The sequence below is a fragment of the Mustela nivalis genome (assembly GCF_964662115.1).
Source record: "Mustela nivalis genome assembly, chromosome: 9".
Classification (NCBI taxonomy): Eukaryota; Metazoa; Chordata; class Mammalia; order Carnivora; family Mustelidae; genus Mustela; species Mustela nivalis.
In genome coordinates this window covers 12,487,919-12,609,814 of record NC_139028.1, presented here as the reverse complement: position 1 = coordinate 12,609,814, position 121,896 = coordinate 12,487,919, and the positions used below count along the sequence as shown (strand labels likewise).

Sequence of the window (121,896 nt, the reverse complement as noted above, 5' to 3'; positions counted from 1 at the left end):
ACATCACCTAGGCCTAGGAATCCGAATCCTTGGGGTGTGGGGCCCAGGCACGTATGTGTTTGAAAACTCTCCTAGGTGACTCCAATGCACACAGCTGATTAAGAACCACACACTTAGGAAATAAGCCAACTTCTGTAAAAGCATGAACAGGAGCTTGTTTGTATTATATTTTATTATATTCTTGCCATAAAATCAAAATGTGTACACTTCCCCAGGCTGAACCTGAACATGACTATTGTGAATAGACTATAATGTGGTTATTTCCTTTTTTTTTTTTTTTTTTTTTGCCTAAGTGGAGCTAGTCCTTAACTAGCACGACAGCAAGGGCATTTAATAGGCACTCCAGAGAGAGAAGCAACGTTTGCCATCACTTACCATTAACATTTATTAGGCGCTGGTCGACATGGTGAGGCCACCCGAGACCAGGCCAATTCACTTAAAAAGGAACGTGGTATAGCGGATGGGAACGGGGGAAAAGTCTTAAAGCAAAACATTTGTTTAGAATCTTGTCCTATCTTGTGCTTGCATTCTGTCACTTCATCATGGTCACAGCCATAAAGGTGAGTCCTTTTATCATTCCCACTTTAAGATGAGGAACCCGAGACATGGAATGGTCAAGGTCACAAAGCCGGCAAGATTCCAGGCAGTCTAACTGCACCTTTGAACGACCAGGTGATATTCTCTCTAAAGTCATGGCGTTGACTAATTTGGTGATAAAGAATAGAGTACATATTTTTTTTTAAAGATTTTATTTATTTATTTGACAGAGATCACAAGTAGGTATAGAGGCAGGCAGAGAGAGAGAGGAGGAAGCAGGCTCCCCGCTGAGCAAAGAGCCCGACGCGGGACTCGATCCCAGGACCCTGCGATCACGACCTGAGCCGAAGGCAACGGCTTAACCCACTGAGCCACCCAGGTGCCCCTAGAGTACATATTTTATGCGACTTTGTCTCTTAGCTAATTATAAGTCAGGGGCAGCCCCATACCTAGTGGCAACTTGGGGTAAGTTTTTTTTTTTTTTAAATTTTTTAAAGAATTTATTTATTTATTTGACAGACAGAGATCACAAGTAGGCAGAGAGGCAGGCAGAGAGAGAGAGGAAGGGAAGCAGGCCACGCACACCTTCTCCTGCTGCTCTCACTCTCCGCCTCCCCTTTGTCTTTTCCCTTTTCCATCACTTGGCTGGCTGTCTTTTGACATTACCTGCAGAAATTCTTAGTGTTCTTGGGAACCCTCAGGTATAAATAGACAGAGTGGGAGAAGAAAGCTAAGCGTTAACGCCAGCCAGAGGAGACACAAGGGAGAACCCTATATGGAAGGGAAAAGCTGAAAGAAGCAGGGATGTATCCACGTGGAGTGAAGGGAGGCGTGTCCCGGGGGCCTTTTCCACCTGTCAGGACACCAATTGGGGTCCTGAAAAGCTGGAGGAAAGGGAGGTGGTTTCGTGTGTGAAATGAGAGAGCTGGGGAGCGCAAACCAGGGATGCAGTTCAGTGCAAACACAGCCGGGCTGTTTCATCTCTGCAGACGTGGAGGGTGGCAGCAGAGGCCAGGGCTGGGAGGGGAAGCACGGTCCTTGGACAGAGATGGACTGTTACCTAGTAAGACTCGTGTCCCATGTAAACATCAGGGAAATTACAAGACCCTATTATGTTAGAGTGAAAGGGACCTTTGAAATATTTGAACAAGGTAATTCTAAAAAATTTTAGCCACGGAACCTGGCTAGGATGGCCTCTACATGAACCCCACGATGTAAGACCAGTAGAAGCAGATGTGCTGTCTGTACAGTGGGCTTGAGTCAGGTGTCCGTCCCCTCTCTCCCTTCCCAGTGTGCTTGGTGGCAACCTGACACATCTCTAAGAAACCCCAAGGCTGAGAGAAACGCAACTGGAAAATCAGGAGTTTGGTCTAAAGGCCATATTTCACAGGAAAGCAGTTGAGGAGCAGAAAGGTGATGAGACTTGCGGGAAAGCGATACTCCTCACTTGTGCCCCCGGCAGTATGTTCTCGAACTTACCTCAGGGCCTTTCCACTCATATACAGAATGGAGCCACAAACATGTATTAGCACTATTTACGTGCAGTACTTGATCCTGGAGGCAATAATGTAAGATATAAAAGTATATGCTATGGCCTTCAAAGAATTTATAGCCTAATTGGGGAGAACTGAATTAATAACCTAGAAGTTGAATAGTGAAAGAGACCAGGGGACAGGACCTACCAGGAGTGATATAAATCAGACACTATTCATCTCTGCTCCCTGAGGGCTTGGACTGTCCCCACAGTGGGAGCCTTCTGAACACACCTGGAGTCCTGGAGCTCTCACATGTCTGTTCCAGCTTGCCCCAGCTGCTTCCCTCAGAAGGGATTTGAAGACCCCACAGGGTTTCTCCCTACTGCTCAGTGTCTGGTTTGGCCTATGAGCTCTTAAGAAGTATTTCCTGCCCATTGCTTCTTTTTAAATTTAAAAAAAAAAAAAAAAAAAAAAAAACACTTCTTTTTCTTTAATTTTTAAAGTAATCTCTAGACCCAACATGGGGCGCAGACCTACAGCCCTGACACTGAGAGTCACATGCTTTACGGACTGAGCCCACCAGGCATCCCTACTGCTTGGCGCTTTTGAGCCCAAGTTATGGGCACTTGCTTTCCCTTAAACCTCCAGCTCTTCTGAGCTGACTTTGTCTTTAAATTCTGGTGACAGAGGGCTTTTCCCTACTGGTAGGCTTCCCTGAAGATGGTTTGCTAGGAGTTTCAATAATTGTCTGCTGTTGGATCCCTTCTTTGTCATTGTTTTGGGATGACCTTGGGTTGCTTGCAGGTCACTGATAAGTCTGCCCTGCTTTCTGGTTGGCCGGAGCTCGGCCACACTGGAGGATGGATGGCTAGTTCCGCATCTTCCCTTTGGTGAAACAGACCTTGCCAATGGTACCCAAAGAGGTCCTGTCTCTCCTTGCTGGTGGCTTCTCCTGGTCTTAGCTGCAGTCAGTCTAACTGAATATGCACCTGAGTGCATATGTATCTTTCAGGCCCTTATGCCCCTAAGGGGTGGAGTGTTGTTTTTTTATAACCTAATTTTCAAATAAGAGCATGAGTGACTACCAACCTTATCTGTCCCTTTCAGGCCCTGACTACCACCCCCCCATAAAACACTGTGGTTCTGTGGCATCTAGACCAGCATCACTATGGGAGAATGCTGCTCTGAGGCCTTACATCTCCTTTTTCACCGAGGAGGACCACCTCTTAAAAGACGCAGCCCATGGGATGTCTCATCACAGCATGGCCTGCCTCACTGACATTTCGACCCAGTGGGACTTCAGAAGTCCTGACCAGCTATTGGTATTGACCTACCTTTTTCTATTTTTCTAGGCCCTAGAATCTAGACCTGGACTCTTCTACTGACCACATGAAAATCAGACTGAAGGTCTTTCGTTTCAAGAGGTAAGCAACCTGCTTTGTGAGTAACAGCCCCCAGGATGGCATTTATGGAAAAGCCCTGACAAATCTTGGGGGAGAAAAACAGTGCTGGTGAGAGGGAAGCAGTAACCCAGCTTTTAAATTCAAAGCTTTGAAGTCTTTCACCAGTTGAAATTGGAATGCATTACAGCAGGGAGGAGGCCAAGCCTCAACTATTGATAGGAGACCTGTGTCAGCTGTGGGAGTCTGAGAATCTTCTAGCTGTATGTCCTGTGTCCAGCGGGGGTGGAAATGGCTCAGCTCCATATTCAAGGCCTGACAGCTCTCTTCCCTGTGGGCTGCTTTATGTCGTCCTCTTCAGGCATTTGTGTATGACTTGGGACTCTGGCTTCCTGGCCAAAGGTTGGTATGGAAATTGCCTTGTTTGGGTGGCTGGGATTACATTTACCCCCTTCTAATAGGGCTGTCCCTTTGTCGACCTTGGCTACATCTATAGTGGTAGACTAGTGGCTTTAGCCTCAGTCTCCAGGTCCGTATAGGACCTCACCTAATGGATGACATCCTTAGTCTCCCCAATAGTATTTTTGGGAGGAAGGTGGGGTTCTCACTGTGTTTTGTGGTTCAAGGGCCTGGATCATGGTGATCAAAGTCTGAACCTCAAATTCCTTAGGAATGTCTACATATCAGATTTCCCTGGAGGATCCCCTGTCCTGTTTGTGCAAGAAACAAAGCAAGGGTGCTCTGGCTCTGGAGCATTCTGATTTTGCTCGCTTACCATCTTTACCTGGGGGCCATCTCTGCCAAGCACCTGTTCCGAACCTGACTCACCAGGAGAGTACAACCTTGGATCTTGAAGTGAAAGGGGAAATGGTTGAGAAGAGTGTTTTGGACCGTGCAGGAGCTGTGCTATGTATCTGAGGCTGAGCACCAGATCCTCTTCCTTAAAAGAAGGATGGGTGACTGACGTCTTGCTTCATCCTGGGCTCTAGGCCAGATAGACAACCTGATAAGATGCTACTTTAACCAAAAAGTATGACAAAGGGAAGGAGTGTTCCTGACGCACATCTTCCCTCAGGAAATAGAGATGATTACAGAAATCTAAGTGTTTTGGTTTAGAACACCAAACAGGTTTTTTTTTAATTAATCAGCTCTTCTTTAATTCGTGGTTTGACCCCCTTTCTTTAAGGTCAGCGTTTCTAGGGATGTAAAACTCCAGCCATCACCTGTCATAGACTTGGCTAGGAGAACTGACAACCATTCTAGATCAACTTGAGGCTAAGCCATGCTTTATAAAATGGCACAACCAAGAATGCAAGGCGTTGTACTAGAAGTGAATTCCTTACTGTAATAATCTTTCCTTGTGATGATTAGGTGTGACCCCAGTCCCAACAACAGTCTCTTCAAGCTCCTGGGAAGAAACAGTCACTGGCCTTCTTTTATGCAATTAATTGACCCCTTGGTTTCATTCCTTTACCTCATTTAGCAGTTAATGGAAAGGGGCGTTTGTGACCTGCACCATTGGACTGTAGCTGTGCTCATGCATCACTTCATTGTGGCTCAAGAACCTGAACTACCCCCAAACACACGATTGGTTGTGCATTGCCGAGATACCTCCTACCTCAGACCTGAGTCCTCCCAGGGGTGCATCTCACCACCCTTCCAAGAACTGGCAGAACCGGAGGCCCAGCCTACATTGTTGGCACTGGCCGCCATTGTCAACATTTTTAGTTCCCAGTCAGATTTGCTTTTCTGCTTCATTCCATAACTTATGGCCCAAATCCCTAGTCATCATTCTGCTTCTTACTGAAATACTGTGGTGTCTCTGTGACGTCTAGTTGACTTTTCTTTGTAGAAACTGGGCTAACTTCTGAGAGACCCTTTGCAACCCTGGCTTGGTTGATGTCTGCTCCGTATGCCTAACCCTTCCTGTTGGGACGCTGAATGGGAGAAGCCTGGGATCACTTCAGTGACATGGCACCTCCTGGAGGCTTCCACACCAGCCAGGAGTCTTTAGTGATGCCAGAGCACTAGGGAGCAGGGTCCTGATTTCCAAGTATGGATATTTGCCCGGGATTGTTATTCATTGTTATTTTTTCCTCTAAGTTCCTGCTTCCACTGCTGCCATCTCCTGGTTGGAGGTGTGTGCTACATAGACCGGGATCCGGCTTTGTGCTTCCTGCATTTCTTGAGGTCCTAGAGGCTCATTTGTTTAACAGTTTATCCTCAACTCCTTTTGTTTCCTGAATTCCCAGTCAATGCTTGTCTGCCTATCCACCTCACCCCACCCCAGTCTCCTTGGATTAGATCAGAACTAGTTAACACGAGGCCACTGTCACAATAACATACAGCCACAGCACTGAAAGAGCATTTAAAACTATGGAGGAATTTGTAAGAGAAGGGATGACCTAAGAAATCTGTCAGAGTCCTTAAACCCCAAACAGTTATTCAGGCAGGCACAGAAAACATTTTTAAACTTGAGATCATGGTCTACCTGTATCACCACCTCAATAATTCAGGTTCACCAAGTTTCTTGTTTCAAATGATATTTCAAAGCTATCTGTTTCCATTATGGTGTGTTAAATTTCATGAAGAGCTCCATAATCAGTGCTAATTAATTATTAATTCCTCATCCTGAGAATGTCAACAGCCTTCCTAGGGATGTTGAAAAGTCAATTCTAGGCCTGGTTGACTTCCTCCTAACCATGGTCTCCAAAGCCATGATCAGAAATAGGGGAGAAAGTTATGGGGACCAATCTTATTTCTGATGATGAGAACTGGAATGACAGAAGAGAACAAGACAATTAATACCGCTCGTCTTTTTAAAAAGTTGACAAGAGAACATCTAAACTTGCAATTAGGATTCGGGACACACTATCTTTATTGAAGGTTAAAAGTTATACTGTATAAATTATTCCTGCGTGTGCTTGCTGAAAAGATGGAACCATTTAAACAAAACATTTTTCATGTTTGTCAAGTCTGTATTTGTCTCATAATGCTTGGACAGACTTAGAATACCGATGGACATCTTCCTGCAGTGGTGTCCTTGAGCATTATGTGTAAGCTTGGAGAAGGAGAGACCCTGGGAGGCACTCCTGTCTCTGTCACTGTGTGATCTTAGGAAAGTCGTTTCATCTGGTGGAGCCTCTGTTTCCACATTTGTCAAACTGAGAGCATAAAACTAACTCCTGGGATTGTTTTTGTTGTTTGGGTTAAATAATAATGTATGTTTAGTGTCGTGCTTGACAAAAGTAGATAGATACGTTTTAACATATAAAACTGAGCTTTTTTATTCATGTGAGGACACAGACATGAATGTGAGTCAGTCTCTTAAAAATGTCTCCTATTTAACCAGCTTGCACTGCGTCTTTAAGTCTCAGTTGCTACATCTGTAAAATGGATATGGAGATGACAGTAATTGGGATTGTTATGAGAAAATACATTTTACAGGTTCTGTAATAATTTTATACTCTGAGTGCTGTACCATTTGGTTTCTTGGTCCCTCGTACCTTATAAAATGAAAACATTTCACCTAAAATAAAACCCCCAAATATTAGAACCCTGGCAATTCGTTACTCTGGAGCAGGTTTTTGAAGAGTACTGTGTTGACAGATAACATGCAAAATTTTTCTTCGATGGTTGAACATTTGAAAAGCAGCAAGAGGGCTTATTAAACGTGCAGAATCACTAGGCCCTGGCTGCAGAGATTTTGAAACGTACCCTGTAATCTACCGGGGTTCAGAAAAGCTGTGAAAACTCATATTTGCCTTTAGCTGGCTGCTGTCTAGTGGAGCTTGGAATTCCGTTTTCACCAGGTGCTGCTGATGACGCCAGCCTAAGGCCCACCCTTTGAGAAACGTGACCCAGGCCTACCTCCTAGAGGTCCGTGACCTCTACCGTACAGTGCGCACAGCTGAGCGTAGCTGGAAGACATTGAAAATTCTATTTACAGTTTCATGGAGAGCAAATGCGACTCCACTCCCCGTTGGTGTGCTGGAGGCTTCATCAGGTCTGCGTGTTGGGTTGTCACACGTCGCAGACTTAGAGAGCTACTCTAAAAGAAGAGTGGAGTGGGAGTTCTCAGGCAGAGGATCTGCCTCTGGTGCCTTCCCTCCTTTGCTTTAAGCAAGGCATGATTTTGGTGCCTGGTAAGTTGCTTACATAATCCAAAAACTATTTTTGCAAAATGGACAAGGGGGTTAGAAAATTCTAAATTCCCTACAGTGGAGGTGAATAAGGGTGATTCCAGCTGAGCAACAGAAAATGGCAGAACCGATGCTTCTGGCACGACGGAGGTCTTTGTTAGCTGTAAACAAAAAGCTAAGTCCATCTAATCAGCTCTAACAAGAAATCCCCCCAAATTAGAAATGATCATGAAGATGATAGGAAATAGGGATTTACGTGCAGTGCAGTTAATGATGCAGCTGGTAAGCCTCATCTCTCAGCATGGATCTTTTTAGTTTGGTCCATTTTTTTAGAGATTAATGATGGTACGAAGCCATCAAAGTTAACATTTTTAAATGAATTGTTTATACATTTTTAAGGTTATGTGTTTTAAATTCTTTTAAAGGGAAATATTTTTTAAAAGTTGCCTCATTTGACCATCATCTTTATAAGTCACAAATCCCAGTCCTCTGGCCATAGCAAAGATTTTTCTGTACCCTGACTTACCTGCACTTTATTCTTTTCTGTCTGAGAAGTACTCTGCAAGTAAGGAATCCTTCTGTGAAGCAGCAGGTCTTCAGCCTCAAGAATAAGTAAACCATTTTGTGTGTGGGGAGGGTGGGTGTGGGCATTAAAACATTAATTATTTTTAAAGATTTTATTTATTTATTTGACAGAGATCACAAGTAGGCAGAGAGGCAGGCAGAGAAAGAGGGGGAGGGGAAGCAGGCTCCCTGCTGAGCAGAGAGCCCCGTTGGGTGGGATGGGGGGGCTCTATCCCAGGACCCTGGGATCATGACCTGAGCCGAAGGCAGAGGCTTTAACTCACTGAGCCAGTCAGGCGCCCCAAAACATTAATGTTTTACAGGTAAAATCTTACATTTTGCACCTGACTGAAAAAACCACCAATCCTCCAAGCAGTGTTTTTATGTTTTATATAACACATTGAAGACTGGCCTCTTTTCTTTTTTCTTTCTTTTTTTTTTTTTCTTTTCTTTTGCCTCTAATTACTGCACGGGAATTCTTTCACCATATGACTTAAAAACTGCAAACTTTTCATTGAATTTTTATCACCAAAGCATGAATAATGGATTCGGTTCTGAAATGTCACTGTGAACATCAAATGGTTTTACATAATGCATTCTTGCTGGAGTTTCAAGAAGACAGCAATCCGGGAAGCAGCAGAGACAAAAGTTTGGAAAGGAAACTTGTCATCTGATTCAAACTTGTCATGTACCTAGGAGGGATAAAATAAGTAGCAGAAGAATAAGGGGAAAGACTGAGAAATGAAAGTTGTTTTTTTTTTTTCTTTTAAACCATAAATAGGGAAAAAAAAAAAAAAAGCAAAAGTAGTACACTTGCCACTGAGGACAAGTGGGGAAAAAGCCAGAAGGTAGCCAAAAACAAATGATCTGGGTCAGGAGGAAGGGAAATTAGAAACCTTCTAAGATTAGGAATTAAGTCTGAAACTGCAGTGAAATGATTTCACAATTTGGAACCATTGTAAATATATAATAAGTCTCAGGGACTATTGGGAACATCTTTGATATTTTCTGATTGGGGATTTTTTTTTTTTAAACTTTAAATTCCCTGGTTAGCTTTTTTTAAATTTTTTTTAATTTTTTATTTGACAGGCAGAGATCACAAGCAGGCAGAGAGGCAGGCAGAAGAGAGAGAGAGGCAGGCTCCCCGCTGAGAAAGGAGCCCGATGCGGGACTCCATCCCAGGGACCCGGGATCATGACCCGAGCCGAACGAAGGCAGCTGCTCAACCAACTAAGCGACCCAGGCGTCCCCTCTGATTGGGAATCTTGAAGTAGAAACGTGATGCTATTGAAATTCTAACTTTCAGTGCTTTATTAGTTTATGACAGCGCCCGTCCTTCCAGTGTCCCTTTCTCTTGGGTTTTGGGATAAATCCAGCTGCATGAAGTGTTTAAACCTCTTATGGAATATGCTGTTACTTGTCTACCCAACAAATGTTTTCGTGTTCTTCTTGCTGATAGAACACTCATTTTACTTTCCTCCAGGTAGAGTGTACTCTTCCAAGGTCTCTTGATCACAGGGAGGACGGGCCTCATCTCAGCCCCATGGAATTAAGCATGACTAGCTGAAAGCAGCCTTGGCAATCCCAATCCCTTTAGTTAGTGATTGGTCAGGGGTAGCATGTGTAGTAGTTTTCTATTGCTGATGTAACAAATTAGCGCAGTTATTATTTCACGGCCCTGAGTTTCCGTTGGTGTGCTTGGTTTTTTTGCTCTGACTTTTGTAAGGACAGAACGGCTGTTAGCTGGCTGGGCCCTGACCAAGATACTGTGGGAAGGATCTGCTTCGAAGATAATACAGATTGTGGGCAGAATCCAGTACCTTGTGGTTGTAGGACTGAGGTCCCCACTTCCTTGATGGCCTGGCTGTCAGCTGGGGGATGCTGCTAGCTTCTAGAAGCCTCTCTCCAGACCCTGCACCCAGACTCTTACCTCCCTGAGCCAGCAACAGTATGTTGAATCCTTTACACTTCCAGTTTTTTTTATTTCTTCTGCTCAATCTCTCTTGCTCTGGCCAGAGTAGATGTTCTGGTTTTTTGTTTGCTGGTTTTGTATTCAGACCTTGTTTGAAGCAGCCCACAAGCTGTATAGCAGACTATAGATACTGGGAGGCCAGCTTCATTGTTCCTTTTCCTCCTTTTTTTTTTTTTTTTAAAGATTTTATTTATTTATTTGACAGACAGAGATCATAAGTAGGCAGAGAGGCAGGCAGAGAAAGAGCCTCGAGGAAGCAGGCTCCCTGATGAGCAGAGAGCCCAATGCGGGGACCCTGGTATCATGACCTGAGCCGAAGACAGAGGCTTTAACCCACTGAGCCACCCAGGCGCCCCTCCTTTTCCTCCTTTAACAACCACCAAGACCAGTGTTAAGATCTGACGGGAAAGGGAACTAGAGGGCTGGGTATTTCATTCTTAAGGGATTGCATGGTTATATGGGGCCCCTAGATATTTTATTTTGAGGTCTGCAAACTTCATTATTCCTGCATATTCACAATTTCCAAAGGTTAGAGTGTGGATATCTTTGGGGGTCCATTATTCTGCCTCCTATAGTATGCAGTCCATGTATGATCAAAGAAACAAGAAGGAGTCCATTGGGAACTTCATTTCCTGGATGAGAAGGCAGAGACTCTTCTCCTTTTTTCCAGCTACAGACACTAGTATGGGGACAAGGTATCTGGAGCAGCTGCAGCAGCCATCTTGTAATGAGGAGACGTCAAGAATGAGGACAAAAAGTCAACGTACAAAGACTGGTGGAGTGGGAGGAGTGGGAAGCACCTGGGTTCTTGATGATATTTTTGAACAGTAGAACCAATGCCAATGATAGCTTTTGTCTGGATGGCTTGTCAGTTGAGGAAAAAAATCACTTTTTTTTAGAGCAGTCTGTCTAGTTTTCTGTCATTGGCAACTAAAAGCAATTCTGAATGATAGGTTGCTCCTAGCCTTGATTTCTGGAGCTCTACTGTAGGGTAGACCTCTGCTTTTCTGTGCTTAAAATGTTGTATTGACTAATCTGATTAAATTCATTTATACTGTAATTCATAATAAGCATCTTCACATCAATCTTAGCTTCACCTTGAGACTGTGCTCAAGATTACAGAGTCCAGGAAGGGGGTCCAGGGGTTAGAAAACTATAGCCCGTGAGCCAAGTCCTGCTGGCATAAGGGGAGCTAAGGAAGGTTTTTAGATTCACAAAGTGTTGTTTAAAACAAAACAAAACAAAAACAAACCAGAACAAAAAAAGAATGTGTGATCAGAGACCATGTGTGACTACAAAGTAGAAAATATTATCTGGTCCTTTATAGAAAAATCTTTCCAACCCCTGCACCTGTCATCCAGAGAACTGCTCCTACCAAGAAACTGAGATGAATTTTACTAAGGAAAAAGTCATTCGGATAGTATTTAATACCTTTGAGAAATTATTATAGATCACCACATAAAGCTTTTGGCACAGGTGAAGATGAATTCTACCTTCAAATTAAGTTTCTTTTCAGCTCAACGTTTATTAGATTTCTATTATTACAAGACTATAGAAGACCCTGGAATTACATAATGAATAAAACAGGGCCTTAATGTAGCTGAAAATTGCTTCAGGGAGTCATCTTCTCTGGGAGAAACGACCCATGCAGTATTCCAAGCAAAAGAGAAGGGCCTGTATAAAAAGGATTTCATACAAAATTTTTATGTATCCACCTTTTTCTAAGTATTTGGAGGCAAGGATGGACAGTGTGTGGTTGGAATTATTGCCTGTAACTCAAGACGAGAAAGGTAGAAAAGGAATGAACCATTTATTAGATATTTTATAGTAAGTAATTATTAGATCAATCCCCAAAGGCAAGTGCTGTTCTGTAGTTTCTGCATCAGGTCATACCCTAGTCCCCGTATTATTTTCACTAAACCAAACTGCCTCCCAAAGGGAAATCACGGCTGAAGATAAAAGATTAGGGAATGATTCACAAATCCCTCCAACTCTGGGGCAGCAGATGGGGAAAAACTATAGAATAAGAGAAGAGGGTCAAACAAAACCAGAAGGACTGCTTCTGTTTAACCGTGGAAAGATGAAGGCAAGCTAGTGAAAAACTCTAAAAACAGGTGATCAGAATGTATAAAGAGAATTAAGATAACTAAGGTGGCTTCATGGAGGCTAAGAAATTCAAGTTTTAAAAGCTTTAAGTACCTTCAAGCAGGGTGAATAAGAAGATGAAATAGTTGAATTTGGCCAAGAGGAGATACTTTACATTGTTGTCCAGTTTGCTAGCCATTAGCCACATGCAGCTATCTAAATTTAATTAAAACCAAATAAAAATAAAAATTCAAAAATCAGTTCCTTCGTTGTACTGGCCACACTTGAAATGCTCAAAAGCCACATATGGTCAGGTGGCTACTATACTGGACAGCTAACACATTTCCATCATCGTAGAAAGCTCCAGTGAAGTGTGTTTCTGAATACATCTAGCTGTGCAGAAGAACACAATGGCGAGACTGAGCAGGTTTTCCTTTATACTGTATCAGGTCGTTGGCGGTGTGTGTTTTGTCTAACCTCCCGCTAGCACTTGGCTCTTCACTGTTGCAGTTCAGCCTCAGCCTCTCCTACTTGGGACTACTGCAGTGGCTGCCTATCTGCCCCCAACTTCTGAACTTGCCTCCTTCTAACATGTTCTTCAGGGGCCAATTTTCCTAGGCCAGCCAGCCCCAGCTTTTACTGCCCGTTCACTGTGACCAGGTACACGCATGGGGGCCCTGCATGGATGGCACTCCAGGAAGTGATGTCCTCCTCCCCCGTTTCCTCCCCCGCACTCACACAGCTCACAAAAAACAATGCAGACAGAATGGTGACAGTACATTCACGTCCCACACGGGACATTAGAGCGATAACAATGGCTAATCATCATCCTCTCCCGTGTCTTCTGGTCTGTTACCAAATCTTTTTCCTTTCCTTCTGCCACTGCTGGGTCCAACTTAATAGTTTGTTACCTTGTACTTAAGCACCGCACCAGCCTGTTAGTCTTCTTACTTTCACGCTCTGCTCCCACCTTCCACCAGCAGCTCGGTCACATAGCACCATTTCCTCCAGGGCCCTCTCAGACCTACACAAGAGAACGGTTTCTATAATTACAGAGAGTCCTCTGTGACTTGGGGCAGCCCATCTTTCCTACATCCTGCATCCACCCTCCCCCCCCCCCCCCCCCCGCATCCTTGCACACATCATCCAGCCCCTGTGTGATCCCCCCCCGCCCCCCGCCCCCGCCAACTTCCCAGGCACACTCATATTCCCTTTCCTCTCCTCTCTGTCTCCTGGGCGCGAGGTCACCTTTCAGACCCCCAAGGCCCTCGACCGTTCCTCTAAGAAGATTCAGGAGGAAAGATGTACCAAGCTCAAGGAGGGGAGGCACCACTGTGCGACCAAGGGACACAACGGGCTTGACATTGACCATGTGGGGAGGCACCAGAAGTCAGATGCATTCCAGCCCTTACTATTCCCGCAAATACATAACCAAGTCTTCAAGAACGCAGAGTGGCTCACAGACCTAAGCGAGGCAGTGCGGGAAGACGAGAGTCCAGGGCGGCGAAGGGGATTGTGGGAGCGCCGCCTCGTCGCCCCGCAGGCTCACGGGAAATGTAGTGCAGCTTCCTCCAACATGGCTGCGCCCAGGTGAGGCTGTGCGGTTACCCGCCGCTGCTTTTGGGGACAAACTGGTGAGGCTGGCGAAGGCGGGTTGTCAGCCTGGCGAGAGTCCAGCCTGCGCCGCTGCGCGCTGGCAGGCGGCATGGCTGCAGCCCCGCGTTCTCATGTCGGCCTCTCCCGGATGGGCCTGAGGCCAGAGGGAGGGCAGGGATGGCTGGAGCGGGCACCTGGGCTGGTCCGTGGACGGCGGGTCCTGTCGGTGTACCGAGTGCACTTGTGTGTGTTCGGTACGGATGCTTATGTGTGTGTGTCACTCTTCTGTTTCCTTTGGAGTTGGGGACGGGCGATAACCGCTTGGCGAGGGTTAGTCTGGCGCTGCCGGGGCTTGTCTGACCTGTGCCAATGCAGCGAGGAAAAGGCGGTGCTGGTGGTCTGCGGGGTCACATGGCTGAATGTTGCTGTGCTAGCGTTTGAGTACTCCCTAAGGCCCTTGGGCCCCTAGGAGTGTCAGGCTGTGGTTTCAGTTGATTTTTATTTCACAGATATTTACTGAGTACCTACCTACTACTGTATGGCAGGCACTCAAGTCTCTGACCTCAAGTCGACGACAGTTTTCTGAGCGAGCCCAACACACAAATGGGTAATTATAATACAGTCTGAAAACAGCAGAGATAGAGGAACACACCAAGTATTAGTGAAAACATCGATGTGGGTCATCACTAAGCTCAGAGTTCTGAAGAAGTGGTTTAGGAAATAAGGCAAGGTTGCTTAAGTTTAGTAAGTACAGGCTTACTCAGTAAACGTTTATTGGGTGACTTTTTGTTGCTAGATCCTGTTCTAGGTGCTGAGTGCTCCAGGGTGAATAAGACAGACAAAAATCTCTACTTTCACTTAGTATATTTTTTGGTAAGTTAGAGAAGAAAGAGAGAAATCAAATTAATGAGGACATAAGAAAATAGAGTAGGTATCCTTCAAAGAATTAAAACACGCTGATATGACAGGTGATGGGGTCAAATTGTTTTAACCATTTAAAAATTTTAATTTTCTTTTTTAGTAGGCAATGCAGTTTGAATAGCTACTAAATTCAAATTTATCTACAAGCCAGGAACATTTTCCTATGCTGCATCGGTTCATTATGGACACTCAAGGAGGGCAGGATCACACTAGTTTGCCCTTGGGCAATATCCAATAGGATATGTTAGGGTTAAACTTACTAGCAGAGTCTGTGTAATCTCTAGTATCTTGTTCTCCCACAGAGAGTGTGCTTAGATTGTGTTTGATTAGACTGGACTCTGTATGGCGAATGCTCTCTAGTGAACAGTGACCTCACTCCCACAGCATGGCAAGGAACACCCAAACCTTTGTGCAGTAGTAGAGATTTCTTGGCCAGGGAAGCCACCTTGTTAGAAAGGGGGCACCTCCAGAACTCAGCAGCTGGTATCAGCCTATTCCTTGTGTTGAGGTGACTCAGACCTGCTGGGCCCGCACATTGCTAAGTCACTGGCATGGGGAACAAATGAGCCTTTGGGGCTATCTGAATTTGTCTTCGAAAAGGAAGAAGGGAAAAAAACAAAACACACTATCACTTGAATTAATAGGATTGTTTTTCACTCAGTATTTCTGATTGAGTTCCGAGTTGCAACTTTTTTAAAATTTTAAAGCATTTTCTAATGCTAATTGTTCGAACTCAAGTAAAACATTTTCAAATTAAAAAAGAAAAGGAAGGGGGCGCCTGGGTGGCTCAGTGGTTAGGCCATTGCCTTTGGCTTGGGTCGTGATCTCAGGGTCCTGGGATCGAGCCCCGCATCGGGCTCTCTGCTCAGCGGGGAGCCTGCTTCCTCCTCTCTCTCTCTGCCTACTTGTGGTCTCTCTCTGTCAAATAAATAAATAAATCTTTAAAAAAAAAAAAAGAAAGAAAAGAAAAGGAAGAAGAGATGACAGAATGTGATCACGCAGCTCCATCTGCTGGTACGAGGCTCTTACTGTCATACTTTTTAAAAAGATGTTCAGCATCTTTTTCTTATCTCTTCTACGTTGCAGTCTTGGCTCATGTGACATATTAAAAGAAGAATTCTTAGTGTATTTATCCCTTGTTTTCCATTTCATACTGCAAAGATGCCATTCCAAAGAAGATGATCTTGAATGGCAGTAAGATAGTTCCTTTGAGGGCTTTAAGCTTTTCTTTGTCTTCTTAAACCATTCTGCTCCTGCTCTTCTGGAAGTTATCAACAATTTATTAATAGTCATATTTAATTCTTTTAACAAATTTATGAGCTAGTGTCAGAAATTAACACAGCGAGACATGAATGTAGTGAAAACAGATTTTATTTAGGAACTACTGACAGTAGAGGAAAAAGCTGAGCTCCCTTCCAGTTTGTGAGAAATGATTTGGGTGTTTTAAAGGTAGAATGGGGTGAGAGGTAGAGCAGGGGCTCCACAGAGTCAGAGAAGTGAAAAGCCACAAGGGGTTGGTCATTGCAAATGCAATTAGGCCAGCTGTGTTTGCTAGCTAGCAGTTAAAAATAGGATTCTGTCCTGCCACAGAGACTGGGAAACAGAGGCCCTGTCCTTCCTGATGATTACATTTCAAAGGAATGGCTCTCAGGTCCTTGAGAAAGATACTTCTTTTTTTCTTTTTCTTTTTTAAGATTTATTTATTCATTTGAGTGAGAGAGAGTGCAGGTGCGTTAACTTGGGGTGGGGGGATGTCAGAGCAAGAGGAAAAATCTCAAGCAGACTCCATGCTTAGCGTGAAGCCCAGTGTAGGGCTGGATCCTGTGACCCCAAGATCATGACCTGAGCTAAAATCAAGAGTTGGTTGCTGGACTGACTGGGCCACCCAGGTGCTCTGAGAGAGATACTTTTGAGTTGCAAAAGATACATATTCACAATTGTAATCCCCTTTTAATAAATGGTCTAAAGAAGGGGAGATCAGGGGCCTATTGGCAGTTGTTGCTAGAACAAATAGTAAAATTTCTTGGCAGCATTTGTAGTTTTCTCAGGCAGGCATTGTGATGGGGAAGCTGGGGCCCTCCTGGGGATGTGGCTTTTTGCGGCCAGAAGTCATGATCCAGTTTGGTCTAGTTTTTTAGTGCAGGGTTTAGGAGGAGTTATGTGCCAACAGCAGGCACTGTTAGCCCAGTTTCACAGGTGAGGAAATCCAAGCACAGAAAGAAAGAACTCGCACAGGGTGGTACAGCTAGTAAGTGGTAGAGCTGAGATTTGAACGCAGAACACTGTTATTATACTGTCTCACAGCACTCACGGAGACCCTGGGGAAACGGTGACAGCTATGACGTAATCTTTGTCCTCAAAGAAAGAGCTCATAGTCCAATGGAAGGGGCCAAACATTAGAATAGTTACAGTTATTCTAACTATAGTTATAATAGTTATAGTTATAATCAGTGCAGTGTCAAAAATACCCCTTCGGGGCGCCTGGGTGGCTCAGCGGGTTAAGGCCTCTGCCTTTGGCTTAGGTCACGACCTCAGGGTCCTGGGATCGAGCCCCTGCATTGGGCTCTCTGCTCAGCGGGAAGCCTGCTTCCTCCCCTCTCTCTGCCTACTTGTGATCTCTGTCTGTCAAATAAATAAATGTATCTTTTAAAAAAAAAAAAAAATCCCTTCAACTATCTTCCTCCTGTCTAAGCTTTCTAACCTGATTTCTCCTTTTAGCCACTTCTTGCTGTCCCCAGCCCACCAGACACCACACCAGGGCCTCAACCCTGTTCCATCCTCAGTCCCACTCATTCTGACTCCTCTTCCTCCTCACTGTCTCTCCTCCTGACGCTCTTCTGACTCTCCAGTTTCAGAATGATGTTTCTGGTCTCTCAGTCACTCGGGCCCTGTCCTGTTCAGAAATGATCTATGTCTCCTCTTTCCCTCACGTCTCTGTAGTCACCAAGTCCTACGGAAAGTACTAGAACTTTTCTTTTGTCCTGCTCCTGTCTCTCTCTTTTGCTCGGTTGCTGCAGGCCCTCCTGCCTCTCGCTTCCCTGCGAAGCCGTCCAGGCGGCCTGCCCTGCCTGCCTCAGCTCCGCCTGCACAGACCCTGTGGGTTAGTTCCGGTAGCTCGTGGCTGTTCTTCCAGGCGACTCAGCATTTTCTCTCTAGACATAAAGATTTGTAATGAGAGTTTTGGCTGTTTATGAACTGTTTTGGAATACATTTTATTTAATTTCCTAAATTTATTTTGTTTGCTAACTTTGAAGACTTTCAAGTGGGTGCAGAGTGGGATCGGAGCATCAGCCAGCGGTCTCTGCTCTAAACAATGTACGCCTCCCTCTCCCTCTCTTGGTCAGATGCAGCCATTTCTGTTTTTAGCTCCTGTTCTTTATTGCCTCGCTGGAAACCTCCCTTCTAGATGACTCCATGTTCCTCTTGCCCTTCTGTGCTCAGCTCAGGTTGACTTCTGTTTTGAAGTTCTTCCAGATTTTTCCCGTTAACGGCGATCTTATTTTTTTTCGAATTCATGTCACATCAGAAGACTCTGCAGTTAACACTTAACTGTGTCAAGATACGTTATTCTTTCACTGTTTCATGTTTGTCTGTTTTCCTCAACTAATTTTTAAGCTTGTCGAAAGGATGACCTGTGTATTGTAGTTGTAGGCTGCGGAGTGCTGAGACAGTAAATAGGCATGTGTGTATCTGCCCATTATCACTCATTTATCTTTTCAGCACATTTTTATTGAGCACCTACTATGTCTGACTTTCCTGCTGTCTTGGAGTTTACATCCTGATGGGGAGATTAAGCTATGAAGCAAATCATCACAAATTGTGCTAAATTCTGTGACTGAAATAAGTAGGTAATGGCATGATGTAGGGTGTTGATTTGGATAGTGTGAAGGCCTTTGTGGGAAAGGGCTCTGTAACTACTTGCTGACTTACATATTTTAGAAGGAAAACACAGTCCTCTGGGGCTCTTATATCTGTATTTAAAAATTATGGATATAAATATACATAATATGTATAGCTTAAAAAATATTAAAAAACCTAAATCACCATATGGCTTAAGAAATACCTTTGATGCTTTTGTGTGTCCCTTTTGTATCACATTCCTCTCCTCATGCCAGAAACAAGTTCTGTCCTGAATTTTGTGTTTATTATTTCTTTGCATGTTGCTATATGTGTATTTTTAAACAATATATGGCTTACTTTGGGTTTTGAACTTTTTGTAAATAGAATCATACCATATATTCTGTAAATTTTGTTTTCTTTTTTCTTCCTCTTTCTTCCTTTCCTAACCTTATGTTTGTAGAATTTGTCTGTGGCACATTTTTACCTAGGACTTCACTAGTGAGGGGATATGTCACCTGTGGGTAATGTGGTGCCATTAATAGAGCTAAAGCATTGGAACATTTTTAGAACGCTCAGAGGTGCTCTTGCTTCTTTGATGTTCTTGCTTTTTTGTTACCTTCTTAAATATCCCTTTGTTGTCCAGGCGTCAGTTTGTTTTCACTTCTCTTGGTTGGTGAAAAGTCAAATAAGCCTTTGAAAAAATGATTACATAGAAATATTTATAAACTACAGAATATATGAATAGCATTGTTATAACTTCCGTTAGGATTCTTAAAGTTGTCGTTTTCTACCTTTTTCTTTTTTCCCCAGTACTGTCATGTACAGCAACCATCACAGTAATTACAAACTCACTAAAACCGAGAAGAAATTCTTAAGGAAACAGATTAAAGCCAGGCATACTTTGCTGAGACACGAAGGCGTTGAGACAGTGACCTATGCCACTCAGGTAACCAAAAACTTACTGTTTGAATGTGGTCGTCTCGCCATGTTAATGTGTCATAGTCACATTTGTTACTAATTGCTCAGAGAAGAAGGCTGTTCCCCTTCAGTCTTGTGTTATGTCTCTGTTCAGTATACACAGGACAGGACCTACTAACTTTCTATTTTGGGGAAACACTGTATATAGAATTTGCAAAGCATCCTTCTATTCATTATTGTGTTTAATCCCTTAGGAATTCTTATGTGAGGAGTAGAGAACTAAGGCTCTGACCGGTGGTGTGTCCTTTGAGAGAATGGCTGAACAGAAAACTAAACCTCAGTCTTTTGTATCCTAATGTTCTCTTTCCCCTCTCTTCCTAACTCCCATTTTTGTTACAAGTATTTTGATTATGTTCTATAAAACAGGTTTAATTTATCAGACCTTATTTACAAAGACTTTTCATTTTTTAATGGCAATAATTATATATATTGTACTATAATATGTATCAATTATACATATGAGGGACTATGAGACTTCTTGGACTGTGGGTTAAGAAGAACTCAGTTTAACTCTTACCTTTTCCTCTTATTTGTACATGAGCAGTCCCTTTGATCTCAGCTTTCTTTGTTTGTAAAGACACAGTATTGCGTGTGTTTTTATTCCATTGGATTAGATTCTAGAAGTATGTGACAGTATTTATTCATTGTTAAAATTCCACGTGAATCCAATTTTTTTTTTTTTTTTTTGGTTCTTAGGGGTAGGAAGGAAGATCAGCCATCATCTAACCAAGGGCCAAACACAATGCCCTTGAGAAGGTGAAGCTGGGATTAAAACTTGGGTTTCAGACCAGTGCTCTTCCCTTGTATCACATTACACTGTCTTCTGTGCTGTGTGATAGTTTTAGAAATTAATCGGTTAAGGGAGATTTATTTATTCACTTATTTATTTAAAGATTTGTTTATTTTAGAGAGAAAGAGAGCAGGGTGGAGGGAGATGGAGAGGGAGAGAGAAAATCTTAAGCAAACTCCATGTTCAGCACAGAGCCCGGTGTGGGGCTTCATCTCACGACCCTGAGGTCATGACCTGAGCTGAAATCAAGAGTCAGATGCTTCCCGCCGAGCAAGGAGCCCGATGGGGAGCTTGGTCCCAGGACCTTGGGATCATGATGTGAGCCTAAGGCAGACGGGTAACGACTGAGCCACCCCGGAAGCCTGCTTCTCCTTCTTCCTCTGCTGCTCCGCTGGTTGTGTTCCCTCTCTCACTGTGTCTCTCTCTGTCAGATAAATAAATAAAATCTTAAAAAAAAAAAAAAAAAAGAGTCAGACACTCAGTCAACTGAGCTACCCGGATGCCCCTGTTGAGGGAGATTTAAATTTAGCAGGTAATAGGCCTGTACATAGATTAGACACAGTATAAATGACTTCAGAGAATTAAGCCAAATTCCTATAAAGAGGACAGCCTACATCATAGATTAGAAGTCATAGGACGGCACACACACTGCTGTTTCTGCCAAGAGCCATCGAGGTTGTGAGGCCTTCAGAAGATGAAACTGACTTCATCTCTGTTCTTCTCTTCCCAAATGTAACTTGCTTTCTTTTCCTTCTAGAGGTGTAAGGAAAGAAATGGTTAATTTTTTTTTTTTTTCCTGCCTCTGAGGCTGTTGCTAGTGGATCTGTTTTTTTAGATTTCTAGAAGCTTAAACCTCACCTTCATGGCTTCCAAATCGTCTTCTTATTTGGTCTTGGTTATTTTTTCTCCACAATATTTTTACAAGAAAGGAATAAAATTCTGGAAGAACCTCTAATTGCATATTATCTATCCAGGAGAGAACAAATGTTCTTTTCATGATGCGTGCTAAGTATACATGCCTTTATGCACATTCGTAGCCATAGTGTTTTTTTTAGAGCAGTGGTCCTCAAATTGTCAGGACTGAAGATAACTTTAAAAAAATTCTGAATTCTTTACTTCACATTATTGGGAAACTTGCTTGCTCGAACAATTATAAATAAGACACTTTCTGTTTTTAATTATATTGTGTGACTCACATACAGTAGGAAATAAATTCCTCCCTTTCCTCCCCTCTGCACTTGTTTTTGTGTGGTTTGCCTTTAGAATTGCCCACAGATCACTTAAACAGCATCCTTGAGGACCATTAGTATTCCTCAAGTCACACCTCACCATGCTCCTCAGTTTCTAGAAGAGGTCACGGACCCTTGACATTTATAACACCTTCGCAATTCCTAAGATTTGGGAATACAGAAATATTTTTGTAACTATGGCTGCATGTAACCAAATTATTTTAGTACTTTATAAACCCTGTTGAATGAGGTCCAAGGCAAGCCATCTTAGACTAAATTTTTAATCATGTTTTATATCATTGTATTAGTGTTTTGGTTCATCATGTGTATCTGTGTGTTTGCAAACATATAAAGTATTGGGTCTTCCGTGATAGCACAGAGCTTTACTTTTGTTGTTCAGTTTTATAATAATCTATTACACTCTTTTAGGTCAAGTTTCTAGATATCACCATTTGGTGGTGTATATGAAACTAATACGTTACATTCTGATCTCCTGTTTTGTATATAAAATCAGGGCTCGGCAGAGTACTGTCCCCAGGTCAGATCTGGCTTGTAAGCTAAGAACGAGTTTTACATTTTCAAAGCGTTGTTGAAAATGAAAAAGAGCATGTGACAGAGACTTGCCTGAGAAGCCTAAAATATTTACTGTCTGGCTGTTTTCAGAAGTTTGTCAATACCTGATATAAGCAATAAAACTGATAAGAGTAAGCCATCAGTGGTTTACTTCTCTTAGTCTACAAAGTTTTTAGGAGTCATAGATTATAAATTAAAAACCTTAACATTGTGTAGAGTGTTTTATACGAAGTGTTAGGCCATAAGCATCAGAATAAAAATAGGAAACTCCCCCCTCTACCCCCCCAACAAACCCCTTCAATAAGATTTCGCACAGGACTGCAAATAACAGGAAGTAAGCATGAAATAGAACTAAGGAAAATGTTTAATTGCAAAATGACTGAATTACTGAGACACAGAGGAAAATTTTCCTGTTTTATATTCAGCAGAAACTGTAGTAACTTCATATCATGGTTATATCAATGTGGTTTCTGGAAACCGACAGAAACAGGTTTGAAACCCAACTCCTCCCTCGCTACCGCAACTTAATTTCTCTGCTATTCAGTGTCTACTCTGTGAAATGGGGCTAATATCACGTACTTTGTAGGCTTTGTTGTGAGGGTTAAGTAGATTAAGGTAGGGATAGTCTGGCAGAAATTAATATGTAACTCCTATTCCTTGTCTTCCATCTATTTCTCTTTCATTGTGTTAAACTTGTAAGTAGTAATAAATGTGAGATTTTAATGTGTATGTATAGCCATTAAGAAAGGAATATTTTTTACTGCAAAGTCTATTTAAAAATCAGTGTTATTTATATCATAGGTATACTTTTTAATCTGTACTATTTAATAAATTGGTTTATATACTATGGATGAAATTAGAAAACCAAATAACCCCCATAAGGAAACCTTTTTTCCCCATCTCAGGAGACCCCCCCCCCCCCCGCCTGCTCTCTTCATTACACCTTTGTGGAAATCTTATTTTAAAAAAAAACTTACTTTGTTTCATTTTAAAATCTTATTTGAAAACAAATGGGTTGATGCTAATTGCTCATGTCTTTTTTCTTCTTCTTTTGTTTTTTTAAAGAGTCTGGTTGTTGCCAATGGTGGATTGGGGAATGGTGTGGGCAGGAGCCAGCTGCTCCCCGCGTTAGAGAAGTGTGGCCTGGTGGATAGTCTCCTGATGCCCCCTAATAAGCCCTACTCATTTGTGAGATACAAAACTGCAGAAGAAGCCAGGAAAGCCTACGTCACCCTCAATGGAAAAGAAATAGTGGGTGATTTAGGACAAAAGATCATTCTGTACTTGAACTTTGTGGAAAAAGGTATTAGTATACAGGTGTCTTTTATGTATTTATCTATTTAAAGATTTTATTTATTTGACAGAGAGATCACAAGTAGACAGAGAGGCAGACAGAGAGAGAGAAGGAAGCAGGCTCCCTGCTGAGCAGAGAGCCTGATGTGGGGCTTGATCCCAGGACCCTGAGATCATGACCTGAGCCGAAGGCAGAGGCTTTAACCCACTGAGCCACCCAGGTGCCCCTACAGGTGTCTTTTAAAAGCAGTCGTTCGTTTTTTGGGAGTTTTCTATTCATACCCACATTAGGAGGTTCAGTGATTGTGAAACCAGACAGGAACTCAGTTAAGCAGCCCCGTTTTGTCTCACAGGTGCTGCTGACCCACCTCGTGTGTGCAGGCCAGTCGTGGAAGGGACGTGGGTTAGGCATAGCCTGCCTTTAAGGGGCTGGCCCTACTGCCCACATTATCCATGTGACTTATTTTGGAACCCTGTTACCTAATTGTTTTTTGTCACAATTTAACATTGGAGATTCAGATTGCCAGTTTTATAGCGTCTACCCAGAAACTTTTAATCGCTTAAAAATCAGTTGTGATCCGAGTAATTGTGTGCCAGACTTGCTATTTATGGGGGAACACCTCCAGCCAGCAGCGGTCCCCTAAGCTCTAGAGTGGCCGTGTCCAGCAGAACGTTCTGTGATGATGGCAACGTTCGTACATTCACAGGCGCACTGTCCAATGTGATTGTGTGATTACGGAACTGGTTTTTTAATTTACTTTTATTTAAGGAAATATAAATAAAATCTTTGTAGACTGATATACAGGACTGCTAAAGAGATTATTACATCTTTTCACCACTGTCCCATGGAAATAAGATGTACTGAGATGAACTTTGATGTAGACATCCGATCTCCCATTATACTTATTTGTCATCTATTTAGGCAACTTAACGTTTTGTTCAGGTACCCCAGGGATGGGTAGGTGATAATCTGACCAAATTTATGTTTTTGTAAAATAAGACTTAGGAAACTTATAAACTTTTGAACTAAAGACTTTATAAAGATATATTTTAAGAGTTATAATTCTCAGTATCTATATGTATTTAATTTAAAATATGACATAAGCTTTAGATTTAAAAAACTATGATCTCTGTATTGCATGTGTTTATGACCAGCTTTTGAAAATTGAATGGTTTGGGAGTAATTTTTTTTTTTAATTTTATTTATTTATTTGACACAGCCACAGCGAGAGAGGGAACACAAGCGGGGGAGTGGGAGAGGGAGAAGCAGGCTTCTTGCTGAGCAGGGGGTCCCATGCAGGGCTGTATCCCAGGACCCTGGGATCATGAGAAAGTACTGTCCTTCGGTTTTCCCGCAGTCAGTATGTTAAAGGCTCAATAAGAAATTGCACAGAGTTCTGGACTGTACCTTATTCGAAATCCCACATTAGATCCAGATGTATTTCCAAGGCTGTTGTTAGGAAATAAATCTTAGTAGAAACAAACAGATAACAGAACTGTGTCACAAATGTTTTGATACTGATTTTGATAATTACTACCAGAGAGCCACTGACTAGGAAACACAAGGGGGTATTTCTCATTCTATTTTTTTTTAAACTATTTTTAGGAAAAGTAAGTATGAATTACTTGTACTGTAAATTGCCTATCTTTAAGTAATTTTCCCCAAAGCGTTTCTTACATAATTTGAATAAGTAATGTAATGCCTAACATGTAGTAAACACTTAGTAAATATTTATCAGGTGATTCACTATTTGTGTTTCTAAAACAATAATAAAATCTAATAGACATTTATATTATTATTTTTGAGAATTTTTATGTTAAATGATTCAAGATCGAAAACTCTTCAGTAGAAAAATTGTAGAGATCCCATCTGTAGCATGAACAATGAGATCTCTAATGGTAAATGAATTGCATTATTCCCTTTAATTATAAATCCGTTCTTCTTTTTCTTTCACTGCTACACTATCTTAAACTTTGAAGGGCATAAGGATTCAAATTATTTTAATATAAACTGAATAACTCTTTATAGGATGATATTTTTATTTCTTTAGAATATGTTTTTTGTTGTTTTAGCTTTTCCTGTTACTGGACCATAGCTAGCATCAAGAACTTAAGGGCAGGGCGCCTGGGTGGCTCAGTAGTTAAGCGTCTGCCTTCAGCTCAGGTCATGATCCCACGGTCCTGAGATCAAGTTCCTCATCTGTCTCCTTGGTCTGCGAGAAGCCTGCTTCACCCTAAGGGCAAAAATGAGCATTTAAATTTTTGTTTTCGATATTTAGAGACAGTCTGGCTTTTTAATAGAGTGGCAAACTGTAGATATTATGGCAAACCTTGTTTCTTAGTAAGATTTAAAAAGTAACTCAGTTGTGTTCCAATAATAATTAAGTAAACACTGTTTTTTATTTGCTGTTGGCTAACTGTGGTGGATGCACTGTACCATAATTTTTATCTTGGTTTTCATTTTTGTATTTTCCTATGTCATGTGCTTTTAGTTCTTATTTCTGAATATGAGGATTGGGAACTTTATGAACTGGTAAATGGCCTCTGGACAGAATTATTTGTATTTAGGAACTTTAAGATCTGTCTGTGACTGTTTTGTTTTGGTTTCCCAAGCACAATGGAAAGAGTTGGGGCTTCAGGCCTTACCTCCTGGCCTCATGGTAGTAGAAGAAATTATTTCTTCTGAGGATGAGAAAATGCTTTTGGAAAGCGTTAACTGGGCAGAGGATATAGACGATCAAAATGGTAAGTAAAACTTCTAAAATACGATTAAATGTCTGCGAAATGCCATGTCAGCGCTTCTCCTTTCCTCCTCCTTTGCTTTATTAAAATTTCTAATATTTCCTCAAAATTACTTGAAGTAGCCTAGATCTAATATTAGGTAAGTCATGCCAACATTTCTTAAGGGCATTAATAATAAATGACATTTATATAGTTATCAATTTTAACCTCCAAACTAATTAATATTCATTAGCTAACATTTGTAGAGCCAACATTGGTAAGCCCTTTCACATACATTATCTTCTTTGATCCTCTCCCCTCCACCCCCACAAGGCACATTTCCAGTGTGGGATCAGCAGCTCAGCACCTTGCTGCCACAATGCAGTGAGAGCCTCCTGGATTTATTTGCAAATGAGAGTTCCTCTGACTCTTCCCAGATCATAAATGGTCTTGTGAGTGGCAGCGTCCATAGTTGACTCTTCCGGGTTGATGGGATGAAACTCCAAGGCTTTGTAACCATTTTAGATGGAAAAGAACTGCAGAGATGAGGTAGAAGGGTTAAATTTTTTTTTAATGGTTAATTTTTAATTTTCATTTATTTATTTTTATTTTTATTTTTTGAAAGATTTTATTTATTTATTTGACAGAGAGATCACAAGTAGGCAGAGAGGCAGGCAGAGAGAGAGAGAGAGAGAGAGAGAGGAGGAAGCAGAGCAGAGAGCCCGATGTGGGACTGGATCCCAGGACCCTGAGATCATGACCTAAGCCGAAGCAGAGGCTTAACCCACTGAGCCACCCAGGTGCCTAGAGTGGTTAATTTTTTAAAGATAATCCAGTAGTTATCAAAAATTACCATTCCTAAAGGAGTCCTGACTCACAATTTTGACTTTGAAATAGACAAAGGAATGCAAATATTTTTCTCTCAAATAGTTTCCTTTCTTTTCTTCATTTAGTTCAAAAATCCTTGAAGCACAGGAGGGTAAAGCATTTTGGTTATGAATTCCACTATGAGAACAACAACGTAGATAAAGACAAGCCATTACCAGGGGGTAAGTAATTGCTAATAAACCACAAATGCTGGCTCAGGAAAGAAAGATTTAATGTACTGGAAGTATGTCATAGTGTGTTTTGTTTGCCATTTCTAGGTACACTGTTGAAATAGCTGATTAAAGTTAAAACATTTACATTACATTCATAGTGAGTTTTTGTGAAAACTGGATACATGTAGCTAAGGCTAAAGTTCCTCTTGAACACTGTCCTCACTCCCACACCTCTCAGAAGCAGTACTGTTAACAGGTGAGGACACTTGCTGTAACAAAGGAGTTTACGTCCATGCAGAGAGACTGTAGAAGTGTGTAGTTGTTAACATGTAGTGTTAGAGTGTGTGTGTTACATGTTCACATCTCACGTGGATGCCTCCAACTTGTTCTTCTCCTTTATTAAATGTTTTGGAGATCTGCCGTGAATATTCTTCGTGTTCAGTGTTCGACAGTGGTTTACTCAGTTAGTTCACTGTTGGTAGACACTTAGGTTGTTTCTAGTTTTTAGCTTTATAAGGGCTGCTGTGTGTGTCTTTGTGTATATCTCTTAAGCAGGAAGCAAGAATTTCTCAAGGGAGACTGCTAAGTAGTAGAATTGTTATGTCAAAGCTGTGTTCATTTAAAAATGTTAACAGATACTGGGAAACCGCCCCCAGCTCAGCTGTATCGCCATGGTTCTTACCCAGCGTGGACCTCCTTCCTGCCGCCTCTACCAACATGTGATACAATAAAACTTTTAACTTTATAATTTCCTGATTACTAGTGAGGTTGGCCATTTTTATTTACCTTTCTGTGAATTCCCCTTCATATCCTTTGCCAGTTTTTGCTACTGGGTTGACTGATTAATAAGATTTTATTGTATGATCTGTAAATTAAACCTTTGGTAGGACTGTGTGGGACTTACGTTTATTTGTATGACTTTAATCTTACTGAAAGCTTATTTTCCCTCATAAAATAACATTTCTGACTTCAGTGAAAGTAAGTTACTTTTACTTTGAAAACTATTTTGTTTTTGTTTTTTAAATATTTAGTTTTTTGAGTAATGTCTACACCTAACATGGGACTCAGTGGGACTTAAACTCATAGCCTGAGATCAAGAGTCGCATGTTCCTCAGACTGAGCCAGCCAGGCACCCCGAAAACTGTGTTTTTTAGAAGGAAATAATTTAGGGGTGCATGGCTGGCTCAGTTGGAAGAAGGAGCGACTCTTGATCTTGGGGTCATGAGTTCAAGCCTCACATTGGGTGTGGAGATTATTCAGAATAAATCAGTTAAATTTAAATTTAATTTTAAAAAGTGGAATGATTTAAAATAACAAGAAAGAGTCATCAGGCTAATTTCCAGTTTATAATAGTAAATTTTATAATTTTATTGCTGCCTTACAAAATGTCGAAATTGTGAGCAAAATTTTTCTTTTGGATATTTTGTTTCACTAAAAATAAAATAACTTTAAAAGATTCTGAAGGTTTCATTTTTATTTTGTTTTGTCTTAGCAGTTTATTGTTATATTTAGATCTTGACTGCTAAATAAAAGCTGTGATTTTTCTCACAGTGGCTTTTCTAATTCCTTTTTTTTAAAATTATTTTATTTATTTATTTGACAGACTGAGATCACAAGTAGGCAGAGGCAGGAGGTGGGGGTGGAGAAAGCAGGCTCCCTGCTGAGCAGCGAGCCCGATGTGGGGCTTGATCCCAGGACCCTGGGATCATGACCTGAGCCATAGGCAGAGGCTTTAAACCACTGAGCCACCTAGACGCCCCGGCTTTTCTAATTCTTGAGTAAAACATGCAAAGTAAATATTTTAATGTTTTGTCTTTATGATTACTGACATCAGGTCTTCCTGACATTTGGGATAGCATTCTGGAGAAGTGGTTGAAGGAAGGCTTCATTAAGCACAAACCCGATCAACTGACTGTTAACCAGTATGAACCCGGACATGGTGAGTATTTTCTTATTTTCACCTTGCAATCATATATTTCATGACTGAGTAGATTCCTTAACTCTCTAAAATCAAAGGTATGATTTTTTAGCATAAACTAACTCTTTGCATTAATTTGCTTGTGTCTGTTACCTGTGTTGGCTATTTAACCCCCTGCAGATTTACACATTAATCCCTTGGGGAATTTGTGTCTCAAAGTGTAGATAAGCAGACTGGCCCCTTCCCTGTCTGTGGTCTTTTTTTTTGTTTGTTTGTCTCAGCATTTCATTCAGACAGGGGGAGGAGACTGTTGCAAAGACACAGGAGGCCTGTGTGGTGGGAGAGCCACTTAGCTTACGGATACCCAGAAGAAGGCTGCTTGGCTGGATGGTCTTGCTCTTGCTCTTCCTTCCTTCTCTGAGAATGTGACGACAATTCTAGGATGATATGTTAGTAAAAGTCTTTAGTCTCCTGAGTTTTTTTGCACTTTTTAGCAGTATCTCTGTGGGGTATTTGTAGTAGTGAAATGCTCTTCAGGATTTTCGCAATGGCAGACATCATGGGGCTTGGGGTATTTTCCTGCTTTTATCACAATGTATTGTAATTACATAGGTACCTGTCAGTCTTTCTATTGGTGTGTATGCTCCCTGAGGACAGGGCTCTGTCTTCCTGCTTTATATACTCCTGCCACGCAGCAAAGTCCTTCTTGGGAGATGCTCAGTGAAGGTAGTTGAGCAGTTGATGTCGAAATGATGCGTGTGTCTAGTCTTCACACCCGGCTCTTGCTTGTGTTCTGCTTGTGCTTGGGGATCCCATGTTCACTGGTAAACAGCACTTTGGCATTGATCTGCCGCGCGTACTCTTGGGCTGGGATTGGGTGAATGCCCCAGGTAAGCAGCAACTCGCATCTGGGTGTCAGAGCGGAGCCAGTGGCTCTTGGCCGTGAAGTGGAGAGATTTTCCGTTCAGGTTTGGTCTGATGTCATGGAGTCACATTCACCCTCAGCGTTTGCTTTTCACTAAATGATGGTACCTTCCTGAGAGCAGCCGTGTTCTCCCCGGTATAGTGTGAGGCTGTGTGTGTCTTCAATCTACTGAAAGGACAAATGAAATGACCTATTATTTTATTTTCTGTCCCAGGAATTCCTGCTCATATTGACACACATTCTGCTTTTGAGGATGAGATTGTTTCTCTCAGTTTGGGGTCAGAGGTAAATGTTCAAACATTTTCATTAGCCGTCAACAACTCTTACCTTATACGATGCTGTTTCACGGGATTTCCTACACTTAAGTAAAATGAGGTAGGATTTAAACCTAAGTAAAGGTGCTAATAGCACCTTTATATCTTATAGAATATAAAGTGATCATAGCCTCTTCTTTCAGGTGTCTGAAGTTTTATGCATCAGCTGATCAGATGGTAGGAAAACCCCTGTTTTTTTCACATATTTTTACACATTTCACTTTGTAGCTGGTGAAGACTAGCCAGACTCCCCTCCTGACGTGCCGCAGTGCCACCTAGTGGCAACAGATGGTGGCTGCGCGCACAGGAAAAGGAACACAAAACTAAAATGTGTGTCCAGAATTTTGATACTTTTCCACATAGATTACCTGATTCATTCCCTTCAGAAACTCTGAGAAGTCCACGATAATATGCTGATTTTTACAGACGAAGAATATGAGGTTCATGTTTATTCATCGACTTGTTTGTATAGCTGCACTTTCCTTGAGCTGCTCAAGAAGATAGAAAAAGCATGATTTAAAGGGATGGGTGCAGACTGCAGGTATAATTTTAGTTAGAAATCAGTATTTTAAGTCCAGAAGAACCTTTAAAATATCAGGTCCTCTAATCTAACCAGAGGTTGCTTCAAAATCTGATCTTGTTTCTAGAGGTGAATACTGTTTCCTAGGTTGTTTTGTTTTGCCTTTGTGAGGTCCCTATCACTAGGTTTTTGGTGCTTTGGCTTTTTAAATGATGCTGAACTCATGTGATGATGGCAGTGCTGTGACGTGAGAGTTAGTACTCTTTGATGTGTCTTGTCACCCACATGTGTGGATTTTTATTAAATGCTTTATAAATAAGGAGGACACGTAGGAAAAACAAAGAGCTCTTCTCTGTCTGGCTTGTTTTTATTTTACCTGTTATCCTGGCTTGAGGCTTTAGGGGACCCGTAAGTAAAGAATGGCTTTGTCTTTTCCTCTCAACTGTCTAACCAGCTGAGAAAGGAGACACAGCTGGAGATCAGAGTGTCGGCTTTACTACTAAGAAAACATGGCAGAGAATGGCTTTAGATCTGTAGCCACATGGACGTATTAATACTTCACATCTGAATTAAAGTGACTTGCTGTGCTTGTCACTGGTGCAGCCAGACAGCTGGAGACCTTGCTTGTGGAGGCAAGAGCTTCCTCTCTAACAGGACATGAAGGAGCACATATTAGGTTCTGCAGACCGTGTAGATCTGAAAAAGAGAGCAAGCGAAGAGCTCAGCTGAGCGAGCGTGGCCCCAGTCTAGCTACTGCCCTGAGCCAGGCCCTGTCTCCTGGGCAATTAAAAGTGAAGGGTTGGCGGGGGCACCTGGGTGGCTCACTGGGTTCCGGGACCAACCCTTGATTTCAGCTCAGGTCATGGTATCAGTCAGGGTTGTGAGATCGAGCCCTGAGTTGGGACAGTTGGCAGCGATTCTGCTGGAGATTTTCTCCCTCTGCCCCTCCCCCTGGTCACACGCATGCACTTGTGCTCTCTCTCTCTCCAAAAAGAAAAAAGAGTGAAGGAGTAGAGAGAAGCCAGGTATGTTGTTCCTTTGCTTTTACTCTGGTGGAAATTTCTGCCCCACCTACGGATATATGAGAAGTGAAACTAAATGTTCTTCCACCACTGGAAGTCAAAAGAAGGGAAAAGAAGGGAAAATGTGCCCTGCACTGATAATATGCTGCAGTTGTCACCTCCACTTGGTGTCTCTGAAGGCACATAATTTTTAGCCGCCAATTTGGATTATGGGGTTCTTGGCTAAAGCCGCCTTTGTAGTAGCAGGAAAGCATGCATGTTACGCTTTATGACAAGACCAATAGATTTTCTTGTTAAGAGATAGTTTTTGATGGGTAGCCAATCTTTGTAATTTGGGGGAAAAAGTATTTACTAGACATGTGTAAGTGTATCATGATATTTAAAAAGTTGACTGTATTTAGAGCCCTTTGTTTTATATGTAAAATGGGATTAACATTAGCTCCTGTCTGGCGGAAGGATTGTGAGTTAACTCTGTAAACTGTTTTCTAACTCAGAGCGGTTCATACGTGCAGACTTACTAAGGTAAGGTGCTTCTTTGGTCCCTTCCTGGAAGGTTTCACTTCTGTAACAGAGGGACGATCACGTTCCCAAGGCCTCAAAAAAAAGATTTCTGGTGGTCCCCAAAAAGGTGTCTTTCACCTTTTCTTCTTGCATTTACCCACTTTGCACCTGTTCTGTTTGCTTTTGACACTGTAGTTGTTTGCACTTTCTTCTGGCTCTGTGCCCGAGACCTAGAATCTGTCTCCCAGACTTCTGTCCCTTTTTCTTTATTTCTTTGACAGCCTTAATTATTGGAAGAAATTTACTATGGGATCTACTCCAGCTTCCATCCCATGGTAATAATTTGTCAGTGGCACCATTGTTTTTAGTGTTTTGTTTCTTGTTAGCTAAAATCCTTGAGATTATACTTAACTTTTTTTTTTTTTAAGATTTTATTTATTTATTTGACAGACAGAGATCACAAGTAGGCAGAGAGGCAGGCAGACAGAGAGGAGGAAGCAGGCTCCCTGCGGAGCAGAGAGCCCGATGCGGGGCTTTATCCCAGGACCCTGAGATCATGACCTGAGCTGAAGGCAGAGGCTTTAACCCACTGAGCCACCCAGGTGCCCCTATACTTAACTCTTAAAACTCTTTACTTGCTTCCTTTTCCTCGAAAATTTGTGAGAACTCCTAATTTGTTTTATTGAGTGTGATTGACACACGATATTATATTGATTTCAGGTATAACAGTGATTTGAAATGTATATACACTATAAAATGATCACCATAACAAGTCTGGTTACCTTCTGTCACCCTACAAAGTTAATACACATTACATCAAAATTCACGGAAAGACTGACCAAAGGGTCACTACAATGGGCACAGATAGCTGTGGGTTTAAACACAGAGATATTTGAAGAAGTAGTAATTTTATAAGAAGTTGGTTTGTCAGTAAATATTTTTTATTATGATGATTTTTGGAACTGAGTGGGGTGAACAACTGGGTGTCTGGTTAATGAAGGCTTTGTCTGTTGAATGCCTGCTAGAGGGCTCCGAATTCATTACATTACTTGTTCCCTCTCCAGGCTCATGCTTTTAGCAAATAGTTACTAAGTCCAGCTTGATCTTCTGAAATATATGGTACTGAGTAAAAATTTTCTGTGAAATGTTTTGAGCGACCCAGTTTCTCTGTTGCCAGCTGAGTAGTTTTGTAGATTCTGTGTTTTTTTTCCAAACTCTGTATATTTTGCCCCAGAGATGTTCTGATGCTGGAGTGATTCTTGTCGTGTCCTGTATGTCAGGGATGACTCATAGGGTACTTCTCTTTCAGGAGTGTGTTGCTTTAACAGACAAATGTTCCCTTGTTTTCTGATCCTCAGCACAAATTGGGGGAAGAAAACAAAGATACTTTCTTGATGGGGCTTGAAACAACTAACATAGTCCAGACCCTCAGCATCCTGACCTCATTTTTAGCCTCAAATTCAGCCTCAGAATGTGTATGTAGAAGCAACATTTATAGCCTCAGAAGCCACGCAGTTTCTTCTTATTTTTATCTTGCTTCCAGGCCCCAGACTTTATTCTTCTGCGAGTTCTTGGAATATTTACATTCTGTAAAGTTCTGTCAAATAAATTGTGTCTGCTATGTAGCTCCTTTCTCCCTTCTCCCTTAAAACTTGTTTGTGATATTTTCCATCATCTCTGTAATGCTCTCAGCATTGAAAGGATGACGATCTGCCATCCAAGTGGGTTATACTTGGGCCCGTGTGTTGGTGTGGGTGTGGGAGTGCGTGTGCAGGGACGCTCCGTAGCCGCAGCTGTGGTGTGGCTGTGTATGTTGGCGGAGGTGCATCGGCCACGTCTTTGTTTCCCTTTGATCCAGTGTGTCCCTAACATTAAGAACTAACGTGGACAAGTGGATCTGGTTTGTGATCCAGAAGGAGATGCTTTACCGTACTTGGTCGTGTTTGTTTTTATACCGTGAATTCTGTTTTCACTTAAGCACTTCCCCTACTAACTCATGTTCTGAAGATTCCAATTTTTGTGTAATTTTCTTATCTTTCAAGATATCTTGGAAGCCAAAATCCCCTTTTGTGTAAACAGGGCAATGGAGAGTCTGCTGACGATTCTCCCAGTGCCCTCCTGTCCTTCATATGCTGCAGGATCCACGCTGCCCTTACAGTGAGGAGAACGACGAGAGATTCGCCTGTTCCAGGGCCAGTAATCTGCTAAAAAAATCTGTTTCACAGCGTGACATCATGAACTAGAACGTTTTGTTGTATTTGGAGCCTTCCAAGTACCAATTCTTTTATCTTTTCAGGTAGAATTTGTACATTTACTTTGTAGCAAGACAGCAGCATTGTATCACTGCGGGTATGTAGAACTAGAATGAAATTTGTTGGTTGAGGGCAGAAAGCTACAATAGAGGCCTGTTTAGGAGATGCAGTAGAAACTGGTGATTGGCTGTTAACTAAGAGGTCACTTGAATTTGGGCATAATAATAATAAAAGATACATACATATTACAAACACTGTGTTTTAGCCTACCTGTAAATTCACTCACCAGTATTTTGATGTAGGGCCCTTCTTTCTGGGATGGTCCACAGTCTGCCTTGTCTTTCCAGCTTTCATTTCTTTAAAGTGAAGCAAAAACTTAAGATACCTGTGACATCTGAGTGATTGTATTTCCAAGATTTTATTAGTGAATTATCACATCTGTTACAATTCATTTTGTTTACTTGTACTGAGTCTTTTAGGAGCATCCAACCTTATGTATAGAGAAGAAAATTCTGTCTTTTCCTTTGTCAATTTCATTGGTTTCCATAATATATCATTAAGTAACTGCAAAATAAATGTGGATGCACTGAGTGCTTGACTTGTTAAGTATGTAGCTCGGGTAGTGAGAGTGGAAATGCGTGAAGGTGTTGGAGAGTTGCCTGTGATTTGGGGGCTGAGCATACCTTCCAGAAGGAATGCAGCATCTCGGTTGGTTAAATAGGTGTCTCTTAAAAGAGCTTTTATTTCTGTGACCTGCAGGATACAAAAATATTTCCAGCTTTGATTCCCCATTCCCCACCTCTGACTTTGGACCTGAACATCGAACTCTCTAAAAGACATTTTCTTTTTTCTAAGTCTGAACTCATCTTTGTTTTCAGCCGTTTACCACCCACCGCTCTTCTCCCCTACAAAACAAAATGAACTTTTGCTCTTCCTGAGTTTCCTGCTCTGTTTAATTGTCCGCCAGTGGATCAATTTAGAACCTGGGAAATAAGTTGTTTTTTTTTTTTTTTTTTAGGATTTTATTTATGAGTGAGAGTGAGAGAGCATGAGCTGGGGGGGAGGGGCAGAGGCAGAGGGAGAAGCAGACTTCCCGCTGAGCAGGGAGCCCCACATGGGGCTCCATCCCAGGATGCCGAAAACAGCTGCTTAACTTGAGCCACCCAGGCTCCCCAAGAACCTGGGAAATAGTTTTGACATAACATTTTTATGATAGTGAATTTTGCTTTCAGCTGCTGTTTTAACTACATCTGCCAATATTTTCTTTGAAAAACAGTTCCTTGTGGCATAATTGTCATGCACTAAACTGCACGGTTTTTTAAAAAAAAGATTTTGTTTATTTATTTGACAGAGAGAGAGATAACAGTAGGCAGGGATGCAGGCAGAGAGAGAGGAAGGGAAGCAGGCTCCCTGCTGAGTAGAGAGCCCAATGTGGGGCTTGATCCCAGGACCCTGGGATCATGACCTGAGCCAAAGGCAGAGTCTTTAACCCACCCAGCCACCCAGGCGCCCCTAAGCTGCGCGTATTAATATAGACGCTCATGGGGCGCCTGGGTGGCTCAGTTTTTAAGCGTCTGCCTTTGGCTCAGGTCACCATCCCACGGTCCTGGGATCAAGCCGCACATCGGGCTCTCTGCATGGTGGGAATCTTGCTTCTCCCTCTCCTGCTCTCCCTACTTGTGTTCCCTCTCTCATGCTCTGCTCTCTCTCAAATAAATAAATGAATAAAAATCTTAACAAAAAAATAAAACAAATGCTCATGAAAGCTTCATGGCTTTCAAGATGTTGAATGTGTCCATCATCCCCTGAAGTTTCCTTAACTCCTCCTGTTCCTCAGCACCTTACATCATGACTATTTTCCAGAGTCTCTTATATGGGAAGATGTATTCTTTGCTGTATGGCTTCTTTCACTCAACATAATTACCTGAGATGCATTCAAAGGCTAAACTTACTTGGTATCTTTTTTTGCTGAATAATATAAGAACTTCAGAAGTCTTTAACTCCGTTACTCCCTGATAATTTATATCCTTTTATTGTTGTGTCTATGAATTCTCTTACATTTTTTTTTAGATACTTCTTTGGCAGTTACAGTCAGTGTTCACTTAGACATACTGTTTCTGTTGCTCTTCATTCTTTTATGTCACACCTTCCGTCTGGGATCGTTTTTTTTTTTTATATAATGCAGCACCCTTGACATTCCTGTAGTCCAGGTCTGCTGCTGGCCATTCTCTTCCTCCCTCCCTCCCTCTCTTTCTTTCTTTCCTTCTTTCTTTCGTAGCCATTCTAAGAGTGGTGAGGTGATATCTCATTATGGTACCTATGGAAAAGTACTATCCTAAATACATTTTTTTTTTATGAGGAGAGATCTAGGGCTAGAGATGTAGTCATGACTATTATTGTTCTTTTTACTTTAGCTGTCTCATTTTGGTTACCTGTGTATATGAGTCTGTTAATTTATTTTGTTTAAGGAGGAAAGCTCAGAAAATAAATAAATGGAATTTAGGAAGCCTTTTGTCCAAAAATGTGAGGCATATTGCCCTGTTCTTTTCATATAAATTGTTTTTGATGAATTTATTCATTAATTTATTCATTCAAAAATATTTGTTGATTATAAGCTACTAGACAGACTCTAACAAGTAAATAAGGGTAAAATCTCAAAAAATGTTTTTTAAAGCTAAAATGTTTCATTACCTTTGGAGCTTTGTCATTTATAAAATAAAACTTATTTTTACTGAAGTAGTTTGTGATAGACTTGTGTTTGGAGTCCAGTTTTAGGTGATGTGGTTTTTCACTTCACAGTTCCTACAGAGGAATAAAGCCACAGTGTGATAAATGAAAGCGGATAGCAAGTGGTCTCAGTGCAAAGCATAAACATAATTATATTATAGGCTTTTTTTTTTTTGAAGATTTTATTTATTTGAGAGAGAAACAGAAGGAGCAGGGAGAGGGGCAGAGGGAGAAGCAGAGGCCCCACCGATCAAGCCCTATGTGGGGCTTAATCCCAAGACCCTTAGAGCACTGAAGTCAGATGCTTAACCAAATAAGCCATCCAGGTGCCCCGATATTGTAAGCATTTATAAGTTAAGCATTTGTAATATGGAATATTCAGTGGTGGCTAAAGTGCCCCCAGTTTAGCATCTTTCCTTTTTCAGGCTTATTTTTCTGTTATGCAAGGTTTCCTTTGCTTTTGTTTGTGCCTTTTGCAAATATGTTTCGACCATTAAACTAAAAAATACTAACTCTTGTTTTACATTCTACTTGAGCTCAGCCGGATAAAACAGTTCAAAATCACGTGTACTGGGGGGTGGAGATGTGAGGTGGCAGCGTCGACTCATGTGGCAGCTGAGACCCTGTTCTGTAAGGCAGAGTTGTATGGAAAGGTGGAATTTGCTGACATATGCTGTAAAGTAGATTTGTTTGTCGTGTTTTCTTTTAAAATTTTTGCCTCGTTTTGCTTGTTTCCCATGCACAGTATTGCAGAGAGGTTCCTGGCTACATATGCTAAGTGTATACACGGTACTTGAGCAGCCGGGGGTTTCCACACCAGAAACATTAGGTGATGCTCTGCTTCCCGCATCCGTTCTGCGAGGCAGTGAGAAGCCAGTGCGTTGGGGCTGCGGTGGGATTTCGCTCCCGCGTGTCCCAGGTGAGGGCCCACTTTGCTCTGCCATAAAACACCATCTTTATGTTCAAATATGCGAGAGTGTCCTCTTCCTGATAAGAATACGGAGGCCTGTCCTTTATAATGTTGCTCCTGACTCCAGAATGAGGGAGTGGAGTTTGGTTTCTTCCAGTGATTTCAAATGGGATGCCCTGAGTCTTGTTCTTGGCATTGTTTCTTTCCTTTGAGTTTCACAGGACTGGGTAATCTTGCAGTTGCAGTTTTCAAGAAATTTAGCAAATTTCAAGGCTCCTGTTTTTGTTGTTTGGAAACCTATCTTGCTAGTAGTAGTCAATGAAGGGAAACAGATTGATTTCAGTCTTTGATTTTAACTTGCTTTAGGGTTATACAGGAGGAGCAGGCTTATACGGGAGGAGATTAAAAGGTCATTGACAGCAGCTGCTGGTCTCCAACGTGTCCCAGACAAAATTTCTATTAGGTCCTCTGCCCTGGAGTAATATGGCTTGTCAGCAGGCTTCTCTTCCCGCTACTTTTCAGCTGGCCAGAGTAGACTTCTAGGAGTTTCATTTTTGTAGAGAGACAGAAAATTGTATTTGTTTTACTAAAAATGTTTTCAGTTTTTTGTCTCTCCAACAGTGGACTAATGATCTCAAGCTCTGCTGGGATTCTGTATTTGTGATCCAAGGAGAGGATGTAAACAGACAGTGTTGACATACCCACAGTTGCTCGTCAGTCGTTTGTAGCTTTAGTCTTGGCCACTTGCAGTTGTGTGTCTCCTTTCCTCTTGTCTGAACACAGCGGACATGCTCATGAGGTAGCATCACCTGTTTGCTGTTTACAGTAAAAAGCAAATTCTTATTTGGGTCCCATTTGTGTTCAGTAGCAACCAACCAACATCAGTGCAACTGCAGAAGATTTTATATTTGGCAGGCTGTGGGAAGCACATGGACTTCTCTCTCTTCTGCTCCCTACTTGGCTGTGGGATACTTTTCTGGTCAAACCGAGTGATCTCCACCATTTGGACATTCGTCACTTTCTGTGAATCACAGCTCCTTCTTCCCATTGCGTTGTCTCTTGTGTGTATGCCCTTAGGGTTTCAGAAGTCTAACCGTCTCAGCCCCTTTTTAACCAGTAAGGATCTACATTAAGTTTGTGTTCTTATCCGAAGTGTTCCCACTAGCAGCGTACCCTTTATTTTCCCATTTAGCTGACATGGAGATCTGTTTATTTCATGTACTTTTCTGTTGTGAATCTTCTCTTCACTTGGGTGAGAGAGTGATGGCTGTCTCTGGGGTTTTCATTCAATTGTACTTGGGATGCTTAAATGTTTTCTAAGATCAGAAAGTCTAAAACTTTTTGTTTGCTTGCTTTGAACTGAACATTATCCTCACCCTTGCCCCACAAGCTTGCTGGAACCTTGATCTTTATTGACTCTGCCATCCTGGAAAATAGGTAAAACCAAAAAGAATAATTGGAAAAAAGGTCCTGTGGAGCAAAGCTGTCACATGGCAGAATGATTCAGGAGTTGCAGGGAACATTATTGATTGTGAATCCTTTGTGAGTTTTTAAAAAAGTCTTCTTTTTTCTTTCTTTCTCTCTCTCTCTCTCTCTCTCTCTCTCTCTTTTTTTTTTTTGGTCTGAAACATTACTTAGTTAAAGATATATATATATATATATATATATATATATATTTTTTTTTTTTTAAAGAATAATCATTTTATTTATTTGACAGAGTGAGAGATCACAAGTAGGCAGACAGGCAGGCAGAGAGAGGGGGGGAAGCAGGCTCCCTGCTGAGCAGAGAGCCCTATGCTGGGTTTGATCCCAGGACCCTGAGATCATGACCCGAGCTGAAGGCAGAGGCTTAACCCTCTGAGCCCCCAGGTGCCCCTGTTAAAGATATTTTAAAAACTATGATAGTAACAATATTTTATTATTGACTGTTTCAAGAAAATTTAATTTTTATAGAAAATGTACTTTTAATTTTATAAGTAAAAATTACTTTCTTAGATTTAAAAAAAAAAAAAAAGACAAAAACCCCCTGTGCTTTCACATTAGATACATTAGAGGTAATAGAAAACATATATATTGGTTTCTGTCCCCAGTTCCTGGTCAGAACTCCTGAAACACTTGTAAATTTCCTAAGCGATAGGAATAGTAGGAGCATTTTTTGTTCTAATGTTTGGTCATTCACCTGGGTCCTGACACAGAGTTCCTAAATCCCTTGGAATATCCTGGCGGACGGCAGCATATTTTGTTCTAATGAGATGACTCTTAATGGGTCCCTTGAAGAGGCCTGTTCACCGGAAGACCAAGCCATGGTTAGAAGCTTTGAATTTTCAGTCTTGTCCCCTATTCTCCAGATAGGAGCGAGGCTGGAGATGGACTTAATAATTGATCATGTCTATGTGATGAGGCCTCCATAAAAATCCCAATAGTATGGGGTTCAGAGAACTTCAAGTTGATGAATGAACATGTGGCAGTCCTAAGAGAGGGGTGTACCTAGAGAGGTCAGGGATGCCTGCACCCCTTCTCACGTCCCTGCCCTGTGCACCTGTTCCATCCGTTTGTTCGTCTGTCTCCTTTGTCATGTCACTTTATAAAAAACTGGTCAATAGTGAGGCAGCTGTTGTGATGAGTTCTGGGAGCCTCTATAGCAAACTAATAATGACCATCAGGGGTAATAATAAGTATTGTGTGTATTTTCTCACCTAAGTCCTATAATAGTTGGCTTAGTTGGGAGCGTATTATTCTTCTTTGAAACTTGGCTTCTGTATTCAGGACAGGTATTTCCAAATTAATTAGTGTCACGTTCATACTTGTTAGTTCTAATCGTTTGCTTAAACTGAGATTTCCCTATTTAAAAATCATTACTCTATGTTGCTGGGAGGAAATGCGTTTGAATTTCACAAGTAAATAGGTACTGTATATTTGTCACACATACGAGTGCTAATTAGCCAGAAACCTCTGGGTGGGCAAGGACATGTCTCTCACTTTACATTGTGGCCTTTGATAGCTCAGACAATGAAAAATAAATATTTATCTAAAGAATAAACTAGAATCTAGTGTCTTATTTTCCCACCAATGGCTTCCATTGTCTTAACTCACAAATTATTTCCTCTAATAACATAATTAATAAATGTGCTCATTATTCTTTCCTATGTGTAGTTTCTTCAGAAGATTGAAACCTCTATGTATTGGTTTTAAAAATGGGTCACAGTGCCTTTTCTCCCCTTCAGCTTTTCAGTATGAACTTTTCCATACTGAAAAGTTGAAAGAATTCTACAGCAAATACCTGTATAACCACCACCTAGATTCTATAGTTAACATTTTAATATATTTGCTTTATCAAATATTTATCTGTCTGTCTATCCTCTTATTGGTATATTTTACTTAGACATTTTGGGAAGTTGTGGTTGTCCATGCACGTCACCCCCACAACTTCGGAATTCACCTGCAGTGTTTATCAGTAGAATGTTTTTAGAGTGTGGCTATTTGAAATTATATGTGATCATTTAGGAATGGGTAATTGTTAGAAAATAAAATTCTATCATCTTACCTTATTTTCCATGCTTCCAAGGGAAGGAAGCCGCTTAGTTCTATATAATTCTTTGTAGTTTATGAAGAATTCTCACATCTGTTACCGAATTTGGACAGATAATATTGCTGATAGTAACTGTAGCTAACACGCACTGTGCCAGGTACCACGCCAACCGTTAGCCTTTAACAAAGATGCTAAATTCTGTTCCTCCCACTGATAATGGGTATTTATTTTGAAGTGGAGTGATTTGTTCATTTAAAAATATTTTCTAGGGCACCTGGGTGGCTCAGTGGGTTAAGCCTCTGTCTTCGGCTCAGGTCATGATCCCAGGGTCCTGGGATTGAGCCCCACATCGGGCTCTCTGCTCAGCAGGGAGCCTGCTTCCTCCTCTCTCTCTGCCTGCTTGTGATCTCTCTCTCTCTGTCAAATAAATAAATAAAATAAAAAAAAATAAAAAAAAATATTTTCTAGCCCTGTGTCATGACTTTTGAATTCACGTTTGTCAGCTACTGCTACGTTTAGACTGAACTCTTTGGGGTTTGGGTTCCAGAGGACAAAAACAGTTTTCTGGGTGTTGTATCTTTATAGGTTGCTATCCATAATAATACTTGAGCACAACTTAGGAAGAATTGCTGAAAACATTGTATTTTTTATTATCTTTTATAAATTAGCCTTTATTTTTTTTTTAAAGATTTTATTTATTTATTTGACAGAGAGAAATCACAAGTAGATGGAGAGGCAGGCAGAGAGAGAGAGAGAGGAAAGCAGGCTCCCTGCTGAGCAGAGAGCCCGATGCAGGACTCGATCCCAGGACCCTGAGATCATGACCTGAGCCGAAGGCAGTGGCTTAACCCACTGAGCCACCCAGGCGCCCCATAAATTAGCCTTTAATATCCAAAATGTTGAGTGGCTTTAAAGGCAAAATGGGTAATATGTGAATAGGCATCTCATGGTTGTTTGGAGGGATTATTAATTAATTTTTAATATCCTATGAATAACTATAGCTGCTGTTTTTCATATTTATTTTGTGCCAGATACTGTGATTTATAACCGTGGTATATTTAATTCATGTAACCAGCCTCTAAGGGCTGAAGACCTTGAGCCACGAAGGGATTGAGTGGCTTGTCCTGGGTCATGTGGCTAGCAAATGCAAGGGTCAGGATGTGAGTATTTTAGCTCTGAGTCCTAGCATTTGACCACTGCCTTGGTGTTTTGCATTTTACGTATGGTCCTCAGACCACCTGCATCATAATTTTCTGGGGCGACTGTTAAAGAGGCAGACTCCTGAGCCTCACCCTAGACCTGCCGAGTTTGAACCTATGGAAGAAGTAGGTTTTCTAGCCATCCAGTTGGCTTGTTTTTTTTTAGGGATTTATTTTACTTATTATTTTAGAGAGAGAGCATACAGGATGAGGGGCAGAGAGAGAGGAAATCTCAAACAGACTCTGTGCTGAGCACAGAGCCCATTGCAGGGCTCGATCCCAGGACCCTGAGATTATGACCTAAACCAAAATCAAGAGTCGGATGCTTAACCAACTGAGCCACTCAGGTGCCCCATTCAGTTGATTTTTATGTGCTCTGAAGTTTGAGGACCGCTTTGCTATGCTCTTCTATAAACATTATCATGTTTTAATCTCTATGAACTGAGAAAGAGAGCCAGAATCAATCAATTATTCTTGTCCTTGGAATAGTGATGTTTTGGATTCATCTTTATGCTTTTGTCTTTTCTTCAAGATTGTCATGGATTTTAAGCACCCAGATGGTGTCACAGTGCCAGTCATGTTGCCTCGTCGCAGTTTGCTGGTGATGACCGGGGAATCTAGATACCTCTGGACACATGGGTACGTATTGAAATGACCTTGGGGACAGAATGCCTCTTGCTTGGTGAGCATTCTCATTCTTTCCTGCTTGAGCTACCAGAATCGTGCCCCGTGTCTGCACATCGAGGTGTCCAGGTTTCAACCCTCATGGACCTCTGTGCCCGTTTTATTTTAAATAATAACCTTTTATTTTGATGAAATTTAGGTTTAATGGAAAGTTGCAAGCATAGATAATGAACTCCCTTCACCTTTCATCTAGATTTACCAGTTGTTGCCATTTGTGAACATTTGACCGTGTGTTTTATTGCTCTCGTACATTACCGTTATTATCAGTGATGAATCATTTGAGGGTAAACGGCAGACATCCTGCTCCTTTCCTCTTACGTCCTTCACTGCTTATTTCCTGAGAGCAAGGATATTCGTTGTATCGGGCTGGCAAACCATGGCTCATTGGCCATATTCAGCCCTAGTCTGCTTTGTGCAGCTCACGAGTCAAGAATGGTTTTTACATTTTTATTTGTATTTTAAAAATTTTTTGTGATTATTAATTATGATTGTTATTTTGGGTTTTACATTTTTAAAGAGTTGTAAAAAACAAACAGCGAAGAATATTCGACAGGAACTGAATGTGGCCCTTTTTGCCTTAGATATTTACTGTTTGGCCCTGTTACAGAAAAAGTTTGCCGACCCCTGATACAAAACTGCTGTGCAACTCGAATTCAGAAACACCAGCACTGATAAAATATTCTTATACAACCTGTCATTAACTTCTGCTAGTTGTACTTCATAGTACAGTACTGTGGAAGACTGCTGGCAGTTACAGGAGCCAGACCCGATTTACTCAGGGGCTATCGCGGTGGGAGAAAAGGAATGGCAGTGGAGAACTGGGCTGGATCCCAGCTACAACAGGCAAGGTCGGGATAGACAGCTGAGGAGCTGGGAGTGGGCGTGGGGCAGGGCAGTGCATGGAAAAATCCCAGTGGAAGCATCAGCAGGGGTGGGGTTGGGAGGGGTAGGTTCTGGCCAAGGACCAAAGGATTCTTGCTCATCACGTGTCAGCTGGGGGATCGCAGGGCAGTGAGGCATTTGCTGGGTACCGGGGGGATTCTGGTTAAACTGACTCAGCAGGATTCTTGCTGAAGTGGGGCTTTTGGCGGACATGCCCAAGGGTGGGGCCGAGCTGAGCTCAGGGGAGTCCGACCGCAGTGTGGTCAAGCAGAGAATCTTGGTCAGTGGTTTGTGGCATTGCTTGCCCTCTGCTCCCGGACTCTGCCGTGTGATTGGCTGTCCGTTTTCTTCAGTCGTCTTTACTTGGAAACAATTCCGCAACTTCTCTTCATCTTTCTGGTCATTGGCATTTTTAAGGGAGCCAGTTGTTTTATAGAATGGCCCTCAATTTGAGTTTGTTTGATTGACTCTAATCTCAAAGAAATGGGTTTTGCACATTCGGCAAGAATATAGCTTTAGCCTTTGGAGGAGAAGCATCGCACTACTGAAATTTACGTGTATTCTGCTTAAAATACTGCTGAGTTCTGTGCTTATTAATAAAGTCCTGCTTGGAGATTTTAACTGATGCATTTAAGAAATCAAGGAAATGAACATGTAAATGATTCTGTAACATGTCTTGAAGGTGAGCCATAAAAACAGATAGCCTGATTTTGTGCAATGAGGCTTAAATTTACCTGATGTATTTTTTCATGGCCACCTAAAATATTTTCACTTTCAGTAAATGAAAATGGTGAGGTGATCCAGTGGTTTCAAGTATTTCTAGAATTGAGAATATTCACGTTTTCTTTTTTTAAGTTTAAACATTTTTACTATCGGTGCATTTAAACTTAAGAGTAATGGTATTTCAGCAAGTACAAAATGAAAAATTACTTTTCATAGATCTTTTTATAAACATATTTTAAATTCTGGATAATGGTACAGATGAATTCTCCTAAACATCATTTCAATTGCATTCTTCTCTCTCTCTTTCCTAAAAGTCTTTATTTTTATTTATTTGAGAGAGAGAACAAGTGAGCATTGAGGGGGTAGGGGGTAGCTACAGAGGGAGAGGTAGAAGCAGTCTCCCCTCTGAGCAGGGAGCCCAGTGTGAGGCTCGATCCCAGAACCCCGGGTTCATGACCTGAGCTGAAGGAAGGCAGATGGTTAAATCCCCCAATCACATTATTTTCTTGTTGAGAGAATATTGTGTGGGGACGCCTGGGTGACTCATTTGGTTAAGTGTCTGCCTTCAGGTCATCTTCTTGGGGGCCCAGGATTGAGCCCCACGTCGGCTCCTGCCTCACCAGGGAGTGTGCTTCTCCCTCTGCCTGCCCCTATCCCCTCGTTGCATGTGTGCGTGGGCATGCTCCCTCTCGGTCTCTCTCAAATAAATAAAATCTTAAAAAAAAAAAAAAAGAAAGAATATTGTGTGGTTAAATGTTAAGAGTATTTATCTCTGTAAGATTGAATTGTAGGCAACATTTATTTTTAAACCTTTCTCTAGAATCAAAATTCTTTACAATAATTTCAGGGAACAAAACCCCTCAGTATTATTTTTTAAAGGCTCCCATTGAAACCCATTGCCTGTATTACGAGTTTGTGTGTGTGTGTAGTGAAGAGGAGAAGGGGTAGGGGTAGGGTAGGGAGGGAGGGGCTACAGTTAGAGATAGAAATAGAGGCTGACCAAATAATACACCAACCGTGGAGTTATTCATCAGAATCTCTGGGTAGACAGGAGAATAAGTTGAAAAAGCACATTTAATACACTTAAAAATATGCATAAACCATAGGACATACACCTTGATTAAAAAAACAAACTACTTTGATCTGTGTGCTGGAAGCAAGTACTAGAAAGCACTACTGAGGGACAGGAATTGAAGAAGGTTGATTTGGGGCTCCTGCTGGCTCAGTCAGTGGAACATGTGACTCTCGATCTTGGGGTTGTGAGTTCGAGCACCGTATCAAGGGTAAGGTTTACTTTAAGAAAAAAAAAAAAAAGGTTGATAAACTCTGCCCTGAAAGGTTCATTCCAGACTCTTACTTCGCTGCAGTTCGGATTTACTCTTCCAGCTGCCATGCCTTAAATCAGAATGGGCAGCCTGGGAGGCCCTGAGGCAAATGCAGCGGGCGGCCATGTTCTCTTTGGCTGGGCCAGTGGTGGTCCCCGGGATAACATTTTTATGAATTGTCTGCATGTGCAGATCAGCAGCTTTCACCTGAAACTGTGAGTCTTCAGCTACTTTTGGAAATTGGGCAATCTGACTACGTGGGCCCTTGGATGCCTTGGCCCTGCCACCGGGGACCGTCTGTGGCCTTCTGTAGACGAGGACTGCGTTCTTGGGCTCCCCCCACCGTGCTCTGTGCTGCCACTCGCTAAGCCTGAGCATCAGCTGGCCTGTGTCACTGTTCCCCCGCTGTTGTGTTTGTGTTGGGACAGAGCTGCTTGAAAATGAAGTAAATTTTTGTCTGTATTAGAAGTAGGGAACGGGGGGGGGGGGCCTGGGTGGCTCAGTGGGTTAAGCCTCTGCCTTCGGCTCAGGTCATGATCCCGGGTTCTGGGATCGAGCCCCGCGTTGGGCTCTCTGCTCAGCAAGGAGCCTGCTTCCCCTTCTCTCTCTGCCTGCCTCTCTGCCTACTTGTGATCTCTCTCTGTCAAATAAATAAAAAAAATCTTAAAAAAAAAAAAAAAAGAAGTAGGGAACGGGAAGCTAGAGTGAGTGAGAAAGTGTGTTAAGAAAAGTGGAAGAAAACATTTTGTTGTTTTAAAATGAAACCCATTCGTATGTGTTTAACAGCAAACTGTGTTTCTAGGCAAACCCACGCACTTCCCTCCTTGAGGTTATTTGACTGGCTTGGCAGGCATTTATCTATAAGTTTATTTGACTCTCCTTTTAAATTACTTTTGGAGCATTTTCTTTCTGCTGGGCCTTGTTCTCAAAGTTTCACGCAGTTAGCTCGCTTAACTCATACAAGTCACAGTGGATAGTTGGTTCTGTGGCTTTGTCCCCATTTTTAAAGGAAATTGGAGCATAAAGAGGTTATGTAACTTGCACAAAGTCACAAAATCATTAAGTGGCAGAGCCAAGATGAGAAGACAGGCAGTCTGGCCTCAGATTCTGTCCTTAACCTTGTCAATCTGGCTGGACTTGATCGCTTCTTCTTCTCCAGATGTTTGCTATGCCCTCGGGCCTTTACTCCTGTGCCAGCACTCAGTGCAATAAATTTCCTTTTCCTTGTTTTTAATATAGAGCTCAGCTCTTTCTTTTGATATGTAAAACTTTTTCTGGGGACATTAACCTGAAATAATTTCTCCCTTAAACTCCTAAAGATTGTATTGCTTCTGCTACTTTGAGATGTCTCTTCTAATGAACTCTTATTTAAGTCTAAAAAAGGTTTTTCTCTTTTTATTTAATATTTTTTTCAACTGGATTATAAATTTGAGTAGGGAGGAAAAAAAATGTTCAACAATGTTTAAAAGAATTCATGTTAAGGATTAATCTTAACATGGATTACCTACTCCTAAAAATCTGAGATTGGTTCCAAAAGCAGTTAAGTACTGCTTGGTCTTTGTCTAAGATGTAATTCTAGGCAAGTAAAGTAATTGACTTAAAAAGCTGTGATAGAGAACTACTTGGCCCTCAAGAGGGAAATTTACTTGCTAATAAGAGTTTCAGGATACACGTTGTTCTGAGCTATCTTGACTTTGTTTAATACCATAGTTGTACTTACTTTCCTCTATCAGGGTAACAGTCATATAAATTCAGGCAATGTTTGCCTGCTTTTACTTCTAAAAAAAATTGCTTTTGGTGCAAGCTCTTTTAAAAGAGCCACTCTCCGTATGTGTTTTATAAGACCAGCATACCCTGACACCAAAACAAAGGACATACAATAACAGAAGGTTACAGACCAATGTCTCTCGTAACTGGTAAAAAAAAAATCCTGAACAGAATAGGAGAAAATCCAGTTGTACGATATATAAAAAAGAAAGTACATCATGACCAAGTAGAGTTTATTCCAGGATGGCAAAATTGGCTTAACATTTTCAAACCAAGCCATATAATTCATGACATAAAAAGAACAAAGGTGATAAAATTATTTAATCATCTTGATTGATGCAGAAAATGTATTTGACAGAATTCAGCATCTGTTCGTGATAAAAACTTGGCAAACTAGGACAAGAAGGAAACTTCTTCAAGCCAATAAAGGGCATCTCTGAGAAATACACGGCTCATATCGTATTTAATGGTGAAATATTGAAATAGTGAATGCCTTTTCCTAGGATACTCAACAGGGCAGGGATGTCTGCCCTCATCACCTCTCTTTAATATTACAGTGGGTGTTTTACATAGTATAATAAGTCAAGAAAAAGAAATAAAAATCATAGGGATTTGAAAGGAGGAAGTAAAACTCTTTATGATTGTGGATGTAGAAAATCCTAGCCATTCTACAAAAAAAGTGCTAGAACTAAAAAATGAATATAGCAAGGTTGTAGCCTATGAAAATAAAATGCTTTTAAAAATAGGCACACCACATTATCTAACTTCATTCATCCATTGATGGACGCTAGGTTGTTTCCATGTCTTGGCTGTTGTAAATGATGCTACAGTGACCATGGAATGCAGGTATCTTTTCAAGTTGGTATTATTTCCTTTGGATAAAGATCCTGTAGTAGAATTGCTAGATCACAGGGTAGTTTTATTTTTAATTTTTGAGGCATCTCTGCACTGTTTTCCGCAGCGGCTGCACAAACGACATTTCCACCAGTAGTGCCCAGGGGCTCCCTTTTCTGTACACCCTCACCAACACTTGTCATTTCTTTTCTTTTTGATCATAGCTGTTGTTACTGGTATGAGGTGATACCTCACTGTGGTTTTGATTTGTATTCGCCCAATAATTAGTGACATTGAATTTCAATTTCTTCTTTGGAAAAATGTCTATTAAGATCCTCTGCCTGTTTTTTAGAAGGTTTTTTGCTATTGAGGAATTCTTTACACGTTTTAGATATTAACCTTTTACCAGTTATATAATATAAAATATTTTTTCTAATTCTGGAGGTGGCCATTCCATTTTGTTCGTGGTTTCCTTCACTGTGCACAAGGTTTTCAGTTTGATGTATTCCCACTTGTTCGTTTTTGCTTTTGTTGCCTTTTGGGACTTCTAACAACAGATTGAAGTAATAGTATAACAATGACAAAATGAAAATTGAGAACTGAAATACATTATATTTTTTCATTTTAGGATCAAATCCATTTTAATTATATGGTTGAACTTTCTCTTTTTTAGATGTGTAGAAAAAACTTACCTAGCTCCTTATAAAGAGGCATCAACCACTTAAGTATGAAATTATGCTTTTTAATAACTTGCTGAGATCTTTCAGGCTTAGCATGTTCTCTCTGAATGTAAAACCCACCTCTAAAGGAGACAGATTAGGTAGGGTATATCCAGCAGAAAACTTGGACTCAGAAGATTGAAATCTTGGGAATAAATTTAACAAAAATAACGTTATGCAACACATATACACTGAAAATCATGAAACACTACTGAGAGAAATTAAGGAACACCAAAATGAATGAAGAGGTAGAGATGCCATTATCAGGGATAGGAAGCTTAATATTGTTATCATTTGTCCCAAGTTTATCTAATGTTTCAGTGTAGTTCCAATTAGAAATCTGAAGACTTTTTTATAGAAATTGATGAGCAGATTCTAAAATTTATAAGGAAACGTGAAAGATGTAGTATAATCAAAACAGTCTTAAAGTAGAATAGTGTTGGAGGATTTATTCTACCTAGTTTTTAAAATCTACTAAAGCTATGTAATCTAAAAAGTGTATAGGATGCCCAGGTGGTTCAGTTGTTAAATGTCCAACTCTTGATCTTAGCTCAGGTCTCGATCTCAGGGTTGTGAGCTCGGGCCCCATGATGGGCTCTAGGCTGGATGTCGAGCCTGTCTGGAAAAAGAGAGAGAGAAAAAAGAATGTAGTGTTGGTGTATAGATAGACAGACCAGTGGGGCAGAATATGTTTTCAGATATCAGGTCAGTTAATTTTTTTTTTTTTAATTTTTTGACAGAGTGAGAGACAGTGTAACTAGGAGGAACAGCAGGCAGAGGGAGAGGGAGAAGGAAGACTTCCCGCTGAGCAGGGAAGGGCTCGATCCCAGGACCTTGGGATCCTGACCCGATCTGAAGGCAGATGCTTAACCAACTGAACCACCCAGGAGCCCCACAGCCAGTTATTTTTTGACAAAGACACCAATGCAATTGAATGTAGAAGGAAACTTTATAAACAGGTGGTGCTGGAACTATGTCCTTGTGGAAATAAAATGAACCATGATCTGCCTCATAGCCATTAACAAAAAGAGTAATATGAGGTAGATCATAGATTTTTTTCCCCAAAGATTTATTTATTCATTTTGAGAGGGAGCATGAGCATGATCAAGCTGGGGGAGGGGCAAAGGTAAGGGAGAAGCAGAACAAAAATCCCAAGCAGACTCTCCACTGAGCATGGAGCCTGACTTGGGGCTTGATCTCATTGATCTCATGGCCCAGAGATCATGACCTGAGCTGAAATCAAGAGTTTAGCGCTTAACGGACTGAGCCACCCAGGTGCCCCAAGGTAGAGCATAGATTTAAATGTAAAAGTAAAACTTATAAAACATCTAGAAGAAAATACAAGAGAATATTTTTGCAACCTTGGGGTAGGCAGAGGTTTTTAAAGAAAGATTTTAGAAAACACTATAAAAGGAAAAAAAGAACTGCATCAAAATTAAAAACTTACTTGTCAAAAAAATATCATTAAAAAAATGAAAAGTCATGCCACACATGGGGAGAAAATATCCCGAATACATGTATCTGACAAAGGTTTGGGCTTAAGGTTTGAACAGGTTCTTCACCAAAGAAATTATCAGTGAATGGCTAATGAGTACATGGGGGGAGATACAGTATCCTCAGTCATCGGAGAAATGCAGACTAAAATCACAGTTTCAGGAGTGCCTGGGTGGCTCAGCTGGTAAAGCATCCCACTCGTGGTTTTGGCTCAGGTCTTGATCTCATGGGTCCTGAGATAGGCTGCAGGCTCAGGGGGAAGTCGGCTTGAAGATGCTCTCCCCTGCCCCTCCTTCCACTCGTGCATGCACACTCACTCTCTCTCAAATAAAAAAGTCTTAAAAAAAAAAAAAGAAAGAAAAAAACCCACCACAATTTCATACCACTTGCCACCTACTAAAATGATGAAGATTAAAAACTCAGATAATACCAAGTACTGGTGAGAATGTCAGGCGGCCTGGAACTGTTCTGTTATCTGTGGTTTTCTGATGTTGATGATCTTGACGCTCAACTAGATCTCCCTTACTAAGAAAGAAGTGTTCAAAGCTACAATGATTATTAGGTGTTTCTCTGTTTCTCCTGTTATTTTTTTGTTTGCTTTTTGCTTTATATATTTTGAGGCTGTGTTGTTAGAGGCATATAAATAAATATACGTGGTGTTTATATATTCCTGTCGTATTGACACTGTTGTTATTATGAAATGTCCCTTTTTGGGGCTCCTGACTGGCTCAGTTGGTTAGGTATCAGACTCTGGATTACTCAGGGTCATGAGTTCAAGCTCACTGTCCCTTTTCATCTCTAGCAGTATTTATGCTTTTGAATCCTGCTTTGTTTAGGATAGCTATACCACTTTCCTTTTGGTTTTGCTTGGAACATGCAAAATACTTGCCTTCTGTATGTTATCTTTTTTTTTTTTTTTTTTTTAGGATTTTATTTATGTATTTGACACACAGAGAAAGAGATCACAAGTAGGCAGAGAGAGAGGGAGAAGCAGGCTCCCCGCTGAGCAGAGAGCCCGATGCAGGGCTCGATCCCAGGACCCTGAGGTCCAAGGACCCAAGCCAAAAGCAGAAGCTTAATCCACTGAGCCACCCAGGTGCCTCCCCCTTTTTAAACGATTTTATTTATTTGAGAGAGAACACAATGGGGAGGAGAGGGAGAAGCAGGTTCCTCACTGAGCAAGGAGCCCGATGGGCCACTTGATCCCAGGACCCTAGGATCATGACGTGAGCTGAAGGCCGATGCTCAACTTACTGCGCCACCAAGGTGCCCCTGTATCTTTTTATTTTTTCCTCCTATCTTGATTTTCAACCATTCTATGTCCTTATTTTAAGGGGGTTGACTTTTGTAATCAGCATATAATTGGACTTTTTTTTTTAACCCATTCTGACATTCCTTGTTCTTTATTTAATTGCATATTACAGTCCTTTTACATTTGACATAATTATTGATTGGATTTAGGTTTACTGTTTATGTGTTTCCTTTTTGCTCTATTTGTTCCTTGTTTTCTCTTTCCTCAGAATTAGTATTAATTAAATATTTGTGGGTGCCTGGCTGTCTCAGTCAGAGGAGCATGGGACTCTTGATCTTGAGGTTGTGGGTTCAAGCCCCGCATTGGGTGTAGAGATTACTTAAAATCTTAAAAAAAAAAAAAATTTAAATATTTGTTACTATTCTATTTGTATTTCTTGAATAATTTGTTAGTGTACATTCTTTTACTATTACCCTGAAGATAACTTTTTAAAAAATAGAGACTTCTATTTCTTTGTTTTTATTATGTAGTGCTTAACAATTTGGGGAATCCAATAGATTTTTGCCGTAAATTCTTAATTTGGTCTGTTCCCTTAATATTTTTAAAAAGACATGAAATATTTTTTTAAATACAATGTTAAATAAATTATTTTGACTGTTGTTTTTAGAATCACACCCAGGAAATTTGATACTGTTCAAGCATCCAAGGGTCATAAAGGTGGAATTATCACCAGTGATGTTGGCGACTTAACTTTAAGCAAGAGGGGAATAAGGACATCGTTTACCTTTAGGAAAGTGAGGCAAACACCGTGTAATTGCAGTAAGTATATAGTTTTGGTTCTACTGTAAAATGGAGTAAATCTAGTGTAAAAATCTTTTAAAGTCCCATCAGAACCATGGAGAGCTTTGTTTTAACTTCTCTAATGGCATTTCTCATATTCTGTGTAATGTAGATTTTTCTTAACCACCCCCATTGAGTTTATATTCCTTAAAGGCAGGGAATGCATTTTATTCATCTCCATTTTTCCCTACATATAGTACTTAAGCATAGTTGGATGCCAAATAAACATTTTTTTTATTTTAAGATTTTTATTTATTTATTTATTTGACAGAGAGAGATCGCAGGTGGGCAGAGATAGAGAGGAGGAAGCAGGCTCCCTGTGGAGCAGAGAGCCAAATGCGGGGCTCGATCCCAGGGCCCTGGGATCATGACCTGAGCCGAAGGCAGAGGCTTTAACCCACTGAGTCACCCAGGTGCCCCTAAACATTTTTTTTTTTAAATTGAAGGCACAGTTGAGAGTGCTAAATAAAATTTAGGCCATTAAAATATCAGTTGTACAAAAGTAGGTTTTATTGGAAACAGCTTGTCAAGTTTCTAAATTATTTCTAATTAACCTAGCGAGGAGTTAGAGATGACCAGTTGTTCCAAGTAACTAGATACTCTAAGGGCATAAACAGTAGTTTGTGTTTGGGCCAATTTGGAAATCTAAGAGGGAATAAAAGAAATGCTCAAAAACTTGTCAAGATGTTATTCTGAATTGTCTTGGACTCATTGAGTAAAAATCTCTTTCATTTTGTAAATAGTATGTGGTAGAAAACTTAAAATTGGTATATTTTATATCTTTTGGGGTTTTTTTTTGCTATATTTGTTATCTTGATGTTAGTGAAGTTTAAAACAAATTTTTGTTTCTTTTGCTAAAAGTGTCATTGAGACCTTGAAACAGCAAATTTTTGTATCAATTAAAAAAGTGCATTTCATATTTGTTGAATGTCTGACGTTGTCCCTAGTTTTACAAGATACTGAAAATTAAAGCACGACCTTTCTCAAGGTTCCTGTTCTCGAGGAACCTGAGGTACAGTTGGAGAGACAAGCTGGTTTTTTTCTGCAGAGGTTTCTTTGTTGTGGAAATTAGTTGAACGCAAGGCACAGTATAGAAGGTCTGACTGTATATTCAGTTTACACAGGTTTTTCATGTTCAAGGCCATCTTTTTGCATCCTTTTGGTCAAAATTTGTGAATTTTTAAGGATAAGTGTTGCCCCCCCCCCTTTTTTAAAGATTTTATTTATTTGAGAGAGATCCCAAGTAGGTAGAGAGGCAGGCATAGAGAGAGGAGGAAGCAGGCTTCCTGCCAAGCAAAGAGCCTGATGCAGGGTCTCTATCCCAGGACTCTGGGATCATGACCTGAGCTGAAGGCAGAGGCTTTGAGGCTTTAACCCACTGAGCCACCCAGGCGCCCCATGGAATGCCCCTTTCTTTAGATTACTTAGCTGTTTATAATTTCTAAAACAGTATAATGTTGCCAGGACCGGCTTAGGGTCACTGTCGTGTATGCAGTAGTGTAATCCTGATGTGCCCAAGATACAAGGTAACCCGTCTGTTGTCACCTACATTTGTTAGAGCCGTCGGGTTTTCTTAAATTCTGCATGAAATGTTTAGAGTTGCCCTTCACACGGTAGCAGACACAAGCTCTCTCCCATCTCTTTCTTGAGGTTGGGCCCCCTCTGATTAGAGTTAGGGAGAATTCCCGAAGCCGTGTACACTGCGGCCCACTTCTGAGCTGCCACGTGATTTCTCTTTATTGCCTCTGTCCTGACTGTGGCTTTTCTGGGAGCACCGCTCTTTCCTCCTGTCTTTGCTGCAGTAAAAAGATGTGGCTCATAGACTTCTGCCAAAGATAAAGGGAAATTAACAGAGAACAGGCAAGGATTTAAAATGAGTGTTAGATGGGTTGCAGGGAAGAGGGAACAACTTCAGAATCCATTTAATTAGGATGTTAATTAGGATAACAGTGTATCCTCAACTTCCTTTTGTCATCTCCTTGAGTTAATGGTGTTCTCCTTAGGGTATGTTGATTCTGTTGTCACTGAGATTGTGGGCTCTTGAGTCCCCACTGCCTGTGTGCAAATCCTGGCTCTGTGACTTACCATCTTTGTCACTTAAGGATTGTTACTTAGCATTCTGTGCCTCAGTGTCCTCAACTGTGAAATGGACGCAGTAGTTCCAGCTCATGGTGTTACAGTAAGAATTGAGGCCATCTGTACAAACTGCTTCAAATGGTGTTCATTAAATGCTGTGGTCATAACCAAATGACACTTTCTCCTAGGTCTTGTTGTTTTTCCCAGAGTGCTAGTGTATTGCCCCAGAGCTCCTGTTTCCTTTGCTCACCAAGAGAAAAACCTTAACTCCTGTGAATTCGCTAAATTTCTTCTGGTTAGGCCAGGCCCATCAAGATGCTTTCCTAAATTAAAGGACCCTTCATCCCCGGATGAACTAGGCACCTGCATTGTTAGGCTGTTATAGAACTGCAGTTCATGTCCTGTTGCAGATGGATTTTCCCCTTCTCTTTATTTGGCCCCTCACTCACGAAATTGGACTTGTTGGGTAAGAGCTGTTTTTAAACTGTTAAATCAGAGCCTGCTTATCTCTTACCATTGAATTTGCCTTGAATTGCTAGATCATTTAAGAAAACATGATACCGTATGAACCACTGGATAGAAAGAAGAGGTTTGTATTGCCTTCCTTTTCCATTAGGTTACCCTCTGGTCTGTGACAGCCAGACGGAGCAGACCTCCCCATCGCTTCCTGGGAGCGCTCGAGAAGCCTCGCAGCTGGAGCGGGAGCACGTCCATCGGGTCTACGAGGAGATTGCCGGGCACTTCAGCAGCACGAGGCACACCCCATGGCCGCGCGTCGTGGACTTCTTGAAAGCTTTGCCAAGTGGTTCGTTAGTGGCCGATGTTGGCTGTGGAAATGGAAAGTATCTTGGCATCAATCAGGACCTATACATGGTAAGTCACTTTGCTTCTGGCTCCTTTTTGGCTTTGTCTGTTATTATCACCTTCTTCCTTCTGCTAGAATGCTGTTTTTTAGGTCACTGATGAAAATTTGTAACCAACAGATGGAAAATTTATGAGTACTCCTTTTTTTTTTATTCCCCTGAGAATTTGTGGGCATGAATGCCATTATTTGTAGAGTATGTTTGTGTTTTTCCCTTCCCTTTAGATTTTGATTATTTTATCAGTAAAACTATCTTAAATTTATTAAACTTTTCACAGGTCAGAAAGGATATTTAGAGAAGCCACTTTCTTTGCTTTGATCCTTCTAAATGTGAGGAAGTTAAAGCTAATATTTTCATCTGTCTGTTATAAATGAAGCAACTGAGACTCACAGACTATATTACTTCCCTGATGTCCTGTAATTAGGGGACAGAGCTGAAACTTGAACCCATGCCTCTGATGCCAAATATAGTGTTCTTTTACTCACAGTAGGAAAAAATAAAGGTTACTATTTGTTGGTGTCTTACTCTTGAGGAAACCAGGGCTTAAGTAGCTTAAACCATGTGATCGAGGTTACAGCGCAAGGGGTAGGATCTGAATCCACTTCTTTCTGTTGCCACATTTCTGTTTCCAGTTGCTGTGATTTCTTTCCTGCGGTCCACTTTTTTTTCTGCCGTGCTAGGAAGGAGATGGTTCTCCCTACACTGGTGCATTATTGTAAATCCCCATGTCATCGCTGCTCTGAGAGGACCAAAGCCTCCCTTTCTCAAGATTAGGGGCAGGAGGACTAAATTCAGGAGGGTGGATAGGGACAGCAAGAGCAGTGCGCACCCACAGGTCCCCGGACGACATCACTTGCGCACCGTCTGTATTTTTACTTCTTCCATGAGCAAAGTGAGTTATGCTGCGCTTGAGGAAAGGCAGAGTTCGTGCATTAGAAGACAGATTTTATTTCATCGAGATAAGACATTAGTATCCATGTATTGTCATCATGTTTATAATTTAATTTTAGTCTAAGAAGAATAAGGTCTAATGAGTTAGATTTGTTCATGTGGAAGAATTCTCTGTGTGCCACTTAAAATCAGAGTGATGTCTTCTGACACTGTCATCTTCAGGTGTTGTCCAGAACGTCCCTCACAGAGCTCTGCTCTTGCACCTTCGTGGTCTAACCCACAGCTTTATCGAGCCCGACGGCACCCATGGGCGGGAAGCTGGGTGGAACGGAGTCCTCCCGACTGCCTTATCCTGTTAGAGTTGAGAAACATGATTTGCCAAAATCTGAATCTGTTCAAGAAGGAATTCACGTTGAAGAATTAGAAAATCACAAGTCTAGTCACTTCCCATTATTTATATTCATTTTGTGGTTGGCACGTGCAATTTGCAGAGCTTGCTGCGGGCCTGACCTCTTGGGAAGGCTCCATAGGTGTTGGTTCGGTGTCGGTGCGAGAATGAAGATGCCTTGTGTCCGGTGTTTGTTATACCAGAAATGGAGTCACGGATGGCAGAGGGAAGCTGCTGAAGCTCCCGCCTGTGTATTTGAATGTATTTTGAGCAGCCGTCTTTGACCCTGAAAATATGTGCATTTTTTTGATATTTATGAGGGGGTATCACCTGGGGCATGCATTCTGAGTCTGCACACATAGGATTGCCTCAGAATTAAAAAAAAAAAAAAACATTTATAATATTATTACATGATTCCTTAACAAAATGTATTTTTTAAATACTAGCTTAAGCCCTCATGGAAATTGTTTTATAAGCTGCCTTTCATCTTTTAATTTCTTTTTCTTTTTTTATTAACATAAAATGTATTATTTGTTTCAGGGGTATTTTTCTTTTTTTCTTATTTCTTTTTTTAAAATTAGCATCGAATGTATTATTTGTTCCAGGGGTATCTTTTTTTTTTTTTTTTTTTAAGATTTATGTATTTATTGGAGAGATAGAATGTATTTATTGGAGAGAGAGAGTGTGTGTGAGAGGGAGGTGGGTGAGGGGGGAAGCAGACTCCGTGCTGAGCCGGGAGCCTGATGCGGGTCTTGATCCTGGGACTCAGGATCATCACCTGAGCCAAAGGCAGGTGATTAACCAACTGAACCACCCAAGCACCCCTGCTTTTCATTTTTTAGATATCTTTAGTTACTCTTCATTTCTGTCATTAGCACTGGCTGCTGCCTTTATGTTCAGAGGTAAATTTTGTAAGCAAAGACTTTATACCTTTAGGAAACTTGCCGCCTTTCCTAGCAGTAGATGAGATAGTACGTACCCAGAGCTCAGCCCGACTCACTCACTAAGTGATGATTCTCTGCGTTGGTCTCAGACCACTTTCAGCCCAAATTTCTCAGATAAATAACTACTTAATACATTGTAGAGACTTTCTTGGGTTGCTGTAAAAAGTTGGGATTGCAAAGCTACTAATAATAATGATGCCAATTATCTGTTGATAAGAATTGGAGATGTGTTTGTTTAAGACCCTCTGAACATTTCTGTTTTTGTTTTGCTTTGTGTGTGAACCATTGACTACCCCAGTAATGGAAAGGACAGAATGGCCACTAACAGTGTGTGCGAAGTGCTGAGCTGTGTTTTCTCACAGGGTGTAGGAGATCATTACTACCACTCCCATTTTACCAACAGGAAAACAGTCCCAAGGTTCCATGGTATCAGGAGAAGTGTTAGAATCTTGTTCCGGCGGCAGGGTCTTTACTCTGTGGCGTTCTGCTAACAGAGATCTTAAAGGCCGACTCTGCTGACAGAACAGCTGGCTGTCATCTCAGATGTGGCAGAAATCAGCTACTTGGCACATCATGGAAGCTTGTCGATGGTTTGCTAAGCGGCGAGGAGCAAACCTGTGAGTTCGCCTTCAGTTTCTCACATGCAAAGCAGAATATACGGTGCTGTGTCCTGTAACCCTGAAGGAGACGGGACAGACTCAGAACAAACGGCTGGGCCTTCACTCAGAGTGACAGACACTGAGGACGCCTGGATTTCTCTGTGTATCTAGAACCTAGGATGAGAAGTCGTGTCCCCGCTTTGTTCTGTGTAGTCATTACAACATTTGCGGAGTGAAGCATTTAATACACATCATTTCATTTGGTTCTCATCTCAACCCTAAGAAGTTGGCATTTTTATGACTAAACAGACGTTTAGTGGCTTTCCTAGATCACTCAGCTAGTTTAGCTTGAGACTTCTGGTTGCTGTTTTCACGGTAGTTGACGGGCTTTGCCCATTCTGCGTGCTGTTAGCCCCTTACTGCCAGTCTCCTCTCCCCATCTTGCTGGTTTCCTTAGTAGCTTAAAAGTGTGGTATTTTTTTAAGTAATAAAACTAATACAGCTACAATTCAGAAAATGGACAAAAAGGAAAGGTGTTTGCCTGTAATCCTAACCCCCTAAAAGAGTACTTTGTTGTGAGAGATGTCCTTCCCGTGTTTTTCCTGTAACCTGTATCGTCCCGAGTGTGCGTATACCTTGATGACTCATTCGTATCTCTTCATACTTCCATGTGAGTGGGTAGCCTTCCTCAGTTCCTGCACTTGATAACACTCGGTGAGGGAGAGGCTACTGGATGCTTCCTCATGTTCAGTGTGGGGTTTTTATAAGTGACGCAGGGACAAGCATCTGCCCTGAGAAAGTCTGACGGAAGGAAGAACATGGGGTTTGGAGTGAGAAAAGCCCAGGTCTGAATCTGCACTGCCACTGAACTACTTTAACTTGGGGCGGATGACTTACCAGTCTTCCTCATTAGCCGTGTAATAGCAGCAGCTAACTTCAGGGTGTGTGTTCAGGGTTGAGGTCGTTAATACAGAGTCTGCTGGCCTATCTGGTGGCTGTTCCAGTTAAAAGGCAATTCTGTTTTGTTTCTTTAGCTTGCTTAGCTTTTTTTGTCTTTTGGATAATTTTTTTTTTGGATGAATTTTTAGAAGAATAATTATTGGGTCAAAAGTTATACATGTTTTTGGGGTGCCTGGTCGTTCATTGGTTGAGCAGCCAACCCTTGATCTCAGCTCAGGTCTTGATCTCACGGTCGTGAGTTCAAGCCCCGCTTGAGACTGTGCTGGGCATGGAGCCTACTTAAAAAAAAAAAGTTGTGAACATTTTATCCTCCTTAAAATGTGGTGCATCAGATGGCTCTTGGAAATCAGTGGCGTCCATTTGTACTGTCCTAGCGCTTCAGAGGGCAGTTTTTCTTACTGCCCTCACTGTGGTGTGTTTTGGTTTTAAAATATTTTCAATACTTCACTGGAAGAAAAATGAAACCTTGTTTTGTAGTTTGCACCTTTGACCACTAGGTTGAATGTTTTTTCATTTTTTACCAGGCTTTCAGGAATTGCATGTTTAATGTTTTGTTGAAGATTTTAAAAATTAATAAGTACGCATTTCAAGCCCAGCCATTGTGTGTTTTCATGTCACTGACTGTCCAGCACACAGAATTACGTAGCCTTACATGAGTCCTTTAATAAATGTATTTATAAATTGCATTTATAAATAAGCCATATTCTGTCACACTTGACATTATGCAACGTGATTAGGGAGCCCTTCACATTCTAGGTGCTTTCCTTGGTTCCAAAGACTTACGGAAATTTAAAAATAGAAAGGGAAGAGAGCAAATTAATGATGATTTGACGAAGATTGTGTGTAAGACTCGGGCAGAATCAGCACAGGATGGAGGTCGTGCACCAGGCACGAGTCCTGTCTCCCCTCGACCTGCTGGTTTGTGAGTCAAACCATCCCCGTCTCTTGTTGGCACGGGGGGGCCCCCCATACAGATGTGCAGCGGCCTGGCAGTGGGACGAAGGACATTTCCTCTGGTTTGGTTTGGTTGCTCTTCTCCTTGTTCTGCCTTCTTGTGGTTTTCGGGCAATAACTTTCCTTCTTCGTTGAGCTCTCTCTCCTAGTTTTTGTTTTGTAGTAAAGTTGGGTTTTTTCCTGTTGACTTTTAGCAAGATCTATAGCAATCTGTCAGAATTGGACCGACTTGAGACTTCTGACTCCGTTAACTGAATTTTATTGTGAAATAAGGTGACAAGCCCTGGACTGTAATACACGAATTATGTGAGTAGTATTGTCAGCTTGGTACTGTGGTTGCTGGCTCAGCAGCATAGAATATGGAAGAAAAGACATAAAAGTAGTAAGTCAGTTATGTATCCCACGGAGGTAGAGACAGGAGTCAATTGGGAATTGCGCCGCTGTTGTTAGGAGTGAGCCTTCGTACTTTCTCATCTTAGGATATATCAAGGGGACATTGCTGTGCTTTACCTCTAGCTTGGTGCCTTTCATTATGCTTCAAAGATTAATGCAGCTCTGGGATGGAATATAGAAGCTGTTTAATACCACTTAGAAATTGAGCAGATTCATCATTAAGTCTAACTAGCATGGCAGCGTGATTTAAGACTTGTTTTGACATGAGGACTCTATTCTTTTTCTGGGATAGACTGAGGGAACCCTAATAATCAGTGGTCACTGCATCTTAAATTCAAATGAGCAAATCCAAGCTTGAGGAGGCCGCTTCTGTCTGCTGAATTCTTTCACGTTGCTTCTTCTCTCTTGTAGAGAATGAGTTAAGAAGAAATACCTGGGGATAATTATTAATTAGTGATTTAATATTTCTCATGCCGCTCCCCACATCGTCTCTCAGTTTACCTGTGTACACTGTTCATTGCTCTGGTCCTCCACACACACACACGCACACGTGCACACAGGATACTCTCGGGACTAAACAGCAAAACTGGGTACAAAAATAACAGCAGAGCTGGAGAGGAGAGGGACAGTCCTGCTCTCAAACATGTCAAGCAGAGCCAGGCCCCTGTGGATGGCGATGGCGCAAGAGGCCTCCCTCCCTGGGGACATGACGGGACACTGCTGTTCCCCTACAATGGTTGGCTTAGACGAAAAGGGTTCATTAAATAGCATTTTACAAAGTTTGAATTCAGCACTTTATTCTTGATGTATATGGGTTAAGTGCTGAAACAGAACAAGACTCAAAGCTTTTAAAAAAAAATGAAATTAATTATTTTACTTTTTTATTGTTTGGGGATTTTATTTTCTGATTGTACAGTCATATGTATTGAAAGGTAAAAAGAAGCGGGCAAAGACCGCAGCCGTCCTCCTGCTGTGGGGGCCAGCACAGTAGAGTTTGTATTGAGAGACACCTGTAGGCCCCCACAAAGGACCAGAAGTCTGTGTTTTGGGGACGGTTCCCGTTACCCAAAGCTCTGGATTCTGGTGGGTGATGCACTGGATGCCAGTGGGGACTTCCCGTGTCCACCTCTGTCGTCTTTACTCTGCTCCTTGTATTTCCACGCGCGGCTCCGAGTTCGGTTCGACTCTGGTGCCGAGGGAAAGGCTGCCCTGCGGTACCCGGCGGGCCTTCGCGCCGGCTGGAGGGACTGAGACTCTCCCCGCCTCCCAGCTTTTCCCGCCGCCGAGCGTGTGGTAGCGGGTACGCCGTGGCTCGGGGGCTCTCGGGACGTCCGACCAACCCGTTCCGGAATTCTCTCTCTCTCCCTGCCGCAGATTGGCTGTGATCGCAGCCGGAGCCTCGCGGACATCTGCGGCGAGCGGCGCTTCCAGGCCCTGGTCGGGGACGCGCTGGCCGTGCCCTTGCGCAGCGGCTCGTGCGACGCCTGCCTCTCCATCGCCGTGATTCACCACCTCGCCACCGCCGTGAGTGTTGCCTCAGTCTCCCCAGAACTGCAGCTCGGGGCAGGACGTGCTCCCGGGTGGCTGCGGTGGACCCAGTCGCAGCTTCTCCGGTCGCCCCGTCCTCTCCCTGGTGGCCCGGCCCTTCGCCCCCTTCGCAGAGGAGGTGCGCGGCGCCCGAGCTCCTGCGAGGCCGGGGTGGGCGGGGGGACGCGCTTTCAGCGCCGCCTGGTTCTGCCTGCGGCCGGCCCGAGTGTTCCGAGGTCCAGGGGCTCCGCAGCTCCGCCGTCAGACGGCCGGGAGCTCCCTGGCCCAGGGCCCGCGCTCCTCTCCCTGACTCGTCTCCTTCCCGCCTGCTTGTCTTCTTTTTTCAAAACTCAGGTGTTGAGGAGCTTAACTCATGCTTTTAATTCGTCACAGACGTTCCTGGTTTTGAAACAAGTGAATTTAATGTTTTATATTTTTCTTATAAGAAAAAACAGCTTGTTTTTCCGTTGTGTCCGGGGTTTCTCCCCTAACCTAAGCAATGATTTTACAGACTCCCCCGAGCCGGCATTACCAGGCATTTCTGTATACCTGACCAGCTTACCTGAGTTCAAAACGAAATCAAATGGATAACCACCTATGCTTCTGCTTTATTAACACAATTAAAAATGCCCTTTTCCCTGTTTCTTTGACACTTTTCACTCCCTCAGTCACAGAACAAAATTTCCATTTTTCTTCTTTTTTTGCTTTGTATTTTGCAAGATTTTCTGGGCTGTTCATCATAATGAAAACAGCCCTGTCTTCACTTACACTTTCCTGTTTGCTCTCTGCCTTTCCTCCCGGTCGATAAAGGGCAACGTGGTTTTTTTTCACTAGGAGCGCAGAGTGGCAGCTCTCCGAGAACTTGTTCGACTCCTGAGGCCTGGCGGGACGGCACTGATTTATGTCTGGGCGATGGAACAGGAATATAATAAGAAGAAATCCAAGTATCTTAGAGAAAACAGAGTTAGCCAAGGAAAGGAACAGGAGACGGACAGTGATGCAGCAGCGGTGCCCCTGTCACTGGGAGGGCAGGTGCCTGACGTGGGTGACCAGGACGCCCCGTGTTGTGTCCCAGCCGTTCCCGACTGCCCGGGGGAAGGGGGTAACACCAGCGATGTCACGGATGCCAGGCTACCTGTTCACACTAACAGGACTTCTTTTCATGCTCAAGACTTACTGGTTCCCTGGCACCATAAGGGCAGCCCCAGGAAGGACAAGCCCGTTGGTGCGGCAGGATCGGCCCCGGGCGCCGTGTTCCATCGTTACTACCACGTGTTCCGTGAGGGCGAGCTGGAGGCGGCCTGCCAGACCCTGAGTGGTGTCCACCTGCTGCAGAGCTACTATGACCAGGGCAACTGGTGTGTGATTCTTCAGAAAGTCTGATTGTCTCCTTGAAGACAGAGACAGGCAAGAGAGGCTCACTTGGTTTCTTAAAGGAGGCTAAACTTACTGTCTTTTTCATTCAAGAGAAAACGAGTGGAAAAGTCCCAGAGGAGCACGCCTGAGAGAAATTTGGGAGCAGAGGTTACTCAGGACCCATCCTGTCCCCTACTGTGGCTGACCTCATTTTATCCCCCTACATGGGGAGGAACAGGGTGTTTGTACAAGTGACTGAGGTCGTCTGTGAAGTGTTTGGGGCGAGAAAACAGCACATTGAAGATAAACTTATGCTGTACATGTTACTGATTGACCTAAATCACGTAGAATCTTAGTGATGTCATTGTACAACATTTTAATAAAGAAAATATTCTTGGTCAGTAGAGAACTGTCTGAAGTTTTATCTTTGATGATTAACTCTGTGAAATCACAGCTGATAACACTCTGTCCCCTCGCCCTACTGTCACAGGCCTTGGCACATAGTAGGTGCTCGGTAAGATGCCACACCTCAGTAGGAACGTCATCCAACAAATCCTCACCGAACCCCCACTATGTCTCCGTTACTGTGCTAGGAACTGGGTGTAGGGCAGCGAACAAGAACAAAAGCTCTTGCCCTCCTGGTACTTCGTTGTAGAAGGACAGACAATAAGCAAATAAATAGACACTGTATGCTAGACGGTGCCGAATGCCATGGGGGAAAGTAAGATAGTGGGAGGATGTATGAGAACAAAAGATTTATTTTTAAATGGCTGAGATAACCACTAATCCTGACGGTAGCTTATTACCAAGAATTAACTGGTCCCCCTAATGCATTGAGTTAGATGCTAAAGGCAACCCTTGTACACTCTTGTAATTCCTTTGTCAAAGTAGCAGAAGTTAGAATTGTCAGTCAGACCTAATTATGCCCGTAATGCTGAAGCTGCGGTGTCACCATTGGGTATTTCTAGTTCATTCATAGTTGGTTCTCATCTGGGTGCAATCAGCAGTTTTCACCTACAACTATGTCGTAATTACTGAGTTAACTTACTATTTCTGTTGAGTTTCCAGAAGGAGTAAAGGTAGGAAGTTGACCATAGGTCAAACGATCACACAGAAAGGAAAGTTTTTTTTTTTTCTTTAACCATTTTACTGCCAGCGTGCATTGCTTTGTAGTAGTAATGCTTAAAAGACAACTTCAAGAAAAATTGCTTTCCATGAATGATGATGCCTAGATGATTGTATCTCTTGTTAGTGTTAGTGAGATTTGTTTTCAAACATCAGGCTTCCAGAAACCGGGGGTAAAGACCTATTGGTCACCAATAGGTCTTAGGTGAGGCCATGATTATTTTTGTCATGGAATTTCTCTGCAAGATTATAATTGTTCTCTCCAGATGAATTTATAAGGCTCATGATATGGAAAGAAAAAAAACAGAGGGCTAAAAAGCAGTTTTAATCTGATAGATATTCTAGGACTTAATATCACAATTTGAGGTTCAGATCATGCTAATAACTTTTAAACTCTGGATGGCATTGATTTCCAGGGAAGACGCAAATATCAACATTACCTCAAGAAGAGGTAGAAAATAGAAAAGGAATTCAGAACTTGGCTTTTGAATCAGATCTGAAGTTGAACTCTCAATCTGCCTTTTTTTTTTTTTTTTTTTTTAAAGCTGTGAGACTCTGGACAAATTCTCTAACTTCTCCATGCTTCAGTGTCTCAGCTGTAAAGTTGGAAGATTTATTATGAAATTAGCTGAAATAATACTTATAGAGCTCTTACAGTGGTATAAGAACATAGTAAGCATTTGGGAAGAATGTTTATTACCGTTACTCCCAGAGAAAGCCCACAAGAGTTTTAGGTATTGAGTGATATCAAATCTAATTTATTAAAGATATAATCAAAACCTATGTTTTTACTGATTTTTTTTTTATCTGCTTTGTTCTTAACAGGTAAAACATATGTATTGAGCCCCCTCGGGTTTGAGAATTTGCTAGAAGGGCTCACAGAACTCACAGAGACTGTTACACTCATGATCATATTTGTTATAGCAAAAGGATACGGATTAAAATCAGCCCAGGGAAGGGGTGCTTGGTGCCAAATACAGGAAGGTTGTGCATGTGGAATTTCCAGCTGCCCTCTCCCAGTGAGATTTCAACAGAGTGACTTCCCCGGTGGTGATAACTGACAGCACACCGGGGGGGGGGGGGTGGGAGGGGGTGCCAAGCAGGGAGGAGCTCTGGAGGCTGGGTGTTCAGATGTTTGATTGAGGGCCCAACTACACGGACATGGTTGACCACTCCTGCTGCTGACCTTTAATCGTGAGCTTCTCTGGAGGTCAGGCTGATAAGTGCTTGGCCCAGGGCCCCCAGGGAAACAGATACTGATCAGGCAGGACATTGTGAGGGCTTAGAGATCTGCTCCCAGGAGCCCAAGGCAAAGGCCAGACCTCTTTTTGAATAAGGTTAACTCTACTGCACACTTCTCTTCAGGTGAAAGTTTAAAAAAAACAGCAATATTCTACTTTTAAAAGGCTTAGAGAACAGTGAATTTTTGAAAAGAGGAGTGAATGGGACTTCTGGGGTGTTCACGGTGTTCTTTCTCGGGGGAGGGCATTGACATGGCACTTGCTTGGTGTTGACTCACTCACGTACTGAGTGTGTGACAAGACCCTTAACGATCTGTATTCCTTTATGTGTAATACAGACTTCAAACTTCAAAACAGTTTGGGGGGGTGCCTGGGTGGCTCAGTCGGTTGAGTGTCAGGCTCTTGATTTTGGGTTAGGTCATGGCATCGAGCCGCGAGTTGGGCTCTGTGCTCACTGCAGAGTCTGCTGGTTCCTCTCCCACTGCTCCTCCCCCCGTTCATGCTCTCCTTTCTCAGGTTTATTTATTATTTATTTATTTATATGAGTTAATTTTTTTTTAAGATTTTATTTATTTATTTGACATACAGAGATCACAAGTAGGCAGAGAGGCAGGCAGAGAGAGAGAGGGAGAAGCAGGCTCCCTGCTGAGCAGAGAGCCTGATGCAGGACTCGATCCCAGGACCCTGGGATCATGACCTGGGCTGAAGGCAGAGGCTTAACCCACTGAGCCACCCAGGCGCCCCTGAGTTAAATGTTTTAAATAGATTTTTATGTCAGCTTCTATGAGGTATAAGTTACATATAATATTCACCCATTTTTAGTGTATACTTTGATGAGTTTTGACTCCTTGCAGCAGATACTCATGTTATCATTCCCACAATCAAGATAGAGAACATTTCCATCACCCTGTAAAGTTCCTTCTTGCCCCTTTGCATTCAGTTCCTTCCTCTTATGGTCAAGACTGATGTGCTTTCTATTGCTCTACTTTTGCCTTTTCTAGAATTTCTGTAATCATACACTTGTAGACTTTTATGTGTGTTTCTTTTTTTTCCCACTCAAGACAGTACTTTTGAGATTCATCTTTGTTCTTGAGTATATCAGTAGTGTGTTCCTTTCATTGCTGAGTAATAGTCTGCTGTAAAGATTTATCATAGTCCGGTTGTCCATTCATCAGATGATAGGCATTTGGGCTATTTCCAGTTCAGAACTTGTGTTTGTTTTGTTTGGTTTTAAGCCTGCTCTGAACACTTAGGAGTGCATTTTTGTGTCTGTATGTTTTCTTTCTTTTTTTTTTTTTTTTTAAAGATTTTATTTATTTATTTGACAGAGAGAGATCACAAGCAGGCAGAGAGAGAGGAGGAAGCAGGCTCCCTGCTGAGCAGAGAGCCCGATGCGGGTCTCGATCCCAGGACCCTGAGATCATGACCTGAGCCGAAGGCAGCGGCTTAACCCACTGAGCCACCCAGGCGCCCCAATGTCTGTATGTTTTCATTTCTCTTGGGTAAATACCTCAGAGACGAACGAATCCTGGGTCATATAGTAAGTGTATGTTTAACTTGACACCAGCAAACTGTTCTCCAGAGTGGCTGTTCCAGTTTGAAATCCCATGAGCCGTGTTAGAGGGTTCAGTTACTCCACATCCTTGCCAACACTTGTATTATCAGTCGTTTTAGTGTTAGCCATTCTACTCTGTATTTATAATAGTATTTTCTGTATTTTAAATTTGCATTTCCCTAAACACAAGTGATATGGAGCATTTTTATATTATTTGCTATTTGAATATATTCATATGTGAAGTGTTGGTTCAAATCTTCTGTCCCTTTTTAAAAACTGACTTGTCTTCTCTTTAATGAGTTATGTAAGTTACATATATTCTAGATAAAAGTGCTTTATCATACATATACTTTGCAAGTATTTTCTCCCAGTCTGTGGCTTACTTTTTATTTTCTTAGGGTTGTCTTTTGAAGAGCCAGCATATTTTGATGAAACCCAGTTTATCCATAATTTATTAATTTTATAGATTGTGCTTTTTGTGTTCTATTTAAGAAATTTTTGCCCAATTCAGATCACTAAGATTTTCTCTTATGTTGTCATTTAGAAGTTTCACAGCCTTAGCCCTTACATTTAGGCCTATGATCTATTTCAAATTAATTTTTGTATACATGTCATGAGGGTTGACTGACATTTTTGCATGTTGCTATCCAGTTGTTCCAACATCATTTTGAAAAGATTATTTTTTTTTCCCAAATGCATTGCTTGACACCATTGTGGAAAAACCAGTTGGCCCTATAGAAGTGGACATATTTCTGGTTAGTTGTTTGTTTTTTTTGTTTTGTTTTGTTCTATCTTTGTCTCTGTTTTTATGCCAGAACCTCACTGTTTTGGCTACGATAGCTTCGTGAGAAATCACGTTTCCAACCTTGTTCTTTTATGCACTTAATCACAGCTTCAGAATACACAAAGCAGAGACTGCTGTTAAGTAAGTACAGGAAACATAGACAAATCTATAATTTTAGGTGGAAGTTTCAGTGATCCACAGAACAGGAACTTAGAAAATTAGTAAGGGAAGAGCAGACATGAACAATGCAACCGGCTTACCCTTACTGACATTTATAGAACAGTCCAGCCAACAACAGCAGAATATACCAGAGTATTTACTGAGAAAGACCATCTTCTAGGTCATAAAACAAGACTTGATAATTTAAAAGGATTAAAGTCATATAAAATATGCTCTCTGGCCACAGTGGAAATAAGCCATAGCAACAATTTAAAAGGGGAAATAGAAAGTATTTTGAGCTGAAAGAAAATACAAGCATGATATATCAAAATTTGGGCAGAGAAACAAACAACACAGCAGACCTGACATTGCTATCCTTAGAAGGACCTACTTAGAAAGTTAGCAGTTGGCTGCTGGTATCTCTGAATTTGGATTTGGTGGGGGGGAGTTCCCCACTGCCTTAACTGATAAGATCAGCTCCCTATGACTAAAGTGTTTATACAAATATAATGGTTTGTGCTGAGCACCTGCTTTCCTTCTGGAAGTCTAGAATTTGGGTACAGCCCAGAGAGAGAGTGCCTACGTGACAAGCTCTCAGTAAAAAATGTGGGCACCGAGTCTCAAGCTTCTGTGGATGGCAGCATTTCTTGCTGGGGGAATCAGGCATGTCCTGTGTGACTTTACTGGGAGAAGATTCTTGGAAGCCTGTGCTCTGGACTTCACCCCATGTGCCTTTCTCACTGCTAACTGTGATATATTTTGCTACAATAAATCTTAGCCCTGAGTGCAATGATAGACTCAGTCCTGTGAGTCCTCCTTGAGAAGGATCGACCTGTATTGACCTGGGGACTCCCAACTTATTGCTGAAGTAGGCTTTAGGGGGAAATGTATAGCACTAAATGCCTATGTTAGAAAAGAAGAAAGGTCTCAAAAGAAGAACCTCAACTTTCTTCTTATGAGACTAGAAAAAGAAGACATACAGATGAAAGGAGGCAATAAAGACGCCCAGGAATCCATGACACAGAAAACAAAAACAATAAAGAAAATGAATGAAACCAAAGCATGTTCTTGTTGCCCATAAAACTGATAAACTTCTAGCCAGACCAAGTTGACCAGGGAGAGAATTCCACGAATCTGATAATTGGAAAATTCAATTAAACATAACTAAGATTCTCATGAGCCCACTTTTTAAGACTAATAGTGGAAAAATTATTCCATTAATAAGGAATTCCCCACCCAAAACTATTTGCAGTAGGATTACTTCAAATGACAACCCAATTTCATGATGTAATTTTTCCATAATCCATTGAAGAAAACAAGACACTGTATATATATGAAAGAAATACGATCTTAGCCACTTCCTAAATATGTTTGAAGATTGCATTTGAGATTCCAGGTAAAGCAAGTAAGCCATGTTCACTGACCATAGGGATGAAAATTCTTAAACTGTATTATTTATATCTTTTTGCTACTTTGTTTCTTTATTCCTTGAAATTTAAAAAAAAAAAAAAAGTAAGAGAGATTTTTTCTTTGCATAATTCCCTTCATTGCTTTCCTGCTTTGGATTAGCAACCGTGGCTGTCCGTCAGGGATTTACTAAGTGAGTCTACTGTTCTTTAAGTCAGCCCCCTGAATGTTTTCCATGCACAGTGGGCTGAGAATGTATGACTTCTCTCTACACTTCCAATGTTTGCTTCTTCTTGATTCGTAGTTTCAGCTGTGTATTTTGTCTTCCTCTGAAGACGAAGAGGAGTATTGGAGGTATAGTCTTGGTGGCCTTCTCCTAAAAGAACCTTCTTTAGTAGAAGTCTTGATCTTCCCATAAAAGATTCCCATATAGAAAGAGAGAGTGTACAACATGACTTACAGTTAACATTTCCAGTTAGGACCCCATCATTTTGAAGAATCATTCTTTAGATAATGAGAGAAAGAATCTAACGTTTTATCAGAGGGTCGTGGGGGGGACTAAGATATAGTGTGACTCATAATTCTTCCTTCTGCTGTTCGTTTGTTCCGTTTTGAATGAAACTATGTGGGGGCTGAGGGTAGGGATTATTTGGTTAGAAATATTAACTCCCCACATGTGGCTTCAAAACCTTACTTGTAGTAGGCAAGATACTCTGTTCAAATCAGCACCGGATAACATAGGACAAACGTGTAAGAGATCATACCGGATCTCTGCTCTGAGCCAAATCCTGTTTTCTAAGCTCTGAGAATTATAGCCAGATCTTTGAATATAGTGTGAAGAGCAGAGTATGGTGGCAACTCTGTGCCTGCTTTCCTTTTTAGGGTCTGCCTTGCTGAACTCTTTTCTCTGGTACCCTTCTGACCCGAGGCAGATTGGGTTAGTGGTTCTGGAAAGAATAGTGTTTTTAAGGCAGACATGGATTTGAAACTGAATGCTACTGCTTACAGCTGTAGGTCTCAGGGAAAGTATGGATCTGTAGAGAGAGGATGATAACACCGTCCTTGCAGGGTGGTCGGCTGGCTGGTGTGAGATCACGTGTACGATACTACATCATAGACGTTCCGTCAGTGCCAGCTTGTTCCTTCCCCGTCTTCTGCCAGACTGCATCCCTGAGAGCAGAACTGGGCTTTACCGGGGCACCTGGGTGGCTCAGTGGTTAAGCCGCTGCCTTCAGCTCAGGTCATGATCTCAGGGTCCTGGGATTGAGTCCTGCATTGGGCTCTCTGCGTGGTGGGGAGCCTGCTTCCCTCTCTCTCTCTCTGCCTGCCTCTCTGCCTACTTGTGATCTCTCTCCGTCAAATAAATAAATAAAATCTTAAAAAAAAAAAAAAAGGAACTGGGCTTTACCTTTTCTAATCTTTGTGTGTGTCGGGGGGGGGGTCAGTCTGACTTAGGCGTTAATTAACTAATTAATCCAGTGCAGATTTATTGATCGCTTACTCCGTGCTGGGCGCTTGTTAAGTAGTGGATGCATCCGTGAACTGTAGGAGGTCCTGAGCCTGCGAAACCTGAGGTGCAGCTGGAGGGAGACGTCCTGCACGGGAGGTGGGGGTAAGACAATGAGCAGTAAACCTAAGTGAGGAAACCGTAGATCGTGTTCTAAAGGGATGCTTTTTTCCCTCCATAGAGAAAAGAGGGAGTAGAGCAGAAAAAGAGGTTAAGCAGGGAGGGCCACATGGATTCTGGGTTTTGTTTTGTTTCGTTTTTAAGATTTTAGTTATTTTTAAGTAATCTGTACACCCAGTGTAGGGCTCGAACTCACGACCCCAAGATCAAGAACTGCATGTTCCATGGACTGAGCCAGGGTGGTGCCCCGGGTTCCAGTTTTTTTTTTCCTTAAAGGGTGGCTAGGGTGGTTGTCTGTGAGAAGGGAGAGGAGCTAACCATGTACTGATCTGGGGAAGAACATTCCAGACAGAGGAAGAGACCTGTGCAAAGGCCTAAGACGCAGGAGCGGCCGGGGGCTCCGTGTGGCTGGAGTGGATGTGGGAGAGCTGCTGGAGGTGAGGTCAGAGGGTCATCCGGGCAGCGAGGAAGGCCACGCATGACGTGCCAGAAAGACTTCGGTGTTTCCTCTTGTTGGTTTTGAGCGGACAGGCGATGTGATCTCAGTTCCATGTCAGCTCGTCTGGCTGCCTCGTGGAGATGAGACAGGATGAGGACGGTGGGAGCAGGGAGCCCCGCAGAGGGCGGTGGCCAGAATGCGGATGGGAGATGACGACTGGTTTGTCACAGTGTGTAGCAGCGCAGGTGGTGGCCGCCAGCATAATGGGCTCTGCGATGTGCAATCCAAAGGTAGAACCCTCAGCACTAGGGACAGGTTTGCGGTGGGGGGCGGGGGAGCAGGAGACGCTGGCGATGCCCCCACACTCAGGAGAGTTCTCACAGTTCTCTGCATCTGTCCTCCAGATGCGATTTTGCTATGTCCTTCTCTTCCCCTCCTCGCTCGCAGGCAGCGGTCCATTGTGGTGCCGCCCTGGGCACATCTTCCTGGTAATCCATCTGCAAATAAACCAGCAGGTGCTTTCGGCTCAGACCATGCACGCTCCGAGCAGCTAGAGTTCAGTCATGAGACAGAAATAGAAAGCAGCGCAAGACTGTGATCACAAATTCCTTTAGGGGCCATTCGCCTGAGATAAACACACACATCCAGGGACTCCAAATTAGTGTAAGCCGTAGAAAGGCGGGTGATTGATGGCCCTTTATTTTTAGCAAATCACTCGAGAGAAAATGCTTCCTCAAGAAGAGCCAGGCGTGTCTGAGCATAACCTCCAAATGCCCTTTGCAGAAGCAAGGGGGGAATAAATAGTGATGAAAAGAGGGAGCGAAGGGCTTTATTCTCGCCTTGCCTTCGGTTGGACCCCTATTTACAGGTCCCGAAAAAAGCCCTGGCAAGCAAGTGTGAAAGAAAAAGCAGCAGGAGATACTCATCTGAGCGCAGTCTCATTGCCTTCCCCCTTGCAAAAGCATTTGGAGTTTGTTATTGATTAATGAGAAATGGCGATTAAGCCTCTAATGCAATGTTAAAGAATGTCCGTCCTGGCCTTTGTAGTTGCCAGCAAGGAAAATAGGGCCGTTGAGGAAATGAAAGCCTTTAGAAGCTGTTTTAAAGGTCCAGCATAAAAAGCTAGAGTGGTTGTAGAGTTAGGGAAGGAATCCTTCACCTGTGGCCAGTGAATAAGCTTCAGAGTGTTCGTGAGTGACCCACCTGGTATCCAGAACTGTGGGCAGTGCCTGTGGACAGCTTTCTCAGAGAAGGGCCCATATTCCCCCGCCCCCACCCCAAAGTTAAAATATACAAGCTTTAGACTCTAGGCAGTGGTCTTCCCTTGCTTGTGCTCATGAGATTTAAAGACAGCCCAGAGTCTAAGCACTAGAAATCCTGGTCAACTGGGATGTAAAAGTACTCCCAGGTTGTGTGTGTGTGTGTGTGTGTGTGTGTGCGCACGCATGTGCGTTGGGGATTTTATGTTTCTTTGATTCTTCCTTGAATGGGCCCTTGGTCCAGCCTTTGGAATACCCATTTGGGTCCTATGTGGGGAAAAGACTATCAGTGAAAATGAAGTGCACTCATGGTATATTCCTTAATTTATGATTATGCTGGGGGCAGGAGTAGGAAAGGCATGATAGGTAGTAACCAGGACAGAGGGTTTTTTTCCTATAGAAAACTCCCTTGTCTCTTGGTCACTACACAAAACAAGCCTGACTAGCCCATCTGCTTGTTAAACAGAGCTGTTGAACGCATAGTAGTGGAGGCCCCACACTTTCAGGCAGAGACTAGTGGAAACATGAGTCAGTTCAAGGGAAAAACAAAACTATTGCCCTACAGATAGTCACCGGTTACCGGACCGTATAGTCACGAGCCTGGTGATTCTCTCTGATCTGCTATACCATCCCCATGACCAGGAGAATGAAGGGCTGACCAGCTGGGGCCTGGGTTTGGTGCAATTCTCTACACCTAACGCCGCAGCGGGAGGAATGGGATTCCTTGAGTGGCTTAAGCCACCGGAGCCGTCTTGTGTATCTCTGGGTAGCACTCGTACTGCACCAGCCACAGGGGATCTGGCCCGCCCTCACCAGAATGGCCCTAGAGGCTGTGCTACAAACAACAAGGGTTTTACAGTTGCTCTAGGTCCTCTCCACAAGAGGGTCCAAATGAAGCCACATCATACAGGTTCACAGCATTGGCACCGTGAGGCAGAAACGAGGTGGTGGCATCTTCTGACCAGGACCATTACAGCCGTGGGATTAAAGCGATGTCTATGGTGACAGGCAGAGCAATCGGGACTGTCTTGCTCCAAGTAGCAGCCGGAGAGACTTCAGTGCCATGGGGAGCAGTGACGTCTTCAGGAGAAGTGGAGGCAACAAGGGATCTCCAAGGAGATCTCAGATTTGTGAGGAGACTCTAGGACCCTTAAACAGCTCTGTGCTCACTCTTCTCTGAAATTATAGCGAGAGTTGCCCACAAACCAGGATCCCCAAAGCAGTGGGGAATAATTGGACCCCTGGGGGACAGGGGCTCAGTGGCTGCATCTAACCACCCTGGCCAGGTGGGCGTGGCTACCACCTGGCCTATGGCTCTGGCTGGGTGAGTGTGGTGTCCCTGGAAGACAGATGAGAATCCACTAAATTCTTACTAGAATATTGTAAGCAGTTAGCCTAACTTGAATCACCAACAGAAAGAGTCTCAGCCCCTCACTGCATTCCCAGACATGAGCCAGTTTGCAGACCCAGAACCCCTTGAAGTATAAGAGGAGGCCGGCACCCCTTGGGGAAGGACGCTGGTCCACTGCTGAAAGTTCATACCCTGAACCTTCCTCGCAGCCTCAGGGGGTAGGAGCTCTCCCGAAATACATTTCCAACTCCCTTCACTTTTTCTCTGGTCACTCTAGCCGAATCCTGGATTGCTTGAGTAGCCAAACATATGCAGTGACTTTAGTCCTTTTAATAACAAGGCGCAAGCTGTGTTTTGGATTCCCAGGCTGCCCTTGAATGCCAAGCTTGGTTCATTAACGCTGAGCTTGCGATGGACTCAGCAGCAAGCAGCAGCTCCTCAAGGACTTACAGAAGGCTCAGCCTCGTAACTCGGCATTTGGACATCGGTCTGGCGCCACCACTCCCTGCCCTGAGCTCCATACCACATCTGCTCATGGCTTGAGATTGGGTCCTGCTGCTCAGTCACTTCTTGCATTTTAGGTCACCAAGTCCTATCCATGCCTGCTCCTGCGTATTTCACGCACTGATTTCTCCCCTGCCCTACGTCTCACCTGTCTTTGGTTTTCTATACTGCTGCCAAAACGAGTTTTATAAAATCTGAAGATGTTTCTCCTTAACCAAACCATCAGTGACTTTTAATTCCCAGGAATGAAACCCAGACTCTGGCAGATATCAGATGTAACTCTATAAAGGCCCTCTGCTGGTCTGCCCTGTCAATTCTCTCCGCCCCCCACTCACTCATGCCGGAGGCCCCTTCATACCGAATATCATGCTCCTTCCCATGCCCGCCTCACGCTCTCCCTGTGTCGTTTATCGGTTCTTTCTCTTTCCGCTCCCAAGATGTTCTTTTCTGCTATTTCTGTATGCTCACATCTTACCTATTATTTAAGGCCTACTTTTTTTTTTTTTTTTTTTAAAGATCATTTATTTGAGAGAGAGAGAGAGGGAGGACGAGAGGAAGGAGGGTCAGTGGGAGAGGGAGAAGCAGACGCCCGTCTGAGCAGGGAGCCCTATGTAGGACTCGATCCCAGGACTCCAGGATCATGACCTGAGCCAAAGGCAGTCGCTCGACCAGCTGAGCCACCCAGGTGTCCTTAAGGCCTACTTTGAACGCTCTCTCCTCCATAAAACTTTTTCCAACCCCTGCCCCCAGATGTAGCCACTCCCCGCTCAAAATATCTTTTTTTTTAAAATTTTATTTATTTATTTGACAGATAGAGATTACAAGTAGGCAGAGAGGCAGGCAGAGAGAGAGAGAGAGAGAGGGAAGCAGACTCGCCGCTGAGCAGAGAGCCCGATGCAGGGCTCGATCCCAGGACCCTGAGATCATGACCTGAGCCGAAGGCAGAGGCTTAACTCACTGAGCCACCCAGGTGCCCCAATAATATCTTTTCTCTTCTGATTTCCAGAGCCTTTTATCTGGGATGCTCTTGTTTATTCCTTTGTACCTCATCCTAGTCATTTGCAAACATGAGTGTAAGCTCACTAAGGATAAGAATGTAGCCGGGAACTGGTACTTTGTTGAAAGAAGTAAAGATATTTGAGCTAAATTTTGAGAAGGAACTATTGGTAAATTTGATATCTGTTATACTTGTATCCAGTTTAATTCCTCAAGAAGCTCACAGGTGTGGAAAAAACATCCAGTGTGATAGAGATATAGTAGTAGGATACGAACTATATGCCATGCCATTGCGTTTTAAAAGAGGATACATTGTTACTTTTTTTTAACTTCTTTCTTAACTTTATTCCATTTCCTTGCTAGCAACCAAATCTATTCTATTCTTGTCTTATGTGCATTGTCACTCTTAGTGCATGATGCGTTTGTGGGTTTGTTTTGCGGGGAGTAATGATTGAGCACTGACTGTGTGCCAGGCACCGTGGCTGGTCCTGGGCCACACATGGGTCAATGAAGCAGACCTGCGCTGGCCTTCCCAAGGCTTAAAGTTTCGTGAGAAGGACAAGCAATAAACAAGTTAATATGCAAGTCATGTAAGTTACAAATTCTGTAAGTGCTCTAAAGGCATAGCTTGGATTTGCTGCTAATGAATAAAAGCAGGAGGGCTCCTGCAGAATGATGAGACTGCCAAGAAAGTAAATGCATGTTTAATTTAATATCTTAAGTAATATATTCACATGGTTCAGAAGATTTTAAATACTAGAAGGTGTCGTTGCTTCACCACTGAGTACCTTTTCACTGATAACTTTTTTTTATTTAAAAATTTCCAAACCCTTCCCAACACCCTGTCCTCTCTATGCTCCAATGTCTTCCCGTTTCTGGAGGTGGCGAACAGCGTCGACGATGCTTCCTTATGGTACTCATGCCCTTCTCTGACACCTAACTTTTGCATGTGAGTTAGACCTTGTGACTTGCTTCTGACAAACAGGACGGTAAGTGTGATGGGATGTCGCTTCCACGATTAGGCCAGAGGAAGTGACTTGCACTTCTGTCCTGCTAGACTCTGTTTCCTTCAGGGCTGGCAGGCTTTGATGATGGAGCGCCATACAGGAGAGGCCTTGGCAAGGAACTCAAGGCAAATGTTGGCCATCGGGCATGAGGAACTTAACCCAGCACCTTTGAGGAACCAGTGCTGCTAACAGCCACGAAACAAGCTTGGAAGCAGATTCTTCCCTATGTGTAGGTTCAGACGAGCCTGCCGATCCTGGGTTGGCATCTTGACGGCATCTTTGTGGGAGACAGTGAGGCAGAGGACCCAGCGAAGCTGAGCCCAGATTCCTGACACCCTGAAACTGAGATCGGAAATGTGTATTATTTAAAGCCTCTACGTTTGGGGATAGCCAGAGGTAACTAATATGTCTATTCTTAGCTATTATAAAAGTGTGCATGTATCCGTATACATTCACATATTCTTCCATAACATATCTGTAGGAACAACTCCAAAGTGTGGGATTTTAGGCTCAAAGAGAAGGTGCATTTGTAAATCTGTTTGCTATTTTCAATGACCCATCACATTCATACTGATTTATCATTCCACCAGCAATATATGAGAAGAACTCCCCATCTGAATTGGTTATGAAAATGTTGGATTTTTGTCCCCTGATAGAGGGACGTCATAGCTCTTGGCATTTCGTTTGCATTTCTCTCATGAGTGAGATTGAACACATTTTTGGGTATTAATGTCCAATGAGTTCTTTTGTTATTCCCACATACCCAGCACATCATACACAAATATGTTAGTTTTAACCCTTCATTTATAATTTTTCATGACTCTAATTTCTTTTTCTTATCTATTTGTGTTAGTATCTCGAGTACAATGTTAAATAATAACATAGTGATTATCTTTGTCTTGTTCTTAACCTGAGTGGAAATGATTCTTGTGATTTCCTTTAAGCATGCTACTTGTTTTGAGGCTGAAATGGCTGAAATTTTATTGAGGTATCAAGTCTAGCCCTATTTTATTGACTTTTGTTTAAAAAAGGGTGTCATTAACTTTTTAAAATACTATTTTAATAACCCCCAAGGACACAAATATAATTATTTTTCCTTAAATCTATAATGTGATAAATAATATTTGTGGATGTTTTGATGTTGAATCATTGAAAATTTTTCAGGTGAACCTCACTTGCTCATGTATGTTTACTTTTAACGGCCTAATATTTTAATCAGGATTTTGGCATTGTTATTCATGAATGAGAATTGTTGGTAGTTTTCTTTACAGTCAATGTTACGCTCTTTTCATTGAACTAATACAGGAGTTTTCTTCTCCACCCACCCGCTTCCCTCCACCTCCCTCCTCAAGCTTTGACATGGCGGCATAGCTTGGAGTGATCTCCTTCAGGAGCTGGTCCAACTATTTATGAAACACTCTGGGACTTTCTGTTTTGTTTTATTTGTTTTGTTGGGTAGAGATAGCTCTTAAATTCTCTGCTCAGTCTTAACTGACTGAGCCATCCAGGCGTCCCTAGGGCTACTTTTCTTATCATTTCTTACTTTGTGTTTCTGTGCTTTGCCCAGTTAGCACTTGAGTAGTGTGTCCAACTTTCTCTTTAAAGAATGACCTATTGGATTTATTCCTTAATACTGATTTTCTATTTTCTGATTCGCTGATATCCTTCCTTCTGCTTTTCTTAGGGAGACACATGCTTATTCATTTATTTCCATTTTCCTTGTGTATTGATGGAAGTCTTCCATTGTCCTTTAAACTCTTCATTAGGTTCTGATAATGTCATGTTTCCATCATGGTTAATTTTAAGAAATCTGACAACTTCCATTTGTCAAAGAGTTAATTACATCAAAGACCTTTAAGTTTTCCTGGCACAGTGGAAACTTTTCTTTTTTGGATTTTGTAACAAATTTTTTAAAGTTCCCTTATTATTCTCTCCTTACTGCATTTATGATTGGAGAATGACATCTAGGCTGTTTCTATGTCTCACTAATTTATGGAAGCTTGGTTTGCCTCCTAATGTATAGTTAGTTTTTGTCAATGTCTGAGCATCTGAAAAGAAGGTGTTTATTTTAGGGTTATAAAGTTAGATCTTTATCAGTCATATCTGCCTTATTTGTCATCTTATTTAAGAACTCTTTTTCTTTACTTTACAAATTTGATGAAAGGCAGCCCTGGTTTCTTTGCACCAAGATGACTAGGAAGTTCGGTATTGTTAACGTGGCCTGTGTAAGGGCAGCTGTCTGTGTTGGGTCAGGCCCCAGCAGACAGCACAGTGACACCATCTAAGTACTAGGGGAAAGTTTACTGAAGGGTTGGGTGACAAAAGTGTGGGGCAGATTAGGGTAAACCATCAGAGAAGAAGCACCTGGGGCTGCCAACATCTGGGAGCCATAAGTCTTCCTAGGCCTGAAGTCACAAGACCAGGGTTAGGGATAGTTTTTGGAGCTGGGAGAGGGTGGCTGTGGGAGGCGGCTGCCCGACAGCAGCAGTGGCCTATGATAGAGGAACACAGACTAGTGCATCCACAGCCAAACAGCTAGGGAATCGGGGAATCAATACCTCTACTTCTTCCTTGTCTCTCTCCAGTCTTCCGCCTGTGTCTCTCACTGGCTGAACCCAAGAGGAAGACAGAAAGCAAAGGAGCCCAGGGATGCAGTCCAGGAAAGTCAGCTTCCTGGGGCACAAAGTAGCGGTGAAAAAGCTGTGGAGTGCTTTTCCCCACACCCGACTAACCACTGCCTCCCCTTTGGCTTGAACCCCCCCCCCCCCCCCCGCAATTAACTGGTTTTTTACTTCTTTTTTGAAGGCACTAAAAGGCCTTGATATTGTTTTGAGAGTGGGGGAAATTCTTTTCAGAGAGAAAGGCACAGCACTGGGTAATTTGCCAGAACTCTAAGTTTGTCCTTGGTATTATTGTTATAACTGGCCGGACCCTCCTGAGCTTCCTAAGAAACCGGAGGGTTGGGAAGGGCAAGAGACAGAATTGTTTTGAGCTCTAAAGCTAAGGGGTGCTCAAGAGAATAGAGAGCTTTATTTTAAAATTCAGTTTAAACTAGAAAAACAAGGACTCACCGGATACAGTGCCGTGTCCTTTCTCTACACAATTCTACACAGGTGAGGGAAGATCCCCTCAAGGAATGGAGAATTTCTTGCCTCCAGTTAGAGAATAACCTTTATACAAGTCCTGCTTGAGAAGTGAATAGACCCAAGTAATCTTGGACTCCACAGAGTTCTCACACGGAAGCCAGGGTATTGTTGACATATTTGACCTCCATAAGACTGACCAAATGTCAGTCTTTATTCTTGCCTAACCATTAAAAGACGTTTTCTTCAGCATGTTAAGATTTTTGTGAAATGGTATCATTTAAAATACTGAAAACTTTCCCCACAGAAGCAGGTGGTTCTGTTTCTAATCTAGGCAGAGTGTTGTTTTTGTTTTTATTTTTGTTTCCAGGAAGCCATAGAACATTACCCAAGTCAGCTGAACAGAATGTCAGTGAAGAGTCTCTCATGAGGGAAACTCGGTTTGAAAGCTCTGAGCCAAATGAGTTTCTGCAAAGCCCTTCTGGAATGAGAGAGATTACAAGTGACCTCTGTGCTTCCCAGAGGGGAACTGTAAAGCCAGCACACCTGTCATAATTCAGAGGGAGGAGGTTTGCACCGATCACCAGGCAGACATCTGGTTTACCCACTCTCTGCTGGTCTGGAGGATTGGCAGATGTGTTTTTTTATTAATTATTTTTATTAACATATAATGTATTATTTGCCCCAGGGGGACAGGTCTGTGAACCGTCAAGCTTACACATTTCACAGCACTCACCATAGCACATACCCTCCCCAATGTCCATAACCCAACCACCCTCTCCACACCCCTCTTTCCCCCCAGCAACCCTCAGTTTGTTTTGTGAGATTAAGAGTCTCTTATGGTTTGTCTCCCTCCCAATCCCATCTTGTTTCATTTTTTCCCTCCATACCCCCCAAATACCCCAAATTCCTCACATCAGGGAGATCATATGATAATTGTCTTTCTCTGATTGACTTATTTTGCTCAGCATAATACCCTCTAGTTCCATCCATGTCATTGCCAATGGCAAGATTTCATTTCTTTTGATGGCTGCACATCTTTATCCATTCATCTGTTGATGAACATCTGGGCTCTTTCCATAGTTTGACTATTGTGGTCATTGCTGCTGTGAACATTCAGGAGCACATGCCCCTTTGGATCACTACATTTGTATCTTTAGGGTAAATACCCACTAGTGGGATTGCTCCAGAAAGGGTTTCTCTAATATCTTCCATGCCTTTTTTGAGCTAGCACCTTGAGAATTGTCATTCTGAGCTCTAGTTCTGACATATTACCAATGTTTGTATTGATTAGGTCCCTAGCCATCGGTAATGCCTCTTCTTTTTTTTGTGGTGAGTTTTCCTGCCTTGTCATTTTATTCAGATAAGAATAAAATGCTTATTTTATTATTGAATAAGAGAATAAAATACTAAAAGGGTGGCAAAGATCCCAGAAAAATGTACACTAACCAATATATATATATATATATATATATATATATATATATTTATATATCATATATATATATATATGATATTTGGATGTATTTTAGTCTCTTAGAAGAAATTACCTCCCAACATTTTAAAGAAAGAAGAACTTATATATACACAAAATAAGGGTAAACATGATGAAGGGATGGAATATTACTGTAAAGATGAAAATTTTAAAAAATTCTAAGAAAGGAATTGATAAGTTGGTTGGAAAAAAAAAAAGAGGAGGGAATGTGCTCAGGCTGGAGACTAGAAGAAACCCATGTGCTAGATTGGGGTATATTTTGATCTATTAGAAGTAATTGTATCCCAACAATTTTTAGAAAAAAAAAAAATCTATATGTATATAAAAAAAATAAGGTTAAATACAATGAAGGGATAAAATATGACATAATAATGGTTTAAAAAGGTATTTTTAAAGAAAGGTATTGTTAAGATAAACTAGTTAAAAAACGCTAAAAGAGGAAAGAGGAAAAGTTAAAAAAATAGAATAAGAAACAAATAAAATTAAAAAAAATTTAACTTTGCAAGACTAAAGGATCATGGGGGAAAAGCCACGAATTCTGTGTTGCTTTGCCCTAGCTCTAGAATTCTGCTGTTCTCCTTCGGTGAGCTTGGTCTTGGCTGGATGTTCTTGCTGATCTGGGGGAGCGGCCTATTGACGTGATTCCTAAATGTCTTCGCTGCAGGCAGAATTGCACCGCCCTCACCAGGGGCCGCGCTAAGTAATCTAGTCCTTTCGCTCGGGAGCTTTTGTTCCCTGATCGCTTTCCGTACCGCTCTGGAGGACGGGAATGAAGATGGTGGCTGCCCAGTCTCTGGCAGGAGGAGCCGAGAGATCTGCCCCGCTCCTCAGAGAAAAGCAGTGGGTTCCTCCCATCTCCCTGGTCTCCCACCGCGCTCTGAGCTCACCCGGCCTGTGACCGAGCATTTCTATCTCTGGCGCACAGCCCGTTTGGAGTCTCCAAACCCAGCAGATTCCTGCCATGTGCTCCTTAAGGTGAGTCACCCCAGATCTGCCACTTGTGGGGTCCCTGCTTGGAGAGCAGTGGCCTGAATGTGCCTCGGATTGTGGTTTAAGGTAAGCCCGAGCTGAGAGCTCGGCTTTGTCTCTGCCACCAGCTTCCCCACTCTGATCCCCGGCAGCTCTACCACACTCAAGACACCCTGGTCTTTCTGTGGCCCCGCGGGTCCTGAGACCACACTGTCCCCTCCAGGGCTCCAGCCCCTGCTTAGCCTCTGCAGCGCCGTCCCTCTGTGGAGCAGACTCTTAAAGTTCTGATTTTGTGCTCCGCTGCTTGCTGGGAGCCGGCGCCTCCCCTCACGGTCTATCTTCCCGTCGCTTCGGGTTCACGTCTCCGCACGTCCCACCTTCCAAAAAGTGGTCGATTTTCTGTTCCTAGAATTGCTGCTCTCCTCTTCGCTCTCCTTGTGAGTTTGTAGGTGTTCGGAATGGGGTGATACCTATCTAGCCGAACTCCTGGGATCTGATGTCATTTCAGTCTGCTACTCCTCTGCCATCTTCTGTCTACTAACAGATGTGGTTTTAAGAAAAAACTTTCACAATTACAGAGAAAATGCTCTTGGGCAAAAAGGCTGTGATCTCTACTGGCCAAAAACTGCTTTTCTCTCAATTAATTCTTAATTACTGTTGAATTATCATTTTACATGGGTAATACGGCCCTTTGGAGGTTTTCTCTACAATCTCCATATGGTGTGTGTTCACCTAGAGCAATTTTTCTCTGAATGTGACCCCTGAACACCTGTATGAGAACGATCTGGTGGTGCCCGTTGCAAGTACAGTTTCCCGGTCCTGTGCTGGTGGATGAGCCCAGGTCGCCGAGGAACTCAGGTGTGTGTGCTTTGATGGTCTTCTAGAGTAACATTTGTGTATTGTGATGGTAATGGGGGTCTGACACATCCACCAGATATTCCCAGCCCAATCATTAGTCTCAGGATGTGGCTTTGTCATTTACCTACTCTGTGAGCTTGGGGGAAAAACTCACACTCTCTGAGCCAGAGTTTCTTCCTCCACACCTTGGGGAAGATAGAGCTTCCATTATACAGTAAATAAAAAAGGTTAGAGGAGAGATTTGTGGGAGAACTTTGTGAACTGCCAAACCTGAAATCAGTTATAATTGATTAGTTATCACATAGGAGATTGTGCGAGTGGAAGGACTGGTGCAAGAATGCAGAGGAAGTCTGAGCTAGTGGAACTGGGCAGGACATTCACGGGAGGGGTGGTGGTTTAGCTGCACTTCGAAGAACGGGGAAGGATTTCCATGGGTGTAAATGGGCTAATTACAGAGAGGTGAAAGCAGACATGTGCACTCCACATTTGGCTTCTCTGCACATCAAGAGCCCTTGGGCAGCCTTTTAGAAGCACAGAGTTCTGAGCCACCCCCGCCCAGGCCAGTTAAAGAAGGACCTCTAGGAACTAGGGCCCAGGCACCTCAGGGTTCTAACGGGAGTCCGTATTGAGAAGTGTTATCTAGACCACGTTGTCTGCATGGGGGCGAGGGGAGTGGGCATCGAGGCTGGAGAGACGCTGGGATATGAAATACAAAGGGCTTCACTCGCTGGTTAAGGGTCCTAGTAGTTTTCTGAGCTGCAAGTGAGGAAGTTAAGGCAACAGTTCAGGAAGCTTATTCTGGTGGATGTGTCGAGATTGGGCCAGGCTGGCAGGAGGGAAGGCAGAACGGGGTGCATGGAGACTAGGGAGGTGGCCAGTGGAGGCATCCATGAAGGATGGGAGGGAAAGGCAAAATAAAAAAACGAAAGGCAAGATCAGAAAAACGAGTTTTTTCTTTAAGGAAGATGTGCAGCTTCACAGCACAGTAGTGCCTGACAGCCAGATTGAAGGTCAGAGGAAACGTGTGGACACCAATGTCGAGGTAGCTTTGGTACCTTTTCGCTATAATAATTGATCTGTAACCTCCTCCCTCAGGAAGAAAGGAAAATTCTTCTAGCATTCAGACACCTGACGGTTTGCTAGTTTTGTTTTTCCTCCTTCCCTCCAACAGATCAAAGACCTTTTATCTCTTGTGCCTTTTAAATGTTTCACGTTTCTTCTTCTTTTTTTTTTTTTAAAGATTTTATTTATTTATTTGACAGAGAGAGATCACAAGCAGACCGAGAGGCAAGGCAGAGAGAGAGAGAGAGAGAGGGAAGCAGGCTCCCCACTGAGCAGAGAGCCCGATGCGGGACTCAATCCCAAGACCCTGAGATCATGACCTGAGCCAAAGGCAGCGGCTTAACCACTGAGCCACCCAGGCGCCCCTGTTTCACATGTTTCTTATACATTGTTCAGATACTTATACTTCAGAAAACAGTTGTAAATGTGAAAATTAAAGATGATTTTAAAGTGTATTTATTAAAAAGTGTAAAAACGGGTGTCTGATGGCTCAGCTGGTTAATCCTCTGACTCTTGGTTTTGGTTCAGGTCATGATGTCAGGGTGTGAGATTGAGCCCCGCATCAGGCTCCTGGGTGAACAGGGAGTCTGTCTGCTTGAGATTCTCTCCCTCTGCCCCTCCCCTCACTTGTGCATGCTCTCTCCCTTCTCCCCCAATAAATAAATCTTAATAAATTGTAAAAACTTACTAAGTTTTTCTTTAATAAGAAGCAGAGCAGTCAGAGCTTATAAGAGTTTCATGTGTCCTTGTGGTATTCACTGAACAACTTATCACAGTGGAGGGAAACACTGATTTGAAAAGTTTTCCTGAATCTTAAAACAGTATGGAAAATTTTTATTTTGCCTAATTGACTTTGGCAATGAGATGATGAGACAACGCAGTGTTTGGGGAGCAGGAACAGGAAGGAAAGGTTGTGAAAATCCTATAAAAGAAAATGTAGTCGCTACTTTGATGCGGGAGAGCAAGGACAAAAGAGAACTGCTCTTGGTGGTGTCCCTGAGGGAAGTCCGGAGATCGAAGGAGACCCTGGCACTTGGGAAAGGTAGATCCAGTGTCACTTGTGTGAGGTGCCACCCTGTGTTCCTTCTTTCCACTGCTCCCTCTTCTGCCTTCTTCGGGCGGGTAGAAGAGACAAAGCCCTAAGGATTACAATTTCATTGCCCTCCTTTTGTTGGGAAAACAGGTGAACATAGGGGAAGGGAAGGAAAAATAAGACAAAAACAGAGAGAGAGGCAAACCACAAGAGACTCTTAACTCTAGGAAACAAACTGAGGGTTTCTTGGGGGAAGGGTGTGGGGTTGGGGTAACTAACTGGGTGACGGGCGTTACGGAGGGCACCCGATGGAATGAGCACTGGGTGTCATATGCAACTGGTGAATCACCAGATTTTAACCCTGAAACTAATATAACACTATATGTTATTGAATTTAAATACAAAGTTAAAAACATAAAATATTTTCATCCCTCAAGCCAGATCTCCAAAGAAGTGGTCCTGGGATTATGGTGTCCTGCGCTATTGTACATTTTCACCTAAGCTTGAAATTGCCTTTCCCAGCATGGTCCAACAGAGCTTTTTGTGATGATATAAATGTTCTGTATCTATACCATCGAATAGAATAGCCACCACTAGCCACATGTGGCTACTGAGTACTTGAAATGTGACTGGCCCAACTGAGAAACTGAATGTTTAAGTTTTATTTCATTTCAGTTCATTTTAAGAACTATGTGGAGATTGGGTGACTAGGTGGCTCAGTGGGTTAAAGCCTCTGCCTTCAGCTCAGGTTATGATCCCAGGATCCTGGGATCGAGTCCCGCATCCAGCTCTCTGCTCAGCAGGGATCCTGCTTCCTCCTCGTTCTCTGCCTGCCTCTCTGCCTACTTGTGATTTCTGTCTGTCAAATAAATAAATAAAGTCTTAAAAAAGAAAAAAAACTACGTGGAGTGAGTGACTACCATGTTGGACACTGCAGTTCTAGAATAAAGAAATGGTTAAGACATTGTGCCAGTGAATTATTGAAAAGTCCTCTGGCTGCTTCCACTGGACTCAGCATTGGAGAATAATGACAATGTCACTCATGGTGATAGGAACCAGGGGGTAACTAATCGTAATTTTTTTCTGCCATTCAGTAAACTTCAGGAGACCAACAGGCCTTGTCAAAGGCCTAAGTGTGTTTATGACCCATGAATGTTGCTTCTTTTTTTTTTTTTTAAAGATTTTATTTATTTATTTGACAGACAGAGATCACAGGTAGGCAGAGAGGCAGGCAGAGAGAGAGAGGAAAGCAGGCTCCCCAGCTCCACATCAGAGCCTGATGTGGGGCTCGATCCCAGGACCCCGAGATCACGACCTGAGCCAAAGGCAGATGCTTAACCCACTGAGCCACCCAGGTGCCCCATGAATGTTGCTTCTTAAGCAACAGTTTGGCTCATGTAACACAGGTCTTCTAAAGGTGATTATATTTACAGATTGGGGTTACCAGCAATTAGAGAGAAGATGGTATAATACACAGCACAGTACAAAATACTCAAACTAGATGACTTTTAGCACAGATCAAAGTTTTGCTCAACCCAGTCATGAAAAAACCAGCAGCAAGACAAGATCACTGGCTTCAGGAGTGTGTGAACAACCAAAATACATAGTCCGTTATAGAAGAAAAGCTGAAATAGCCTTGCTAAGTCAAGTAAAAAAATTGGTTAGTTTCCTGTAGGGCAATAAATTTTTTTAAAGGTTTTATTTAAGTTCTAGTTAGTTAACATACAGTGTAATGTTGGTTTCAGGTCTACAATGTGGTGATTCAGGACTTGCATATGTCACCCAGTGCTCATCACGACAGGTGGCCGCCTTCATCCCCATCACCTGTTCCCCCATCCCCCACTTCCCCTCTGGTCACTGTCAGTGTGTGCTCTGGAGTTCAGAGTCTGGTTCTTGGTTTGCCTCTATCTTTTTTCCCCCCTTGTGTTCATCTGTTTTGTTTCTTAGATCTCACATGTGAGTGAAATCATATGGTATTTGTCTTGCTCTGACTGACTGACTTCACTCGGCATAATACTCTAGTTCCATCCACAGATGGAAGTATTTTATTTTATTTTTATTTAAAAAAAATCTTATTCATTTATTTGACCGTGAGAGAGAGCACAGGCAGAGGGAGAAGCAGGCAGAGGGAGAGGGAGAAGCAGGTTCCCCGTAGAGAGGGATCCCGATGCAGGGCTCGATCCCAGGATCCCTGAGCTGGAGACAGACGCGCAACGATTGAGTCACCCACGTGCTCCAGATGAAAAGGCATCATTACCCTATACTGTGCTATTTTGTACCTCTTAACACCTCTGCCCCGCCTTGCCTCCCCGCCACATTGGTGAACACTGCCTTCTGCAGTGACACTTGTGTACGAAAGCGCTTGGCTGTCAGCCTTGACACGAGCTCTTGGTCTGTGCTCTAACTACCTCAGGTGGGCAGAGGCACCTTGAAGTTCCCTTCAAGGTACTAAATCCTAACAAGTCGGATGGGGTTTTCAGAGCAGAATCGCAGAATCCCTCATAATGGGTATGGTTATTCTTACTAAATTCACCCCAAGTATTTTCTGGATATACATTGACACAATGGATTGTGCAGGTTTGGGGAACTGTGGGAAATAGTTCCGTAAGAAATTAGGCAAAAGGAAAGCAATGCAGACCTTTTGAATTTCCTTCAAGAAGATCAGTTGTGATGGGAAGTAAGCTAGAGCTTGAGGAGAGAGGCAGAAGCTGTGGAGAAGTGACAGTACCTGAGGCTCCTAGCCCGCCTAGGACTGTGTCGGGCTGCAGGGTTCCTGTCCCTTGGAGAGTTGTCTCTTCAGATAACAGACCTACTGGGGAATGGCCATGTTTATGTAGTGAGATATCTAGCGTGTGTTCATTCAGGGCACTCAGTTAATATAAACTAGTGCAAGTGGGGAGTTACAAAAGTGGTTGCAATGCTGAGCAATGAGGCGACTTGCTGCTCCCCAGACAGGGCCTGCTACTTGAGGTGGAGGGTGCGCTGGTGATCCTCACCATCTAGGTTTTGGACTCAGGCTTGCAGGTCGGGACACTGAATTTTGCCTGGGAGGCCAGAGTTGGTCGGGAGCAGGTGACGGAGTCTCCATACCCGAGGTTCTAAGAGACTGACCAAGTCTCCTCTACTTCCTGTCTCATGAAAGACTTTTCTTTCTGGAAACTAGACTTCAACACGCTATATGTTCTTACTTGAGTTGGTTGTATGTTCTCACTTGAATTTCCAGACACTCCCTTGTCAAAATTCAGGTTCTTAGGTGGCAGAGATAGTCCTCGAAAGATGCGTGGGGAATCTATAGAATGCCCTGGAAGTGTTGTGCCCCGGATGTGTGCCACGTGACAGCCTGGGACCCATAGCCTGGATAATATCACAGCCGTGGTAAGAATTGACAAGACATCGGCAGATCACATTGCTGTGATGATTGAAACATCAGAGTCTTCTCTGCTTTTTCCTCTTGTACAGTGGCTGATGCCTTTTCTCAGTGTTTTCCTTTTCTAGGCTCCCAAAGACTGTTCCCTTTCTATCACGTGGTTTTTTCCTCAGCTGTAGTTCACTCCCACCAAAGCGGGGCGCTTATATAAACCATGACCTGTGACCTGCTGTGGTCCGCAGTCAAGACTGGGCTAAAATGGAGGTGGAAGTAGAGATGTGTTCTCCACTCTCTACCCCTAGTTGCCATTTAACACTCAAATCATCTTTTATCTCAGATGAAAAGGGCTCAGTTACTGCGAGAAATGTTTTTTCTTCTTTGATGTTCTGTTAACGTTACATTTAACACGGCTGCCTTTTCTACTGTGGAAGGCCGTACAAGATAAATAGCAGGGAGTCGTGTTGATGTTGAAATCAGATTATCCTGGCTTCTTGAGGAACATCCCCTCTCTGAATGGCTCACCTGGGAAATGCCTTCCTCCTGGGGTCGTTGCAAGGACACGGAGCTAACGCTCATAAGTTGCTTAGCCCAGTTCTTGGCGTGGACCACACACTCAGCAAATGTGATCTTTGCCCTCTCCCAAAGTCTTCATTAACTCTTTTATAATAAAATTATTTTCAGTATGAGGTAAATAGCTGCAGTGCCTAAACATGTCAACCTTGCAACAGAATGTCACTGAGTGTGTTCTCTCCTTTCTTTTCTGCCTGTGTCATTCTTCCATATTTCATTAGCATAACTGTCCACATAGTCAATGCCTCACTCCAAGTTACACCCTCCTTCCACCCCTAATTCCACCATGTGCTCTTGTTACGTGACCTCTAAAGAGGTCATGACTGGCTCTTCACAGATGGATGGGATTTTCCTACAGTAAACATCTAATCTAAATATCTAAGCCAAGACTGACTGGCCTCTGACACTGAAAAGGCTTTTGTGATGTCTTCTCCTATGATTATAAGGCTCCGTGCTCAGGGAAAGTAGACTCATTTCCATTAAGTGACAAACACAGGATAACCAGCAAAGTGCATCTGCTGCTGGGGCGACTAATTTTCTTCCAAAGCATATGTTATTTAGAGCAGTGCTGTGGGAGTATGTCATTACTCCCTCCCATTACTATGGATAATTAAAAGTTGATTGGTACTTAAAACACAATGAACTTGATGCATGGGAAATAGAAATTAATATTTTGTTATTCCATGCCTTGTTGCTTGCAGGATTAAAAATCTGCTGACTGTAGGTTCAGCCAACCCAGGTCTTGAACTCATGAAAGCCTCATGTGGCAAAACAGTGGAAGTCTGGAGCCCACTGGGATGGGTGGGATCAGTATCTTGACCCCTAGTCACGCCATGCTGTTGAGGGCAGAGTACATGGGAACAGTAGCAGGTGCTGGGAGAAAGTATAACAGGGACAGAAGATAGAGTCACTTCCTTGGAGAAAGAGCAGTCTTAAATCACCAAGATCAGGGGAATTAACCAGTTCTGCTCTGAGTAGGCAAAGGTCAATATCTAAGAGGTTTGGGCCAAGGGGGAGCCGGTGGCGTATCTTAGTCATCTGGTAGGGATTGGAATCTTTCAGGTTGGGAGATCCTTTCAAAATAGTATGAGGTAACAAGAGGAGGGTCCAGCCCCAGGAAAGAGGCTGGTGGGAGAGGGAACCCCCTTCAGCCGAGCTGAGGTGTAGAACTAGGTTCCCATCCTAGAATCCAGCCCCAGTTTTACCTCAAGAGAGGAAAACCAGAAACAGAAATACTGGGTGGAACCAAACTTTCAGGAGGGAGACTGCAAATGTTCACGGCAGTCAGGACACTCAAACGGGGGGAGAGTGAATATTTTCACAGCAGTTCTACTAAAACATCAGACACTAGTGAAAGAATTCATCATGGTGACATCTCTTACCTTCAAAATCAATTCTTAATGAAGAATTGTTCAATGTGGGCCAGGTGAGGTGAAGCTGACTGGGGTCCACATGGTCTGGTAGAAGCTGGCTGATCTGTCCAGGGCTCAGCAAGAGGAAGAGTGATCTGCCAGTTCTGGAGAAATCCTGGCATGGTGGACTCACTGGGAAGCAGTTTTCCTAGTTTCCTGTAGGACTTGTAAATACGAGCGTGGTACGTCTAGCCAGCATCCGTGCCATGAAGATGAGAGGAAAAGAATGGTTTAGCGTGGCACCTGACAAAGATATGATGAAGTCTAAACAATTATTGCTGACATGCACTGAGCACTCTTCTCAGGCTGAACGTATTCTATGTCTTAATGTTTTAACTCGTTTAATTCTCACCAAACTTCTCTGACGTATGTATCGACATCATTCCCATCAGGTGAAGAACCAAGGCACAACGCAGACAACGTCCCCTGACACAGCTAGTTAAGGGCCAGGGTTCATGTTTAACCCAGGAGACTCGCATTAGAACCTGAGCATGCAACAGGCAGCTAACGCCACTAAATTATTACAGTTGTGGCTGGAAGACAGGGAGATTTAAGACTTCGACACATTGTTCGAAAAGACTCTTCGAACCTACCTTCATCTGAAGATAGGCAGGCTTGTGTTGAAAAAGAATTAAGATCTTCACAGACGAGAGGCCGTATCATATATCATCCAAACTGGGACACTTCCAAAAGGAAAAAGCTATTCGTAGCTTCACCATGAAAACTGGGACATATGGTCATCCTTCTTACAGGGTAAGTTTCAGTCTTCAAGACCTACAGGGCTCTGGTGAAATCATAGGTCGCTGTACCCGTTACGCACGAACGCATGTATATTACTGCTGTCTTTAGACGAGCTGTCTGTGTTTGATGGGCGATTTGAAGGATTTTCCGAGGATAGTTTTGACTGTGCCTGCCTTACCCATGGGTGATAGAATGTAACCTCTATACAGAAACCACCCCCATAGAGACAGGTTAAGCATTTTCCAACAAGTTCTCTTTATGGAGCAGGTCAGCCAGTTTGTAGAAAAATGTTTTTGAGAGAGTCTGTATGAACTGATAACTTTTGATGTCCTTCAAGCATTAGTATGAATTCCAAACGGATGAAGTTTGCGAAGAGTGTTTTAACACCACAAGTGGATTAATACATTTCTTTAGATAAATTCCTCTATTCACTGAATCCGTTGAGCTGCCGTGTGACAGACTCTTTGCTAGATGCTGGGGATACAGTAGGAGACAAACAGGTTGGCAAAAACAAAGACAAAATAACCCCCAAACCAAACCAGTCAGGACAGTTGTGCGAGGAGGAAGTGAGTGCAGGAATGTACAATAGAGGGGGGTGTGGCAGAGTAATTGGGGAGTAGTGTCCGGATGGGAAAGGAGATTGTGTGGTCAGGGAAGGCGTCCTCAAGGAAGGGACATTTGATCTGAGACATTGACGACAAGCAAGTGCAAAGGCTATCTGCGGGAAGGGGCCCAGAAATGAGGCTCCAGTGACTATGGCAGGGGGGCTGGGAGGTGTGGAGGGAGAGAAGGGTGGGAGCCATGCAGGTCTCGAGCCCTGCACATGTCTGTCACAAATGCAGACACCAGATTTCAACATGCCATCTTCCATTGAGCATTGGCTGTGTTCAGCGAGGAATGGGAGGATCTGGCCCGGCCAGGCCTCATGGGGCTGCATAACCTTCCAGAGTGGTGGGCCCTGGCCCTGTTTTTTTTCTCCACTATAAAATGACCTTTCAAAGCCCTTCTGACTGCCAGTTTCGAGGTCACTGAGTAAACCACCCCGGGACCACAAGAGGATGTTTGGTGGCAGACTCCTTGGATACCGATGGGACAGGGTGACGAGGTGCAGAGAGCCCTTGCATTGGCTCTGCCTTGGCTGGCTACCCTGACCTGAGATGTACCAGCTGCGAGGGGCACAGCCTCCTGGATCCAGCCAGTCAAATCAGACAGCTCCACAAACGTGTATTGATGGCTGGCATCGTCTTAGTAAAATCCCTGCTCTAAGAGCACTTATTTTGGGTGGGGGAAAACAGGCCATAGATAAATGAATAAATTCCTGTGATAGGACGCTGCACAGCTGTACAAAGGAATCAGGAAGAGATCTCAAGGATGTAGTAAAATATTGGATTTGTTGGATCACTTCCGTAGAATGTCACTTCATTTGTTTCTCTAGCTCCTGTGTTTTCAATAAACTAGTTATATCTAGAGGTTGGATTGAATTCATGGGCTTTTTTGGGGGGGCAAAAATGCCTTGTCAGCAGTGTATTTCCTATTATATCACATCACAAGGCACGTAATATCTGGTATGCTTCATTTGTGCCTATAGTTTTAAAACGAAACTAAAGGTTAGCCAAAGCCTCATAAAAATGATTACTAATAGAGGAGTAAGGGAGCAGTGATTTAAGTAAGACCTCTCTGAGTGTGTCTTGTTGAAGCTATATGAATATTTACATAATTTAGAAACCGTAATCTAGGCTGAGGGACAAGTGTTTGCAAATGACCCGAGACAGGCATGTGCCTGGTTTATTCAAGAGAGGTCAAGGTCATTTACTCACTGACCTTATTTACTTGTGGCTTACTTGTTTACTCTGGTTTACTTGTTTGCCTTCCCTGCTGGACTATAAGCTTTTGAAGAAAGGACTAGCAGCTTTCATCTTTTTAAGTTCAGCTGTTTACAGTTCCTGTCATACAGTCTATGTTTGATGCATGTTTGATGAATAAATGAGCATCAGTGCAGTACTCTTGGGATCTTGTTGCTGTAAAGTCACAAATCTGTAATTTTCATCAGTCTTCTCTGATGAATCAGAGGACGGTTAGGAAGTTAAAACAGGATAACTGAGGCAAAATAAAAACATCAAATATTGGCAGGCGATTAGAGATCTTCCGTGTCCATGGAAACCCACAAACCACACCACTCCTCCAAGTGTAACACTTTACAGCCTGTCCTCCCTCCCTCCCTCCCTCCCTCCCTCCCTTCCTTTTTTAAAGATTTTATTTGCTTATTTGGCAGAGAGACCAAGCAAGAAAGGGAAAACAAGCAGGGAGTGTGAGAGAGGGAGAAGCAGGTTTCCCCCCAAGCAGGGAGCCAAATGCGGGCTTGATCCCAGAACCCTTTGATCGTGACCTGAGCTGAAGACAAATGGTTAACTACTGAGCCACCCAGGGGCCCCCATGTTTCTTTCCAATTAGACATGCCCCTGTTTTGTTATTGCAACTGTTGAAAGGCAACAATGTAATAGAAGACAAAACATAAATACTTACCTTCTAAATAAGATAAAAGTAAACTAAACTTTTAAAATAAGTAAAATTAGAATGATAGATACATAATAAATCAATACTTTAAGCAAATAATTAAGAACCATAATCAATTTAAATACATAAACTCATTTATTTCCTAGATGAGGGTAAAACGAAGATCTCAGTCCTCTGTTGTCTCTATCAATGTGTGTATCTATGTACTTTGTCCCTGTGTGGCTGTGTATTTTAGCGGGAATTCAGGTGGGACCCACGAGTCATTGCTCTTCCCTAGCTTATGTCTTCTTATGTTGAGGCACCCAACTGAACATGTGAAATATATGCAGAATAAAGTAAGGGAACATTTTATTGGCCTTTGAGGGGTTGGAGATGCGTATTTAGAAGGCCTTGTTAGAGTAAATAAGGAGGAACAAGTCTTATCTGAATCACTTGGGAAGGGTGGTTCTTTACAGTAAGCCATTTCCTGGAACACAAAAGGTTGGGTGTATTCCTATCCCTGCCCCTAAAACAACTGTTTTCAGGAGCACAGGGCTCAGGTAAAGCTCAAAATTGTCAAAGCCAGCATCTGGGCACTAGATACAGTCATTAACACCAGAGCGTTGCTATTCCCAGGTCCTCTTAATGGACAGAGCTAGGGAGATGGATTATATAGATACAAAGATGCAGATACAGATAAACAGAAATATCTGTATTTCCGTATCTACTTGTGTATATTGAAGACATGAGTTCTTACCTCCAATTCCCATTCAACACCACCGGGTTCATTCGAGTTTGCTTCATTTCCATGTTTGAAACTCCATTCTTCAAAAAGTTTATCAGCCTAGTATATTAACTTCTCTGTGCAATCATCCAGGATGTAACCAGCATCTGCTGCCCTCACAGCTCCCTCCTGGCATGGATGTTCTCCTCACCCTGTGCTAGGTTCTCCCACTCAGGCTCCCTCCCCCACGGATGCACAGTCCGCTGTTCTTGGGCCCTGATGCTACGGTTCCAGCTGCTCCTCTGCTGCGGGAGCCCCCTTCTCAACCCTTTGTGCTCAGAGCACTTGTCCCCACTGCCCCTGCACACATGCACAGCTTGCTTGCACCCAACAGATGACTTCGGGCTAAATTGTACAGGAAGGGAATGAAAAGCAGAGGAATTGGAAGACAAAGATGACCTAAGTCCAATGCCAATTTGATGTCCTTTCTCTTACAACTGAATCCATCTTCATTCATTCAATTTTTACATAACACACACATACAACATAAACTCATTTAGTTTATAAATGAAACTTTTATTTAATGGAATATATGAACAATTAATAGGTGAAAACGACTTAAAAACACTGCGGGCGCCTGGGTGGCTCAGTGGGTTAAGCCGCTGCCTTCGGCTCAGGTCATGATCTCAGGGTCCTGGGATCGAGTCCCGCATCGGGCTCTCTGCTCAGCAGGGAGCCTGCTTCCCTCTCTCTCTCTCTCTCTGCCTGCCTCTCCATCTACTTGTGATTTCTCTCTGTCAAATAAATAAATAAAATCTTAAAAAAAAAAAAAAAAAAAACAAAAAAAAAAAACACTGCATATTGGGGAACCTGGGTGGCTCAGTGGGTTAAAGCCTCTGCCTTCGGCTCAGGTGATGATCTCAGGGTCCTGGGATCCAGCTCCACATCGCATCGGGCTCTCTGCTCAGCAGGGACCCTGCTTCCCCCATCTCTGTCTGCCTGCCTCCCTGTCTACTTGTGATCTATCAAATAAATAAATAAAACCTTTAAGAAACAAAACAAAAAAAAACCCACTGCATATTTTAAGCCATACTGGATAAAACTTATTTTTGTCTTCAGTAACTGATCTTTTGGAGATGAATCTCCATGTAGGATTACTGATGCCACATTTATTAAATTTACTAAAAAGCAAATTTAAACAACAAAAATTAAACAAGAACAACAGCAACAACTGAATCGATCTTTTTGCCTGTATGCTCCAGGTACTTTTCTCCCTTTAAAATCCGGTAGTTTTACTAGAATAGGTCTCCATGTTGGCTGTCCTGGGTTGATTTTCCCAAGTTCACGGTGCGTACTTTTACTATAGGTTTAGGCTGCTTTGTCTTTTGAGAAAGTTTTCCCGAATTGTAGCAAAGCACCGGAACTTCAGAGCAATTGGTCTCTCCCTCCCACCTTCAGGAGATCCCTCCGGCACAGGAATTTCTTGGCTCAGAAGGGCAGTTTGGTGGAAAATTTCGAGACGTAGGGACCTAACTTCGCCGAAGTTGTAGATTTTGAAGGGAAACAGAAGAGAATGCCGTTGGTATCGTGCAAAGCGCGCATAAATGCACAGTGACGCTACTCCTGCGGCGGGACAGTCCGGTTTACGAAAGGAGCACAGCACCTCAACTTAGTCTGCAAGGTCTCATCAGAACCCTGAAGTTTGCGTCATCGCCGCCAACTTTAAGTGGCTCTCACACTCGCGCATGCTCCGTAGGTGGAGCAGCGCCCCTCCTACCCCCTCCAGGCGGAAGTCCTGTTTTGTTTATTAAATTACGACAGTCGTAAACTGAGACTTTTGTGCCGGCGTCCTAGTTTTACGACAACAAGGATGGCGGCTGCTAGTGGTAGATTTGAAAGTGCAAGGAGTATCGAAGAACGTAAAGAACAGACCAGGATTGCTAGGGCCGAAGTGTTGCGCCAGGTATCTCCGTTCTGGGGCTTTGGAGTCATTTAGAATCGTGGGAGTGGACGGTTCCTGGGGCCAGGCCTCTGGCTCTCCTTCACCCCCTCTCTTCTCGCCACCTCAGTGTCTCACCTTATCTGAGTGAGGGCAGGGGCTCCCTTTGGAATGCCCGAAAACTCGTGGTTATTTCCTGTCTCCCCAGATGCGTTGGCAGTCTCCAGCTGCACATTCTCTTTTTAGGATGTCCTGTTTCTTTATCGAGTTTCCTAACTTTTTAAGTTTCCCCTTTTTGGTATTTCCATTATTTGATCATCTGGGCTGCGCACTTCTGAGAGCCTCCGCCACTAACGCGACTCTGCCAGCGCATTTGACAGCCTCAGTCCTCCCTTCTGCATCTGAAATAAACGTTTCCGTTTTCAGAAACACACGTGAGGCACATTGGAATAGATTGTTCGACCGTTTCCGTCTCTTGTCTTTATTGATATCGAATCCAGGGTTATTGATCCGTACAAGGGTTGACGGAAGAGACTCAGAAAATGTAGCCCCTCGAAAAAGGTTAAGAAACGTGGTATTTCTCACCAAGATTGAGATGTATAGAGGCAACTTATAAAGAATGGCGGAAGTGAACTGTATTATCTGACAAGATGTAGCAAGTGTGGCAATCAAGGGGAAAATTTGTAGCTTGAGATAAACATAGGGTACACGTGAAGGTTTTTGTTTTTATTGGTTTTAAGACGGAAGAGTTAAATAAATGCAGAAGAAAAGGAGCTGGTGGGGGTGTGTGTGTATAATGACTATACCCAGATTTTAAGGTGAAGAGAGGGCAGTTCGTATTGGACAGATGAAAGATTGGTATTGTCCTGTGATTTCAGCAAATTTAACCTATACTCATAATAAATATTCTTCATTCTTGCCTTTTTGTTATTTTAGGTAGTTTTTGGAGTGAGTCAGATTTGTAAGTGAAAGTAAATTTTATAGTGGAGATATGCATAGAGTTTGGTAAGGACCAAAACCAGCTTTGGAATTTGGAGAGGGAATGAAAAGGCAGAAGCAACCTCCTGGGAAAAACTCTTTTTATTTTACTTTTGTTGAAAGGTGAATATAAATTAGCAATATGATCATTTGGCTTTAGAAAGATAATTCTTCCTGAAGCATTTTGGGGCTGGATAGAAGGATATGGGCATTGCAGATTGAAGGCATGGTCAATCTCTTGACAGTTCCAGAAGTCTCAGGCAGTAGCAGTCCGATGGTGAAGGAAGGAGATTCATGTCCTATTTAAGGTAGGGAGCTTGCGGGGGAGGGGGATCTGCTATAGGTCCCAGAATTCTATCCTTGATTCACTAGAGATTGGTGATGTGATTGGTAATATGGAAGGAGAGTTTTATTTTGTTTATGGAAGAAAATTCCTGGCAAGGGACAGACAGTGACTGATGAGACCTTATATGAAAGTGGAAAATGGTTTTGTTTTATTTTTTTTTATTTCTCATGAAAAGCAATTGGTAAGTTGTTAATTTTTTATTTTTCATTGTTTCAGGCTAAAGCCAATTTTGAAAAGGAAGAAAGGCGTAAAGAACTTAAACGACTTCGGGGTGAGGATACATGGATGCTACCTGATGTGAATGAGCGAATTGAACAGTTCTCCCAGGTGAATACTAACAGGTTTACTTGATGTAACAGATCTGTCTTTTTTTGTATTTATTCAAGTTAATATTGGAATAGCAACTTTATTAGTATTTTCAAAAGTTACAGAATGACTATCACATAGTGGCATTACTGACTGATTTTATGTCTCTGACAGAAATAATATATATATATATTTTTTCAGAAATAATATATTTTTAATATTTTGGACATTATAACATTGGACAGATTTTGTTACATGAGTTGACTGGTAGATTAGCAAATTTCTGGCCCACTTGTATCAAGCTTATGGTTCTAAAAAACTATGCATTTTAAAGTTTAATGTCATGGTTTTCTGTTTGAATTCTTATTTTCCATTTCCATAATTTTAATTTATGTTGTCTTGTTATATTTTATATGGCCTAATAATCTTTTATAAATTCTGTTGTGGCCACAGAGGATATATGTTTATGTATGTGTGTGTGTGCATACGTTTAGGTAGAAATGTATTTGTTTGATTATATCTGTCTGTCAGATGAATCTGCAAATAAAGACTAAAACTTCCCTCATGTTTTTCTGAAAAGATACCTCAGCTATACGATTTATTAGCAGTGCATATATTACAGAATTGTGTTAAAGTTTCTTTTTTTTTTTTTTAATATTTTATTTATTGACAGAGAGAGAGAGATCACAAGTAGGCAGAGAGGCAAGCAGAGAGAGAGGAGGAAGCAGGCTCTCCGCCGAGAAGAGAGCCCGATGCGGGGCTCGATCCCAGGACCCTGAGATCATGACCTGAGCCGAAGGCAGAGGCTCAACCCACTGAGCCACCCAGGCGCCCCTGTGTTAAAGTTTCTTAGAAGATTTTATTTTGTCATGTGTATTGTCTCATTTCATGAAAATGTAGTTTTTGGAATGCAGATTTATTTTCCTCAAAATATTTGTTTTAATGTAAGATAAAACCAATTCCTTTCTTACTTCTTTAAAATGATTATTTATAGGAACACTCTGTTAAGAAAAAGAAGAAAAAAGACAAACACTCAAAAAAAGTAAAGAAAGAGAAGAAAAAAAAGAGTAAGAAACAGAAGTATGAAAAAAGCAATGAGTCAACAGATAGTTCATCAGTAAGTATGTGTTAAACCACAGCAGCTACTTGGGAAAATTATATTTAAAGGAATAATGTATGGAAATGTAAAAATATATGAGAATTTAAAAAAGTATTACTAGTTAGGTTATGAAAATGCCTGGGAAACAGCTTCTGGGAGGTGTCCAGGAAATACTGGAAATATGGATTATTGGTTACAGAGAAAAATAGGAGGATGGGAATAATGATGTAGCAGTCATTGCTTGGTGAAGCTCTGTGCCAGTGGATTGTCCAGGGAAGTTACAAAGAAAGAGGAACACCCAATACTGAGGAACCAGATGAAAGTAAAGGCCATCAAGTAGAAGTAGTTGGAAAATTGGAAGAATGCAAGGAAAAATAGTACTGTAAAAATAAGAGGGTTTTAAGATATTTATGAGTCAAGGATGCCTGGCTGGCTCTGTCGGTTGGGCATCTGCCTTCGGCTCAGGTCATGATCCCAGGGTCCTGGGATCGAGTCCCACATCAGGCTCCTTGCTCAGCAGGGAACCTACTTCTCCCTCTGTCTGCTCTGCCTGCTTGTGCTCTTTCTCTCTCTCTCTCTGACAAGTAAATATATAAAATCTTCAAAAAAAAAAAAGGGCATTTGAGAGTTTATTACTCTTATTTTTTAATAGAAATTAACATTTAGTCTTTAAAATAGAACATGTTTATATATTTATCTCTGGGGTCAACAGGAAGAGCATGTGTCTCGGCTGTGTCTCTAGCCAGTTCAGGGATAAAAGGACTCATGGAGGAAGGGTAAACCTTTCACACTGATTTTCCGGAAGAAAGACGTACATGGTTTGGGCGCCTGGGTGGATCAGTTGGTTAAGCCTCTGACTCTTGATTTCGGCTCAGATCATGATATCAGGATCATGAGATAGAGCCCACAGGCTCCATGCTGGGCATAGAGTTTGCTCAAGATTCTATCCCTCTTCCCCTCTTCTTGCTTGCGTGCTCTCCCTTTCTCTTATATAAATCTTGGAAAAAAAAAAAAAAGAGGTACACTGTGGTTAGAGAGTGGTGAGCTAGAGATGTTGAGGGATAGTTGGTCTCCTAGGTATGTTCTTCAGAAGGTTATATGTGTCGTTGAATCACCAGATTCCGAAGTCTGGTCCTCTTGTACTTCTAGGAACTGAGTTTTTGGCAGTACACCAAGATGATAAATGGCTCAATAAAGCCTCTCTTATATGAGAATGCAGTTTATGAATTCATAGCAAGAATACAGCTGGATAGTTTTGTCAAGTAGCCAGCATATTTTTGTAATGGTAGGAATATTTAAGTTATATAGAAAAAAAATTAAGTGTAATTCAGGAGAAAGTCACTTAGAAAATCTTAAAATATAAAAGAGGCGGAGGCACTGTTTCCACAATTGTATATTGAGTTCCTGATCCCATTGAGATCCTGAAAAAACTACCCTTTTTCCAAAAAGAAATTTATATTCAAAGTTGTTCATTTCAGTGGAATTTAGAAAACTCCCTAGAGTTTAGGCAGAGATCACGGGTTAAGAATCTCGGTCCCGTGGGGACAGATATGCTAGGCTGAGTAAATTATGTAATTTGATTAAGGGTCCTTGCTTTCCCTTCTTAGAGACAGTGACCTGTTACGTTTTTTTGTTCTTTCCTGGAAATACAGTTGACCTTGGAATGGCATGGGTTTGAACTTAATGGATCCGCTTATAAGCACATGGATTTTATTTTACTATTTATTTATTTGATAGAGAGAGAGAGATCACAGGTAGGCAGAGAAGCAGGCGGAGAGAGAAGGGGAAGCAGGTTCCCTGCTAAGCAGAGAGCCCGATGTGGAGCTCGATCCCAGGACCCTGAGATCATGACCTGAGCCGAAGGCAGAGGCTTAACCCATTGAGCCACCCAGGCCCCCCAATCAGATGGATTTTAGATAAATACAGTATAGTACTGTAAATGTATTTTCTCTTCCTAATGATTTTCTTAACATTTTCTTTTCTCTAGCTTACTTTATTGTAAGAATACAGTGTATAATACATACAACATACAAAATACATGTTTATCTTGTTAATGTTATTAGTGAGTTGTCTGGTCAACTTGTAGGCTACGAGTAAAGTTTTTTGGGACATCCAAAGTTATATGTGGATTTTTGACTGTATGGGCAGTCAGCACCCTTAACCACCTTGTTGTTCAAGGGTTATCTGTATGTATGTCTTTTTTTTCTTTTTAAAGATTTCATTTATTTATTTGACACACATACAGAGAGAGAGAGAGAACAAGCAGGCAGACGGGAGGGAGAAGCAGGCTCCCGCTGAGCAGAGAGCCTGATGCGGGGCTTGAACCTAGGACCCTGGGATCATGACCTGAGCCAAAAGCAGACACTTAACCCACTGAGCCACCCAGATGCCCCACTTACCTGTTTACATTTTGAAGTCATTTGGGGGGACACCTGGGTGGCTCAGTTGGTTGGACGACTGCCTTCGGCTCAGGTCATGATCCTGGAGTCCCGGGATCGAGTCCCGCATCAGGCTCCCAGCTCCACGGGGAGTCTGCTTCTCTCTCTGTCCTTCTCCTTACTCATGCTCTCTCTCACTGTCTCTCTCTCAAATAAATAAATTTAAAAAATCTTAAAAAAAAGAGAAAGTCGTTTGGGTTGTTTTAGTTTGGGGCTGTTACGAATAACAGTACTATGAATGTGTACAAGTTTTTTTGTGGACACGTTTTTATTTCTGTTGGGAAAATGCCATTATTTTCTGAAGCAGTTGGACTGTTTTATAATCCTGCCAGCTGTGTGTGAGAGTTCTAGTTATTCCCTGTCCTTGCTGCTCCTTGATCTTGTCAGTCTGTGTGCTTTTCAGCCATCCTACTCCGTGTATAGTAATCTCATGTGATGTTTAGATTTTTTGCTTATCAGTGAGCCATTTTGACTTAATTTTTGTTTATGGTATGTGTATTAATTGTCTAAGTTAATTTATTTCTATATGGATTTCTAGTTGTTCCAGTATTGTTTGGTGAAATGATAGACCTTTATCTGTTGAATTACTTGGGCTCCTTTGTTGAGAATTAACTGAGCAGTTATTATTTATTTTTTGTTTATTTGGTTTTTTTTAGATTTTATTTATTTATTTGACAGACAGAGATCACAAGTAGGCAGAGAGGCAGGCAGAGAGAGGAAGGGAAGCAGGCTCCCTGCCGAGCAGAGAGCAGACGCGGGGCTCGATCCCACGACCCTGGGATTATGACCTGAGCTGAAGGCAGAAGCCTAACCTACTGAGCCACCCAGGTGCCCTTGAGCAGTTATTTATTTATTTTTTAAAAAAGATTTTATTTATTTATTTGACAGACAGAGATCACAAATAGGCAGAGAGGCAGACAGAGAGAGAGAAGGGAGGAAGCAGGCTCCCTGCTGAATAGAGAGCCGGATGTGGGGTTCAATCCCAGGAGCCCGAGATCATGACCTGAGCCGAAGGCAGAGGCTTTAACCCACTGAGCCACCCAGGTGCCCTTGAGCAGTTATTTTTGAGTTAATATCTAGACTCTGTATTCTATCCCGTTGAGCTACACATCTCTCCTTGGCCAGTAAACACACTTTCTTAATTACTTAGTTTAAGGTTAAGTCTTGGAATAGGTAGTGTAAATTTGTTTTTTGAAAATTATTTTGGTTACTCTTAAGTTCTTTGTATTTTAAAAATAAATTTTAGAATTAGCCCATTACTTTAAGTAAAAATGTCTCCTGGAATTGTTCTGCATCAACAGATCAATTTTGGGAGAATTAATATAATACCTTAAAATAGCCAGGCTTCGCACCCATCATGCATGTCGTATACTTCTCCATCTATTGAAGTCTTCTTCAGCTTCTCCCATATTGTTTTGGAGTTTTCAGTGGAGATGTTGTCCATATCTTTTGTTATATATAAATATATTTTTTAATTTATGTTTGACAGACAGATCACAAGTGGGCAGAGAGGCAGGCAGAGACAGAGAGAGGGGGAAGCAGGCTCCTGAGCAGAGAGCCCGATGCGGGGTTCGATCCTAGGACCCTGCGATCATGACCTGAGCGAAGGCAGAGGCTTTAACCCACTGAGCCACCCAGGCGCCCCTGTTACATTTTTTTCTATTTTATTTTCTTGAGTTGCTACTGTAAGTGAAATCTTTGAAAAATAAATGGCAGTTTCCGTGTATCTGCGATGAGTGTATACATTTACGGTTGGTTTTTGTGTATAGGTTTTTCCTCTCCGCAAGCTTGTTTTATGCCACTTTGCTTATGAAAGTTCAAGTTGTTACCTGTTTTTGATAACCAAAAGAAATCTGAACATGATTTCAGTTTTATGAAACAGTAATGGCTTCTTTATTTTATGCCATTTTGGTTTACACAAGGTTTCATAGGAATACTCTGCTTTTGGATAGTGGAGAAACCTCTGTTTTCTTTGTATCTTTCACCTTGCTAAATTTAAGTACTAGTGTTAGTAGCTTTTTGTTGTTGTTGTTGATTTCTTGAGGGAGGGGGATGAGATGGGGGAGGAAGAGAGACTCTTAAGCAGGCTCCACATTGGGCTTGATCCCACAACCCTGAGATTATCATGATCTGAGCCAAAATCAAGAGTCAGATGCTTAACTGACTGAGCCATCCAGGCGCCCCCTTTTTGTTGATTTCTTAGTACTTTTTTATGGCATGTATAAATGATACTTTCCCCCCAATCTCTGTTCCTTTTATTTCATTTGTTATTATTGTTTTATTTCACTAGTTAGGATTTCAGTATTATATTGAATCAAGTGGTAAGAGTGGTTACCCTTGCTCCATTTCTTATCTTAGGTGGAAAGCATTTATCTGTCACTTTTAAGCTTCATGTTCCCTGTGGGTTTTTCTTGTATGCCCTTTTCAGAGTGAGGAAATTATCTTCAGTTTTTGTTTTTCTGAGAGTTGGTGTCTTGAATGAACACTGAATTGTGTTAAGTGCTTTTTCTGTGTTTATTAATAGGAGCATTGATTGTTCTCCTTTACTCAGTTAACACAGAGAATTACATGGGTTGGGTTTTTAAAAAATTTAACTTATTTAATAATTTTTTAAAAGATCTATTTTTATTTATGTATTTGACAGAGATCACAAGTGGGCAGAGAGGCAGGCAGAGAAAAGTGGGGGAAGCAGGCTCCCTGCTGAGCAGAGAGCCTGATGTGGGGCTCGATCCCAGGACCCTGAGATCATGACCCAGGCCGAAGACAGAGGCTTTAACCCACTGAGCCACCCAGGTGCCCCTAACTTATTTAATAATTTTTTACATTTTGGTTTTTGAGTGGTATACCACCTTGCTGTCCTGGGTAAACTTCGTTTGGACATTGTTGTTTATTTATGGTATGTGGTGAATATGCTGTGTGTGGTATCATATATATCATGTTATCTGTATATCTATATTTCTATATCTATATCTATATATCCCCCCCCTGTTATATTTGCCAACAATTTGTTGAGAACTATTGGGTTTTGGTATAAGGATACTGTTGGCCTTGTATATGAGTTAAAATTAATTCCTCTTCTGTTTTCTAGAAGGGTTTATGCAAAATTGGTGAAGATTTTTTTTCCTTAAATCTTTGCTAAAATATACCAATGAACCTCTTTGTGCATGGAGTTTTCTTTATGGGGTGCTTTTAAAAATTTATTTATTTCTAAAATTTTTTTAAAATATTTTATTTATTTGACAGAGAGAAACAGCCAGAGAGAGAACACAAGCAGGGGGAGTGGGAGAGGGAGAAGCAGGATTCTCGCAGAGCAGGGAGCCCACTGCAGGGCTCCATTGCAGGACCCTGGGATCATGACCTGAGCCGAAGGCAGATGCTTAATGACTGAGCCACCCAGGTGCCCTTATGGGGTGGTTTTTAAATCCCAAATTTAATTTATTTAGTATCTATATTAAGTATTTTCTGTTTATTCTTGAATTAGTGTTGGCAAGTTAAGTTTGCAAGGGATTTTCTTATTTCATCTAAATTGGTGAATTTTTTGTCGTAAAGTTGTTTATGATATTTCCTTATTGTCCTTTTAATGTCTGTAGAATCTGGTTGTGTCCCCTCTTTTATTCCTGATTTTGCAATTCCTGTTTTCTCTTTGTTTTCTAGGTCAGTATAGTTTGAGGTTTATCAATTTTTATTAATTTTTTCAATGAAGTGCCTTTTGGATTTATTGATTTTCTGTTTGTATACTTTCTCTTTCATTGATTTCCACTGCCTTTTTATTATTCCTTTCCTAACACTTACTTTGTGTTTAATTTGCTCTTTTCTTTCTAACATCCTAAGGTAGATATTGATTCTAAATCTTCAATTTTTCTAGCGAATATTTAATCTATTAATGTTTCTTTTGGCACTGTTGTATCTCTAATTTTGATGTGTTAGGTTTTCATTGTCATGTTTTTCAAATATTTTTTAATTGATTTTTTAAATTTTTTAACCTGTACGTTATATATATTTTAAAATTTCTAGATATTTTTGGATTTTACTAGTTTTTCTTAATTCATTTTTGGGTATGGATTTAATTCTGTTATTGTCATATAACATACTCTATTTAAATTTTGGTTTAAAAAAAAATTACCAAGGGGTGCCTGGATGGCTCAGTGGGTTAAGCCTCTGCCTTTGGGCTCAGGTCGTGATCCCAGGGTCCTGGGATCAAGCCCCGCATCGGGCCTTCTGTTCAGTGGGGAGCCTGCTTCCCCCCTCCCCCAGCTCCTGCCTGCCTCTCTGCCTACTTGTGATCTCTGTCTGTCAAATAAATAAAAAATCTTAAAAAAAATTGCCAAGAGTTTCAGTTCAAGAAGGCAATGCAGGAAAACTTTATTTTTTTTTTAAATTAAGATTTTATTTATTTGACAGAAACACAGTGAGAGAGAAAACATAAGCAGGGGGAGTGGGAGAGGGGGAAGCAGGCCTCCCGCTGAGCAGGGAGCCCTATATGGGGCCCAGTCCCAGGACTGTGGGACCATGACTTGAGCTCAAGGCAGAATCTTTTTTTTTTTTTTTTTAATTAATTAATTTTTTTTTAAGATTTTATTTGTTTATTTGACAGAGAGAAATCACAAGTACACTGAGAGGCAGGCAGAGAGAGAGAGAGAAGGAAGCAGGCTCCCTGCTGAGCAGAGAGCCCGATGCGGGACTCGATCCCAGGACCCTGAGATCATGACCTGAGCCGAAGGCAGCGGCTTAACCCACTGAGCCACCCAGGCGCCCTCAAGGCAGAATCTTAATGACTGAGGCACCCAGGCACCCCAGGAAGACATTTTTCTTAATTTGTTTTTCTTAATCTGTTTTTGGGTGTGAATTTAATCCTATTACTATCATAAAACTTACTTTATGTAATTTTGGCTTAAAAAAATTATCTTTAAAATAAGGACATAGAATGGTTGAAAATCAAGGTGGGAAAAAAAAAGATGTAGGGGTGCCTGGGTCACTCAGTCAGTTAAGTGTTTGCCTTTGGCTCAGATCATAATCCTGGAGTCCTCGGATTGAGATCTGCCTTGGGCTTCCTGCTCAGCAGGGAGCCTGCTTACCTCTCTGCCTCCTGTTCCAACTGTTTGTGCTTTTTCTCTGTTTCTTCTTGACAAATAAATAAATAAAATCACCGAGATTTTCAGTTCAAGAGGGCAATATAGGCAAACTCTGAACTTACCTCCTTGGAACACACCAACTTATACCTGTTTCCCTTCCTTGTGCCTTGGTCTGGGAGGTGTTTCAAGGCAAAATGCTGTAGCGTTCACCCCATTTGTTTTCCTTTTCAGGGATCACAGCCCTGTATTACTGAGAGTCAATGTTCTGAGAACAGTTCCGAATATTTTCTATTATTCTATTTCTATGTATTTTTAGTCTGATGCCATTTATTTTGTCTTGGCCAGAAGTAGAAGTCCTCAAGTTTCTTTGATATTTACTGCTAACACTTTGCTGTCTTGGTTCTGTCTTCCAGATTTTTTTCTTATATGATTAGGGGTATGGTTATTATGAGGACCACACAAGAGAGGAAGAGTTCTGGAAGCTGTGTTAGGTCAGGAGGCACATTAAGCTTGATGGCGTATGAGTCCTTTAAGATGAGGTGGAGGATTGAAACTAAAATCAGCAAAAGAAATGAGGTCATAGCATATTTGGGAGGGGGAACAGCAATTGTGTGAAATTGTGAGGAAATTGTATACTGGTAAAAATGAAAAACAAAATTAGTAGGAAGAGAATGAAGGCAGGCAAGTTCTATAGAACTGTTCGGGTTTCACTGTTCTGTGACTGAACAGTAAGAGTACTAAGTGTATCACGATGCTTCTTTCATTCAGTGCCTGGTATTTAATGCTTGGATTCTGGCTGCTAATTAAAGTTTCTGACTAGGGCTATTGGAAGAGTAGAAAAAGAGGATTTAATTAATTTTAGTGCACCTTTACTGAATCGAACTCTTTATCAGACACTGGTATAGATATAGGGAATATAAAAAAAGAGGTTTTTGTTTTCAAGCCTTTGGGGAACTCATTTTCTAGTTAGATAAATAGATACATAATTTCATCTGTATTTTTTTTTTTTTTAAGATTTATTTATTTATTTATTTGACAGAGAGAGAGAGATCACAAGTAGGCAGAGAGGCAGGCAGAGAGAGAGGAAGGGAAGCAGGCTCCCCGCTGAGCAGAGAGCCCGACGCGGGACTCGATCCCAGGACCCCGAGATCATGACCTGAGCCGAAGGCAGCGGCTTAACCCACTGAGCCACCCAGGCGCCCCAATAGATACATAATTTCAGTATGTAATCTTATGATGCTGAGGCCAAACAATATAGTCATTGGTTAAACAAGATAGTTAACTTTTCTCTCCTATGAAAGAAACCAGGTAGGCAGTCTGGGACTAGTGTAGTCTTCTGGGACTAAGGCTAGTTCTACTGTTTTGCTACTCCATCATCATTACAGCCTTACCTCTTAGTCTAGATAACAAGAGGAGGATGCTCTCTCTTTCATGATTTGACTTCCAGGAAGTCCCACAGAATACCTTTATTTTCATGTCATTGGACAGTGGATCATAAGTCTTCACTTACCAGCAAGGGAGGCATTTATTATGTTAAATAAACATAATAATAATAATAATAGTAATAATAATAAACAGAATAATAATAATAATAAACAGAACAAATAAAATAGTGTTCTGTTGACAAGTAAGAAGAGGGGCTTTGTGACAGGGAGCTATAGAAGAGGTTAGATGTGTTCTCTTTACATGACTCCTAGGTATATTTAGGGTGGGGGTTGGAAAAAGGAAGGGGAGCAGGAAAGACTGGAGTCCAGGAAACTAATTTGGTTATCCCAGTTGTCTGGGTGAGAGATAAGATGTGATCTCGAATACTTTAAAGGAAGGGGCATGTATTAGTTGGGGCCCTGGGTTGCAGGGAACAGATATCAAACTTAAATTGGCTTATTCAGAAAAAGGGGCAATTCATTATTAGAGTACAAAAGTCTCCTAGGACATGTAGGTATGGGAATGTCGCTGGGTTTTAGGAATGGCTGGAATTAGAGTTTCAAATGCTTTTATCAATCATCTTGCCATCTTCCATGTTTGTTTTTCTCTGAGTTCAGTTTTTTTCTTGGTAACAGATCAGTTTTTTGCTGAATTCTATTCCTCATAACAAAAATAGCTTCTACCAGTGCATTTTCAGTTCTCTTTAGTTTTAGCAGCCTCATTGAGTCTTGACTTCAAGTTCCTGGACAGTAACTCCGATTGATACGAATTGGGGTCAGATACCTACCTTTGAACAAATCAGCCTTGGCCAGAGATGGAAGTGGGATTCCCATGGTAGGCATGGTGGGCCTCCCATGGTGTTCGCTGTATGGTATATTTGAGAAATACTTTGGAAATGGAAATAGTAGGTTTAGATGGGAGGGCTAAGTTGATCCTGAGATTGTTGACTTGGGTAAGTAGATGGTTGGTGGTACCATGTAATTGAATTCCGTAGTAGAGGAGGAGGAACAGGTTTCATGGAAGAGATGATGGATTAACTTTTTGTTCTTACTGAGTTTGGCATGGCCTCCAAATGTAGTAGGTAGTTGGTTAAATCACTGACTTTGGGTAGACAAAAGTGAAAGATATCAGTACAGTTGGTAGTAGTTTGAATCATGAGAGTGGATTTAAGGGCCAAAGGGGAATGTTTAGAGATTAGAAAATGTAGTGGGCAAAGAATGGAACCCCAAATAACATTGGTATTTAAGGGCTGAGCAAATGAGGAAAAGTGCATGAGGGACGTGAAGAAGAAACCAAGAATGGGAGGAGAACTGGGAAAGGCCGTGGAGGTTGAGAAGGTGAGTTTCCCAGAGTTGTATTCAGCAGAGGTCTAGGGAGCTAGAGGTGGAAACATTCTGCTGCACTGGGCAAAGTGGAAACCAGTGGTAAGCTTTAATGATGTTTTAGTAGGTTAATGGGGACATAAGCCACATGGTAGAGTTTGAGAATTGGGTGAGGATGTACAGACAGAGTGTAGACTGCTGTTTTAAGAATTTGGCTTAGAGTAGAAGTTGGAAGATAAATGGCTGCTAGAGGGAGACATAAGGGCAATCAGTGTTCCCCTTCTTCCCTCATTTACACACACACACACACACACACAGGATGGGGAATACTTGAACATATTTCTAGGGCAATAGAGAGCTTTGGTTGAAGCTATGAGACAAAGAGATGATTGATAGTGCAACCATCCTAGAGGACCAGGAGTCATTGGGGCCAAGATCTGTGGAGGAGGAACAGCTTTAAAGAGGAAGAGTTAACAGGAGGTAAGGATAGGCACAGGCATAAATAGTTCTGTTGGAAGTTGGGTAGGAAGCTAAAATGACTTCATTTTTATTGATCAAGAAGGAGAGAGCCATTTGCTGACGTATGTGGAATGGAATTTGGTAGAAAACGTGAGAGAGATCTTTAAGAAGATGAGGAGCATCACCTCTCTGCCAGGGTATTAAGCAAGGTCTCTAGGCGAGAGCAGATGTGGTTGCTTTCCTCGTAGAACTTGCTGTGAGATTAATCAGTCACGCAAGTAAATGTAAAACTGATAAATGCTTCAAATGGGGGGAGGAAGCTAAGGGAGTGGAAGAGAGGGTTGACCAGGGACCAGGAAGAGGAATACTAGTTGTGATTAAGAGTCTAGCTCAACTGAAGTTGTAAAGGGCATGGTGATTGGGTTTATGCAGGGTGGAGATGGTTTGCAGCTGTGGTGGGGAAGCAGCTTATGGCCCTGCTCAGTGACTTTGAAGGGATGGGTTAGCATTTCAGAGGGTAGAGAAAACTTGTAGTTTCAAAAGAAGGCCTTCGGGGGGCGCCTGGACACTCAGGAGAGTGTAAAACTCTTGATCTCGTGGTTTGAAGTTCAAGCCCCATGTTGGATGTAGAGATTACTTAAAAATAAAATCTTAAAAAAAGAAAAGAAAACCTTCAACAGAATCCTGTGGAACACTAATGTAAACATTTTTTGTTTTCAGCATGATCTTAGCAGATTGGCTCTCCCCCAAGGAATGTGCTAAATCTTTCAGATTATAGACTCCCTTTATAGTGGATAATACCAAGTGGTAGGAACCAGTTCTCTCAATTGCTTTTTTTAAAAAAACAGTTTTTACTTCAAGTCCAGTTAGTTAGCACTTATTGTTAGTTTGAGGGGCGCAGTTCAGTGACTCAAAACTTCCATAGGTCACCCTGTGCTCATCACAACACACGCAGCCCTTTCTAAATTGATTCGACAATGTAAATATGAGTAGGCCAGAAACATATTTATAGTGATTATCTTAAAAATTGTAACTGTATATGTAAATAGCTAGTTCTAATGTTTCTACGAATCCAAATCAGGGCCTGAATGAATGAATGAATGAAGTCTGCTCTGCATTGGAAAACAGTTGTCACTTGAGACGCCAGAGCACAAATGTGTTTACTCCACGTGGATTATACCTTTCACCAGACATATTGTTGTTCTCCAGTTAGGTAATTATCGAGAACTTTGTGACATGAAGGAATATTGTTCTCATTCAGGAAATCCTTTTTCTTCCCGTGGCCTCCAAGTTTCTCTGCTTTGCATTAGCAAGTGTTGTGTACTGGGTGATTTCTAGGATCTTTCCTACACTTCCTGTACAGCTCCAAAGAGTAGATGATAGAGCCAGACAGATCTAGATTTCTATTCTGGTTCTCCTACTTGGATACCATGTAACTTGGGCAAGTTACCTAATTTGGGGAAGCTTTTCTTATCTCTAAAACCAAATAGTATTTTATGTAGGGTAGTTTTAAGGAGTCATCTTGAGAACATATGCGAAAGTACTTATTACAGTACTTAACATAGAAGGAGTTGATTGATGTATTTGTGGAAAACAGAACCCAGAACTTGGCATAATGCTGAGCACATAGGGGATGTTGGCTAAATACTTTGTAGCTGATTTAATAATCTGGTATTTAAACACAGTAACAAAGTGCTTTACCAGCCTGGCTTTTAACTGAGATCTCTGCATTTTTAGACCCAGGGAAATTTAAAAATTTGAAACTTAGAAGACAAAGTCATTTACTTGAGTGTTGTTTCCCTTGTTCTAGTTAAAAAAGATGTCAGTATTGCTTAACGTTGGTAGGAACCGAAGCTCCGTGTTAAAGTGGGTTCTCTGTTGTCAGTTCTAATCTTTTGTTTTCCCTTTCCCTCAGCATGACAACAGTCGTGGTGTTTCATGGGCTTATCCCAAAAGAGTGGGTTTATATGTTCTTTGTTCATATTTTCAATGTGGCTTTTTAAAGGGGAAGTTGACTCTAAATTTTTTTTCTAGAAATCTGAGTTCACCATTTAACAACATAGAATTTTTATATGCAAGTCTGCAAGTTTGAGAATTTCACTTGTATGCTAAATATTCTTAGAGCTCTGAAGATGAGTGGGTTGAGGCTGTCCCATCCCAGACTTCTGGCAGAGAAAAGGCCTGGAAAGTGAAAGGGGAGAATTCAGAAAGAGAAGACAACCCATCTATCCAGGTAGGTCCCCTGGTTTTAAAGAAAGAAGTGTGAACAGCTAGGAATAGATGAATGTTAAAATGACAGATGCTTCAAGAGAAAAATTAGACTTTGAAAACAGTATATACTTTGATGAATAATTCTGGCAGTGACGCTGTTTGCTTAGTCTTCAGACTTCCGTACTTATTTGTGAGAAAGGGAGTACTGACCCCTGTTCTGGTCCCACAAAGGGTTTCTTCCCTCTGGTTGTTGCTAGAAAAGCATCATGATCCTCTCGTGTCCTGAAGCTCTGTACCGTTATGTGTATCTGAGTGCGTAGAGTTCACTCAGTTTTTATTTCTCTTCACCAGATCATGTCATAATTCCTGTTAGCAGTATTTAGAGTTGAAGAGTTCACAGATGTGAGGCTGTCTTTCATTTGCCGCTGTGAGAATGCAGCTTATACGCTGTTGGCCGCAGCGCAAAAAGGTGGAAGGAGCTGGTGTTCGAGTGCCTGTTCTGTGTCAGGCAGCAGACTGTGTGCCTTAAATCTTTTCTCTGCTTTACTCCTTAAAACAGTCCTAAAAGGGAGGAATTTATTCTGTTTTACAGGAGAGAGACTAAGGCGCAGAGGGACTAGAAAACTTGCATCAGGATAGGCAGATGTAGGATTTGAGCCAGGTGCACGTGCCTCCAGTGTGCCTGCTCTTGTTGCCAAGTGTTTATTTTTCACTTCTAATCAATGTAGATTGAAGTAACTTTTTTTTTTTTTTTTTTTTAAGAGAGATGAGTGGATGACGGTTGATTTTATGTCTGTTAAAACTGTGTGCTCATCGTCACTCAGAGCTGACAAGGAGGCTATGAGGAAAATAGAGAGAGAGAAAACCCAAGCCCTGGAACAGGTAAGGTATTGAGAATGCTTTAACTTCTAATTTGCCTTTAATCAGCAATGAGATATTTATATAAATGCGGTTTTACTTGTGAAATATTATATTATCTTTTGCGGTACTTAATAGCATTAGTGGGGACAACTATGAAATGGGGCAGAAATTCTTAAAGATGCATCTCCTGTAGGAAGCCATTTTAATGCTGAACTAGATTGACAGATCCAGGGCACATATAATTGGATGAATATTGAGTTTGGTTCACAGCTTGGATTCACAAGGGTTTTGGCTTGAACTGTGCTGCCTGTGTGGTCTGAAACTCTTCAAGGTGAGACTTCATTTGAAATATTCTTGTGTTGAAGTACTTAATTTTTCAAGTACTTTGAAGTGCTTGGTGGGAGTGAACGCCAATGCTGTCTGGAAGGTCCCATTGTCAATTTCGGCATCACGGGTTTCCCAGAAGAACTCTTATGATCTAGAATCACAAAATACATGAAAATATAAGGATAGTCCGTCCATGCGTGGCAGTCATCTGAAATAATGAACAGTAGAATCAGACCCAAAGAGCCTTTATCCGTTGGGGTATTTAATAGCTTTATACAGTAACTGGAGGTATGGAAATACGAGTAAGCAATAAAAGATTATTATGAAGGCAGATCTGGGTAAGAGCCAACAAGAACTTATAGAAATAAAAATTCACAATTGGAATTAGAATGAGAAACTCAGTAAATGAGCAAACAACAGATTGAATACAGCTAAAGAGAAAATTAGTGAACAAGAAGATCATCTTTAAGAGTTTACCTTGAACACACCATAGAGGGACCAATAAATGAAAAAGGTTAAGAGTAATCATAGTAAGCGTCTTGTGAGCAGGGTTGTTTTCTGTCTGCCACCCCCCATTTAATATTAATTCTGAAAATGGAGATTTGGTACATGGGATTGACTTATTAATTAAGCAGCTGTTCACATGGAGCATTGGAGGGCAGGGATTATGACTAAATTCTTGACTAAGTTCTGGAACATATCTTTGTCTCTGAGACCTGACACAGTTGGAGTCTTATCTTCAGAGAAGAGAGGGAGAGTAAACGGAGCACTAGTGGGGATGACCAGTGTGCGGGGGAGCTGTGTGAGGTCTGGAAGTTGGGATTCCCAGGCTGGGACAAGTTTGCTTCTGAAATCCTGCCCTGCCATTGGTAGGCATTGATATTTTGGCGTGTTAGGGTAACCCTGAGTTTTGGTTTTATGCTTTGTTTGTATCCTGGTCAGGCCTGTTCTCCATGTCAAACCACAGAACAGAGTAAAACCTTGAGTACCTTCAATAGATTGAAGTAGTGACCAGTTATTCTTAGAAAAACGATTACATAAAAACCATCTTCATTTTCCTAAGAAACTGTAATTATTTGTTCTTATCTCACCACCTTTCCAGCTTTGAATTCCAGGTTTTCTAATTAACATAATCTTTTCTTACAAACTCTTATATGAACTTCTGTGATTCATTGGAACCGGCATCCATTGATCTACTTGCCTATGGAGTTTTTGTCTTTTGCCTTTGTATCATCCTCTTCATTCCTGCTGGAGTGCCCTTGTTAGTGGTGTGTCTTCTCTGGGGGCCTCAGTCGTCTCATCTGTACTGGAGTGGAGTTCCTCTGTGTGAGGAGCTGAGGACGGCCCGTGGAATGAAGAATCGTGTAAGATATTAGTAAGGTTCAGGCCCTGATTTACTCTTGTGCAGGCAATTTCAGGAAGCTCTTCATTTCTCACCTAGCATCCTATGACAAATGGCAGATTAATCTTTTCAAAGTACAGCTCTGATCATGGTGTTACTCTCTTTAGAAGTCCTTGTGATTCAAGGGAAGGGGATTGCCTTAACCATTTCTGATGTTTCCTTTCTGGTAGAAGAAGCCCCACTAGGGTATTTTGGGTCACACTCTTTTCTCATTCTGTCCTTGAGGACATGGAGTGAACTTTCTTTTGGAAAAATTGGAAGGAATGCACTGGGCTTACCTGCGCTCCCTGCTTATGGACCAGGCTCCCTCCAGAGCCCATGTGGGGAGTGAGGGGAGGAGGGGTTGGCACGGCGCTGACTGTACTTGGGGAAGTCTGCCTTGTTGTGCTGTTCAGTTAATAGGCCCATTTGGTTTTTACTGAAAGAAAAAGTCTCTTCCAAATTAGTCTTCATTAGCAACAGAGCTAGTTTTTGTCTTGTATTTCCTTAAGGTTTAGTTGTATTTCTTAACTTGTTCAGAGCTTGCATGGAAAAGAAAGATGCCATATTTACTCTTCTCCTTTAATCCCCCCCATCCCCCCCACCCCAATGCTGCCATGAATAGAGTCCAAACACATTGGTTTGGATTCTTTTTCTTGGGTAATTCATACTCCAAACAAACTAGTGTAATTACATTCCCTCATGTCTTTGCAAATTCCTGTCTCTGCATCTTTGTTCATCGGGTGCTTTCTAAGGGAATTCCCTTTCTCTTTGTAAGTCTGCATCTTATTTATCCTTCAAGGCCTAACTTGATATGCACTATGAAATTTTTCCTCTTTAACTGAAATAATGGCCCTTGCCTTAGAATCATATGTTGATTCTTGTTATGGAGGTGGGGATAAAATGAAGATAATGGGAAAAAGTCTGATGATGGTTTTTATTTTTTTAATTCTTAATTAATTAATTAATTAATTTTTAAAGATTTTATTTATTTATTTGTTAGAGAGAGCGCACGAGCACAGGCAGACAAAGTGGTAGGCAGAGGCAGAGGGACAAGCAGGCTCCCTGCCGAGCAAGGAGCCCGATGTGGGACTCGATCCCAGGACACTGGGATCATGACCTGAGCCGAAGGCAGCTGCTTAACCAACTGAGCCAGGCATCCCTGATGATGGTTTTTAACTGAAGCTTCAGTGTGAAGTGTGCTGATTTTATGTCTCTTCTGGTTTTTCAGGATATCATTTCTTTTGTGCTCTAGGCTGGTGTGTTTCAAAATGTAGGTCATGTAATTGATTTATTGCAGTTAACACTTAAAAATATAAAATCAGGGGCACCTGGGTGGCTTAGTCGTGAAGTGTCTGCTTTTGGCTCAGGCCATGATCCCAGGATCGTGGGATCGAGTTCCGTGTTGGGCTCCCTGCTCAGCAGGAAGCCTGTTCCTCCCTCTCCCACTCCCCCTGCTTGTATTCCTTCTCTTGTTGTCTCTTTCTCTCTCAAATAAGTAAATAAAATCTTTAAAAAAATAAATAAGTTATCAGCATATATTACATGTAACAAAGATACATTTTGTTTCTTTGTACATTTTTAAAAAGATTTTATTTATTTATTTGACAGATGTGGGGGTAGAGAGAGAGAGAGAGACAGACAAGCAGGGGTAGCATCAGACAGAGGGAGAGGGAGAAGCAGGCTGCCTGCTGAGGAAGGAGCCCGATGCATTACTGGATTCCAGGATCCTGGGATCATGACCTGAGCTGAAGGCTACCGCTTAACTGACTGAGCCACCCAGGCACCCCACATTTTGTTTCCTAAAACCTTTGCTTTGGACACACACACACAAACATACATGCATGCACGCACACACACACACACACATGCAAGCACACACATTCAATTTCTCTTTAGTTGAAGGTCACAGAAAGGTTTGCAAACACATGCTCAAGGCTGTGTTTTTGTTGTCTGGGCCTCTTCTGCCCGCACTGTTCTGTAATCTATGGGTGATAGCACGTATCTGTAGACTTAGTCTGTAGACCGTTTATAGAGATGCATATTGGTCTCTCAACCTTCTTTTGCACTCAGGACGTGTCCCTACTACAGTCTTTGGGTTCATGTGGTGATCTGGCCCCATTCCTGTTTCACTGGGGCGCTGGTAGTATTGATCATCTTACAGCAGTTGAACTAAGGGCTGTTACTTTCTGCTCGCATATAGAGCCCAGTAAGGCCTGTGATTTCAGGTCACTTTACCATTTTGCATTTCTGTTCTGTTCTGTCCACAAAGATGTTTATCTTGTTCTGAACTGAAGTATGTTTTATATATATATTTAAAATTTTTTTTTTTTTTTTTTTTTATTTGGCAGAGAGATCACAAGTAGGCAGAGAGGCAGGTAGAGAGAAAGGAAGGGAAGCAGGCTCCCTGCTGAGCAGAGAGCCCATTGCAGGCTCGATCTCAGAACCCTGGGATCACGACCTGAGCCAAAGGCAGAGGCTTTAACCCACTGAGCCACCCGGGCGCCCTAGTATGTTTTATATTTTGTGTATCTTTTCTGTTTGTCCTGAGCAAGGAGATTGTGATGAATAGAACCTTCATAAACCATTTTGACTAGAAGGCCTGAGTGTGTTTTAGAGATTGATTTATATTGATATAGTTTATTTCTGGTTCATTCCTTTTAATCACTGTGTAGTCTTTCATCACCTAACTATGCCATGTCCATTTCTTGTGCCAGTCTGTGGACATTGGCATTGTTTCCTGTTTTTCACTATTTATAAACAGTGCTAAGTGAAGGTCCTTGTGTGCATTTCCTCATTCACGTGTGTTTGGACTTCTCCCAAGTGCACATCTAGAAGTGGAATTGCTAAGTTGTAAGATATGCACCTATCTTCTTTTAGAAATACTTGCAAAGAGATTTTAACAGCTTATACTGCCTCAACAGTGTATGTTTCTTTCTTTCTTTTTAGGATTTATTTATTTATTTAAGATTTATTTATTTATTTATTGGGAGGTGGTGAGGAAGGGCAGAAGGAGAAGGAAAGAGAGCAGGCTCCCTGCTGAGTGTGGAGCCTGACGTGGGGCCCCATCCCAGGACTCTGAGATCATGATCTGAGCCAAAGGCAGATGCTTAACCTACTGAGCTACCCGGGTGCCCCAACCAACAGTGTATTTTTCTTTACCATACTTAGTATCTGTATGACCAAACTTTTAAATTTTTGTCGTGCTAATTAATGAGTGAGAAATGGCATTTCATTGTTTTTATATGCATTTGCCTGATTACTGTGAGAGATCTTTTCTCTTTTTTTTTTTGGTCCATATTTCTTAAAGTATGAATTGCTTATGTGCTTTATTGATTTGTTTTTAGGGTTGTCTTTTTCTTACTGATTGGTGTAGTTGTTTATACATCCAGTTCTTTTACTTTTGTATATTTTCACATAGTATCTCACAGTTTGTCTAGACTCTTGTCAAGTATATCTCTTTGAGTATCTGCACAAGACCACTGGAAGAAATTCCTTGATTATAGACCCTTGGAGGTTTTGTGGTAGTCTAACAAGGGAGGTAATGGAATCGTTTTTGGTATAAACTAAAAATCAAATCCTTATGGTTTTGCTTATCTTCTACATTAACCTTGAACTTAAATTTTGTACCTTGAAGATTCTGTACTCTTTTGTCAGCTCACGAATATTTTTTAAAAGCTTTTTAAAAAAATTTCTACCCACCATTTTTCTTTCCAGTGGTAGGGTTGATACATAGTACGAGAAAATAATGTTTAACTCTCTTCAGTCTTCTCCATCTATTTGCTGTATTAGTTTTAAAAAGCATTTTCTGACTTCTAAGGTCAAGGCAGGTGCCCCAGTCTGTGGCTCTCTAGTGTGCTTTGCCATAGCACTCAGCTGTTTTGGACTTGCTCCATTGTCTTTCTCCTGGCTGCAGACCGCCTTTCCTCTGATGGGAAGACCGCCTGGCTTACACCTTCGAGCTGCAGTGCTTGGCCCAGTGCCTGGGACACAGGAGGCACTCGACTCGTGACAAGGCTGCCATCAGCTCTTTCAGTCTGAGCAGATTTCTGCCTCTGATCTTGCTTGTCTTATTTCTTTCCTCCACTCTGAGTCCACTTATTCTTCGTGTAGTTCAGAGCCAGTCACTTTCATGATTTACCATTGCCCCAGCATGAAACCCCAGCAGCACTTGGCCCTCATCCCTGATGATTCTACAACCTCATCTCTTATGACTACTCACTCATACATCTAGGTTTTAAGACAGTCTGGATAATCTTAAATTCCTTGAAAGCTTTCTGTTTCCTCCTGGGTTTTTCCAAACATGCTGTTATTCATTCTCTCTGGAGCATTTCTGTGCCTTCTTCCCTCACAAAAGAGAATTTGGCTGACTCCTGCTCCTCTTTAGGTCCAAGGCTGCATGTGTTACTTCCTCTAGGAGGTCCCTGATCTGTCAGTGTGAGAGGGGGTTAAATTGTGTGTGGCTTTAGCACTCCACACTTCCTCCTCTGAGCCCTTGTCAGTTACTTGTTTGTTGTCCCTGTTCCTCACTATTTCATAAACTAGCAAGAGCTGAGTTAGGCATATTGACTCTTCATTAGATCTTCTGCATCGAGAGCATTTCTGGCTCATAGTAGGCATCAATGTTAATTTAGATATTATTTTTTTCAAGTTGCAGAAGAGCCTCTCTTAGGAGTGTTTAAAATATTTGTCCAAGGTTACAATTGTTAACTGAGTCTCAAATGTATTATTTATTAACAGATTTTATGGTGAGCTTACTTTTAAATTGTGATCTCTGAAAATGTTTTGTTCTAGTCCAAACTGCTGGAGAGAGAATTGAATCCATACTGGAAAGATGGCGGGACAGGTCTTCCCCCAGAAGACTGTAAGATGTCATCAATTACCAAAGGTATCTCCGGATTTTGGTTGCAGCCACATAAGCATGTCTTATAACTTGGTATTCCTCAGGAAATGACCAAAGTTAGTAGACTGGCAAGATTTGGTTATTCAAATATTAATGATTTCTGCTTGGTGCTGTAGTTTTGATTATGTCCAGAATTCTCTGTGTTTGTTTCTGTATTTGCCAAACAACTGTAAGTCTATTGATTATCTGATGTGGAATCTATACGGTTTCATGTTATGAGTGTCTATGGATTATTACTAAAGGTTCAGATAACATAATGACGACGCAGATAAAATATGTGCAGTCTTTTGAGGCCTTATTTAAATTTAGTACCTGGGTGGATTATTTTAACTATATATGTTTGGGAACAAATTGATTAACTGTATATATTTTGTGCTTGATAATGCTTCCATATTTGAGTTTCTGTTTTGGATGGATTAATACAAAGTATGATTCTGTGAGAATATAATAATGCTTTGGTTTGTTACAAATTCTGTAACAAAATGTGAAAAATCATAAGTCTGAGATTTAATGAAAATAATGCATAAATATTTAACATGTGATTTCATATCTTCAGAAACTCCTACTTTGCCAGCATTCATAGAATTTGTTATTTACTTTAGGATGGTGTTATTCCAGCACATGGAGATAAAATACTTAAGTGTCACATAATCACACTTGATACCATAATTTAAAAAATATTTATATGCCAGTTACATGTCTCAATGACGAGTCCGTGAAGAGTTTATTTAACTATAGCTAACGTGGTGCAGAGATAGTAGCGGTGTCCAGTATGGGGCTGTCTTTTCCTTTCAGTGGTTTATCAGAAGATTCTCATGCTTTTTGTTGTATTCTTTATTTTTATTTTGGCCATTCATAGATATTCTTTTTGTGTCTTACACAAAAAGATGTGGAGATGTTTCTAAAGCCACCCTATAAGTTTGTTTATAATTTTTCTTTAGCAGTTTTGGGTGCTCTTAGTAATTGCAGCATTTTCTTTATTGCCTTTCAGCATAGATAGAAATGTCTCTGTTGGGTTGTAACATAGTAACTGTAGTCACACAAGAATCTCTTTGAGATACTTTTTTTTGGTAATTTGAAAGCATAAGTTTAGGGCAGTAGGGTAGCTCACTGAACCATTACTA

The 121,896-nt window shown here is 41.9% G+C and overlaps 2 protein-coding genes and 3 long non-coding RNA genes across 8 annotated transcripts in view; 3 read left to right on the top strand and 2 right to left on the bottom strand.

Annotated features, from left to right (window-relative positions):
* Positions 1-462: 462 nt before the first annotated feature.
* LOC309841371 lies at positions 463-6,965 on the top strand. Its single transcript, XR_014299092.1, has 3 exons — positions 463-560; positions 3,365-3,436; positions 4,896-6,965. It is a non-coding gene; the product is annotated as an uncharacterized lncRNA (long non-coding RNA).
* Positions 6,966-11,595: 4,630 nt separating this feature from the next.
* LOC309840578 lies at positions 11,596-13,542 on the bottom strand. Of its 2 annotated transcripts, XR_014298670.1 has the most exons (3): positions 13,424-13,542; positions 12,290-13,199; positions 11,596-11,764 (listed from the first exon to the last, which is right to left on the bottom strand). It is a non-coding gene; the product is annotated as an uncharacterized lncRNA (long non-coding RNA). The 2 variants fall into 2 exon arrangements; XR_014298669.1 differs by having other exon boundaries at positions 11,596-13,199.
* A 182-nt stretch (positions 13,543-13,724) lies between these two features.
* ALKBH8 (alkB homolog 8, tRNA methyltransferase) lies at positions 13,725-64,850 on the top strand. Of its 2 annotated transcripts, none has more exons than XM_082682758.1 (12): positions 13,725-14,025; positions 19,343-19,478; positions 23,168-23,405; positions 26,009-26,140; positions 27,070-27,165; positions 28,991-29,095; positions 30,214-30,284; positions 43,506-43,612; positions 53,321-53,472; positions 56,186-56,442; positions 62,936-63,085; positions 63,923-64,850. In XM_082682758.1, exons 1-12 carry the CDS (start codon positions 13,949-13,951, stop codon positions 64,469-64,471), a joined length of 2,070 nt encoding a protein of 689 aa, XP_082538884.1. In that variant the 5' UTR covers positions 13,725-13,948; the 3' UTR covers positions 64,472-64,850. The 2 variants fall into 2 exon arrangements, with proteins under 2 accessions (XP_082538884.1, XP_082538885.1); XM_082682759.1 differs by having other exon boundaries at positions 13,730-13,765.
* A 31,410-nt stretch (positions 64,851-96,260) lies between these two features.
* On the bottom strand, positions 96,261-97,446 carry LOC309840532. The gene is made up of 2 exons (XR_014298651.1): positions 96,561-97,446; positions 96,261-96,332 (listed from the first exon to the last, which is right to left on the bottom strand). It is a non-coding gene; the product is annotated as an uncharacterized lncRNA (long non-coding RNA).
* Positions 97,447-97,529: 83 nt separating this feature from the next.
* Positions 97,530-121,896, top strand: part of CWF19L2 (CWF19 like cell cycle control factor 2) — a 143,124-nt gene continuing 118,757 nt past the window's right edge. For both annotated transcript variants that reach the window (XM_082682755.1, XM_082682754.1), the window contains exons 1-6: positions 97,530-97,668; positions 99,185-99,295; positions 100,269-100,391; positions 113,212-113,322; positions 114,063-114,182; positions 120,664-120,757. In XM_082682755.1, the coding sequence (XP_082538881.1) occupies positions 97,576-97,668; positions 99,185-99,295; positions 100,269-100,391; positions 113,212-113,322; positions 114,063-114,182; positions 120,664-120,757 (652 nt within the window). In that variant the 5' untranslated portion in view covers positions 97,530-97,575. The remainder of the gene's footprint in view (positions 97,669-99,184; positions 99,296-100,268; positions 100,392-113,211; positions 113,323-114,062; positions 114,183-120,663; positions 120,758-121,896) is intronic.

Coding starts and splice junctions, on each gene's coding strand:
- ALKBH8 (XM_082682758.1), top strand. CDS start 13,949: ATGGCTGGAGCGGGCACCTGGGCTGGTCCGTGGACGGCGGGTCCTGTC. Junction 30,285..43,505: donor CTCTCAGTTTGGGGTCAGAG/GTAAATGTTCAA, acceptor CTTTTCTTCAAG/ATTGTCATGGATTTTAAGCA. Junction 53,473..56,185: donor GCAAACACCGTGTAATTGCA/GTAAGTATATAG, acceptor CTTTTCCATTAG/GTTACCCTCTGGTCTGTGAC.